The following is a 144,179-nucleotide window of genomic DNA, read 5'->3' as shown; positions in this document are numbered from 1 at the left end:
CAGGAAATTCAAACCGGCACTAGGAAACAGACTGAGAAAAAAAGAGTAAAAGTTTCTCCTGCAACCCGTTCCCTTTGTGCTAGATGAACGAACGTCTCTCCACATGCTCAGTTCTGAGAGATAAGTGTGTGTGAAAGCCGTCCTTCAACTAGCTTGTTGGGAACACAAAGATTCTTTTCAGTTGCAAACTCCACTCCATACATATATATGGGAAGGGAGTAGCTCCAACTCGGTTTTACAGTGAAAACTGCAGGAACTTCAAACCGGCACTAGGAAACAGGCTGAGAAACCAGAGTAAAAGTTTCTCCTGCAACCCGTTCCCTTTGTGCTAGATGAACGAACGTCTCTCCACATGCTCAGTTCTGAGAGATAAGTGTGTGTGAAAGCCGTCCTTCAACTAGCTTGTTGGGAACACAAAGTTTCTTTCCAGTGGCAAACTCCACTCCTTACATATATATGGGAAGGTACTAGCTCTAACTCGTTTTTACAGTGAAAACTGCAGGAAATTCAAACCGGCACTAGGAAACAGACTGAGAAAAAAAGACTAAAAGTTTCTCCTGCAACCCGTTCCCTTTGTGCTAGATGAACGAACGTCTCTCCACATGCTCAGTTCTGAGAGATAAGTGTGTGTGAAAGCCGTCCTTCAACTAGCTTGTTGGGAACACAAAGTTTCTTTTCAGTTGCAAACTCCACTCCATACATATATATGGGAAGGTACTAGCTCCAACTCGGTTTTACAGTGAAAACTGCAGGAACTTCAAACCGGCACTAGGAAACAGACTGAGAAACCAGTGTAAAAGTTTCTCCTGCAACCGGTTCCCTTTGTGCTAGATGAACGAACGTCTCTCCACATGCTCAGTTCTGAGAGATAAGTGTGTGTGAAAGCCGTCCTTCAACCAGCTTGTTGGGAACACAAAGTTTCTTTTCAGTTTCAAACTCCACTCCATACATATATATGGGAAGGTACTAGCCCCAACTCTGTTTTATAGGTAAAACTGCAGGAACTTCAAACCGGCACTAGGAAACAGACTGAGAAACCAGAGTAAAAGTTTCTCCTGCAACCCGTTCCCTTTGTGCTAGATGAACGAACGTCTCTCCACATGCTCAGTTCTGAGAGATAAGTGTGTGTGAAAGCCGTCCTTCAAATAGCTTGTTGGGAACACAAAGTTTCTTTTCAGTGGCAAACTCCACTTCTTACATATATATGGGAAGGTACTAGCTCTAACTCGTTTTTACAGTGAAAACTGCAGGAAATTCAAACCGGCACTAGGAAACAGACTGAGAAAAAAAGAGTAAAAGTTTCTCCTGCAACCCGTTCCCTTTGTGCTAGATGAACGAACGTCTCTCCACATGCTCAGTTCTGAGAGATAAGTGTGTGTGAAAGCCGTCCTTCAACTAGCTTGTTGGGGACACAAAGTTTCTTTTCAGTGGCAAACTCCACTCCTTACATATATATGGGAAGGTACTAGCTCTAACTCGTTTTTACAGTGAAAACTGCAGGAAATTCAAACCGGCACTAGGAAACAGACTGAGAAAAAAAGAGTAAAAGTTTCTCCTGCAACCCGTTCCCTTTGTGCTAGATGAACGAACGTCTCTCCACATGCTCAGTTCTGAGAGATAAGTGTGTGTGAAAGCCGTCCTTCAACTAGCTTGTTGGAAACACAAAGTTTCTTTTCAGTTGCAAACTCCACTCCATACATATATATGGGAAGGTACTAGCTCCAACTCGGTTTTACAGTGAAAACTGCAGGAACTTCAAACCGGCACTAGGAAACAGACTGAGAAACCAGAGTAAAAGTTTCTCCTGCAACCTGTTCCCTTTGTGCTAGATGAACGAACGTCTCTCCACATGCTCAGTTCTGAGAGATAAGTGTGTGTGAAAGCCGTCCTTCAACTAGCTTGTTGGGAACACAAAATTTCTTTTCAGTTGCAAACTCCAATCCATACATATATATGGGAAGGTACTAGCTCCAACTCGGGTTTACAGTGAAAACTGCAGGAACTTCAAACCGGCACTAGGAAACAGACTGAGAAACCAGAGTAAAATTTCTCCTGCAACCCGCTTCCTTTGTTCTAGATGAATGAACGTCTCTCCACATGCTCAGTTCTGAGTGATAAGTGTCTGTGAAAGCCGTCCTTCAACTAACTTGTTGGGAACACAAATTTCTTTTCAGTTGCAAACTCCACTCCATACATATATATGGGAAGGTACTAGCCCCAACTCTGTTTTACAGGTAAAACTGCAGGAACTTCAACCCGGCACTAGGAAACAGACTTATAAACCAGAGTAAAAGTTTCTCCTGCAACCCGTTCCCTTTGTGCTATATGAACGAACGTCTCTCCACATGCTCAGTTCTGAGAGATAATTGTGTGTGAAAGCCGTCCTTCAACTAGCTTGTTGGGAACACAAAGTTTCTTTTCAGTTGCAAACTCCACTCCATAGATATATATGGGAAGGTACTAGCTCCAACTCGGTTTTACAGTGAAAACTGCAGGAACTTCAAACCGGCACTAGGAAACAGACTGAGAAACCAGAGTAAAAGTTTCTCCTGCAACCCGTTCCCTTTGTGCTAGATGAACGAAAGTCTCTCAACATACTCAGTTCTGAGTGATAAGTGTGTATGAAAGCCGTCCTTCAACTAGCTTGTTGGGAACACAAAGTTTCTTTACAGTTGGATATTCCACTCCATACATATATATGGGAAGGTACTAGCTCCAACTCGGTTTTACAGTGAAAACTGCAGGAACTTCAAACCGGCACTAGGAAACAGACTGAGAAACCAGAGTAAAAGATTCTCCTGCAATCCGTTCACTTTGTGCTAGATGAACGAACGTCTCTCCACGTGTTCAGTTTTTAGAGATAAATGTGTGTGAATGCCGTCCTTCAACTAGCTTGTTGGGAACACAAATTTTCTTTTCAGTTGCAAACTCCACTCCATACATATATATGGGAAGGTACTAGCCCCAACTCTGTTTTACAGGTAAAACTGCAGGAACTTCAAACCGGCACTAGGAAACAGACTGAGAAACCAGAGTAAAAGATTCTCCAGCAACCCGTTCCCTTTGTGCTAGATGAACGAACGTCTCTCCACATGCTCAGTTCTGAGAGATAAGTGTGTGTGAAAGCCGTCCTTCAACTAGCTTGTTGGGGACACAAAGTTTCTTTTCAGTGGCAAACTCCACTCCTTACATATATATGGGAAGGTACTAGCTCCAACTCGGTTTTACAGTGAAAACTGCAGGAACTTCAAACCGGCACTAGGAAACAGACTGAGAAACCAGAGTAAAAGTTTCTCCTGCAACCCGTTCCCTTTGTGCTAGATGAACGAACATCTCTCAACATACTCAGTTCTGAGAGATAAGTGTGTATGAAAGCCGTCCTTCAACTAGCTTGTTGGGAACACAAAGTTTCTTTACAGTTGGAAATTCCACTCCATACATATATATGGGAAGGTACTAGCTCCAACTCGGGTTTACAGTGAAAACTGCAGGAACTTCAAACCGGCACTAGGAAACAGACTGAGAAACCAGAGTAAAAGTTTCTCCTGCAACCCGTTCCCTTTGTGCTAGATGAACGAACGTCTCTCCACATGCTCAGTTCTGAGAGATAAGTGTGTGTGAAAGCCGTCCTTCAACTAGCTTGTTGGGAACACAAAGATTCTTTTCAGTTGCAAACTCCACTCCATACATATATATGGGAAGGGACTAGCTCCAACTCGGTTTTACAGTGAAAACTGCAGGAACTTCAAACCGGCACTAGGAAACAGGCTGAGAAACCAGAGTAAAAGTTTCTCCTGCAACCCGTTCCCTTTGTGCTAAATGAACGAACGTCTCTCCACATGCTCAGTTCTGAGAGATTAGTGTCTGTGAAAGCCGTCTTTCAACTAACTTGTTGGGAACACAAAGTTTCTTTTCTGTTTCAAACTCCACTCCATACATATATATGGGAAGGTACAAGCTCCAATTCGTTTTTACAGTAAAAACTGCAGGAACTTCAAACCGGCACTAGGAAACAGACTGAGAAACCAGAGTAAAAGATTCTCCTGCAACCGGTTCCCTTTGTGCTAGATGAACGAACGTCTCTCCACATGCTCAGTTCTGAGAGATAAGTGTGTGTGAAAGCCGTCCTTCAACTAGCTTGTTGGGAACACAAAGTTTCTTTTCAGTTGCAAACTCCACTCCATACATATATATGGGAAGGTACTAGCTCCAACTCGGTTTTACAGTGAAAACTGCAGGAACTTCAAACCGGCACTAGGAAACAGACTGAGAAACCAGAGTAAAAGTTTCTCCTGCAACCCGTTCCCTTTGTGCTAGATGAACGAACGTCTCTCCACATGCTCAGTTCTGAGAGATAAGTGTGTGTGAAAGCCGTCCTTCAACTAGCTTGTTGGGAACACAAAGATTCTTTTCAGTTGCAAACTCCACTCCATACATATATATGGGAAGGGAGTAGCTCCAACTCGGTTTTACAGTGAAAACTGCAGGAACTTCAAACCGGCACTAGGAAACAGGCTGAGAAACCAGAGTAAAAGTTTCTCCTGCAACCCGTTCCCTTTGTGCTAGATGAACGAACGTCTCTCCACATGCTCAGTTCTGAGAGATAAGTGTGTGTGAAAGCCGTCCTTCAACTAGCTTGTTGGGAACACAAAGTTTCTTTCCAGTGGCAAACTCCACTCCTTACATATATATGGGAAGGTACTAGCTCTAACTCGTTTTTACAGTGAAAACTGCAGGAAATTCAAACCGGCACTAGGAAACAGACTGAGAAAAAAAGACTAAAAGTTTCTCCTGCAACCCGTTCCCTTTGTGCTAGATGAACGAACGTCTCTCCACATGCTCAGTTCTGAGAGATAAGTGTGTGTGAAAGCCGTCCTTCAACTAGCTTGTTGGGAACACAAAGTTTCTTTTCAGTTGCAAACTCCACTCCATACATATATATGGGAAGGTACTAGCTCCAACTCGGTTTTACAGTGAAAACTGCAGGAACTTCAAACCGGCACTAGGAAACAGACTGAGAAACCAGTGTAAAAGTTTCTCCTGCAACCGGTTCCCTTTGTGCTAGATGAACGAACGTCTCTCCACATGCTCAGTTCTGAGAGATAAGTGTGTGTGAAAGCCGTCCTTCAACCAGCTTGTTGGGAACACAAAGTTTCTTTTCAGTTTCAAACTCCACTCCATACATATATATGGGAAGGTACTAGCCCCAACTCTGTTTTATAGGTAAAACTGCAGGAACTTCAAACCGGCACTAGGAAACAGACTGAGAAACCAGAGTAAAAGTTTCTCCTGCAACCCGTTCCCTTTGTGCTAGATGAACGAACGTCTCTCCACATGCTCAGTTCTGAGAGATAAGTGTGTGTGAAAGCCGTCCTTCAAATAGCTTGTTGGGAACACAAAGTTTCTTTTCAGTGGCAAACTCCACTTCTTACATATATATGGGAAGGTACTAGCTCTAACTCGTTTTTACAGTGAAAACTGCAGGAAATTCAAACCGGCACTAGGAAACAGACTGAGAAAAAAAGAGTAAAAGTTTCTCCTGCAACCCGTTCCCTTTGTGCTAGATGAACGAACGTCTCTCCACATGCTCAGTTCTGAGAGATAAGTGTGTGTGAAAGCCGTCCTTCAACTAGCTTGTTGGGGACACAAAGTTTCTTTTCAGTGGCAAACTCCACTCCTTACATATATATGGGAAGGTACTAGCTCTAACTCGTTTTTACAGTGAAAACTGCAGGAAATTCAAACCGGCACTAGGAAACAGACTGAGAAAAAAAGAGTAAAAGTTTCTCCTGCAACCCGTTCCCTTTGTGCTAGATGAACGAACGTCTCTCCACATGCTCAGTTCTGAGAGATAAGTGTGTGTGAAAGCCGTCCTTCAACTAGCTTGTTGGGAACACAAAGTTTCTTTTCAGTTGCAAACTCCACTCCATACATATATATGGGAAGGTACTAGCTCCAACTCGGTTTTACAGTGAAAACTGCAGGAATTTCAAACCGGCACTAGGAAACAGACTGAGAAACCAGAGTAAAAGTTTCTCCTGCAACCCGTTCCCTTTGTGCTAGATGAACGAAAGTCTCTCAACATACTCAGTTCTGAGTGATAAGTGTGTATGAAAGCCGTCCTTCAACTAGCTTGTTGGGAACACAAAGTTTCTTTACAGTTGGATATTCCACTCCATACATATATATGGGAAGGTACAAGCTCCAACTCGGTTTTACAGTGAAAACTGCAGGAACTTCAAACCGGCACTAGGAAACAGACTGAGAAACCAGAGTAAAAGATTCTCCTGCAATCCGTTCACTTTGTGCTAGATGAACGAACGTCTCTCCACGTGTTCAGTTTTGAGAGATAAATGTGTGTGAATGCCGTCCTTCAACTAGCTTGTTGGGAACACAAATTTTCTTTTCAGTTGCAAACTCCACTCCATACATATATATGGGAAGGTACTAGCCCCAACTCTGTTTTACAGGTAAAACTGCAGGAACTTCAAACCGGCACTAGGAAACAGACTGAGAAACCAGAGTAAAAGTTTCTCCTGCAACCCGTTCCCTTTGTGCTAGATGAACGAACGTCTCTCCACATGCTCAGTTCTGAGAGATAAGTGTGTGTGAAAGCCGTCCTTCAACTAGCTTGTTGGGGACACAAAGTTTCTTTTCAGTGGCAAACTCCACTCCTTACATATATATGGGAAGGTACTAGCTCTAACTCGTTTTTACAGTGAAAACTGCAGGAAATTCAAACCGGCACTAGGAAACAGACTGAGAAAAAAAGAGTAAAAGTTTCTCCTGCAACCCATTCCCTTTGTGCTAGATGAACGAACGTCTCTCCACATGCTCAGTTCTGAGAGATAAGTGTGTGTGAAAGCCGTCCTTCAACTAGCTTGTTGGAAACACAAAGTTTCTTTTCAGTTGCAAACTCCACTCCATACATATATATGGGAAGGTACTAGCTCCAACTCGGTTTTACAGTGAAAACTGCAGGAAATTCAAACCGGCACTAGGAAACAGACTGAGAAACCAGAGTAAAAGTTTCTCCTGCAACCTGTTCCCTTTGTGCTAGATGAACGAACGTCTCTCCACATGCTCAGTTCTGAGAGATAAGTGTGTGTGAAAGCCGTCCTTCAACTAGCTTGTTGGGAACACAAAATTTCTTTTCAGTTGCAAACTCCAATCCATACATATATATGGGAAGGTACTAGCTCCAACTCGGGTTTACAGTGAAAACTGCAGGAACTTCAAACCGGCACTAGGAAACAGACTGAGAAACCAGAGTAAAATTTCTCCTGCAACCCGCTTCCTTTGTTCTAGATGAATGAACGTCTCTCCACATGCTCAGTTCTGAGTGATAAGTGTCTGTGAAAGCCGTCCTTCAACTAACATGTTGGGAACACAAATTTCTTTTCAGTTGCAAACTCCACTCCATACATATATATGGGAAGGTACTAGCCCCAACTCTGTTTTACAGGTAAAACTGCAGGAACTTCAAACCGGCACTAGGAAACAGACTGAGAAACCAGAGTAAAAGTTTCTCCTGCAACCCGTTCCCTTTGTGCTAGATGAACGAACGTCTCTCCACATGCTCAGTTCTGAGAGATAAGTGTGTGTGAAAGCCGTCCTTCAACTAGCTTGTTGGGAACACAAAGTTTCTTTTCAGTGGCAAACTCCACTTCTTACATATATATGGGAAGGTACTAGCTCTAACTCGTTTTTACAGTGAAAACTGCAGGAAATTCAAACCGGCACTAGGAAACAGACTGAGAAAAAAAGAGTAAAAGTTTCTCCTGCAACCCGTTCCCTTTGTGCTAGATGAACGAACGTCTCTCCACATGCTCAGTTCTGAGAGATAAGTGTGTGTGAAAGCCGTCCTTCAACTAGCTTGTTGGGAACACAAAGTTTCTTTTCAGTTGCAAACTCCAATCCATACATATATATGGGAAGGTACTAGCTCCAACTCGGTTTTACAGTGAAAACTGCAGGAACTTCAAACCGGCACTAGGAAACAGACTGAGAAACCAGAGTAAAATTTCTCCTGCAACCCGCTTCCTTTGTTCTAGATGAATGAACGTCTCTCCACATGCTCAGTTCTGAGAGATAAGTGTGTGTGAAAGCCGTCCTTCAACTAACTTGTTGGGAACACAAAGTTTCTTTTCAGTTTCAAACTCCACTCCATACATATATATGGGAAGGTACTAGCTCCAACTCGGTTTTACAGTGAAAACTGCAGGAACTTCAAACCGGCACTAGGAAACAGACTGAGAAATCAGAGTAAAAGTTTCTCCTGCAACCCGTTCCCTTTGTGCTAGATGAACGAACGTCTCTCCACATGCTCAGTTCTGAGAGATAAGTGTGTGTGAAAGCCGTCCTTCAACTAGCTTGTTGGGAACACAAAGTTTCTTTCCAGTGGCAAACTCCACTCCTTACATATATATGGGAAGGTACTAGCTCTAACTCGTTTTTACAGTAAAAACTGCAGGAAATTCAAACCGGCACTAGGAAACAGACTGAGAAAAAAAGAGTAAAAGTTTCTCCTGCAACCCGTTCCCTTTGTGCTAGATGAACGAACGTCTCTCCACATGCTCAGTTCTGAGAGATAAGTGTGTGTGAAAGCCGTCCTTCAACTAGCTTGTTGGAAACACAAAGTTTGTTTTCAGTTGCAAACTCCACTCCATACATATATATGGGAAGGTACTAGCTCCATCTCGGTTTTACAGTGAAAACTGCAGGAACTTCATACCGGCACTAGGAAACAGACTGAGAAACCAGAGTAAAAGTTTCTCCTGCAACCTGTTCCCTTTGTGCTAGATGAACGAACGTCTCTCCACATGCTCAGTTCTGAGAGATAAGTCTGTGTGAAAGCCGTCCTTCAACTAGCTTGTTGGGAACACAAAGTTTCTTTTCAGTTTCCAACCCCACTCCATACATATATATGGGAAGGTACTAGCTCCAACTCGGTTTTAAGTGAAAAGTGCAGGAACTTCAAACCGGCACTAGGAAACAGACTGAGAAACCAGAGTAAAAGTTTCTCCTGCAACCCGTTCCCTTTGTGCTAGATGAACGAACGTCTCTCCACATGCTCAGTTCTGAGAGATAAGTGTGTGTGAAAGCCGTCCTTCACCTAGCTTTTTGGGAACACAAAGTTTCTTTTCAGTGGCAAACTCCACTCCATACATATATATGGGAAGGTACTAGCTCCAACTCGGTTTTACAGTGAAAACTGCAGGAACTTCAAACCGGCACTAGGAAACAGACTGAGAAACCAGAGTAAAAGTTTCTCCTGGAACCCGTTTCCTTTTGTGCTAGATGAACGAACGTCTCTCCACATGCTCAGTTCTGAGAGATAAGTGTGTGTGAAAGCCGTCCTTCAACTAGCTTGTTGGGAACACAAAGTTTCTTTTCAGTTGCAAACTCCACTCCATACATATATATGGGAAGGTACTAGCTCCAACTCGGTTTTACAGTGAAAACTGCAGGAAATTCAAACCGGCACTAGGAAACAGACTGAGAAACCAGAGTAAAAGTTTCTCCTGCAACCCGTTCCCTTTGTGCTAGATGAACAAACGTCTCTCCACATGCTCAGTTCTGAGAGATAAGTGTGTGTGAAAGCCGTCCTTCAACTAGCTTGTTGGGAACACAAAGTTTCTTTTCAGTTTCCAACCCCACTCCATACATATATATGGGAAGGTACTAGCTCCAACTCGGTTTTAAGTGAAAAGTGCAGGAACTTCAAACCGGCACTAGGAAACAGACTGAGAAACCAGAGTAAAAGTTTCTCCTGCAACCCGTTCCCTTTGTGCTAGATGAACGAACGTCTCTCCACATGCTCAGTTCTGAGAGATAAGTGTGTGTGAAAGCCGTCCTTCACCTAGCTTTTTGGGAACACAAAGTTTCTTTTCAGTTTCCAACTCCACTCCATACATACATATGGGAAGGTACTAGCTCCAACTCGGTTTTAAGTGAAAACTGCAGGAACTTCAAACCGGCACTAGGAAACAGACTGAGAAACCAGAGTAAAAGTTTCTCCTGCAACCGGTTCCATTTGTGCTAGATTAAAGAACGTCTCTCCACATGCTCAGTTCTGAGAGATAAGTGTGTGTGAAAGCCGTCCTTCAAGTAGCTTGTTGGGAACAAAAAGTTTCGTTTCAGTGGCAAACTCCACTCCATACATATATATGGGAAGGTACTAGGTCCAACTCGGTTTTAAGTGAAAACTGCAGGAACTTCAAACCGGCACAAGGAAACAGACTGAGAATCCAGAGTAAAAGTTTCTCCTGCTACCGGTACCTTTTGTGCTAGATGAACGAACGTCTCTCCACATGCTCAGTTCTGAGAGATAAGTGTGTGTGAAAGCCGTCCTTCAACTAGCTTGTTGGGAACACAAAGTTTCTTTTCAGTGGCAAACTCCACTTCTTACATATATATGGGAAGGTACTAGCTCTAACTCGTTTTTACAGTGAAAACTGCAGGAAATTCAAACCGGCACTAGGAAACAGACTGAGAAAAAAAGAGTAAAAGTTTCTCCTGCAACCCGTTCCCTTTGTGCTAGATGAACGAACGTCTCTCCACATGCTCAGTTCTGAGAGATAAGTGTGTGTGAAAGCCGTCCTTCAACTAGCTTGTTGGGAACACAAAGTTTCTTTTCAGTTGCAAACTCCAATCCATACATATATATGGGAAGGTACTAGCTCCAACTCGGTTTTACAGTGAAAACTGCAGGAACTTCAAACCGGCACTAGGAAACAGACTGAGAAACCAGAGTAAAATTTCTCCTGCAACCCGCTTCCTTTGTTCTAGATGAATGAACGTCTCTCCACATGCTCAGTTCTGAGAGATAAGTGTGTGTGAAAGCCGTCCTTCAACTAACTTGTTGGGAACACAAAGTTTCTTTTCAGTTTCAAACTCCACTCCATACATATATATGGGAAGGTACTAGCTCCAACTCGGTTTTACAGTGAAAACTGCAGGAACTTCAAACCGGCACTAGGAAACAGACTGAGAAATCAGAGTAAAAGTTTCTCCTGCAACCCGTTCCCTTTGTGCTAGATGAACGAACGTCTCTCCACATGCTCAGTTCTGAGAGATAAGTGTGTGTGAAAGCCGTCCTTCAACTAGCTTGTTGGGAACACAAAGTTTCTTTCCAGTGGCAAACTCCACTCCTTACATATATATGGGAAGGTACTAGCTCTAACTCGTTTTTACAGTAAAAACTGCAGGAAATTCAAACCGGCACTAGGAAACAGACTGAGAAAAAAAGAGTAAAAGTTTCTCCTGCAACCCGTTCCCTTTGTGCTAGATGAACGAACGTCTCTCCACATGCTCAGTTCTGAGAGATAAGTGTGTGTGAAAGCCGTCCTTCAACTAGCTTGTTGGAAACACAAAGTTTGTTTTCAGTTGCAAACTCCACTCCATACATATATATGGGAAGGTACTAGCTCCATCTCGGTTTTACAGTGAAAACTGCAGGAACTTCATACCGGCACTAGGAAACAGACTGAGAAACCAGAGTAAAAGTTTCTCCTGCAACCTGTTCCCTTTGTGCTAGATGAACGAACGTCTCTCCACATGCTCAGTTCTGAGAGATAAGTCTGTGTGAAAGCCGTCCTTCAACTAGCTTGTTGGGAACACAAAGTTTCTTTTCAGTTTCCAACCCCACTCCATACATATATATGGGAAGGTACTAGCTCCAACTCGGTTTTAAGTGAAAAGTGCAGGAACTTCAAACCGGCACTAGGAAACAGACTGAGAAACCAGAGTAAAAGTTTCTCCTGCAACCCGTTCCCTTTGTGCTAGATGAACGAACGTCTCTCCACATGCTCAGTTCTGAGAGATAAGTGTGTGTGAAAGCCGTCCTTCACCTAGCTTTTTGGGAACACAAAGTTTCTTTTCAGTGGCAAACTCCACTCCATACATATATATGGGAAGGTACTAGCTCCAACTCGGTTTTACAGTGAAAACTGCAGGAACTTCAAACCGGCACTAGGAAACAGACTGAGAAACCAGAGTAAAAGTTTCTCCTGGAACCCGTTTCCTTTTGTGCTAGATGAACGAACGTCTCTCCACATGCTCAGTTCTGAGAGATAAGTGTGTGTGAAAGCCGTCCTTCAACTAGCTTGTTGGGAACACAAAGTTTCTTTTCAGTTGCAAACTCCACTCCATACATATATATGGGAAGGTACTAGCTCCAACTCGGTTTTACAGTGAAAACTGCAGGAAATTCAAACCGGCACTAGGAAACAGACTGAGAAACCAGAGTAAAAGTTTCTCCTGCAACCCGTTCCCTTTGTGCTAGATGAACAAACGTCTCTCCACATGCTCAGTTCTGAGAGATAAGTGTGTGTGAAAGCCGTCCTTCAACTAGCTTGTTGGGAACACAAAGTTTCTTTTCAGTTTCCAACCCCACTCCATACATATATATGGGAAGGTACTAGCTCCAACTCGGTTTTAAGTGAAAAGTGCAGGAACTTCAAACCGGCACTAGGAAACAGACTGAGAAACCAGAGTAAAAGTTTCTCCTGCAACCCGTTCCCTTTGTGCTAGATGAACGAACGTCTCTCCACATGCTCAGTTCTGAGAGATAAGTGTGTGTGAAAGCCGTCCTTCACCTAGCTTTTTGGGAACACAAAGTTTCTTTTCAGTTTCCAACTCCACTCCATACATACATATGGGAAGGTACTAGCTCCAACTCGGTTTTAAGTGAAAACTGCAGGAACTTCAAACCGGCACTAGGAAACAGACTGAGAAACCAGAGTAAAAGTTTCTCCTGCAACCGGTTCCATTTGTGCTAGATTAAAGAACGTCTCTCCACATGCTCAGTTCTGAGAGATAAGTGTGTGTGAAAGCCGTCCTTCAAGTAGCTTGTTGGGAACAAAAAGTTTCGTTTCAGTGGCAAACTCCACTCCATACATATATATGGGAAGGTACTAGGTCCAACTCGGTTTTAAGTGAAAACTGCAGGAACTTCAAACCGGCACAAGGAAACAGACTGAGAATCCAGAGTAAAAGTTTCTCCTGCTACCGGTACCTTTTGTGCTAGATGAACGAACGTCTCTCCACATGCTCAGTTCTGAGAGATAAGTGTGTGTGAAAGCCGTCCTTCAAGTAGCTTGTTGGGAACAAAAAGTTTCGTTTCAGTGGCAAACTCCACTCCATACATATATATGGGAAGGTACTAGGTCCAACTCGGTTTTAAGTGAAAACTGCAGGAACTTCAAACCGGCACAAGGAAACAGACTGAGAATCCAGAGTAAAAGTTTCTCCTGCTACCGGTACCTTTTGTGCTAGATGAACGAACGTCTCTCCACATGCTCAGTTCTGAGAGATAAGTGTGTGTGAAAGCCGTCCTTCAACTAGCTTGTTGGGAACACAAAGTTTCTTTTCAGTGGCAAACTCCGCTCCATACATATATATGGGAAGGTACTAGCTCCAACTCGGTTTTACAGTGAAAACTGCAGGAACTTCAAACCGGCACTAGGAAACAGACTGAGAAACCAGAGTAAAAGTTTCCCTTGCAACCCGTTCCTTTTGTGCTAGATGAACGAACGTCTCTCCACATGCTCAGTTCTGAGAGATAAGTGTGTGTGAAAGCCGTCCTTCAACTAGCTTGTTGGGAACACAAAGTTTCTTTTCAGTTGCAAACTCCACTCCAAACATATATATGTGAAGGTACTAGCTCCAACTCGGTTTTACAGTGAAAACTGCAGGAACTTCAAACCGGCACTAGGAAACAGACTGAGAAACCAGAGTAAAAGTTTCTCCTGCAACCCGTTCCATTTGTGCTAGACGAACGAACGTCTCTCCACATGCTCAGTTCTGAGAGATAAGTGTGTGTGAAAGCCGTCCTTCACCTAGCTTTTTGGGAACACAAAGTTTCTTTTCAGTGGCAAACCCCACTCCATACATATATATGGGAAGGTACTAGCTCCAACTCGGTTTTACAGTGAAAACTGCAGGAACTTCAAACCGGCACTAGGAAACAGACTGAGAAACCAGAGTAAATTTTCCCCGGCAACCCGTTCCCTTTGTGCTAGATGAACGAACGTCTCTCCACATGCTCAGTTCTGAGAGATAAGTGTGTGTGAAAGCCGTCCTTCAACTAGCTTGTTGGGAACACAAAGATTCTTTTCAGTTGCAAACTCCACTCCATACATATATATGGGAAGGTACTAGCTCCAACTCGGTTTTACAGTGAAAACTGCAGGAACTTCAAACCGGCACTAGGAAACAGACTGAGAAACCAGAGTAAAAGTTTCTCCTGCAACCGGTTCCCTTTGTGCTAGATGAACGAACGTCTCTCCACATGCTCAGTTCTGAGAGATAAGTGTGTGTGAAAGCCGTCCTTCAACTAGCTTGTTGGGAACACAAAGTTTCTTTTCAGTTGCAAACCCCAATCCTTACATATATATGGGTAGGTACTAGCTCCAACTCGGTTTTACAGTGAAAACTGGAGGAACTTCAAACCGGCACTAGGAAACACACTGAGAATCCAGAGTAAATGTTTCTCCTGCAACCCGTTCCCTTTGTGCTAGATGAACGAACGTTTCTCCACATGCTTAGTTCTGAGAGATAAGTGTGTGTGAAAGCCGTCCTTCAACCAGCTTGTTGGGAACACAAAGTTTCTTTTCAGTGGCAAACTCCACTCCATACATATATATGGGAAGGTACTAGCTCCAACTCGGTTTTACAGTGAATACTGCAGGAACTTCAAACCGGCACTAGGAAACAGACTGAGAAACCAGAGTAAAAGTTTCTCCTGCAACCCGTTCCATTTGTGCTAGATGAACGAACGTCTCTCCACATCCTCAGTTCTGAGAGATAAGTGTCTGTGAAAGCCGTCCTTCAACTAGCTTGTTGGGAACACAAAGTTTGTTTTCAGTTGCAAACTCCACTCCATACATATATATTGGAAGGTACTAGCTCCAACTCGGTTTTACAGTGAAAACTGCAGGAACTTCATAGCGGCACTAGGAAACAGACTGAGAAACCAGAGTAAAAGTTTCTCCTGCAACCGGTTCCCTTTGTGCTAGATGAACGAACGTCTCTCCACATGCTCAGTTCTGAGAGATAAGTGTGTGTGAAAGCCGTCCTTCAACCAGCTTCTTGAGAACACAAAGTTTCTTTTCACTGGCAAACTCCACTCCATACATATATATGGGAAGGTACTAGCTCCAACTCGGTTTTAAGTTAAAACTGCAGGAACTTCAAACCAGCACTAGGAAAGAGACTGAGAAACCAGAGTAAAAGTTTCTCCTGCAACCCGTTCCCTTTGTGCTAGATGAACGAACGTCTCTCCACATGCTCAGTTCTGAGAGATAAGTGTGTGTGAAAGCCGTCCTTCAACTAGCTTGTTGGGAACACAAAGTTTCTTTTCAGTTGCAAACTCCACTCCAAACATATATATGTGAAGGTACTAGCTCCAACTCGGTTTTACAGTGAAAACTGCAGGAACTTCAAACCGGCACTAGGAAACAGACTGAGAAACCAGAGTAAAAGTTTCTCCTGCAACCCGTTCCATTTGTGCTAGACGAACGAACGTCTCTCCACATGCTCAGTTCTGAGAGATAAGTGTGTGTGAAAGCCGTCCTTCACCTAGCTTTTTGGGAACACAAAGTTTCTTTTCAGTGGCAAACCCCACTCCATACATATATATGGGAAGGTACTAGCTCCAACTCGGTTTTACAGTGAAAACTGCAGGAACTTCAAACCGGCACTAGGAAACAGACTGAGAAACCATAGTAAATTTTCCCCGGCAACCCGTTCCCTTTGTGCTAGATGAACGAACGTCTCTCCACATGCTCAGTTCTGAGAGATAAGTGTGTGTGAAAGCCGTCCTTCAACTAGCTTGTTGGGAACACAAAGATTCTTTTCAGTTGCAAACTCCACTCCATACATATATATGGGAAGGTACTAGCTCCAACTCGGTTTTACAGTGAAAACTGCAGGAACTTCAAACCGGCACTAGGAAACAGACTGAGAAACCAGAGTAAAAGTTTCTCCTGCAACCGGTTCCCTTTGTGCTAGATGAACGAACGTCTCTCCACATGCTCAGTTCTGAGAGATAAGTGTGTGTGAAAGCCGTCCTTCAACTAGCTTGTTGGGAACACAAAGTTTGTTTTCAGTTGCAAACTCCACTCCATACATATATATTGGAAGGTACTAGCTCCAACTCGGTTTTACAGTGAAAACTGCAGGAACTTCAAACCGGCACTAGGAAACAGACTGAGAAACCAGAGTAAAATTTCTCCTGCAACCCGCTTCCTTTGTTCTAGATGAATGAACGTCTCTCCACATGCTCAGTTCTGAGAGATAAGTGTGTGTGAAAGCCGTCCTTCAACTAACTTGTTGGGAACACAAAGTTTCTTTTCAGTTTCAAACTCCACTCCATACATATATATGGGAAGGTACTAGCTCCAACTCGGTTTTACAGTGAAAACTGCAGGAACTTCAAACCGGCACTAGGAAACAGACTGAGAAATCAGAGTAAAAGTTTCTCCTGCAACCCGTTCCCTTTGTGCTAGATGAACGAACGTCTCTCCACATGCTCAGTTCTGAGAGATAAGTGTGTGTGAAAGCCGTCCTTCAACTAGCTTGTTGGGAACACAAAGTTTCTTTCCAGTGGCAAACTCCACTCCTTACATATATATGGGAAGGTACTAGCTCTAACTCGTTTTTACAGTAAAAACTGCAGGAAATTCAAACCGGCACTAGGAAACAGACTGAGAAAAAAAGAGTAAAAGTTTCTCCTGCAACCCGTTCCCTTTGTGCTAGATGAACGAACGTCTCTCCACATGCTCAGTTCTGAGAGATAAGTGTGTGTGAAAGCCGTCCTTCAACTAGCTTGTTGGAAACACAAAGTTTGTTTTCAGTTGCAAACTCCACTCCATACATATATATGGGAAGGTACTAGCTCCATCTCGGTTTTACAGTGAAAACTGCAGGAACTTCATACCGGCACTAGGAAACAGACTGAGAAACCAGAGTAAAAGTTTCTCCTGCAACCTGTTCCCTTTGTGCTAGATGAACGAACGTCTCTCCACATGCTCAGTTCTGAGAGATAAGTCTGTGTGAAAGCCGTCCTTCAACTAGCTTGTTGGGAACACAAAGTTTCTTTTCAGTTTCCAACCCCACTCCATACATATATATGGGAAGGTACTAGCTCCAACTCGGTTTTAAGTGAAAAGTGCAGGAACTTCAAACCGGCACTAGGAAACAGACTGAGAAACCAGAGTAAAAGTTTCTCCTGCAACCCGTTCCCTTTGTGCTAGATGAACGAACGTCTCTCCACATGCTCAGTTCTGAGAGATAAGTGTGTGTGAAAGCCGTCCTTCACCTAGCTTTTTGGGAACACAAAGTTTCTTTTCAGTGGCAAACTCCACTCCATACATATATATGGGAAGGTACTAGCTCCAACTCGGTTTTACAGTGAAAACTGCAGGAACTTCAAACCGGCACTAGGAAACAGACTGAGAAACCAGAGTAAAAGTTTCTCCTGGAACCCGTTTCCTTTTGTGCTAGATGAACGAACGTCTCTCCACATGCTCAGTTCTGAGAGATAAGTGTGTGTGAAAGCCGTCCTTCAACTAGCTTGTTGGGAACACAAAGTTTCTTTTCAGTTGCAAACTCCACTCCATACATATATATGGGAAGGTACTAGCTCCAACTCGGTTTTACAGTGAAAACTGCAGGAAATTCAAACCGGCACTAGGAAACAGACTGAGAAACCAGAGTAAAAGTTTCTCCTGCAACCCGTTCCCTTTGTGCTAGATGAACAAACGTCTCTCCACATGCTCAGTTCTGAGAGATAAGTGTGTGTGAAAGCCGTCCTTCAACTAGCTTGTTGGGAACACAAAGTTTCTTTTCAGTTTCCAACCCCACTCCATACATATATATGGGAAGGTACTAGCTCCAACTCGGTTTTAAGTGAAAAGTGCAGGAACTTCAAACCGGCACTAGGAAACAGACTGAGAAACCAGAGTAAAAGTTTCTCCTGCAACCCGTTCCCTTTGTGCTAGATGAACGAACGTCTCTCCACATGCTCAGTTCTGAGAGATAAGTGTGTGTGAAAGCCGTCCTTCACCTAGCTTTTTGGGAACACAAAGTTTCTTTTCAGTTTCCAACTCCACTCCATACATACATATGGGAAGGTACTAGCTCCAACTCGGTTTTAAGTGAAAACTGCAGGAACTTCAAACCGGCACTAGGAAACAGACTGAGAAACCAGAGTAAAAGTTTCTCCTGCAACCGGTTCCATTTGTGCTAGATTAAAGAACGTCTCTCCACATGCTCAGTTCTGAGAGATAAGTGTGTGTGAAAGCCGTCCTTCAAGTAGCTTGTTGGGAACAAAAAGTTTCGTTTCAGTGGCAAACTCCACTCCATACATATATATGGGAAGGTACTAGGTCCAACTCGGTTTTAAGTGAAAACTGCAGGAACTTCAAACCGGCACAAGGAAACAGACTGAGAATCCAGAGTAAAAGTTTCTCCTGCTACCGGTACCTTTTGTGCTAGATGAACGAACGTCTCTCCACATGCTCAGTTCTGAGAGATAAGTGTGTGTGAAAGCCGTCCTTCAAGTAGCTTGTTGGGAACAAAAAGTTTCGTTTCAGTGGCAAACTCCACTCCATACATATATATGGGAAGGTACTAGGTCCAACTCGGTTTTAAGTGAAAACTGCAGGAACTTCAAACCGGCACAAGGAAACAGACTGAGAATCCAGAGTAAAAGTTTCTCCTGCTACCGGTACCTTTTGTGCTAGATGAACGAACGTCTCTCCACATGCTCAGTTCTGAGAGATAAGTGTGTGTGAAAGCCGTCCTTCAACTAGCTTGTTGGGAACACAAAGTTTCTTTTCAGTGGCAAACTCCGCTCCATACATATATATGGGAAGGTACTAGCTCCAACTCGGTTTTACAGTGAAAACTGCAGGAACTTCAAACCGGCACTAGGAAACAGACTGAGAAACCAGAGTAAAAGTTTCCCTTGCAACCCGTTCCTTTTGTGCTAGATGAACGAACGTCTCTCCACATGCTCAGTTCTGAGAGATAAGTGTGTGTGAAAGCCGTCCTTCAACTAGCTTGTTGGGAACACAAAGTTTCTTTTCAGTTGCAAACTCCACTCCAAACATATATATGTGAAGGTACTAGCTCCAACTCGGTTTTACAGTGAAAACTGCAGGAACTTCAAACCGGCACTAGGAAACAGACTGAGAAACCAGAGTAAAAGTTTCTCCTGCAACCCGTTCCATTTGTGCTAGACGAACGAACGTCTCTCCACATGCTCAGTTCTGAGAGATAAGTGTGTGTGAAAGCCGTCCTTCACCTAGCTTTTTGGGAACACAAAGTTTCTTTTCAGTGGCAAACCCCACTCCATACATATATATGGGAAGGTACTAGCTCCAACTCGGTTTTACAGTGAAAACTGCAGGAACTTCAAACCGGCACTAGGAAACAGACTGAGAAACCAGAGTAAATTTTCCCCGGCAACCCGTTCCCTTTGTGCTAGATGAACGAACGTCTCTCCACATGCTCAGTTCTGAGAGATAAGTGTGTGTGAAAGCCGTCCTTCAACTAGCTTGTTGGGAACACAAAGATTCTTTTCAGTTGCAAACTCCACTCCATACATATATATGGGAAGGTACTAGCTCCAACTCGGTTTTACAGTGAAAACTGCAGGAACTTCAAACCGGCACTAGGAAACAGACTGAGAAACCAGAGTAAAAGTTTCTCCTGCAACCGGTTCCCTTTGTGCTAGATGAACGAACGTCTCTCCACATGCTCAGTTCTGAGAGATAAGTGTGTGTGAAAGCCGTCCTTCAACTAGCTTGTTGGGAACACAAAGTTTCTTTTCAGTTGCAAACCCCAATCCTTACATATATATGGGTAGGTACTAGCTCCAACTCGGTTTTACAGTGAAAACTGGAGGAACTTCAAACCGGCACTAGGAAACACACTGAGAATCCAGAGTAAATGTTTCTCCTGCAACCCGTTCCCTTTGTGCTAGATGAACGAACGTTTCTCCACATGCTTAGTTCTGAGAGATAAGTGTGTGTGAAAGCCGTCCTTCAACCAGCTTGTTGGGAACACAAAGTTTCTTTTCAGTGGCAAACTCCACTCCATACATATATATGGGAAGGTACTAGCTCCAACTCGGTTTTACAGTGAATACTGCAGGAACTTCAAACCGGCACTAGGAAACAGACTGAGAAACCAGAGTAAAAGTTTCTCCTGCAACCCGTTCCATTTGTGCTAGATGAACGAACGTCTCTCCACATCCTCAGTTCTGAGAGATAAGTGTCTGTGAAAGCCGTCCTTCAACTAGCTTGTTGGGAACACAAAGTTTGTTTTCAGTTGCAAACTCCACTCCATACATATATATTGGAAGGTACTAGCTCCAACTCGGTTTTACAGTGAAAACTGCAGGAACTTCATAGCGGCACTAGGAAACAGACTGAGAAACCAGAGTAAAAGTTTCTCCTGCAACCGGTTCCCTTTGTGCTAGATGAACGAACGTCTCTCCACATGCTCAGTTCTGAGAGATAAGTGTGTGTGAAAGCCGTCCTTCAACCAGCTTCTTGAGAACACAAAGTTTCTTTTCACTGGCAAACTCCACTCCATACATATATATGGGAAGGTACTAGCTCCAACTCGGTTTTAAGTTAAAACTGCAGGAACTTCAAACCAGCACTAGGAAAGAGACTGAGAAACCAGAGTAAAAGTTTCTCCTGCAACCCGTTCCCTTTGTGCTAGATGAACGAACGTCTCTCCACATGCTCAGTTCTGAGAGATAAGTGTGTGTGAAAGCCGTCCTTCAACTAGCTTGTTGGGAACACAAAGTTTCTTTTCAGTTGCAAACTCCACTCCAAACATATATATGTGAAGGTACTAGCTCCAACTCGGTTTTACAGTGAAAACTGCAGGAACTTCAAACCGGCACTAGGAAACAGACTGAGAAACCAGAGTAAAAGTTTCTCCTGCAACCCGTTCCATTTGTGCTAGACGAACGAACGTCTCTCCACATGCTCAGTTCTGAGAGATAAGTGTGTGTGAAAGCCGTCCTTCACCTAGCTTTTTGGGAACACAAAGTTTCTTTTCAGTGGCAAACCCCACTCCATACATATATATGGGAAGGTACTAGCTCCAACTCGGTTTTACAGTGAAAACTGCAGGAACTTCAAACCGGCACTAGGAAACAGACTGAGAAACCATAGTAAATTTTCCCCGGCAACCCGTTCCCTTTGTGCTAGATGAACGAACGTCTCTCCACATGCTCAGTTCTGAGAGATAAGTGTGTGTGAAAGCCGTCCTTCAACTAGCTTGTTGGGAACACAAAGATTCTTTTCAGTTGCAAACTCCACTCCATACATATATATGGGAAGGTACTAGCTCCAACTCGGTTTTACAGTGAAAACTGCAGGAACTTCAAACCGGCACTAGGAAACAGACTGAGAAACCAGAGTAAAAGTTTCTCCTGCAACCGGTTCCCTTTGTGCTAGATGAACGAACGTCTCTCCACATGCTCAGTTCTGAGAGATAAGTGTGTGTGAAAGCCGTCCTTCAACTAGCTTGTTGGGAACACAAAGTTTCTTTTCAGTTGCAAACCCCAATCCTTACATATATATGGGTAGGTACTAGCTCCAACTCGGTTTTACAGTGAAAACTGGAGGAACTTCAAACCGGCACTAGGAAACACACTGAGAATCCAGAGTAAATGTTTCTCCTGCAACCCGTTCCCTTTGTGCTAGATGAACGAACGTTTCTCCACATGCTTAGTTCTGAGAGATAAGTGTGTGTGAAAGCCGTCCTTCAACCAGCTTGTTGGGAACACAAAGTTTCTTTTCAGTGGCAAACTCCACTCCATACATATATATGGGAAGGTACTAGCTCCAACTCGGTTTTACAGTGAATACTGCAGGAACTTCAAACCGGCACTAGGAAACAGACTGAGAAACCAGAGTAAAAGTTTCTCCTGCAACCCGTTCCATTTGTGCTAGATGAACGAACGTCTCTCCACATCCTCAGTTCTGAGAGATAAGTGTGTGTGAAAGCCGTCCTTCAACTAGCTTGTTGGGAACACAAAGTTTGTTTTCAGTTGCAAACTCCACTCCATACATATATATTGGAAGGTACTAGCTCCAACTCGGTTTTACAGTGAAAACTGCAGGAACTTCATAGCGGCACTAGGAAACAGACTGAGAAACCAGAGTAAAAGTTTCTCCTGCAACCGGTTCCCTTTGTGCTAGATGAACGAACGTCTCTCCACATGCTCAGTTCTGAGAGATAAGTGTGTGTGAAAGCCGTCCTTCAACCAGCTTCTTGAGAACACAAAGTTTCTTTTCACTGGCAAACTCCACTCCATACATATATATGGGAAGGTACTAGCTCCAACTCGGTTTTAAGTTAAAACTGCAGGAACTTCAAACCAGCACTAGGAAAGAGACTGAGAAACCAGAGTAAAAGTTTCTCCTGCAACCCGTTCCCTTTGTGCTAGATGAACGAACGTCTCTCCACATGCTCAGTTCTGAGAGATAAGTGTGTGTGAAAGCCGTCCTTCAACTAGCTTGTTGGGAACACAAAGTTTCTTTTCAGTTGCAAACTCCACTCCAAACATATATATGTGAAGGTACTAGCACCAACTCGGTTTTACAGTGAAAACTGCAGGAACTTCAAACCGGCACTAGGAAACAGACTGAGAAACCAGAGTAAAAGTTTCTCCTGCAACCCGTTCCATTTGTGCTAGACGAACGAACGTCTCTCCACATGCTCAGTTCTGAGAGATAAGTGTGTGTGAAAGCCGTCCTTCACCTAGCTTTTTGGGAACACAAAGTTTCTTTTCAGTGGCAAACCCCACTCCATACATATATATGGGAAGGTACTAGCTCCAACTCGGTTTTACAGTGAAAACTGCAGGAACTTCAAACCGGCACTAGGAAACAGACTGAGAAACCATAGTAAATTTTCCCCGGCAACCCGTTCCCTTTGTGCTAGATGAACGAACGTCTCTCCACATGCTCAGTTCTGAGAGATAAGTGTGTGTGAAAGCCGTCCTTCAACTAGCTTGTTGGGAACACAAAGATTCTTTTCAGTTGCAAACTCCACTCCATACATATATATGGGAAGGTACTAGCTCCAACTCGGTTTTACAGTGAAAACTGCAGGAACTTCAAACCGGCACTAGGAAACAGACTGAGAAACCAGAGTAAAAGTTTCTCCTGCAACCGGTTCCCTTTGTGCTAGATGAACGAACGTCTCTCCACATGCTCAGTTCTGAGAGATAAGTGTGTGTGAAAGCCGTCCTTCAACTAGCTTGTTGGGAACACAAAGTTTCTTTTCAGTTGCAAACCCCAATCCTTACATATATATGGGTAGGTACTAGCTCCAACTCGGTTTTACAGTGAAAACTGGAGGAACTTCAAACCGGCACTAGGAAACACACTGAGAATCCAGAGTAAATGTTTCTCCTGCAACCCGTTCCCTTTGTGCTAGATGAACGAACGTTTCTCCACATGCTTAGTTCTGAGAGATAAGTGTGTGTGAAAGCCGTCCTTCAACCAGCTTGTTGGGAACACAAAGTTTCTTTTCAGTGGCAAACTCCACTCCATACATATATATGGGAAGGTACTAGCTCCAACTCGGTTTTACAGTGAATACTGCAGGAACTTCAAACCGGCACTAGGAAACAGACTGAGAAACCAGAGTAAAAGTTTCTCCTGCAACCCGTTCCATTTGTGCTAGATGAACGAACGTCTCTCCACATGCTCAGTTCTGAGAGATAAGTGTGTGTGAAAGCCGTCCTTCAACTAGCTTGTTGGGAACACAAAGATTCTTTGCAGTTGCAAACTCCACTCCATACATATATATGGGAAGTTACTAGCTCCAACTCGGTTTTACAGTGAAAACTGCAGGAAATTCAAACCGGCACTAGGAAACAGACTGAGAAACCAGAGTAAAATTTTCTCCTGCAACCGGTTCCCTTTGTGCTAGATGAACAAACGTCTCTCCACATGCTCAGTTCTGAGAGATAAGTGTGTGTGAAAGACGTCGTTCAACTAGCTTGTTGGGAACACAAAGTTTCTTTTCAGTTTCCAACCCCACTCCATACATATATATGGGAAGGTACTAGCACCAACTCGGTTTTAAGTGAAAACTGCATGAACTTCAAACCGGCACTAGGAAACAGACTGAGAAACCAGAGTAAAAGTTTCTCCTGCAACCCGTTCCCTTTGTGCTAGATGAACGAACGTCTCTCCACATGCTCAGTTCTGAGAGATAATTGTGTGTGAAAGCCGTCCTTCACCTAGCTTTTTGGGAACACAAAGTTTCTTTTCAGTGGCAAACCCCACTCCATACATATATATGGGAAGGTACTAGCTCCAACTCGGTTTTACAGTGAAAACTGCAGGAACTTCAAACCGGCACTAGGAAACAGACTGAGAAACCAGAGTAAATTTTCCCCGGCAACCCGTTCCCTTTGTGCTAGATGAACGAACGTCTCTCCACATGCTCAGTTCTGAGAGATAAGTGTGTGTGAAAGCCGTCCTTCAACTAGCTTGTTGGGAACACAAAGATTCTTTTCAGTTGCAAACTCCACTCCATACATATATATGGGAAGGTACTAGCTCCAACTCGGTTTTACAGTGAAAACTGCAGGAACTTCAAACCGGCACTAGGAAACAGACTGAGAAACCAGAGTAAAAGTTTCTCCTGCAACCGGTTCCCTTTGTGCTAGATGAACGAACGTCTCTCCACATGCTCAGTTCTGAGAGATAAGTGTGTGTGAAAGCCGTCCTTCAACTAGCTTGTTGGGAACACAAAGTTTCTTTTCAGTTGCAAACCCCAATCCTTACATATATATGGGTAGGTACTAGCTCCAACTCGGTTTTACAGTGAAAACTGGAGGAACTTCAAACCGGCACTAGGAAACACACTGAGAATCCAGAGTAAATGTTTCTCCTGCAACCCGTTCCCTTTGTGCTAGATGAACGAACGTTTCTCCACATGCTTAGTTCTGAGAGATAAGTGTGTGTGAAAGCCGTCCTTCAACCAGCTTGTTGGGAACACAAAGTTTCTTTTCAGTGGCAAACTCCACTCCATACATATATATGGGAAGGTACTAGCTCCAACTCGGTTTTACAGTGAATACTGCAGGAACTTCAAACCGGCACTAGGAAACAGACTGAGAAACCAGAGTAAAAGTTTCTCCTGCAACCCGTTCCATTTGTGCTAGATGAACGAACGTCTCTCCACATCCTCAGTTCTGAGAGATAAGTGTCTGTGAAAGCCGTCCTTCAACTAGCTTGTTGGGAACACAAAGTTTGTTTTCAGTTGCAAACTCCACTCCATACATATATATTGGAAGGTACTAGCTCCAACTCGGTTTTACAGTGAAAACTGCAGGAACTTCATAGCGGCACTAGGAAACAGACTGAGAAACCAGAGTAAAAGTTTCTCCTGCAACCGGTTCCCTTTGTGCTAGATGAACGAACGTCTCTCCACATGCTCAGTTCTGAGAGATAAGTGTGTGTGAAAGCCGTCCTTCAACCAGCTTCTTGAGAACACAAAGTTTCTTTTCACTGGCAAACTCCACTCCATACATATATATGGGAAGGTACTAGCTCCAACTCGGTTTTAAGTGAAAACTGCAGGAACTTCAAACCAGCACTAGGAAAGAGACTGAGAAACCAGAGTAAAAGTTTCTCCTGCAACCCGTTCCCTTTGTGCTAGATGAACGAACGTCTCTCCACATGCTCAGTTCTGAGAGATAATTGTGTGTGAAAGCCGTCCTTCACCTAGCTTTTTGGGAACACAAAGTTTCTTTTCAGTGGCAAACCCCACTCCATACATATATATGGGAAGGTACTAGCTCCAACTCGGTTTTACAGTGAAAACTGCAGGAACTTCAAACCGGCACTAGGAAACAGACTGAGAAACCAGAGTAAATTTTCCCCGGCAACCCGTTCCCTTTGTGCTAGATGAACGAACGTCTCTCCACATGCTCAGTTCTGAGAGATAAGTGTGTGTGAAAGCCGTCCTTCAACTAGCTTGTTGGGAACACAAAGATTCTTTTCAGTTGCAAACTCCACTCCATACATATATATGGGAAGGTACTAGCTCCAACTCGGTTTTACAGTGAAAACTGCAGGAACTTCAAACCGGCACTAGGAAACAGACTGAGAAACCAGAGTAAAAGTTTCTCCTGCAACCGGTTCCCTTTGTGCTAGATGAACGAACGTCTCTCCACATGCTCAGTTCTGAGAGATAAGTGTGTGTGAAAGCCGTCCTTCAACTAGCTTGTTGGGAACACAAAGTTTCTTTTCAGTTGCAAACCCCAATCCTTACATATATATGGGTAGGTACTAGCTCCAACTCGGTTTTACAGTGAAAACTGGAGGAACTTCAAACCGGCACTAGGAAACACACTGAGAATCCAGAGTAAATGTTTCTCCTGCAACCCGTTCCCTTTGTGCTAGATGAACGAACGTTTCTCCACATGCTTAGTTCTGAGAGATAAGTGTGTGTGAAAGCCGTCCTTCAACCAGCTTGTTGGGAACACAAAGTTTCTTTTCAGTGGCAAACTCCACTCCATACATATATATGGGAAGGTACTAGCTCCAACTCGGTTTTACAGTGAATACTGCAGGAACTTCAAACCGGCACTAGGAAACAGACTGAGAAACCAGAGTAAAAGTTTCTCCTGCAACCCGTTCCATTTGTGCTAGATGAACGAACGTCTCTCCACATCCTCAGTTCTGAGAGATAAGTGTCTGTGAAAGCCGTCCTTCAACTAGCTTGTTGGGAACACAAAGTTTGTTTTCAGTTGCAAACTCCACTCCATACATATATATTGGAAGGTACTAGCTCCAACTCGGTTTTACAGTGAAAACTGCAGGAACTTCATAGCGGCACTAGGAAACAGACTGAGAAACCAGAGTAAAAGTTTCTCCTGCAACCGGTTCCCTTTGTGCTAGATGAACGAACGTCTCTCCACATGCTCAGTTCTGAGAGATAAGTGTGTGTGAAAGCCGTCCTTCAACCAGCTTCTTGAGAACACAAAGTTTCTTTTCACTGGCAAACTCCACTCCATACATATATATGGGAAGGTACTAGCTCCAACTCGGTTTTAAGTTAAAACTGCAGGAACTTCAAACCAGCACTAGGAAAGAGACTGAGAAACCAGAGTAAAAGTTTCTCCTGCAACCCGTTCCCTTTGTGCTAGATGAACGAACGTCTCTCCACATGCTCAGTTCTGAGAGATAAGTGTGTGTGAAAGCCGTCCTTCAACTAGCTTGTTGGGAACACAAAGTTTCTTTTCAGTTGCAAACTCCACTCCAAACATATATATGTGAAGGTACTAGCTCCAACTCGGTTTTACAGTGAAAACTGCAGGAACTTCAAACCGGCACTAGGAAACAGACTGAGAAACCAGAGTAAAAGTTTCTCCTGCAACCCGTTCCATTTGTGCTAGACGAACGAACGTCTCTCCACATGCTCAGTTCTGAGAGATAAGTGTGTGTGAAAGCCGTCCTTCACCTAGCTTTTTGGGAACACAAAGTTTCTTTTCAGTGGCAAACCCCACTCCATACATATATATGGGAAGGTACTAGCTCCAACTCGGTTTTACAGTGAAAACTGCAGGAACTTCAAACCGGCACTAGGAAACAGACTGAGAAACCATAGTAAATTTTCCCCGGCAACCCGTTCCCTTTGTGCTAGATGAACGAACGTCTCTCCACATGCTCAGTTCTGAGAGATAAGTGTGTGTGAAAGCCGTCCTTCAACTAGCTTGTTGGGAACACAAAGATTCTTTTCAGTTGCAAACTCCACTCCATACATATATATGGGAAGGTACTAGCTCCAACTCGGTTTTACAGTGAAAACTGCAGGAACTTCAAACCGGCACTAGGAAACAGACTGAGAAACCAGAGTAAAAGTTTCTCCTGCAACCGGTTCCCTTTGTGCTAGATGAACGAACGTCTCTCCACATGCTCAGTTCTGAGAGATAAGTGTGTGTGAAAGCCGTCCTTCAACTAGCTTGTTGGGAACACAAAGTTTCTTTTCAGTTGCAAACCCCAATCCTTACATATATATGGGTAGGTACTAGCTCCAACTCGGTTTTACAGTGAAAACTGGAGGAACTTCAAACCGGCACTAGGAAACACACTGAGAATCCAGAGTAAATGTTTCTCCTGCAACCCGTTCCCTTTGTGCTAGATGAACGAACGTTTCTCCACATGCTTAGTTCTGAGAGATAAGTGTGTGTGAAAGCCGTCCTTCAACCAGCTTGTTGGGAACACAAAGTTTCTTTTCAGTGGCAAACTCCACTCCATACATATATATGGGAAGGTACTAGCTCCAACTCGGTTTTACAGTGAATACTGCAGGAACTTCAAACCGGCACTAGGAAACAGACTGAGAAACCAGAGTAAAAGTTTCTCCTGCAACCCGTTCCATTTGTGCTAGATGAACGAACGTCTCTCCACATCCTCAGTTCTGAGAGATAAGTGTGTGTGAAAGCCGTCCTTCAACTAGCTTGTTGGGAACACAAAGTTTGTTTTCAGTTGCAAACTCCACTCCATACATATATATTGGAAGGTACTAGCTCCAACTCGGTTTTACAGTGAAAACTGCAGGAACTTCATAGCGGCACTAGGAAACAGACTGAGAAACCAGAGTAAAAGTTTCTCCTGCAACCGGTTCCCTTTGTGCTAGATGAACGAACGTCTCTCCACATGCTCAGTTCTGAGAGATAAGTGTGTGTGAAAGCCGTCCTTCAACCAGCTTCTTGAGAACACAAAGTTTCTTTTCACTGGCAAACTCCACTCCATACATATATATGGGAAGGTACTAGCTCCAACTCGGTTTTAAGTTAAAACTGCAGGAACTTCAAACCAGCACTAGGAAAGAGACTGAGAAACCAGAGTAAAAGTTTCTCCTGCAACCCGTTCCCTTTGTGCTAGATGAACGAACGTCTCTCCACATGCTCAGTTCTGAGAGATAAGTGTGTGTGAAAGCCGTCCTTCAACTAGCTTGTTGGGAACACAAAGTTTCTTTTCAGTTGCAAACTCCACTCCAAACATATATATGTGAAGGTACTAGCACCAACTCGGTTTTACAGTGAAAACTGCAGGAACTTCAAACCGGCACTAGGAAACAGACTGAGAAACCAGAGTAAAAGTTTCTCCTGCAACCCGTTCCATTTGTGCTAGACGAACGAACGTCTCTCCACATGCTCAGTTCTGAGAGATAAGTGTGTGTGAAAGCCGTCCTTCACCTAGCTTTTTGGGAACACAAAGTTTCTTTTCAGTGGCAAACCCCACTCCATACATATATATGGGAAGGTACTAGCTCCAACTCGGTTTTACAGTGAAAACTGCAGGAACTTCAAACCGGCACTAGGAAACAGACTGAGAAACCATAGTAAATTTTCCCCGGCAACCCGTTCCCTTTGTGCTAGATGAACGAACGTCTCTCCACATGCTCAGTTCTGAGAGATAAGTGTGTGTGAAAGCCGTCCTTCAACTAGCTTGTTGGGAACACAAAGATTCTTTTCAGTTGCAAACTCCACTCCATACATATATATGGGAAGGTACTAGCTCCAACTCGGTTTTACAGTGAAAACTGCAGGAACTTCAAACCGGCACTAGGAAACAGACTGAGAAACCAGAGTAAAAGTTTCTCCTGCAACCGGTTCCCTTTGTGCTAGATGAACGAACGTCTCTCCACATGCTCAGTTCTGAGAGATAAGTGTGTGTGAAAGCCGTCCTTCAACTAGCTTGTTGGGAACACAAAGTTTCTTTTCAGTTGCAAACCCCAATCCTTACATATATATGGGTAGGTACTAGCTCCAACTCGGTTTTACAGTGAAAACTGGAGGAACTTCAAACCGGCACTAGGAAACACACTGAGAATCCAGAGTAAATGTTTCTCCTGCAACCCGTTCCCTTTGTGCTAGATGAACGAACGTTTCTCCACATGCTTAGTTCTGAGAGATAAGTGTGTGTGAAAGCCGTCCTTCAACCAGCTTGTTGGGAACACAAAGTTTCTTTTCAGTGGCAAACTCCACTCCATACATATATATGGGAAGGTACTAGCTCCAACTCGGTTTTACAGTGAATACTGCAGGAACTTCAAACCGGCACTAGGAAACAGACTGAGAAACCAGAGTAAAAGTTTCTCCTGCAACCCGTTCCATTTGTGCTAGATGAACGAACGTCTCTCCACATCCTCAGTTCTGAGAGATAAGTGTGTGTGAAAGCCGTCCTTCAACTAGCTTGTTGGGAACACAAAGTTTGTTTTCAGTTGCAAACTCCACTCCATACATATATATTGGAAGGTACTAGCTCCAACTCGGTTTTACAGTGAAAACTGCAGGAACTTCATAGCGGCACTAGGAAACAGACTGAGAAACCAGAGTAAAAGTTTCTCCTGCAACCGGTTCCCTTTGTGCTAGATGAACAAACGTCTCTCCACATGCTCAGTTCTGAGAGATAAGTGTGTGTGAAAGACGTCGTTCAACTAGCTTGTTGGGAACACAAAGTTTCTTTTCAGTTTCCAACCCCACTCCATACATATATATGGGAAGGTACTAGCACCAACTCGGTTTTAAGTGAAAACTGCATGAACTTCAAACCGGCACTAGGAAACAGACTGAGAAACCAGAGTAAAAGTTTCTCCTGCAACCCGTTCCCTTTGTGCTAGATGAACGAACGTCTCTCCACATCCTCAGTTCTGAGAGATAAGTGTGTGTGAAAGCCGTCCTTCAACTAGCTTGTTGGGAACACAAAGATTCTTTGCAGTTGCAAACTCCACTCCATACATATATATGGGAAGTTACTAGCTCCAACTCGGTTTTACAGTGAAAACTGCAGGAAATTCAAACCGGCACTAGGAAACAGACTGAGAAACCAGAGTAAAATTTTCTCCTGCAACCGGTTCCCTTTGTGCTAGATGAACAAACGTCTCTCCACATGCTCAGTTCTGAGAGATAAGTGTGTGTGAAAGACGTCGTTCAACTAGCTTGTTGGGAACACAAAGTTTCTTTTCAGTTTCCAACCCCACTCCATACATATATATGGGAAGGTACTAGCACCAACTCGGTTTTAAGTGAAAACTGCATGAACTTCAAACCGGCACTAGGAAACAGACTGAGAAACCAGAGTAAAAGTTTCTCCTGCAACCCGTTCCCTTTGTGCTAGATGAACGAACGTCTCTCCACATCCTCAGTTCTGAGAGATAAGTGTGTGTGAAAGCCGTCCTTCAACTAGCTTGTTGGGAACACAAAGTTTGTTTTCAGTTGCAAACTCCACTCCATACATATATATTGGAAGGTACTAGCTCCAACTCGGTTTTACAGTGAAAACTGCAGGAACTTCATAGCGGCACTAGGAAACAGACTGAGAAACCAGAGTAAAAGTTTCTCCTGCAACCGGTTCCCTTTGTGCTAGATGAACGAACGTCTCTCCACATGCTCAGTTCTGAGAGATAAGTGTGTGTGAAAGCCGTCCTTCAACCAGCTTCTTGAGAACACAAAGTTTCTTTTCACTGGCAAACTCCACTCCATACATATATATGGGAAGGTACTAGCTCCAACTCGGTTTTAAGTTAAAACTGCAGGAACTTCAAACCAGCACTAGGAAAGAGACTGAGAAACCAGAGTAAAAGTTTCTCCTGCAACCCGTTCCCTTTGTGCTAGATGAACGAACGTCTCTCCACATGCTCAGTTCTGAGAGATAAGTGTGTGTGAAAGCCGTCCTTCAACTAGCTTGTTGGGAACACAAAGATTCTTTGCAGTTGCAAACTCCACTCCATACATATATATGGGAAGTTACTAGCTCCAACTCGGTTTTACAGTGAAAACTGCAGGAAATTCAAACCGGCACTAGGAAACAGACTGAGAAACCAGAGTAAAATTTTCTCCTGCAACCGGTTCCCTTTGTGCTAGATGAACAAACGTCTCTCCACATGCTCAGTTCTGAGAGATAAGTGTGTGTGAAAGACGTCGTTCAACTAGCTTGTTGGGAACACAGAGTTTCTTTTCAGTTTCCAACCCCACTCCATACATATATATGGGAAGGTACTAGCACCAACTCGGTTTTAAGTGAAAACTGCATGAACTTCAAACCGGCACTAGGAAACAGACTGAGAAACCAGAGTAAAAGTTTCTCCTGCAACCCGTTCCCTTTGTGCTAGATGAACGAACGTCTCTCCACATGCTCAGTTCTGAGAGATAAGTGTGTGTGAAAGCCGTACTTCAACCAGCTTGTTGGGAACACACAGTTTCTTTTCAGTGGCAAACCCCAATCCTTACATATATATGGGTAGGTACTAGCTCCAACTCGGTTTTACAGTGAAAACTGGAGAAACTTCAAACCGGCACTAGGAAACAGACTGAGAATACAGAGTAAATGTTTCTCCTGCAACCCGTTTCCTTTGTGCTTGATGAACGAACGTATCTCCACATGCTCAGTTCTGAGAGATAAGTGTGTGTGAAAGCCGTCCTTCAACCAGCTTGTTGGGAACACAAAGTTTCTTTTCAGTGGCAAACTCCACTCCATACATATATATGGGAAGGTACTAGCTCCAACTCGGTTTTAAGTGAAAACTGCAGGAACTTCAAACCGGCACTAGGAAACAGACTGAGAAACCAGAGTAAAAGTTTCTCCTGCAACCCGTTCCCTTTGTGCTAGATGAACGAACGTCTCTCCACATGCTCAGTTCTGAGAGATAAGTGTGTGTGAAAGCCGTACTTCAACCAGCTTGTTGGGAACACAAAGTTTCTTTTCAGTGGCAAACCCCAATCCTTACATATATATGGGTAGGTACTAGCTCCAACTCGGTTTTACAGTGAAAAATGGAGGAACTTCAAACCGGTACTAGGAAACAGACTGAGAATACAGAGTAAATGTTTCCCCTGCAACCCGTTTCCTTTGTGCTAGATGAACGAACGTCTCTCCACATGCTCAGTTCTGAGAGATAAGTGTGTGTGAAAGCCGTCGTTCAACCAGCTTGTTGGGAACACAAAGTTTCTTTTCAGTGGCAAACTCCACTCCATACATATATATGGGAAGGTACTAGCTCCAACTCGGTTTTACAGTGAAAAGTGCAGGAAATTCAAACCGGCACTAGGAAACAGACTTAGAAACCAGAGTAAAAGTTTCTCCTGCAACCCGTTCCATTTGTGCTAGATGAACGAACGTCTCTCCACATCCTCATTTCTGAGAGATAAGTGTGTGTGAAAGCCGTCCTTCAACTAGCTTGTTGGGAACACAAAGTTTCTTTTCAGTTGCAAACTCCACTCCATACATATATATTGGAAGGTACTAGCTCCAACACGCTTTTACAGTGAAAACTGCAGGAACTTCAAAGCGGCACTAGGAAACAGACTGAGAAACCAGAGTAAAAGTTTCTCCTGAAACCGGTTCCCTTTGTGCTAGATGAACAAACGTCTCTCCACATGCTCAGTTCTGAGAGATAAGTGTGTGTGAAAGCCGTCCTTCAACCAGCTTCTTGGGAACACAAAGTTTCTTTTCAGTGGCAAACTCCACTCCATACATATATATGGGAAGGTACTAGCTCCAACTCGGTTTTAAGTGAAAACTGCAGGAACTTCAAACCGGCACTAGGAAACAGACTGAGAAACCAGAGTAAAATTTTCTCCTGCAACCGGTTCCCTTTGTGCTAGATGAACGAACGTCTCTCCACATGCTCAGTTCTGAGAGATAAGTGTGTGTGAAAGCCGTCCTTCAACTAGCTTGTTGGGAACACAAAGTTTCTTTTCAGTTTCCAACCCCAATTCATACATATATATGGGAAGGTACTAGCTCCAACTCGGTTTTACAGTGAAAACTGCAGGAACTTCAAACCGGCACTAGGAAACAGACTGAGATACCAGAGTAAAAGTTTCTCCTGCAACCCGTTCCTTTTGTGCTAGATGAACGAACGTCTCTCCACATGCTCAGATCTGAGAGATAAGTGTGTGTGAAAGCCGTCGTTCAACTAGCTTGTTGGGAACACAAAGTTTCTTTTCAGTTTCCAACCCCACTCCATACATATATATGGGAAGGTACTAGCTCCAACTCTGTTTTAAGTGAAAACTGCAGGAACTTCAAACCGGCACTAAGAAACAGACCGAAAAACCAGAGTAAAAGTTTCTTCTGCAACCCGTTTCCTTTGTGCTAGATGAATGAACGTCTCTCCACATGCTCAGTTCTGAGAGATAAGTGTGTGTGAAAGCCGTCCTTCAACCAGCTTGTTGGGAACACAAAGTTTCTTTTCAGTGGCAAACTCCACTCCATACATATATATGGGAAGGTACTAGCTCCAACTCGGTTTTACAGTGAAAACTGCAGGAACTTCAAACCGGCACTAGGAAACAGACTTAGAAACCAGAGTAAAAGTTTCTCCTGCAACCCGTTCCAATTTTGCTAGATGAACGAACGTCTCTCCACATCCTCAGTTCTGAGAGATAAGTGTGTGTGAAAGCCGTCCTTCAACTAGGTTGTTGGGAACACAAAGTTTCTTTTCAGTTGCAAACTCCACTCCATACATATATATTGGAAGGTACTAGCTCCAACACGCTTTTACAGTGAAAACTGCAGGAACTTCAAAGCGGCACTAGGAAACAGACTGAGAAACCAGAGTAAAAGTTTCTCCTGAAACGGTTCCCTTTGTGCTAGATGAACGAACGTCTCTCCACATGCTCAGTTCTGAGAGATAAGTGTGTGTGAAAGCCGTCCTTCAACCAGCTTCTTGGGAACACAAAGTTTCTTTTCATTGGCAAACTCCACTCCATACATATATATGGGAAGGTACTAGCTCCAACTCGGTTTTAAGTGAAAACTGCAGGAACTTCAAACCGGCACTAGGAAACAGACTGAGAAACCAGAGTAAAATTTTCTCCTGCAACCGGTTCCCTTTGTGCTAGATGAACGAACGTCTCTCCACATGCTCAGTTCTGAGAGATAAGTGTGTGTGAAAGCCGTCCTTCAACTAGCTTGTTGGGAACACAAAGTTTCTTTTCAGTTTCCAACCCCAATTCATACATATATATGGGAAGGTACTAGCTCCAACTCGGTTTTACAGTGAAAACTGCAGGAACTTCAAACCGGCACTAGGAAACAGACTGAGATACCAGAGTAAAAGTTTCTCCTGCAACCCGTTCCTTTTGTGCTAGATGAACGAACGTCTCTCCACATGCTCAGATCTGAGAGATAAGTGTGTGTGAAAGCCGTCGTTCAACTAGCTTGTTGGGAACACAAAGTTTCTTTTCAGTTTCCAACCCCACTCCATACATATATATGGGAAGGTACTAGCTCCAACTCTGTTTTAAGTGAAAACTGCAGGAACTTCAAACCGGCACTAAGAAACAGACCGAAAAACCAGAGTAAAAGTTTCTCCTGCAACCCGTTTCCTTTGTGCTAGATGAATGAACGTCTCTCCACATGCTCAGTTCTGAGAGATAAGTGTGTGTGAAAGCCGTCCTTCAACCAGCTTGTTGGGAACACAAAGTTTCTTTTCAGTGGCAAACTCCACTCCATACATATATATGGGAAGGTACTAGCTCCAACTCGGTTTTACAGTGAAAACTGCAGGAACTTCAAACCGGCACTAGGAAACCAACTTAGAAACCAGAGTAAAAGTTTCTCCTGCAACCCGTTCCAATTTTGCTAGATGAACGAACGTCTCTCCACATCCTCAGTTCTGAGAGATAAGTGTGTGTGAAAGCCGTCCTTCAACTAGCTTGTTGGGAACACAAAGTTTCTTTTCAGTTGCAAACTCCACTCCATACATATATATTGGAAGGTACTAGCTCCAACACGCTTTTACAGTGAAAACTGCAGGAACTTCAAAGCGGCACTAGGAAACAGACTGAGAAACCAGAGTAAAAGTTTCTCCTGAAACGGTTCCCTTTGTGCTAGATGAACGAACGTCTCTCAACATGCTCAGTTCTGAGAGATAAGTGTGTGTGAAAGCCGTCCTTCAACCAGCTTCTTGGGAACACAAAGTTTCTTTTCATTGGCAAACTCCACTCCATACATATATATGGGAAGGTACTAGCTCCAACTCGGTTTTAAGTGAAAACTGCAGGAACTTCAAACCGGCACTAGGAAACAGACTGAGAAACCAGAGTAAAATTTTCTCCTGCAACCGGTTCCCTTTGTGCTAGATGAACGAACGTCTCTCCACATGCTCAGTTCTGAGAGATAAGTGTGTGTGAAAGCCGTCCTTCAACTAGCTTGTTGGGAACACAAAGTTTCTTTTCAGTTTCCAACCCCAATTCATACATATATATGGGAAGGTACTAGCTCCAACTCGGTTTTACAGTGAAAACTGCAGGAACTTCAAACCGGCACTAGGAAACAGACTGAGATACCAGAGTAAAAGTTTCTCCTGCAACCCGTTCCTTTTGTGCTAGATGAACGAACGTCTCTCCACATGCTCAGATCTGAGAGATAAGTGTGTGTGAAAGCCGTCGTTCAACTAGCTTGTTGGGAACACAAAGTTTCTTTTCAGTTTCCAACCCCACTCCATACATATATATGGGAAGGTACTAGCTCCAACTCTGTTTTAAGTGAAAACTGCAGGAACTTCAAACCGGCACTAAGAAACAGACCGAAAAACCAGAGTAAAAGTTTCTCCTGCAACCCGTTTCCTTTGTGCTAGATGAATGAACGTCTCTCCACATGCTCAGTTCTGAGAGATAAGTGTGTGTGAAAGCCGTCCTTCAACCAGCTTGTTGGGAACACAAAGTTTCTTTTCAGTGGCAAACTCCACTCCATACATATATATGGGAAGGTACTAGCTCCAACTCGGTTTTACAGTGAAAACTGCAGGAACTTCAAACCGGCACTAGGAAACAGACTTAGAATCCAGAGTAAAAGTTTCTCCTGCAACCCGTTCCATTTTTGCTAGATGAACGAACGTCTCTCCACATCCTCAGTTCTGAGAGATAAGTGTGTGTGAAAGCCGTCCTTCAACTAGCTTGTTGGGAACACAAAGTTTCTTTTCATTGGCAAACTCCACTCCATACATATATATGGGAAGGTACTAGCTCCAACTCGGTTTTAAGTGAAAACTGCAGGAACTTCAAACCGGCACTAGGAAACAGACTGAGAAACCAGAGTAAAAGTTACTCCTGCAACCCGTTCCCTTTGTGCTAGATGAACGAACGTCTCTCCACATGCTCAGTTCTGAGAGATAAGTGTGTGTGAAAGCCGTCCTTCAACTAGCTTGTTGGGAACACAAAGATTCTTTTCAGTTGCAAACTCCACTCCATACATATATATGGGAAGTTACTAGCTCCAACTCGATTTTACAGTGAAAACTGCAGGAAATTCAAACCGGCACTAGGAAACACACTGAGAAACCAGAGTAAAAGTTTCTCCTGCAACCGGTTCCCTTTGTGCTAGATGAACAAACGTCTCTCCACATGCTCAGTTCTGAGAGATAAGTGTGTGTGAAAGACGTCGTTCAACTAGCTTGTTGGGAACACAATGTTTCTTTTCAGTTTCCAACTCCACTCCATACATATATAAGGGAAGGTACTAGCACCAACTCAGTTTTAAGTTAAAACTGCAGGAACTTCAAACCGGCACTAGGAAACAGACTGAGAAACCAGAGTAAAAGTTTCTCCTGCAACCGGTTCCCTTTGTGCTAGATGAACGAACGTCTCTCCACATGCTCAGTTCTGAGAGATAAGTGTGTGTGAAAGCCGTACTTCAACCAGCTTGTTGGGAACACAAAGTTTCTTTTCAGTGGCAAACTCCACTCCATACATATATATGGGAAGGTACTAGCTCCAACTCGGTTTTACAGTGAAAACTGCAGGAACTTCAAACCGGCACTAGGAAACAGACTGAGAAACCAGAGTAAAAGTTTCTACTGCAACCCGTTCCCTTTGTGCTAGATGAACGAACGTCTCTCCACATGCTCAGTTCTGAGAGATAAGTGTGTGTGAAAGCCGTCCTTCAACTAGCTTGTTGGGAACACAAAGTTTCTTTTCAGTTTCCAACCCCACTTCATACATATATATGGGAAGGTACTAGCTCCAACTCGGTTTTACAGTGAAAACTGCAGGAACTTCAAACCGGCACTAGGAAACAGACTGAGATACCAGAGTAAAAGTTTCTCCTGCAACCCGTTGCTTTTGTGCTAGATGAACGAACGTCTCTCCACATGCTCAGATCTGAGATATAAGTGTGTGTGAAAGCCGTCGTTCAACTAGCTTGTTGGGAACACAAAGTTTCTTTTCAGTTTCCAACCCCACTCCATACATATATATGGGAAGGTACTAGCTCCAACTCGGTTTTACAGTGAAAACTGCAGGAAATTCTAACCGGCACTAGGAAACAGACTGAGAAACCAGAGTAAAATTTTCTCCTGCAACCGGTTCCCTTTGTGCTAGATGAACAAACGTCTCTCCACATGCTCAGTTCTGAGAGATAAGTGTGTGTGAAAGACGTCGTTCAACTAGCTTGTTGGGAACACAAAGTTTCTTTTCAGTTTCCAACTCCACTCCATACATATATAAGGGAAGGTACTAGCACCAACTCGGTTTTAAGTTAAAACTGCAGGAACTTCAAACCGGCACTAGGAAACAGACTGAGAAACCAGAGTAAAAGTTTCTCCTGCAACCGGTTCCCTTTGTGCTAGATGAACGAACGTCTCTCCACATGCTCAGTTCTGAGAGATAAGTGTGTGTGAAAGCCGTACTTCAACCAGCTTGTTGGGAACACAAAGTTTCTTTTCAGTGGCAAACTCCACTCCATACATATATATGGGAAGGTACTAGCTCCAACTCGGTTTTACAGTGAAAACTGCAGGAACTTCAAACCGGCACTAGGAAACAGACTGAGAAACCAGAGTAAAAGTTTCTACTGCAAACCGTTCCCTTTGTGCTAGATGAACGAACGTCTCTCCACATGCTCAGTTCTGAGAGATAAGTGTGTGTGAAAGCCGTCCTTCAACTAGCTTGTTGGGAACACAAATTTTCTTTTCAGTTTCCAACCCCACTTCATACATATATATGGGAAGGTACTAGCTCCAACTCGGTTTTACAGTGAAAACTGCAGGAACTTCAAACCGGCACTAGGAAACAGACTGAGATACCAGAGTAAAAGTTTCTCCTGCAACCCGTTCCTTTTGTGCTAGATGAACGAACGTCTCTCCACATGCTCAGATCTGAGAGATAAGTGTGTGTGAAAGCCGTCGTTCAACTAGCTTGTTGGGAACACAAAGTTTCTTTTCAGTTTCCAACCCCACTCCATAGATATATATGGGAAGGTACTAGCTCCAACTCTGTTTTAAGTGAAAACTGCAGGAACTTCAAACCGGCACTAAGAAACAGACCGAAAAACCAGAGTAAAAGTTTCTCCTGCAACCCGTTCCCTTTGTGCTAGATGAACGAACGTCTCTCCACATGCTCAGTTCTGAGAGATAAGTGTGTGTGAAAGCCGTCCTTCAACTAGCTTGTTGGGAACACAAAGTTTCTTTTCAGTTTCCAACCCCACTTCATACATATATATGGGAAGGTACTAGCTCCAACTCGGTTTTACAGTGAAAACTGCAGGAACTTCAAACCGGCACTAGGAAACAGACTGAGATACCAGAGTAAAAGTTTCTCCTGCAACCCGTTCCTTTTGTGCTAGATGAACGAACGTCTCTCCACATGCTCAGATCTGAGATATAAGTGTGTGTGAAAGCCGTCGTTCAACTAGCTTGTTGGGAACACAAAGTTTCTTTTCAGTTTCCAACCCCACTCCATACATATATATGGGAAGGTACTAGCTCCAACTCTGTTTTAAGTGAAAACTGCAGGAACTTCAAACCGGCACTAAGAAACAGACCGAAAAACCAGAGTAAAATTTCTCCTGCAACCCGTTTCCTTTGTGCTAGATGAACGAACGTCTCTCCACATGCTCAGTTCTGAGAGATAAGTGTGTGTGAAAGCCGTCCTTCAACCAGCTTGTTGGGAACACAAAGTTTCTTTTCAGTGGCAAACTCCACTCCATACATATATATGGGAAGGTACTAGCTCCAACTCGGTTTTACAGTGAAAACTGCAGGAACTTCAAAGCGGCACTAGGAAACAGACTGAGAAACCAGAGTAAAAGTTTCTCCTGAAACCGGTTCCCTTTGTGCTAGATGAACGAACGTCTCTCCACATGCTCAGTTCTGAGAGATAAGTGTGTGTGAAAGCCGTCCTTCAACCAGCTTCTTGGGAACACAAAGTTTCTTTTCATTGGCAAACTCCACTCCATACATATATATGGGAAGGTACTAGCTCCAACTCGGTTTTAAGTGAAAACTGCAGGAACTTCAAACCGGCACTAGGAAACAGACTGAGAAACCAGAGTAAAAGTTTCTCCTGCAACCCGTTCCCTTTGTGCTAGATGAACGAACGTCTCTCCACATGCTCAGTTCTGAGAGATAAGTGTGTGTGAAAGCCGTCCTTCAACTAGCTTGTTGGGAACACAAAGATTCTTTTCAGTTGCAAACTCCACTCCATACATATATATGGGAAGTTACTAGCTCCAACTCGGTTTTACAGTGAAAACTGCAGGAAATTCAAACCGGCACTAGGAAACAGACTGAGAAACCAGAGTAAAATTTTCTCCTGCAACCGGTTACCTTTGTGCTAGATGAACAAACGTCTCTCCACATGCTCAGTTCTGAGAGATAAGTGTGTGTGAAAGACGTCGTTCAACTAGCTTGTTGGGAACACAAAGTTTCTTTTCAGTTTCCAACTCCACTCCATACATATATATGGGAAGGTACTAGCACCAACTCGGTTTTAAGTGAAAACTGCAGGAACTTCAAACCGGCACTAGGAAACAGACTGAGAAACCAGAGTAAAACTTTCTCCTGCAACCCGTTCCCTTTGTGCTAAATGAACGAACGTCTCTCCACATGCTCAGTTCTGAGAGATAAGTGTGTGTGAAAGCCGTCCTTCAACTAGCTTGTTGGGAACACAAAGATTCTTTTCAGTTGCAAACTCCACTCCATACATATATATGGGAAGTTACTAGCTCCAACTCGGTTTTACAGTGAAAACTGCAGGAAATTCTAACCGGCACTAGGAAACAGACTGAGAAACCAGAGTAAAATTTTCTCCTGCAACCGGTTCCCTTTGTGCTAGATGAACAAACGTCTCTCCACATGCTCAGTTCTGAGAGATAAGTGTGTGTGAAAGACGTCGTTCAACTAGCTTGTTGGGAACACAAAGTTTCTTTTCAGTTTCCAACTCCACTCCATACATATATAAGGGAAGGTACTAGCACCAACTCGGTTTTAAGTTAAAACTGCAGGAACTTCAAACCGGCACTAGGAAACAGACTGAGAAACCAGAGTAAAAGTTTCTCCTGCAACCGGTTCCCTTTGTGCTAGATGAACGAACGTCTCTCCACATGCTCAGTTCTGAGAGATAAGTGTGTGTGAAAGCCGTACTTCAACCAGCTTGTTGGGAACACAAAGTTTCTTTTCAGTGGCAAACTCCACTCCATACATATATATGGGAAGGTACTAGCTCCAACTCGGTTTTACAGTGAAAACTGCAGGAACTTCAAACCGGCACTAGGAAACAGACTGAGAAACCAGAGTAAAAGTTTCTACTGCAACCCGTTCCCTTTGTGCTAGATGAACGAACGTCTCTCCACATGCTCAGTTCTGAGAGATAAGTGTGTGTGAAAGCCGTCCTTCAACTAGCTTGTTGGGAACACAAAGTTTCTTTTCAGTTTCCAACCCCACTTCATACATATATATGGGAAGGTACTAGCTCCAACTCGGTTTTACAGTGAAAACTGCAGGAACTTCAAACCGGCACTAGGAAACAGACTGAGATACCAGAGTAAAAGTTTCTCCTGCAACCCGTTCCTTTTGTGCTAGATGAACGAACGTCTCTCCACATGCTCAGATCTGAGAGATAAGTGTGTGTGAAAGCCGTCGTTCAACTAGCTTGTTGGGAACACAAAGTTTCTTTTCAGTTTCCAACCCCACTCCATACATATATATGGGAAGGTACTAGCTCCAACTCTGTTTTAAGTGAAAACTGCAGGAACTTCAAACCGGCACTAAGAAACAGACCGAAAAACCAGAGTAAAAGTTTCTCCTGCAACCCGTTCCTTTTGTGCTAGATGAACGAACGTCTCTCCACATGCTCAGATCTGAGAGATAAGTGTGTGTGAAAGCCGTCGTTCAACTAGCTTGTTGGGAACACAAAGTTTCTTTTCAGTTTCCAACCCCACTCCATACATATATATGGGAAGGTACTAGCTCCAACTCTGTTTTAAGTGAAAACTGCAGGAACTTCAAACCGGCACTAAGAAACAGACTGAAAAACCAGAGTAAAAGTTTCTCCTGCAACCCGTTTCCTTTGTGCTAGATGAACGAACGTCTCTCCACATGCTCAGTTCTGAGAGATAAGTGTGTGTGAAAGCCGTCCTTCAACCAGCTTGTTGGGAACACAAAGTTTCTTTTCAGTTTCCAACCCCACTTCATACATATATATGGGAAGGTACTAGCTCCAACTCGGTTTAACAGTGAAAACTGCAGGAACTTCAAACCGGCACTAGGAAACAGACTGAGATACCAGAGTAAAAGTTTCTCCTGCAACCCGTTCCTTTTGTGCTAGATGAACGAACGTCTCTCCACATGCTCAGATCTGAGAGATAAGTGTGTGTGAAAGCCGTCGTTCAACTAGCTTGTTGGGAACACAAAGTTTCTTTTCAGTTTCCAACCCCACTCCATACATATATATGGGAAGGTACTAGCTCCAACTCTGTTTTAAGTGAAAACTGTAGGAACTTCAAACAGGCACTAAGAAACAGACCGAAAAACCAGAGTAAAAGTTTCTCCTGCAACCCGTTCCTTTTGTGCTAGATGAACGAACGTCTCTCCACATGCTCAGATCTGAGAGATAAGTGTGTGTGAAAGCCGTCGTTCAACTAGCTTGTTGGGAACACAAAGTTTCTTTTCAGTTTCCAACCCCACTCCATACATATATATGGGAAGGTACAAGCTCCAACTCTGTTTTAAGTGAAAACTGCAGGAACTTCAAACCGGCACTAAGAAACAGACCGAAAAACCAGAGTAAAAGTTTCTCCTGCAACCCGTTTCCTTTGTGCTAGATGAACGAACGTCTCTCCACATGCTCAGTTCTGAGAGATAAGTGTGTGTGAAAGCCGTCCTTCAACCAGCTTGTTGGGAACACAAAGTTTCTTTTCAGTGGCAAACTCCACTCCATACATATATATGGGAAGGTACTAGCTCCAAATCGGTTTTACAGTGAAAACTGCAGGAACATCAAACCGGCACTAGGAAACAGACTTAGAAACCAGAGTAAAAGTTTCTCCTGCAACCCGTTCCATTTTTGCTAGATGAACGAACGTCTCTCCACATCCTCAGTTCTGAGAGATATGTGTGTGTGAAAGCCGTCCTTCAACTAGCTTGTTGGGAACACAAAGTTTCTTTTCAGTTGCAAACTCCACTCCATACATATATATTGGAAGGTACTAGCTCCAACACGCTTTTACAGTGAAAACTGCAGGAACTTCAAAGCGGCACTAGGAAACAGACTGAGAAACCAGAGTAAAAGTTTCTCCTGAAACCGGTTCCCTTTGTGCTAGATGAACGAACGTCTCTCCACATGCTCAGTTCTGAGAGATAAATGTGTGTGAAAGCCGTCCTTCAACCAGCTTCTTGGGAACACAAAGTTTCTTTTCATTGGCAAACTCCACTCCATACATATATATGGGAAGGTACTAGCTCCAACTCGGTTTTAAGTGAAAACTGCAGGAACTTCAAACCGGCACTAGGAAACAGACTGAGAAACCAGAGTAAAAGATTCTCCTGCAACCCGTTCCCTTTGTGCTGGATGAACGAACGTCTCTCCACATGCTCAGTTCTGAGAGATAAGTGCCTGTGAAAGCGCTCCTTCAACTAACTTGTTTGAACACAAAGTTCCTTTTCAGTTTCAAACTCCACTGCATACATATATATGGGAAGGTACTAGCTCCAAATCGGTTTTACAGTGAAAACTGCAGGAACTTCAAACCGGCACTAGGAAACAGACTGAGAAATCAGAGTAAAAGTTTCTCCTGCAACCCGTTCAATTTGTGCTAGATGAACGAACGTCTCTCCACATGCTCAGTTCTGAGAGATAAGTGTCTGTGAAAGCCGTCCTTCAACTAACTTGTTGGGAACACAAAGTTTCTTTTCAGTTTCAAACTCCACTGCATACATATATATGGGAAGGTACTAGCTCCAACTCGGTTTTACAGTGAAAACTGCAGGAACTTCAAACCGGCACTAGGAAACAGACTGAGAAACCAGAGTAAAAGTTTCTCCTGCAACCCGTTCCCTTTGTGCTAGATGAACGAATGTCTCTCCACATGCTCAGTTCTGAGAGATAAGTGTGTGTGAAAGCCGTCCTTCAACTAGCTTGTTGGGAACACAAAGATTCTTTTCAGTTGCAAACTCCACTCCATACATATATATGGGAAGGTACTAGCTCCAACTCGGTTTTACAGTGAAAACTGCAGGAACTTCAAACCGGCACTAGGAAGCAGACTGAGAAACCAGAGTAAAAGTTTCCCCTGCAACCGGTTCCCTTTGGCTAGATGAACAAACGTCTCTCCACATGCTCAGTTCTGAGAGATAAGTGTGTGTGAAAGCCGTCCTTCAACTAGCTTGTTGGGAACACAAAGTTTCTTTTCATTTTCCAACTGCACTCCATACATATATATGGGAAGGTACTAGCTCCAACTCGGTTTTAAGTGAAAACTGCAGGAACTTCAAACCGGCACTAGGAAACAGACTGAGATACCAGAGTAAAAGTTTCTCCTGCAACCCGTTCCCTTTGTGCTAGATGAAGGAACGTCTCTCCATATGCTCAGTTCTGAGAGATAAGTGTGTGTGAAAGCCGTCGTTCAACTAGCTTGTTGGGAACACAAATTTTCTTTACAGTTTCCAACTCCACTCCATACATATATATGGGAAGGTACTAGCTCCAACTCGGTTTTAAGTGAAAACTGCAGGAACTTCAAACCGGCACTAGGAAGCAGAGTGAGAAACCAGAGTAAAAGTTTCTCCTGCAACTGGTTCCCTTTGTGCTAGATGAACGAACGTCTCTCCACATGCTCAGTTCTGTGAGATAAGTGTGTGTGAAAGCCGTCCTTCAACTAGCTTGTTGGGAACACAAAGTTTCTTTTCAGTGGCAAAATCCACTCCATACATATATATGGGAAGGTACTAGCTCCAACTCGGTTTTACAGTGAAAACTGCAGGAACTTCAAACCGGCACTAGGAAACAGACTGAGAAACCAGAGTAAAAGTTTCTCCTGCAACCGGTTCCCTTTGTGCTAGATGAACGAACGTCTCTCCACATGCTCAGTTCTGAGAGATAAGTGTGTGTGAAAGCCGTCCTTCAACTAGCTTTTTGGGAACACAAAGTTTCTTTTCAGTTTCCAACTCCACTCCATACATATATATGGGAAGGTACTAGCTCCAACTCGGTTTTAAGTGAAAACTGCAGGAACTTCAAACCGGCACTAGGAAACAGACTGAGAAACCAGAGTAAAAGTATTACCTGCAACCCGTTCCCTTTGTGCTAGATGAACGAACGTCTCTCCACATGCTCAATTCTGAGAGATAAGTGTGTGTGAAAGCCGTCCTTCAACTAGCTTGTTGGGAACACAAAGTTTCTTTTCAGTGGCAAACTCCACTCCATACATATATATGGGAAGGTACTAGCTCCAACTCGGTTTTACAGTGAAAACTGCAGGAACTTCAAACCGGCACTAGGAAACAGACTGAGAAACCAGAGTAAAAGTTTCTCCTGCAACCCGTTTCCTTTGTGCTAGATGAAGGAACGTCTCTCCACATGCTCAGTTCTGAGAGATAAGTGTGTGTGAAAGCCGTCCTTCAACTAGCTTGTTGGGAACACAAAGTTTCTTTTCAGTGGCAAACCCCACTCGTTACAAATATATGTGGAGGTACTAGCTCCAACTCGGTTTTAAGTGAAAACTGCAGGAACTTCAAACCGGCACTAGGAAACAGACTGAGAATCCAGAGTAAAAGATTCTCCTGCAACCCGTTCCCTTTGTGCTAGATGAACGAACGTCTCTCCACATGCTCAGTTCTGAGAGATAAGTGTGTGTGAAAGCCGTCCTTCAACTAGCATGTTGGGAACACAAAGTTTCTTTTCAGTGGCAAACTCCACTCCATAAATATATATGGGAAGGTACTAGCTCCAACTCGGTTTTACAGTGAAAACTGCAGGTACTTGAAACCGGCACTAGGAAACAGACTGAGAAACCAGAGTAAAAGTTTCTCCTGCAACTCGTTCCCTTTGTGCTAGATGAACAAACGTCTCTCCACATGCTCAGTTCTGAGAGATAAGTGTGTGTGAAAGCCGTCCTTCAAGTAGCTTGTTGGGAACACAAAGTTTCTTTTCAGTGGCAAACTCCACTCCATACATATATATGGGAAGGTACTAGCTGCAACTCGGTTTTAAGTGAAAACTGCAGGAACTTCAAACCGGCACTAGGAAACAGACTGAGAAACCAGAGTAAAAGTTTCTCCTACAACCCGTTCCCTTTGTGCTAGATGAACGAACGTCTCTCCACATGCTCAGTTCTGTGAGATAAGTGTGTGTGAAAGCCGTCCTTCAACTAGCTTGTTGGGAACACAAAGTTTCTTTTCAGTGGCAAAATCCACTCCATACATATATATGGGAAGGTACTAGCTCCAACTCGGTTTTACAGTGAAAACTGCAGGAACTTCAAACCGGCACTAGGAAACAGACTGAGAAACCAGAGTAAAAGTTTCTCCTGCAACCGGTTCCCTTTGTGCTAGATGAACGAACGTCTCTCCACATGCTCAGTTCTGAGAGATAAGTGTGTGTGAAAGCCGTCCTTCAACTAGCTTTTTGGGAACACAAAGTTTCTTTTCAGTTTCCAACTCCACTCCATACATATATATGGGAAGGTACTAGCTCCAACTCGGTTTTAAGTGAAAACTGCAGGAACTTCAAACCGGCACTAGGAAACAGACTGAGAAACCAGAGTAAAAGCATTACCTGCAACCCGTTCCCTTTGTGCTAGATGAACGAACGTCTCTCCACATGCTCAATTCTGAGAGATAAGTGTGTGTGAAAGCCGTCCTTCAACTAGCTTGTTGGGAACACAAAGTTTCTTTTCAGTGGCAAACTCCACTCCATACATATATATGGGAAGGTACTAGCTCCAACTCGGTTTTACAGTGAAAACTGCAGGAACTTCAAACCGGCACTAGGAAACAGACTGAGAAACCAGAGTAAAAGTTTCTACTGCAACCCGTTCCCTTTGTGCTAGATGAACGAACGTCTCTCCACATGCTCAGTTCTGAGAGATAAGTGTGTGTGAAAGCCGTCCTTCAACTAGCTTGTTGGGAACACAAAGTTTCTTTTCAGTTTCCAACCCCACTTCATACATATATATGGGAAGGTACTAGCTCCAACTCGGTTTTACAGTGAAAACTGCAGGAACTTCAAACCGGCACTAGGAAACAGACTGAGATACCAGAGTAAAAGTTTCTCCTGCAACCCGTTCCTTTTGTGCTAGATGAACGAACGTCTCTCCACATGCTCAGATCTGAGAGATAAGTGTGTGTGAAAGCCGTCGTTCAACTAGCTTGTTGGGAACACAAAGTTTCTTTTCAGTTTCCAACCCCACTCCATACATATATATGGGAAGGTACTAGCTCCAACTCTGTTTTAAGTGAAAACTGCAGGAACTTCAAACCGGCACTAAGAAACAGACCGAAAAACCAGAGTAAAAGTTTCTCCTGCAACCCGTTCCTTTTGTGCTAGATGAACGAACGTCTCTCCACATGCTCAGATCTGAGAGATAAGTGTGTGTGAAAGCCGTCGTTCAACTAGCTTGTTGGGAACACAAAGTTTCTTTTCAGTTTCCAACCCCACTCCATACATATATATGGGAAGGTACTAGCTCCAACTCTGTTTTAAGTGAAAACTGCAGGAACTTCAAACCGGCACTAAGAAACAGACTGAAAAACCAGAGTAAAAGTTTCTCCTGCAACCCGTTTCCTTTGTGCTAGATGAACGAACGTCTCTCCACATGCTCAGTTCTGAGAGATAAGTGTGTGTGAAAGCCGTCCTTCAACCAGCTTGTTGGGAACACAAAGTTTCTTTTCAGTTTCCAACCCCACTTCATACATATATATGGGAAGGTACTAGCTCCAACTCGGTTTAACAGTGAAAACTGCAGGAACTTCAAACCGGCACTAGGAAACAGACTGAGATACCAGAGTAAAAGTTTCTCCTGCAACCCGTTCCTTTTGTGCTAGATGAACGAACGTCTCTCCACATGCTCAGATCTGAGAGATAAGTGTGTGTGAAAGCCGTCGTTCAACTAGCTTGTTGGGAACACAAAGTTTCTTTTCAGTTTCCAACCCCACTCCATACATATATATGGGAAGGTACTAGCTCCAACTCTGTTTTAAGTGAAAACTGTAGGAACTTCAAACAGGCACTAAGAAACAGACCGAAAAACCAGAGTAAAAGTTTCTCCTGCAACCCGTTCCTTTTGTGCTAGATGAACGAACGTCTCTCCACATGCTCAGATCTGAGAGATAAGTGTGTGTGAAAGCCGTCGTTCAACTAGCTTGTTGGGAACACAAAGTTTCTTTTCAGTTTCCAACCCCACTCCATACATATATATGGGAAGGTACAAGCTCCAACTCTGTTTTAAGTGAAAACTGCAGGAACTTCAAACCGGCACTAAGAAACAGACCGAAAAACCAGAGTAAAAGTTTCTCCTGCAACCCGTTTCCTTTGTGCTAGATGAACGAACGTCTCTCCACATGCTCAGTTCTGAGAGATAAGTGTGTGTGAAAGCCGTCCTTCAACCAGCTTGTTGGGAACACAAAGTTTCTTTTCAGTGGCAAACTCCACTCCATACATATATATGGGAAGGTACTAGCTCCAAATCGGTTTTACAGTGAAAACTGCAGGAACATCAAACCGGCACTAGGAAACAGACCGAAAAACCAGAGTAAAAGTTTCTCCTGCAACCCGTTCCTTTTGTGCTAGATGAACGAACGTCTCTCCACATGCTCAGATCTGAGAGATAAGTGTGTGTGAAAGCCGTCGTTCAACTAGCTTGTTGGGAACACAAAGTTTCTTTTCAGTTTCCAACCCCACTCCATACATATATATGGGAAGGTACAAGCTCCAACTCTGTTTTAAGTGAAAACTGCAGGAACTTCAAACCGGCACTAAGAAACAGACCGAAAAACCAGAGTAAAAGTTTCTCCTGCAACCCGTTTCCTTTGTGCTAGATGAACGAACGTCTCTCCACATGCTCAGTTCTGAGAGATAAGTGTGTGTGAAAGCCGTCCTTCAACCAGCTTGTTGGGAACACAAAGTTTCTTTTCAGTGGCAAACTCCACTCCATACATATATATGGGAAGGTACTAGCTCCAACTCTGTTTTAAGTGAAAACTGTAGGAACTTCAAACAGGCACTAAGAAACAGACCGAAAAACCAGAGTAAAAGTTTCTCCTGCAACCCGTTCCTTTTGTGCTAGATGAACGAACGTCTCTCCACATGCTCAGATCTGAGAGATAAGTGTGTGTGAAAGCCGTCGTTCAACTAGCTTGTTGGGAACACAAAGTTTCTTTTCAGTTTCCAACCCCACTCCATACATATATATGGGAAGGTACAAGCTCCAACTCTGTTTTAAGTGAAAACTGCAGGAACTTCAAACCGGCACTAAGAAACAGACCGAAAAACCAGAGTAAAAGTTTCTCCTGCAACCCGTTTCCTTTGTGCTAGATGAACGAACGTCTCTCCACATGCTCAGTTCTGAGAGATAAGTGTGTGTGAAAGCCGTCCTTCAACCAGCTTGTTGGGAACACAAAGTTTCTTTTCAGTGGCAAACTCCACTCCATACATATATATGGGAAGGTACTAGCTCCAAATCGGTTTTACAGTGAAAACTGCAGGAACATCAAACCGGCACTAGGAAACAGACTTAGAAACCAGAGTAAAAGTTTCTCCTGCAACCCGTTCCATTTTTGCTAGATGAACGAACGTCTCTCCACATCCTCAGTTCTGAGAGATATGTGTGTGTGAAAGCCGTCCTTCAACTAGCTTGTTGGGAACACAAAGTTTCTTTTCAGTTGCAAACTCCACTCCATACATATATATTGGAAGGTACTAGCTCCAACACGCTTTTACAGTGAAAACTGCAGGTACTTGAAACCGGCACTAGGAAACAGACTGAGAAACCAGAGTAAAAGTTTCTCCTGCAACTCGTTCCCTTTGTGCTAGATGAACAAACGTCTCTCCACATGCTCAGTTCTGAGAGATAAGTGTGTGTGAAAGCCGTCCTTCAAGTAGCTTGTTGGGAACACAAAGTTTCTTTTCAGTGGCAAACTCCACTCCATACATATATATGGGAAGGTACTAGCTGCAACTCGGTTTTAAGTGAAAACTGCAGGAACTTCAAACCGGCACTAGGAAACAGACTGAGAAACCAGAGTAAAAGTTTCTCCTACAACCCGTTCCCTTTGTGCTAGATGAACGAACGTCTCTCCACATGCTCAGTTCTGTGAGATAAGTGTGTGTGAAAGCCGTCCTTCAACTAGCTTGTTGGGAACACAAAGTTTCTTTTCAGTGGCAAAATCCACTCCATACATATATATGGGAAGGTACTAGCTCCAACTCGGTTTTACAGTGAAAACTGCAGGAACTTCAAACCGGCACTAGGAAACAGACTGAGAAACCAGAGTAAAAGTTTCTCCTGCAACCGGTTCCCTTTGTGCTAGATGAACGAACGTCTCTCCACATGCTCAGTTCTGAGAGATAAGTGTGTGTGAAAGCCGTCCTTCAACTAGCTTTTTGGGAACACAAAGTTTCTTTTCAGTTTCCAACTCCACTCCATACATATATATGGGAAGGTACTAGCTCCAACTCGGTTTTAAGTGAAAACTGCAGGAACTTCAAACCGGCACTAGGAAACAGACTGAGAAACCAGAGTAAAAGCATTACCTGCAACCCGTTCCCTTTGTGCTAGATGAACGAACGTCTCTCCACATGCTCAATTCTGAGAGATAAGTGTGTGTGAAAGCCGTCCTTCAACTAGCTTGTTGGGAACACAAAGTTTCTTTTCAGTGGCAAACTCCACTCCATACATATATATGGGAAGGTACTAGCTCCAACTCGGTTTTACAGTGAAAACTGCAGGAACTTCAAACCGGCACTAGGAAACAGACTGAGAAACCAGAGTAAAAGTTTCTCCTGCAACCCGTTTCCTTTGTGCTAGATGAAGGAACGTCTCTCCACATGCTCAATTCTGAGAGATAAGTGTGTGTGAAAGCCGTCCTTCAACTAGCTTGTTGGGAACACAAAGTTTCTTTTCAGTGGCAAACCCCACTCGTTACAAATATATGTGGAGGTACTAGCTCCAACTCGGTTTTAAGTGAAAACTGCAGGAACTTCAAACCGGCACTAGTAAACAGACTGAGAATCCAGAGTAAAAGATTCTCCTGCAACCCGTTCCCTTTGTGCTAGATGAACGAACGTCTCTCCACATGCTCAGTTCTGAGAGATAAGTGTGTGTGAAAGCCGTCCTTCAACTAGCATGTTGGGAACACAAAGTTTCTTTTCAGTGGCAAACTCCACTCCATACATATATATGGGAAGGTACTAGCTCCAACTCGGTTTTACAGTGAAAACTGCAGGTACTTTAAACCGGCACTAGGAAACAGACTGAGAAACCAGAGTAAAAGTTTCTCCTGCAACCCGTTCCCTTTGTGCTAGATGAACAAACGTCTCTCCACATGCTCAGTTCTGAGAGATAAGTGTGTGTGAAAGCCGTCCTTCAAGTAGCTTGTTGGGAACACAAAGTTTCTTTTCAGTGGCAAACTCCACTCCATACATATATATGGGAAGGTACTAGCTGCAACTCGGTTTTAAGTGAAAACTGCAGGAACTTCAAACCGGCACTAGGAAACAGACTGAGAAACCAGAGTAAAAGTTTCTCCTACAACCCGTTCCCTTTGTGCTAGATGAACGAACGTCTTTCCACATGCTCAGTTCTGAGAGATAATTGTGAGTGAAAGCCGTCCTTCAACTAGCTTGTTGGGAACACAAAGTTTCTTTTCAGTGGCAAACTCCACTCCATACATATATATGGGAAGGTACTAGCTCCAACTCGGTTTTACAGTGAAAACTGCAGGAACTTCAAACAGGCACTAAAAAACAGACTGAGAATTCAGAGTAAAAGATTCCCCTGCAACCCATTCCCTTTGTGCTAGATGAACGAACGTCTCTCCACATGCTCAGTTCTGAGAGATAAGTGTGTGTGAAAGCCGTCCTTCAACTAGCTTGTTGGGAACACAAATTTTCTTTTCAGTTTCCAACCCCACTTCATACATATATATGGGAAGGTACTAGCTCCAACTCGGTTTTACAGTGAAAACTGCAGGAACTTCAAACCGGCACTAGGAAACAGACTGAGATACCAGAGTAAAAGTTTCTCCTGCAACCCGTTCCTTTTGTGCTAGATGAACGAACGTCTCTCCACATGCTCAGATCTGAGAGATAAGTGTGTGTGAAAGCCGTCGTTCAACTAGCTTGTTGGGAACACAAAGTTTCTTTTCAGTTTCCAACCCCACTCCATAGATATATATGGGAAGGTACTAGCTCCAACTCGGTTTTACAGTGAAAACTGCAGGAACTTCAAACCGGCACTAGGAAACAGACTGAGAAACCAGAGTAAAAGTTTCTCCTGCAACCCGTTTCCTTTGTGCTAGATGAAGGAACGTCTCTCCACATGCTCAATTCTGAGAGATAAGTGTGTGTGAAAGCCGTCCTTCAACTAGCTTGTTGGGAACACAAAGTTTCTTTTCAGTGGCAAACCCCACTCGTTACAAATATATGTGGAGGTACTAGCTCCAACTCGGTTTTAAGTGAAAACTGCAGGAACTTCAAACCGGCACTAGTAAACAGACTGAGAATCCAGAGTAAAAGATTCTCCTGCAACCCGTTCCCTTTGTGCTAGATGAACGAACGTCTCTCCACATGCTCAGTTCTGAGAGATAAGTGTGTGTGAAAGCCGTCCTTCAACTAGCATGTTGGGAACACAAAGTTTCTTTTCAGTGGCAAACTCCACTCCATACATATATATGGGAAGGTACTAGCTCCAACTCGGTTTTACAGTGAAAACTGCAGGTACTTTAAACCGGCACTAGGAAACAGACTGAGAAACCAGAGTAAAAGTTTCTCCTGCAACCCGTTCCCTTTGTGCTAGATGAACAAACGTCTCTCCACATGCTCAGTTCTGAGAGATAAGTGTGTGTGAAAGCCGTCCTTCAAGTAGCTTGTTGGGAACACAAAGTTTCTTTTCAGTGGCAAACTCCACTCCATACATATATATGGGAAGGTACTAGCTGCAACTCGGTTTTAAGTGAAAACTGCAGGAACTTCAAACCGGCACTAGGAAACAGACTGAGAAACCAGAGTAAAAGTTTCTCCTACAACCCGTTCCCTTTGTGCTAGATGAACGAACGTCTTTCCACATGCTCAGTTCTGAGAGATAATTGTGAGTGAAAGCCGTCCTTCAACTAGCTTGTTGGGAACACAAAGTTTCTTTTCAGTGGCAAACTCCACTCCATACATATATATGGGAAGGTACTAGCTCCAACTCGGTTTTACAGTGAAAACTGCAGGAACTTCAAACAGGCACTAAAAAACAGACTGAGAATTCAGAGTAAAAGATTCCCCTGCAACCCATTCCCTTTGTGCTAGATGAACGAACGTCTCTCCACATGCTCAGTTCTGAGAGATAAGTGTGTGTGAAAGCCGTCCTTCAACTAGCTTGTTGGGAACACAAATTTTCTTTTCAGTTTCCAACCCCACTTCATACATATATATGGGAAGGTACTAGCTCCAACTCGGTTTTACAGTGAAAACTGCAGGAACTTCAAACCGGCACTAGGAAACAGACTGAGATACCAGAGTAAAAGTTTCTCCTGCAACCCGTTCCTTTTGTGCTAGATGAACGAACGTCTCTCCACATGCTCAGATCTGAGAGATAAGTGTGTGTGAAAGCCGTCGTTCAACTAGCTTGTTGGGAACACAAAGTTTCTTTTCAGTTTCCAACCCCACTCCATAGATATATATGGGAAGGTACTAGCTCCAACTCTGTTTTAAGTGAAAACTGCAGGAACTTCAAACCGGCACTAAGAAACAGACCGAAAAACCAGAGTAAAAGTTTCTCCTGCAACCCGTTCCCTTTGTGCTAGATGAACGAACGTCTCTCCACATGCTCAGTTCTGAGAGATAAGTGTGTGTGAAAGCCGTCCTTCAACTAGCTTGTTGGGAACACAAAGTTTCTTTTCAGTTTCCAACCCCACTTCATACATATATATGGGAAGGTACTAGCTCCAACTCGGTTTTACAGTGAAAACTGCAGGAACTTCAAACCGGCACTAGGAAACAGACTGAGATACCAGAGTAAAAGTTTCTCCTGCAACCCGTTCCTTTTGTGCTAGATGAACGAACGTCTCTCCACATGCTCAGATCTGAGATATAAGTGTGTGTGAAAGCCGTCGTTCAACTAGCTTGTTGGGAACACAAAGTTTCTTTTCAGTTTCCAACCCCACTCCATACATATATATGGGAAGGTACTAGCTCCAACTCTGTTTTAAGTGAAAACTGCAGGAACTTCAAACCGGCACTAAGAAACAGACCGAAAAACCAGAGTAAAATTTCTCCTGCAACCCGTTTCCTTTGTGCTAGATGAACGAACGTCTCTCCACATGCTCAGTTCTGAGAGATAAGTGTGTGTGAAAGCCGTCCTTCAACCAGCTTGTTGGGAACACAAAGTTTCTTTTCAGTGGCAAACTCCACTCCATACATATATATGGGAAGGTACTAGCTCCAACTCGGTTTTACAGTGAAAACTGCAGGAACTTCAAAGCGGCACTAGGAAACAGACTGAGAAACCAGAGTAAAAGTTTCTCCTGAAACCGGTTCCCTTTGTGCTAGATGAACGAACGTCTCTCCACATGCTCAGTTCTGAGAGATAAGTGTGTGTGAAAGCCGTCCTTCAACCAGCTTGTTGGGAACACAAAGTTTCTTTTCAGTGGCAAACTCCACTCCATACATATATATGGGAAGGTACTAGCTCCAACTCGGTTTTACAGTGAAAACTGCAGGAACTTCAAACCGGCACTAGGAAACAGACTTAGAATCCAGAGTAAAAGTTTCTCCTGCAACCCGTTCCATTTTTGCTAGATGAACGAACGTCTCTCCACATCCTCAGTTCTGAGAGATAAGTGTGTGTGAAAGCCGTCCTTCAACTAGCTTGTTGGGAACACAAAGTTTCTTTTCATTGGCAAACTCCACTCCATACATATATATGGGAAGGTACTAGCTCCAACTCGGTTTTAAGTGAAAACTGCAGGAACTTCAAACCGGCACTAGGAAACAGACTGAGAAACCAGAGTAAAAGTTACTCCTGCAACCCGTTCCCTTTGTGCTAGATGAACGAACGTCTCTCCACATGCTCAGTTCTGAGAGATAAGTGTGTGTGAAAGCCGTCCTTCAACTAGCTTGTTGGGAACACAAAGATTCTTTTCAGTTGCAAACTCCACTCCATACATATATATGGGAAGTTACTAGCTCCAACTCGATTTTACAGTGAAAACTGCAGGAAATTCAAACCGGCACTAGGAAACACACTGAGAAACCAGAGTAAAAGTTTCTCCTGCAACCGGTTCCCTTTGTGCTAGATGAACAAACGTCTCTCCACATGCTCAGTTCTGAGAGATAAGTGTGTGTGAAAGACGTCGTTCAACTAGCTTGTTGGGAACACAATGTTTCTTTTCAGTTTCCAACTCCACTCCATACATATATAAGGGAAGGTACTAGCACCAACTCAGTTTTAAGTTAAAACTGCAGGAACTTCAAACCGGCACTAGGAAACAGACTGAGAAACCAGAGTAAAAGTTTCTCCTGCAACCGGTTCCCTTTGTGCTAGATGAACGAACGTCTCTCCACATGCTCAGTTCTGAGAGATAAGTGTGTGTGAAAGCCGTACTTCAACCAGCTTGTTGGGAACACAAAGTTTCTTTTCAGTGGCAAACTCCACTCCATACATATATATGGGAAGGTACTAGCTCCAACTCGGTTTTACAGTGAAAACTGCAGGAACTTCAAACCGGCACTAGGAAACAGACTGAGAAACCAGAGTAAAAGTTTCTACTGCAACCCGTTCCCTTTGTGCTAGATGAACGAACGTCTCTCCACATGCTCAGTTCTGAGAGATAAGTGTGTGTGAAAGCCGTCCTTCAACTAGCTTGTTGGGAACACAAAGTTTCTTTTCAGTTTCCAACCCCACTTCATACATATATATGGGAAGGTACTAGCTCCAACTCGGTTTTACAGTGAAAACTGCAGGAACTTCAAACCGGCACTAGGAAACAGACTGAGATACCAGAGTAAAAGTTTCTCCTGCAACCCGTTGCTTTTGTGCTAGATGAACGAACGTCTCTCCACATGCTCAGATCTGAGATATAAGTGTGTGTGAAAGCCGTCGTTCAACTAGCTTGTTGGGAACACAAAGTTTCTTTTCAGTTTCCAACCCCACTCCATACATATATATGGGAAGGTACTAGCTCCAACTCGGTTTTACAGTGAAAACTGCAGGAAATTCTAACCGGCACTAGGAAACAGACTGAGAAACCAGAGTAAAATTTTCTCCTGCAACCGGTTCCCTTTGTGCTAGATGAACAAACGTCTCTCCACATGCTCAGTTCTGAGAGATAAGTGTGTGTGAAAGACGTCGTTCAACTAGCTTGTTGGGAACACAAAGTTTCTTTTCAGTTTCCAACTCCACTCCATACATATATAAGGGAAGGTACTAGCACCAACTCGGTTTTAAGTTAAAACTGCAGGAACTTCAAACCGGCACTAGGAAACAGACTGAGAAACCAGAGTAAAAGTTTCTCCTGCAACCGGTTCCCTTTGTGCTAGATGAACGAACGTCTCTCCACATGCTCAGTTCTGAGAGATAAGTGTGTGTGAAAGCCGTACTTCAACCAGCTTGTTGGGAACACAAAGTTTCTTTTCAGTGGCAAACTCCACTCCATACATATATATGGGAAGGTACTAGCTCCAACTCGGTTTTACAGTGAAAACTGCAGGAACTTCAAACCGGCACTAGGAAACAGACTGAGAAACCAGAGTAAAAGTTTCTACTGCAAACCGTTCCCTTTGTGCTAGATGAACGAACGTCTCTCCACATGCTCAGTTCTGAGAGATAAGTGTGTGTGAAAGCCGTCCTTCAACTAGCTTGTTGGGAACACAAATTTTCTTTTCAGTTTCCAACCCCACTTCATACATATATATGGGAAGGTACTAGCTCCAACTCGGTTTTACAGTGAAAACTGCAGGAACTTCAAACCGGCACTAGGAAACAGACTGAGATACCAGAGTAAAAGTTTCTCCTGCAACCCGTTCCTTTTGTGCTAGATGAACGAACGTCTCTCCACATGCTCAGATCTGAGAGATAAGTGTGTGTGAAAGCCGTCGTTCAACTAGCTTGTTGGGAACACAAAGTTTCTTTTCAGTTTCCAACCCCACTCCATAGATATATATGGGAAGGTACTAGCTCCAACTCTGTTTTAAGTGAAAACTGCAGGAACTTCAAACCGGCACTAAGAAACAGACCGAAAAACCAGAGTAAAAGTTTCTCCTGCAACCCGTTCCCTTTGTGCTAGATGAACGAACGTCTCTCCACATGCTCAGTTCTGAGAGATAAGTGTGTGTGAAAGCCGTCCTTCAACTAGCTTGTTGGGAACACAAAGTTTCTTTTCAGTTTCCAACCCCACTTCATACATATATATGGGAAGGTACTAGCTCCAACTCGGTTTTACAGTGAAAACTGCAGGAACTTCAAACCGGCACTAGGAAACAGACTGAGATACCAGAGTAAAAGTTTCTCCTGCAACCCGTTCCTTTTGTGCTAGATGAACGAACGTCTCTCCACATGCTCAGATCTGAGATATAAGTGTGTGTGAAAGCCGTCGTTCAACTAGCTTGTTGGGAACACAAAGTTTCTTTTCAGTTTCCAACCCCACTCCATACATATATATGGGAAGGTACTAGCTCCAACTCTGTTTTAAGTGAAAACTGCAGGAACTTCAAACCGGCACTAAGAAACAGACCGAAAAACCAGAGTAAAATTTCTCCTGCAACCCGTTTCCTTTGTGCTAGATGAACGAACGTCTCTCCACATGCTCAGTTCTGAGAGATAAGTGTGTGTGAAAGCCGTCCTTCAACCAGCTTGTTGGGAACACAAAGTTTCTTTTCAGTGGCAAACTCCACTCCATACATATATATGGGAAGGTACTAGCTCCAACTCGGTTTTACAGTGAAAACTGCAGGAACTTCAAAGCGGCACTAGGAAACAGACTGAGAAACCAGAGTAAAAGTTTCTCCTGAAACCGGTTCCCTTTGTGCTAGATGAACGAACGTCTCTCCACATGCTCAGTTCTGAGAGATAAGTGTGTGTGAAAGCCGTCCTTCAACCAGCTTCTTGGGAACACAAAGTTTCTTTTCATTGGCAAACTCCACTCCATACATATATATGGGAAGGTACTAGCTCCAACTCGGTTTTAAGTGAAAACTGCAGGAACTTCAAACCGGCACTAGGAAACAGACTGAGAAACCAGAGTAAAAGTTTCTCCTGCAACCCGTTCCCTTTGTGCTAGATGAACGAACGTCTCTCCACATGCTCAGTTCTGAGAGATAAGTGTGTGTGAAAGCCGTCCTTCAACTAGCTTGTTGGGAACACAAAGATTCTTTTCAGTTGCAAACTCCACTCCATACATATATATGGGAAGTTACTAGCTCCAACTCGGTTTTACAGTGAAAACTGCAGGAAATTCAAACCGGCACTAGGAAACAGACTGAGAAACCAGAGTAAAATTTTCTCCTGCAACCGGTTACCTTTGTGCTAGATGAACAAACGTCTCTCCACATGCTCAGTTCTGAGAGATAAGTGTGTGTGAAAGACGTCGTTCAACTAGCTTGTTGGGAACACAAAGTTTCTTTTCAGTTTCCAACTCCACTCCATACATATATATGGGAAGGTACTAGCACCAACTCGGTTTTAAGTGAAAACTGCAGGAACTTCAAACCGGCACTAGGAAACAGACTGAGAAACCAGAGTAAAACTTTCTCCTGCAACCCGTTCCCTTTGTGCTAAATGAACGAACGTCTCTCCACATGCTCAGTTCTGAGAGATAAGTGTGTGTGAAAGCCGTCCTTCAACTAGCTTGTTGGGAACACAAAGATTCTTTTCAGTTGCAAACTCCACTCCATACATATATATGGGAAGTTACTAGCTCCAACTCGGTTTTACAGTGAAAACTGCAGGAAATTCTAACCGGCACTAGGAAACAGACTGAGAAACCAGAGTAAAATTTTCTCCTGCAACCGGTTCCCTTTGTGCTAGATGAACAAACGTCTCTCCACATGCTCAGTTCTGAGAGATAAGTGTGTGTGAAAGACGTCGTTCAACTAGCTTGTTGGGAACACAAAGTTTCTTTTCAGTTTCCAACTCCACTCCATACATATATAAGGGAAGGTACTAGCACCAACTCGGTTTTAAGTTAAAACTGCAGGAACTTCAAACCGGCACTAGGAAACAGACTGAGAAACCAGAGTAAAAGTTTCTCCTGCAACCGGTTCCCTTTGTGCTAGATGAACGAACGTCTCTCCACATGCTCAGTTCTGAGAGATAAGTGTGTGTGAAAGCCGTACTTCAACCAGCTTGTTGGGAACACAAAGTTTCTTTTCAGTGGCAAACTCCACTCCATACATATATATGGGAAGGTACTAGCTCCAACTCGGTTTTACAGTGAAAACTGCAGGAACTTCAAACCGGCACTAGGAAACAGACTGAGAAACCAGAGTAAAAGTTTCTACTGCAACCCGTTCCCTTTGTGCTAGATGAACGAACGTCTCTCCACATGCTCAGTTCTGAGAGATAAGTGTGTGTGAAAGCCGTCCTTCAACTAGCTTGTTGGGAACACAAAGTTTCTTTTCAGTTTCCAACCCCACTTCATACATATATATGGGAAGGTACTAGCTCCAACTCGGTTTTACAGTGAAAACTGCAGGAACTTCAAACCGGCACTAGGAAACAGACTGAGATACCAGAGTAAAAGTTTCTCCTGCAACCCGTTCCTTTTGTGCTAGATGAACGAACGTCTCTCCACATGCTCAGATCTGAGAGATAAGTGTGTGTGAAAGCCGTCGTTCAACTAGCTTGTTGGGAACACAAAGTTTCTTTTCAGTTTCCAACCCCACTCCATACATATATATGGGAAGGTACTAGCTCCAACTCTGTTTTAAGTGAAAACTGCAGGAACTTCAAACCGGCACTAAGAAACAGACCGAAAAACCAGAGTAAAAGTTTCTCCTGCAACCCGTTCCTTTTGTGCTAGATGAACGAACGTCTCTCCACATGCTCAGATCTGAGAGATAAGTGTGTGTGAAAGCCGTCGTTCAACTAGCTTGTTGGGAACACAAAGTTTCTTTTCAGTTTCCAACCCCACTCCATACATATATATGGGAAGGTACTAGCTCCAACTCTGTTTTAAGTGAAAACTGCAGGAACTTCAAACCGGCACTAAGAAACAGACTGAAAAACCAGAGTAAAAGTTTCTCCTGCAACCCGTTTCCTTTGTGCTAGATGAACGAACGTCTCTCCACATGCTCAGTTCTGAGAGATAAGTGTGTGTGAAAGCCGTCCTTCAACCAGCTTGTTGGGAACACAAAGTTTCTTTTCAGTTTCCAACCCCACTTCATACATATATATGGGAAGGTACTAGCTCCAACTCGGTTTAACAGTGAAAACTGCAGGAACTTCAAACCGGCACTAGGAAACAGACTGAGATACCAGAGTAAAAGTTTCTCCTGCAACCCGTTCCTTTTGTGCTAGATGAACGAACGTCTCTCCACATGCTCAGATCTGAGAGATAAGTGTGTGTGAAAGCCGTCGTTCAACTAGCTTGTTGGGAACACAAAGTTTCTTTTCAGTTTCCAACCCCACTCCATACATATATATGGGAAGGTACTAGCTCCAACTCTGTTTTAAGTGAAAACTGTAGGAACTTCAAACAGGCACTAAGAAACAGACCGAAAAACCAGAGTAAAAGTTTCTCCTGCAACCCGTTCCTTTTGTGCTAGATGAACGAACGTCTCTCCACATGCTCAGATCTGAGAGATAAGTGTGTGTGAAAGCCGTCGTTCAACTAGCTTGTTGGGAACACAAAGTTTCTTTTCAGTTTCCAACCCCACTCCATACATATATATGGGAAGGTACAAGCTCCAACTCTGTTTTAAGTGAAAACTGCAGGAACTTCAAACCGGCACTAAGAAACAGACCGAAAAACCAGAGTAAAAGTTTCTCCTGCAACCCGTTTCCTTTGTGCTAGATGAACGAACGTCTCTCCACATGCTCAGTTCTGAGAGATAAGTGTGTGTGAAAGCCGTCCTTCAACCAGCTTGTTGGGAACACAAAGTTTCTTTTCAGTGGCAAACTCCACTCCATACATATATATGGGAAGGTACTAGCTCCAAATCGGTTTTACAGTGAAAACTGCAGGAACATCAAACCGGCACTAGGAAACAGACTTAGAAACCAGAGTAAAAGTTTCTCCTGCAACCCGTTCCATTTTTGCTAGATGAACGAACGTCTCTCCACATCCTCAGTTCTGAGAGATATGTGTGTGTGAAAGCCGTCCTTCAACTAGCTTGTTGGGAACACAAAGTTTCTTTTCAGTTGCAAACTCCACTCCATACATATATATTGGAAGGTACTAGCTCCAACACGCTTTTACAGTGAAAACTGCAGGAACTTCAAAGCGGCACTAGGAAACAGACTGAGAAACCAGAGTAAAAGTTTCTCCTGAAACCGGTTCCCTTTGTGCTAGATGAACGAACGTCTCTCCACATGCTCAGTTCTGAGAGATAAATGTGTGTGAAAGCCGTCCTTCAACCAGCTTCTTGGGAACACAAAGTTTCTTTTCATTGGCAAACTCCACTCCATACATATATATGGGAAGGTACTAGCTCCAACTCGGTTTTAAGTGAAAACTGCAGGAACTTCAAACCGGCACTAGGAAACAGACTGAGAAACCAGAGTAAAAGATTCTCCTGCAACCCGTTCCCTTTGTGCTGGATGAACGAACGTCTCTCCACATGCTCAGTTCTGAGAGATAAGTGCCTGTGAAAGCGCTCCTTCAACTAACTTGTTTGAACACAAAGTTCCTTTTCAGTTTCAAACTCCACTGCATACATATATATGGGAAGGTACTAGCTCCAAATCGGTTTTACAGTGAAAACTGCAGGAACTTCAAACCGGCACTAGGAAACAGACTGAGAAATCAGAGTAAAAGTTTCTCCTGCAACCCGTTCAATTTGTGCTAGATGAACGAACGTCTCTCCACATGCTCAGTTCTGAGAGATAAGTGTCTGTGAAAGCCGTCCTTCAACTAACTTGTTGGGAACACAAAGTTTCTTTTCAGTTTCAAACTCCACTGCATACATATATATGGGAAGGTACTAGCTCCAACTCGGTTTTACAGTGAAAACTGCAGGAACTTCAAACCGGCACTAGGAAACAGACTGAGAAACCAGAGTAAAAGTTTCTCCTGCAACCCGTTCCCTTTGTGCTAGATGAACGAATGTCTCTCCACATGCTCAGTTCTGAGAGATAAGTGTGTGTGAAAGCCGTCCTTCAACTAGCTTGTTGGGAACACAAAGATTCTTTTCAGTTGCAAACTCCACTCCATACATATATATGGGAAGGTACTAGCTCCAACTCGGTTTTACAGTGAAAACTGCAGGAACTTCAAACCGGCACTAGGAAGCAGACTGAGAAACCAGAGTAAAAGTTTCCCCTGCAACCGGTTCCCTTTGGCTAGATGAACAAACGTCTCTCCACATGCTCAGTTCTGAGAGATAAGTGTGTGTGAAAGCCGTCCTTCAACTAGCTTGTTGGGAACACAAAGTTTCTTTTCATTTTCCAACTGCACTCCATACATATATATGGGAAGGTACTAGCTCCAACTCGGTTTTAAGTGAAAACTGCAGGAACTTCAAACCGGCACTAGGAAACAGACTGAGATACCAGAGTAAAAGTTTCTCCTGCAACCCGTTCCCTTTGTGCTAGATGAAGGAACGTCTCTCCATATGCTCAGTTCTGAGAGATAAGTGTGTGTGAAAGCCGTCGTTCAACTAGCTTGTTGGGAACACAAATTTTCTTTACAGTTTCCAACTCCACTCCATACATATATATGGGAAGGTACTAGCTCCAACTCGGTTTTAAGTGAAAACTGCAGGAACTTCAAACCGGCACTAGGAAGCAGAGTGAGAAACCAGAGTAAAAGTTTCTCCTGCAACTGGTTCCCTTTGTGCTAGATGAACGAACGTCTCTCCACATGCTCAGTTCTGTGAGATAAGTGTGTGTGAAAGCCGTCCTTCAACTAGCTTGTTGGGAACACAAAGTTTCTTTTCAGTGGCAAAATCCACTCCATACATATATATGGGAAGGTACTAGCTCCAACTCGGTTTTACAGTGAAAACTGCAGGAACTTCAAACCGGCACTAGGAAACAGACTGAGAAACCAGAGTAAAAGTTTCTCCTGCAACCGGTTCCCTTTGTGCTAGATGAACGAACGTCTCTCCACATGCTCAGTTCTGAGAGATAAGTGTGTGTGAAAGCCGTCCTTCAACTAGCTTTTTGGGAACACAAAGTTTCTTTTCAGTTTCCAACTCCACTCCATACATATATATGGGAAGGTACTAGCTCCAACTCGGTTTTAAGTGAAAACTGCAGGAACTTCAAACCGGCACTAGGAAACAGACTGAGAAACCAGAGTAAAAGTATTACCTGCAACCCGTTCCCTTTGTGCTAGATGAACGAACGTCTCTCCACATGCTCAATTCTGAGAGATAAGTGTGTGTGAAAGCCGTCCTTCAACTAGCTTGTTGGGAACACAAAGTTTCTTTTCAGTGGCAAACTCCACTCCATACATATATATGGGAAGGTACTAGCTCCAACTCGGTTTTACAGTGAAAACTGCAGGAACTTCAAACCGGCACTAGGAAACAGACTGAGAAACCAGAGTAAAAGTTTCTCCTGCAACCCGTTTCCTTTGTGCTAGATGAAGGAACGTCTCTCCACATGCTCAGTTCTGAGAGATAAGTGTGTGTGAAAGCCGTCCTTCAACTAGCTTGTTGGGAACACAAAGTTTCTTTTCAGTGGCAAACCCCACTCGTTACAAATATATGTGGAGGTACTAGCTCCAACTCGGTTTTAAGTGAAAACTGCAGGAACTTCAAACCGGCACTAGGAAACAGACTGAGAATCCAGAGTAAAAGATTCTCCTGCAACCCGTTCCCTTTGTGCTAGATGAACGAACGTCTCTCCACATGCTCAGTTCTGAGAGATAAGTGTGTGTGAAAGCCGTCCTTCAACTAGCATGTTGGGAACACAAAGTTTCTTTTCAGTGGCAAACTCCACTCCATAAATATATATGGGAAGGTACTAGCTCCAACTCGGTTTTACAGTGAAAACTGCAGGTACTTGAAACCGGCACTAGGAAACAGACTGAGAAACCAGAGTAAAAGTTTCTCCTGCAACTCGTTCCCTTTGTGCTAGATGAACAAACGTCTCTCCACATGCTCAGTTCTGAGAGATAAGTGTGTGTGAAAGCCGTCCTTCAAGTAGCTTGTTGGGAACACAAAGTTTCTTTTCAGTGGCAAACTCCACTCCATACATATATATGGGAAGGTACTAGCTGCAACTCGGTTTTAAGTGAAAACTGCAGGAACTTCAAACCGGCACTAGGAAACAGACTGAGAAACCAGAGTAAAAGTTTCTCCTACAACCCGTTCCCTTTGTGCTAGATGAACGAACGTCTCTCCACATGCTCAGTTCTGTGAGATAAGTGTGTGTGAAAGCCGTCCTTCAACTAGCTTGTTGGGAACACAAAGTTTCTTTTCAGTGGCAAAATCCACTCCATACATATATATGGGAAGGTACTAGCTCCAACTCGGTTTTACAGTGAAAACTGCAGGAACTTCAAACCGGCACTAGGAAACAGACTGAGAAACCAGAGTAAAAGTTTCTCCTGCAACCGGTTCCCTTTGTGCTAGATGAACGAACGTCTCTCCACATGCTCAGTTCTGAGAGATAAGTGTGTGTGAAAGCCGTCCTTCAACTAGCTTTTTGGGAACACAAAGTTTCTTTTCAGTTTCCAACTCCACTCCATACATATATATGGGAAGGTACTAGCTCCAACTCGGTTTTAAGTGAAAACTGCAGGAACTTCAAACCGGCACTAGGAAACAGACTGAGAAACCAGAGTAAAAGCATTACCTGCAACCCGTTCCCTTTGTGCTAGATGAACGAACGTCTCTCCACATGCTCAATTCTGAGAGATAAGTGTGTGTGAAAGCCGTCCTTCAACTAGCTTGTTGGGAACACAAAGTTTCTTTTCAGTGGCAAACTCCACTCCATACATATATATGGGAAGGTACTAGCTCCAACTCGGTTTTACAGTGAAAACTGCAGGAACTTCAAACCGGCACTAGGAAACAGACTGAGAAACCAGAGTAAAAGTTTCTACTGCAACCCGTTCCCTTTGTGCTAGATGAACGAACGTCTCTCCACATGCTCAGTTCTGAGAGATAAGTGTGTGTGAAAGCCGTCCTTCAACTAGCTTGTTGGGAACACAAAGTTTCTTTTCAGTTTCCAACCCCACTTCATACATATATATGGGAAGGTACTAGCTCCAACTCGGTTTTACAGTGAAAACTGCAGGAACTTCAAACCGGCACTAGGAAACAGACTGAGATACCAGAGTAAAAGTTTCTCCTGCAACCCGTTCCTTTTGTGCTAGATGAACGAACGTCTCTCCACATGCTCAGATCTGAGAGATAAGTGTGTGTGAAAGCCGTCGTTCAACTAGCTTGTTGGGAACACAAAGTTTCTTTTCAGTTTCCAACCCCACTCCATACATATATATGGGAAGGTACTAGCTCCAACTCTGTTTTAAGTGAAAACTGCAGGAACTTCAAACCGGCACTAAGAAACAGACCGAAAAACCAGAGTAAAAGTTTCTCCTGCAACCCGTTCCTTTTGTGCTAGATGAACGAACGTCTCTCCACATGCTCAGATCTGAGAGATAAGTGTGTGTGAAAGCCGTCGTTCAACTAGCTTGTTGGGAACACAAAGTTTCTTTTCAGTTTCCAACCCCACTCCATACATATATATGGGAAGGTACTAGCTCCAACTCTGTTTTAAGTGAAAACTGCAGGAACTTCAAACCGGCACTAAGAAACAGACTGAAAAACCAGAGTAAAAGTTTCTCCTGCAACCCGTTTCCTTTGTGCTAGATGAACGAACGTCTCTCCACATGCTCAGTTCTGAGAGATAAGTGTGTGTGAAAGCCGTCCTTCAACCAGCTTGTTGGGAACACAAAGTTTCTTTTCAGTTTCCAACCCCACTTCATACATATATATGGGAAGGTACTAGCTCCAACTCGGTTTAACAGTGAAAACTGCAGGAACTTCAAACCGGCACTAGGAAACAGACTGAGATACCAGAGTAAAAGTTTCTCCTGCAACCCGTTCCTTTTGTGCTAGATGAACGAACGTCTCTCCACATGCTCAGATCTGAGAGATAAGTGTGTGTGAAAGCCGTCGTTCAACTAGCTTGTTGGGAACACAAAGTTTCTTTTCAGTTTCCAACCCCACTCCATACATATATATGGGAAGGTACTAGCTCCAACTCTGTTTTAAGTGAAAACTGTAGGAACTTCAAACAGGCACTAAGAAACAGACCGAAAAACCAGAGTAAAAGTTTCTCCTGCAACCCGTTCCTTTTGTGCTAGATGAACGAACGTCTCTCCACATGCTCAGATCTGAGAGATAAGTGTGTGTGAAAGCCGTCGTTCAACTAGCTTGTTGGGAACACAAAGTTTCTTTTCAGTTTCCAACCCCACTCCATACATATATATGGGAAGGTACAAGCTCCAACTCTGTTTTAAGTGAAAACTGCAGGAACTTCAAACCGGCACTAAGAAACAGACCGAAAAACCAGAGTAAAAGTTTCTCCTGCAACCCGTTTCCTTTGTGCTAGATGAACGAACGTCTCTCCACATGCTCAGTTCTGAGAGATAAGTGTGTGTGAAAGCCGTCCTTCAACCAGCTTGTTGGGAACACAAAGTTTCTTTTCAGTGGCAAACTCCACTCCATACATATATATGGGAAGGTACTAGCTCCAAATCGGTTTTACAGTGAAAACTGCAGGAACATCAAACCGGCACTAGGAAACAGACCGAAAAACCAGAGTAAAAGTTTCTCCTGCAACCCGTTCCTTTTGTGCTAGATGAACGAACGTCTCTCCACATGCTCAGATCTGAGAGATAAGTGTGTGTGAAAGCCGTCGTTCAACTAGCTTGTTGGGAACACAAAGTTTCTTTTCAGTTTCCAACCCCACTCCATACATATATATGGGAAGGTACAAGCTCCAACTCTGTTTTAAGTGAAAACTGCAGGAACTTCAAACCGGCACTAAGAAACAGACCGAAAAACCAGAGTAAAAGTTTCTCCTGCAACCCGTTTCCTTTGTGCTAGATGAACGAACGTCTCTCCACATGCTCAGTTCTGAGAGATAAGTGTGTGTGAAAGCCGTCCTTCAACCAGCTTGTTGGGAACACAAAGTTTCTTTTCAGTGGCAAACTCCACTCCATACATATATATGGGAAGGTACTAGCTCCAACTCTGTTTTAAGTGAAAACTGTAGGAACTTCAAACAGGCACTAAGAAACAGACCGAAAAACCAGAGTAAAAGTTTCTCCTGCAACCCGTTCCTTTTGTGCTAGATGAACGAACGTCTCTCCACATGCTCAGATCTGAGAGATAAGTGTGTGTGAAAGCCGTCGTTCAACTAGCTTGTTGGGAACACAAAGTTTCTTTTCAGTTTCCAACCCCACTCCATACATATATATGGGAAGGTACAAGCTCCAACTCTGTTTTAAGTGAAAACTGCAGGAACTTCAAACCGGCACTAAGAAACAGACCGAAAAACCAGAGTAAAAGTTTCTCCTGCAACCCGTTTCCTTTGTGCTAGATGAACGAACGTCTCTCCACATGCTCAGTTCTGAGAGATAAGTGTGTGTGAAAGCCGTCCTTCAACCAGCTTGTTGGGAACACAAAGTTTCTTTTCAGTGGCAAACTCCACTCCATACATATATATGGGAAGGTACTAGCTCCAAATCGGTTTTACAGTGAAAACTGCAGGAACATCAAACCGGCACTAGGAAACAGACTTAGAAACCAGAGTAAAAGTTTCTCCTGCAACCCGTTCCATTTTTGCTAGATGAACGAACGTCTCTCCACATCCTCAGTTCTGAGAGATATGTGTGTGTGAAAGCCGTCCTTCAACTAGCTTGTTGGGAACACAAAGTTTCTTTTCAGTTGCAAACTCCACTCCATACATATATATTGGAAGGTACTAGCTCCAACACGCTTTTACAGTGAAAACTGCAGGTACTTGAAACCGGCACTAGGAAACAGACTGAGAAACCAGAGTAAAAGTTTCTCCTGCAACTCGTTCCCTTTGTGCTAGATGAACAAACGTCTCTCCACATGCTCAGTTCTGAGAGATAAGTGTGTGTGAAAGCCGTCCTTCAAGTAGCTTGTTGGGAACACAAAGTTTCTTTTCAGTGGCAAACTCCACTCCATACATATATATGGGAAGGTACTAGCTGCAACTCGGTTTTAAGTGAAAACTGCAGGAACTTCAAACCGGCACTAGGAAACAGACTGAGAAACCAGAGTAAAAGTTTCTCCTACAACCCGTTCCCTTTGTGCTAGATGAACGAACGTCTCTCCACATGCTCAGTTCTGTGAGATAAGTGTGTGTGAAAGCCGTCCTTCAACTAGCTTGTTGGGAACACAAAGTTTCTTTTCAGTGGCAAAATCCACTCCATACATATATATGGGAAGGTACTAGCTCCAACTCGGTTTTACAGTGAAAACTGCAGGAACTTCAAACCGGCACTAGGAAACAGACTGAGAAACCAGAGTAAAAGTTTCTCCTGCAACCGGTTCCCTTTGTGCTAGATGAACGAACGTCTCTCCACATGCTCAGTTCTGAGAGATAAGTGTGTGTGAAAGCCGTCCTTCAACTAGCTTTTTGGGAACACAAAGTTTCTTTTCAGTTTCCAACTCCACTCCATACATATATATGGGAAGGTACTAGCTCCAACTCGGTTTTAAGTGAAAACTGCAGGAACTTCAAACCGGCACTAGGAAACAGACTGAGAAACCAGAGTAAAAGCATTACCTGCAACCCGTTCCCTTTGTGCTAGATGAACGAACGTCTCTCCACATGCTCAATTCTGAGAGATAAGTGTGTGTGAAAGCCGTCCTTCAACTAGCTTGTTGGGAACACAAAGTTTCTTTTCAGTGGCAAACTCCACTCCATACATATATATGGGAAGGTACTAGCTCCAACTCGGTTTTACAGTGAAAACTGCAGGAACTTCAAACCGGCACTAGGAAACAGACTGAGAAACCAGAGTAAAAGTTTCTCCTGCAACCCGTTTCCTTTGTGCTAGATGAAGGAACGTCTCTCCACATGCTCAATTCTGAGAGATAAGTGTGTGTGAAAGCCGTCCTTCAACTAGCTTGTTGGGAACACAAAGTTTCTTTTCAGTGGCAAACCCCACTCGTTACAAATATATGTGGAGGTACTAGCTCCAACTCGGTTTTAAGTGAAAACTGCAGGAACTTCAAACCGGCACTAGTAAACAGACTGAGAATCCAGAGTAAAAGATTCTCCTGCAACCCGTTCCCTTTGTGCTAGATGAACGAACGTCTCTCCACATGCTCAGTTCTGAGAGATAAGTGTGTGTGAAAGCCGTCCTTCAACTAGCATGTTGGGAACACAAAGTTTCTTTTCAGTGGCAAACTCCACTCCATACATATATATGGGAAGGTACTAGCTCCAACTCGGTTTTACAGTGAAAACTGCAGGTACTTTAAACCGGCACTAGGAAACAGACTGAGAAACCAGAGTAAAAGTTTCTCCTGCAACCCGTTCCCTTTGTGCTAGATGAACAAACGTCTCTCCACATGCTCAGTTCTGAGAGATAAGTGTGTGTGAAAGCCGTCCTTCAAGTAGCTTGTTGGGAACACAAAGTTTCTTTTCAGTGGCAAACTCCACTCCATACATATATATGGGAAGGTACTAGCTGCAACTCGGTTTTAAGTGAAAACTGCAGGAACTTCAAACCGGCACTAGGAAACAGACTGAGAAACCAGAGTAAAAGTTTCTCCTACAACCCGTTCCCTTTGTGCTAGATGAACGAACGTCTTTCCACATGCTCAGTTCTGAGAGATAATTGTGAGTGAAAGCCGTCCTTCAACTAGCTTGTTGGGAACACAAAGTTTCTTTTCAGTGGCAAACTCCACTCCATACATATATATGGGAAGGTACTAGCTCCAACTCGGTTTTACAGTGAAAACTGCAGGAACTTCAAACAGGCACTAAAAAACAGACTGAGAATTCAGAGTAAAAGATTCCCCTGCAACCCATTCCCTTTGTGCTAGATGAACGAACGTCTCTCCACATGCTCAGTTCTGAGAGATAAGTGTGTGTGAAAGCCGTCCTTCAACTAGCTTGTTGGGAACACAAATTTTCTTTTCAGTTTCCAACCCCACTTCATACATATATATGGGAAGGTACTAGCTCCAACTCGGTTTTACAGTGAAAACTGCAGGAACTTCAAACCGGCACTAGGAAACAGACTGAGATACCAGAGTAAAAGTTTCTCCTGCAACCCGTTCCTTTTGTGCTAGATGAACGAACGTCTCTCCACATGCTCAGATCTGAGAGATAAGTGTGTGTGAAAGCCGTCGTTCAACTAGCTTGTTGGGAACACAAAGTTTCTTTTCAGTTTCCAACCCCACTCCATAGATATATATGGGAAGGTACTAGCTCCAACTCGGTTTTACAGTGAAAACTGCAGGAACTTCAAACCGGCACTAGGAAACAGACTGAGAAACCAGAGTAAAAGTTTCTCCTGCAACCCGTTTCCTTTGTGCTAGATGAAGGAACGTCTCTCCACATGCTCAATTCTGAGAGATAAGTGTGTGTGAAAGCCGTCCTTCAACTAGCTTGTTGGGAACACAAAGTTTCTTTTCAGTGGCAAACCCCACTCGTTACAAATATATGTGGAGGTACTAGCTCCAACTCGGTTTTAAGTGAAAACTGCAGGAACTTCAAACCGGCACTAGTAAACAGACTGAGAATCCAGAGTAAAAGATTCTCCTGCAACCCGTTCCCTTTGTGCTAGATGAACGAACGTCTCTCCACATGCTCAGTTCTGAGAGATAAGTGTGTGTGAAAGCCGTCCTTCAACTAGCATGTTGGGAACACAAAGTTTCTTTTCAGTGGCAAACTCCACTCCATACATATATATGGGAAGGTACTAGCTCCAACTCGGTTTTACAGTGAAAACTGCAGGTACTTTAAACCGGCACTAGGAAACAGACTGAGAAACCAGAGTAAAAGTTTCTCCTGCAACCCGTTCCCTTTGTGCTAGATGAACAAACGTCTCTCCACATGCTCAGTTCTGAGAGATAAGTGTGTGTGAAAGCCGTCCTTCAAGTAGCTTGTTGGGAACACAAAGTTTCTTTTCAGTGGCAAACTCCACTCCATACATATATATGGGAAGGTACTAGCTGCAACTCGGTTTTAAGTGAAAACTGCAGGAACTTCAAACCGGCACTAGGAAACAGACTGAGAAACCAGAGTAAAAGTTTCTCCTACAACCCGTTCCCTTTGTGCTAGATGAACGAACGTCTTTCCACATGCTCAGTTCTGAGAGATAATTGTGAGTGAAAGCCGTCCTTCAACTAGCTTGTTGGGAACACAAAGTTTCTTTTCAGTGGCAAACTCCACTCCATACATATATATGGGAAGGTACTAGCTCCAACTCGGTTTTACAGTGAAAACTGCAGGAACTTCAAACAGGCACTAAAAAACAGACTGAGAATTCAGAGTAAAAGATTCCCCTGCAACCCATTCCCTTTGTGCTAGATGAACGAACGTCTCTCCACATGCTCAGTTCTGAGAGATAAGTGTGTGTGAAAGCCGTCCTTCAACTAGCTTGTTGGGAACACAAATTTTCTTTTCAGTTTCCAACCCCACTTCATACATATATATGGGAAGGTACTAGCTCCAACTCGGTTTTACAGTGAAAACTGCAGGAACTTCAAACCGGCACTAGGAAACAGACTGAGATACCAGAGTAAAAGTTTCTCCTGCAACCCGTTCCTTTTGTGCTAGATGAACGAACGTCTCTCCACATGCTCAGATCTGAGAGATAAGTGTGTGTGAAAGCCGTCGTTCAACTAGCTTGTTGGGAACACAAAGTTTCTTTTCAGTTTCCAACCCCACTCCATAGATATATATGGGAAGGTACTAGCTCCAACTCTGTTTTAAGTGAAAACTGCAGGAACTTCAAACCGGCACTAAGAAACAGACCGAAAAACCAGAGTAAAAGTTTCTCCTGCAACCCGTTCCCTTTGTGCTAGATGAACGAACGTCTCTCCACATGCTCAGTTCTGAGAGATAAGTGTGTGTGAAAGCCGTCCTTCAACTAGCTTGTTGGGAACACAAAGTTTCTTTTCAGTTTCCAACCCCACTTCATACATATATATGGGAAGGTACTAGCTCCAACTCGGTTTTACAGTGAAAACTGCAGGAACTTCAAACCGGCACTAGGAAACAGACTGAGATACCAGAGTAAAAGTTTCTCCTGCAACCCGTTCCTTTTGTGCTAGATGAACGAACGTCTCTCCACATGCTCAGATCTGAGATATAAGTGTGTGTGAAAGCCGTCGTTCAACTAGCTTGTTGGGAACACAAAGTTTCTTTTCAGTTTCCAACCCCACTCCATACATATATATGGGAAGGTACTAGCTCCAACTCTGTTTTAAGTGAAAACTGCAGGAACTTCAAACCGGCACTAAGAAACAGACCGAAAAACCAGAGTAAAATTTCTCCTGCAACCCGTTTCCTTTGTGCTAGATGAACGAACGTCTCTCCACATGCTCAGTTCTGAGAGATAAGTGTGTGTGAAAGCCGTCCTTCAACCAGCTTGTTGGGAACACAAAGTTTCTTTTCAGTGGCAAACTCCACTCCATACATATATATGGGAAGGTACTAGCTCCAACTCGGTTTTACAGTGAAAACTGCAGGAACTTCAAAGCGGCACTAGGAAACAGACTGAGAAACCAGAGTAAAAGTTTCTCCTGAAACCGGTTCCCTTTGTGCTAGATGAACGAACGTCTCTCCACATGCTCAGTTCTGAGAGATAAGTGTGTGTGAAAGCCGTCCTTCAACCAGCTTCTTGGGAACACAAAGTTTCTTTTCATTGGCAAACTCCACTCCATACATATATATGGGAAGGTACTAGCTCCAACTCGGTTTTAAGTGAAAACTGCAGGAACTTCAAACCGGCACTAGGAAACAGACTGAGAAACCAGAGTAAAAGTTTCTCCTGCAACCCGTTCCCTTTGTGCTAGATGAACGAACGTCTCTCCACATGCTCAGTTCTGAGAGATAAGTGTGTGTGAAAGCCGTCCTTCAACTAGCTTGTTGGGAACACAAAGATTCTTTTCAGTTGCAAACTCCACTCCATACATATATATGGGAAGTTACTAGCTCCAACTCGGTTTTACAGTGAAAACTGCAGGAAATTCAAACCGGCACTAGGAAACAGACTGAGAAACCAGAGTAAAATTTTCTCCTGCAACCGGTTACCTTTGTGCTAGATGAACAAACGTCTCTCCACATGCTCAGTTCTGAGAGATAAGTGTGTGTGAAAGACGTCGTTCAACTAGCTTGTTGGGAACACAAAGTTTCTTTTCAGTTTCCAACTCCACTCCATACATATATATGGGAAGGTACTAGCACCAACTCGGTTTTAAGTGAAAACTGCAGGAACTTCAAACCGGCACTAGGAAACAGACTGAGAAACCAGAGTAAAACTTTCTCCTGCAACCCGTTCCCTTTGTGCTAAATGAACGAACGTCTCTCCACATGCTCAGTTCTGAGAGATAAGTGTGTGTGAAAGCCGTCCTTCAACTAGCTTGTTGGGAACACAAAGATTCTTTTCAGTTGCAAACTCCACTCCATACATATATATGGGAAGTTACTAGCTCCAACTCGGTTTTACAGTGAAAACTGCAGGAAATTCTAACCGGCACTAGGAAACAGACTGAGAAACCAGAGTAAAATTTTCTCCTGCAACCGGTTCCCTTTGTGCTAGATGAACAAACGTCTCTCCACATGCTCAGTTCTGAGAGATAAGTGTGTGTGAAAGACGTCGTTCAACTAGCTTGTTGGGAACACAAAGTTTCTTTTCAGTTTCCAACTCCACTCCATACATATATAAGGGAAGGTACTAGCACCAACTCGGTTTTAAGTTAAAACTGCAGGAACTTCAAACCGGCACTAGGAAACAGACTGAGAAACCAGAGTAAAAGTTTCTCCTGCAACCGGTTCCCTTTGTGCTAGATGAACGAACGTCTCTCCACATGCTCAGTTCTGAGAGATAAGTGTGTGTGAAAGCCGTACTTCAACCAGCTTGTTGGGAACACAAAGTTTCTTTTCAGTGGCAAACTCCACTCCATACATATATATGGGAAGGTACTAGCTCCAACTCGGTTTTACAGTGAAAACTGCAGGAACTTCAAACCGGCACTAGGAAACAGACTGAGAAACCAGAGTAAAAGTTTCTACTGCAACCCGTTCCCTTTGTGCTAGATGAACGAACGTCTCTCCACATGCTCAGTTCTGAGAGATAAGTGTGTGTGAAAGCCGTCCTTCAACTAGCTTGTTGGGAACACAAAGTTTCTTTTCAGTTTCCAACCCCACTTCATACATATATATGGGAAGGTACTAGCTCCAACTCGGTTTTACAGTGAAAACTGCAGGAACTTCAAACCGGCACTAGGAAACAGACTGAGATACCAGAGTAAAAGTTTCTCCTGCAACCCGTTCCCTTTGTGCTAGATGAACGAACGTCTCTCCACATGCTCAGATCTGAGAGATAAGTGTGTGTGAAAGCCGTCGTTCAACTAGCTTGTTGGGAACACAAAGTTTCTTTTCAGTTTCCAACCCCACTCCATACATATATATGGGAAGGTACTAGCTCCAACTCTGTTTTAAGTGAAAACTGCAGGAACTTCAAACCGGCACTAAGAAACAGACCGAAAAACCAGAGTAAAAGTTTCTCCTGCAACCCGTTCCTTTTGTGCTAGATGAACGAACGTCTCTCCACATGCTCAGATCTGAGAGATAAGTGTGTGTGAAAGCCGTCGTTCAACTAGCTTGTTGGGAACACAAAGTTTCTTTTCAGTTTCCAACCCCACTCCATACATATATATGGGAAGGTACTAGCTCCAACTCTGTTTTAAGTGAAAACTGCAGGAACTTCAAACCGGCACTAAGAAACAGACTGAAAAACCAGAGTAAAAGTTTCTCCTGCAACCCGTTTCCTTTGTGCTAGATGAACGAACGTCTCTCCACATGCTCAGTTCTGAGAGATAAGTGTGTGTGAAAGCCGTCCTTCAACCAGCTTGTTGGGAACACAAAGTTTCTTTTCAGTTTCCAACCCCACTTCATACATATATATGGGAAGGTACTAGCTCCAACTCGGTTTAACAGTGAAAACTGCAGGAACTTCAAACCGGCACTAGGAAACAGACTGAGATACCAGAGTAAAAGTTTCTCCTGCAACCCGTTCCTTTTGTGCTAGATGAACGAACGTCTCTCCACATGCTCAGATCTGAGAGATAAGTGTGTGTGAAAGCCGTCGTTCAACTAGCTTGTTGGGAACACAAAGTTTCTTTTCAGTTTCCAACCCCACTCCATACATATATATGGGAAGGTACTAGCTCCAACTCTGTTTTAAGTGAAAACTGTAGGAACTTCAAACAGGCACTAAGAAACAGACCGAAAAACCAGAGTAAAAGTTTCTCCTGCAACCCGTTCCTTTTGTGCTAGATGAACGAACGTCTCTCCACATGCTCAGATCTGAGAGATAAGTGTGTGTGAAAGCCGTACTTCAACCAGCTTGTTGGGAACACAAAGTTTCTTTTCAGTGGCAAACTCCACTCCATACATATATATGGGAAGGTACTAGCTCCAACTCGGTTTTACAGTGAAAACTGCAGGAACTTCAAACCGGCACTAGGAAACAGACTGAGAAACCAGAGTAAAAGTTTCTACTGCAACCCGTTCCCTTTGTGCTAGATGAACGAACGTCTCTCCACATGCTCAGTTCTGAGAGATAAGTGTGTGTGAAAGCCGTCCTTCAACTAGCTTGTTGGGAACACAAAGTTTCTTTTCAGTTTCCAACCCCACTTCATACATATATATGGGAAGGTACTAGCTCCAACTCGGTTTTACAGTGAAAACTGCAGGAACTTCAAACCGGCACTAGGAAACAGACTGAGATACCAGAGTAAAAGTTTCTCCTGCAACCCGTTCCCTTTGTGCTAGATGAACGAACGTCTCTCCACATGCTCAGATCTGAGAGATAAGTGTGTGTGAAAGCCGTCGTTCAACTAGCTTGTTGGGAACACAAAGTTTCTTTTCAGTTTCCAACCCCACTCCATACATATATATGGGAAGGTACTAGCTCCAACTCTGTTTTAAGTGAAAACTGCAGGAACTTCAAACCGGCACTAAGAAACAGACCGAAAAACCAGAGTAAAAGTTTCTCCTGCAACCCGTTCCTTTTGTGCTAGATGAACGAACGTCTCTCCACATGCTCAGATCTGAGAGATAAGTGTGTGTGAAAGCCGTCGTTCAACTAGCTTGTTGGGAACACAAAGTTTCTTTTCAGTTTCCAACCCCACTCCATACATATATATGGGAAGGTACTAGCTCCAACTCTGTTTTAAGTGAAAACTGCAGGAACTTCAAACCGGCACTAAGAAACAGACTGAAAAACCAGAGTAAAAGTTTCTCCTGCAACCCGTTTCCTTTGTGCTAGATGAACGAACGTCTCTCCACATGCTCAGTTCTGAGAGATAAGTGTGTGTGAAAGCCGTCCTTCAACCAGCTTGTTGGGAACACAAAGTTTCTTTTCAGTTTCCAACCCCACTTCATACATATATATGGGAAGGTACTAGCTCCAACTCGGTTTAACAGTGAAAACTGCAGGAACTTCAAACCGGCACTAGGAAACAGACTGAGATACCAGAGTAAAAGTTTCTCCTGCAACCCGTTCCTTTTGTGCTAGATGAACGAACGTCTCTCCACATGCTCAGATCTGAGAGATAAGTGTGTGTGAAAGCCGTCGTTCAACTAGCTTGTTGGGAACACAAAGTTTCTTTTCAGTTTCCAACCCCACTCCATACATATATATGGGAAGGTACTAGCTCCAACTCTGTTTTAAGTGAAAACTGTAGGAACTTCAAACAGGCACTAAGAAACAGACCGAAAAACCAGAGTAAAAGTTTCTCCTGCAACCCGTTCCTTTTGTGCTAGATGAACGAACGTCTCTCCACATGCTCAGATCTGAGAGATAAGTGTGTGTGAAAGCCGTCGTTCAACTAGCTTGTTGGGAACACAAAGTTTCTTTTCAGTTTCCAACCCCACTCCATACATATATATGGGAAGGTACAAGCTCCAACTCTGTTTTAAGTGAAAACTGCAGGAACTTCAAACCGGCACTAAGAAACAGACCGAAAAATCAGAGTAAAAGTTTCTCCTGCAACCCGTTTCCTTTGTGCTAGATGAACGAACGTCTCTCCACATGCTCAGTTCTGAGAGATAAGTGTGTGTGAAAGCCGTCTTTCAACCAGCTTGTTGGGAACACAAAGTTTCTTTTCAGTGGCAAACTCCACTCCATACATATATATGGGAAGGTACTAGCTCCAAATCGGTTTTACAGTGAAAACTGCAGGAACATCAAACCGGCACTAGGAAACAGACTTAGAAACCAGAGTAAAAGTTTCTCCTGCAACCCGTTCCATTTTTGCTAGATGAACGAACGTCTCTCCACATCCTCAGTTCTGAGAGATATGTGTGTGTGAAAGCCGTCCTTCAACTAGCTTGTTGGGAACACAAAGTTTCTTTTCAGTTGCAAACTCCACTCCATACATATATATTGGAAGGTACTAGCTCCAACACGCTTTTACAGTGAAAACTGCAGGAACTTCAAAGCGGCACTAGGAAACAGACTGAGAAACCAGAGTAAAAGTTTCTCCTGAAACCGGTTCCCTTTGTGCTAGATGAACGAACGTCTCTCCACATGCTCAGTTCTGAGAGATAAATGTGTGTTAAAGCCGTCCTTCAACCAGCTTCTTGGGAACACAAAGTTTCTTTTCATTGGCAAACTCCACTCCATACATATATATGGGAAGGTACTAGCTCCAACTAGGTTTTAAGTGAAAACTGCAGGAACTTCAAACCGGCACTAGGAAACAGACTGAGAAACCAGAGTAAAAGATTCTCCTGCAACCCGTTCCCTTTGTGCTGGATGAACGAACGTCTCTCCACATGCTCAGTTCTGAGAGATAAGTGTGTGTGAAAGCCGTCCTTCAACTAGCTTGTTGGGAACACAAAGTTTCTTTTCAGTGGCAAACTCCACTCCATACATATATATGGGAAGGTACTAGCTCCAAATCGGTTTTACAGTGAAAACTGCAGGAACTTCAAACCGGCACTAGGAAACAGACTGAGAAACCAGAGTAAAAGTTTCTCCTGCAACCGGTTCCCTTTGTGCTAGATGAACGAACGTCTCTCCACATGCTCAGTTCTGAGAGATAAGTGTGTGTGAAAGCCGTCCTTCCACTAGCTTGTTGGGAACACAAAGTTTCTTTTCAGTGGCAAACTCCACTCCATACATATATATGGGAAGGTACTAGCTCCAACTCGGTTTTACAGTGAAAACTGCAGGAATTTCAAACCGGCACTAGGAAACAGACTGAGAATCCAGAGTAAAAGTTTCTCCTGCAACCCCTTCCATTTGTGCTAGATGAACGAACGTCTCTCCACATGCTCAGTTCTGAGAGATAAGTGCCTGTGAAAGCGCTCCTTCAACTAACTTGTTTGAACACAAAGTTCCTTTTCAGTTTCAAACTCCACTGCATACATATATATGGGAAGGTACTAGCTCCAACTCGGTTTTACAGTGAAAACTGCAGGAACTTCAAACCGGCACTAGGAAACAGACTGAGAAATCAGAGTAAAAGTTTCTCCTGCAACCCGTTCAATTTGTGCTAGATGAACGAACGTCTCTCCACATGCTCAGTTCTGAGAGATAAGTGTGTATGAAAGCCATTCTTCAACTAGCTTGTTGGGAACACAAAGTTTGTTTTCAGTTGCAAACTCCACTCCATACATATATATTGGAAGGTACTAGCTCCAACTCGGTTTTACAGTGAAAACTGCAGGAAATTCAAACCGGCACTAGGAAACAGACTGAGAAACCAGAGTAAAAGTTTCTCCTGCAACCCGTTCCCTTTGTGCTAGATGAACGAACGTCTCTCCACATGCTCAGTTCTGAGAGATAAGTGTGTGTGAAAGCCATCCTTCAACTAGCTTGTTGGGAACACCAAGTTTCTTTTCAGTGGCAAACTCCACTCCATACATATATATGGGAAGGTACTAGCTCCAACTCGGTTTTACAGTGAAAACTGCAGGAACTTCAAACCGGCACTAGGAAACAGACTGAGAATCCAGAGTAAAAGTTTCTCCTGCAACCCGTTCCATTTGTGCTAGATGAACGAACGTCTCTCCACATGCTCAGTTCTGAGAGATAAGTGTCTGTGAAAGCCGTCCTTCAACTAACTTGTTGGGAACACAAAGTTTCTTTTCAGTTTCAAACTCCACTGCATACATATATATGGGAAGGTACTAGCTCCAACTCGGTTTTACAGTGAAAACTGCAGGAACTTCAAACCGGCACTAGGAAACAGACTGAGAAATCAGAGTAAAAGTTTCTCCTGCAACCCGTTCCCTTTGTGCTAGATGAACGAATGTCTCTCCACATGCTCAGTTCTGAGAGATAAGTGTGTGTGAAAGCCGTCCTTCAACTAGCTTGTTGGGAACACAAAGATTCTTTTCAGTTGCAAACTCCACTCCATACATATATATGGGAAGGTACTAGCTCCAACTCGGTTTTACAGTGAAAACTGCAGGAACTTCAAACCGGCACTAGGAAGCAGACTGAGAAACCAGAGTAAAAGTTTCCCCTGCAACCGGTTCCCTTTGGCTAGATGAACAAACGTCTCTCCACATGCTCAGTTCTGAGAGATAAGTGTGTGTGAAAGCCGTCCTTCAACTAGCTTGTTGGGAACACAAAGTTTCTTTTCATTTTCCAACTGCACTCCATACATATATATGGGAAGGTACTAGCTCCAACTCGGTTTTAAGTGAAAACTGCAGGAACTTCAAACCGGCACTAGGAAACAGACTGAGATACCAGAGTAAAAGTTTCTCCTGCAACCCGTTCCCTTTGTGCTAGATGAAGGAACGTCTCTCCATATGCTCAGTTCTGAGAGATAAGTGTGTGTGAAAGCCGTCGTTCAACTAGCTTGTTGGGAACACAAATTTTCTTTACAGTTTCCAACTCCACTCCATACATATATATGGGAAGGTACTAGCTCCAACTCGGTTTTAAGTGAAAACTGCAGGAACTTCAAACCGGCACTAGGAAGCAGAGTGAGAAACCAGAGTAAAAGTTTCTCCTGCAACTGGTTCCCTTTGTGCTAGATGAACGAACGTCTCTCCACATGCTCAGTTCTGTGAGATAAGTGTGTGTGAAAGCCGTCCTTCAACTAGCTTGTTGGGAACACAAAGTTTCTTTTCAGTGGCAAAATCCACTCCATACATATATATGGGAAGGTACTAGCTCCAACTCGGTTTTACAGTGAAAACTGCAGGAACTTCAAACCGGCACTAGGAAACAGACTGAGAAACCAGAGTAAAAGTATTACCTGCAACCCGTTCCCTTTGTGCTAGATGAACGAACGTCTCTCCACATGCTCAATTCTGAGAGATAAGTGTGTGTGAAAGCCGTCCTTCAACTAGCTTGTTGGGAACACAAAGTTTCTTTTCAGTGGCAAACTCCACTCCATACATATATATGGGAAGGTACTAGCTCCAACTCGGTTTTACAGTGAAAACTGCAGGAACTTCAAACCGGCACTAGGAAACAGACTGAGAAACCAGAGTAAAAGTTTCTCCTGCAACCCGTTTCCTTTGTGCTAGATGAAGGAACGTCTCTCCACATGCTCAGTTCTGAGAGATAAGTGTGTGTGAAAGCCGTCCTTCAACTAGCTTGTTGGGAACACAAAGTTTCTTTTCAGTGGCAAACCCCACTCGTTACAAATATATGTGGAGGTACTAGCTCCAACTCGGTTTTAAGTGAAAACTGCAGGAACTTCAAACCGGCACTAGGAAACAGACTGAGAATCCAGAGTAAAAGATTCTCCTGCAACCCGTTCCCTTTGTGCTAGATGAACGAACGTCTCTCCACATGCTCAGTTCTGAGAGATAAGTGTGTGTGAAAGCCGTCCTTCAACTAGCATGTTGGGAACACAAAGTTACTTTTCAGTGGCAAACTCCACTCCATACATATATATGGGAAGGTACTAGCTCCAACTCGGTTTTACAGTGAAAACTGCAGGTACTTGAAACCGGCACTAGGAAACAGACTGAGAAACCAGAGTAAAAGTTTCTCCTGCAACCCGTTCCCTTTGTGCTAGATGAACAAACGTCTCTCCACATGCTCAGTTCTGAGAGATAAGTGTGTGTGAAAGCCGTCCTTCAAGTAGCTTGTTGGGAACACAAAGTTTCTTTTCAGTGGCAAACTCCACTCCATACATATATATGGGAAGGTACTAGCTGCAACTCGGTTTTAAGTGAAAATTGCAGGAACTTCAAACCGGCACTAGGAAACAGACTGAGAAACCAGAGTAAAAGTTTCTCCTACAACCCGTTCCCTTTGTGCTAGATGAACGAACGTCTCTCCACATGCTCAGTTCTGTGAGATAAGTGTGTGTGAAAGCAGTCCTTCAACTAGCTTGTTGGGAACACAAAGTTTCTTTTCAGTGGCAAAATCCACTCCATACATATATATGGGAAGTTACTAGCTCCAACTCGGTTTTACAGTGAAAACTGCAGGAAATTCTAACCGGCACTAGGAAACAGACTGAGAAACCAGAGTAAAATTTTCTCCTGCAACCGGTTCCCTTTGTGCTAGATGAACAAACGTCTCTCCACATGCTCAGTTCTGAGAGATAAGTGTGTGTGAAAGACGTCGTTCAACTAGCTTGTTGGGAACACAAAGTTTCTTTTCAGTTTCCAACTCCACTCCATACATATATAAGGGAAGGTACTAGCACCAACTCGGTTTTAAGTTAAAACTGCAGGAACTTCAAACCGGCACTAGGAAACAGACTGAGAAACCAGAGTAAAAGTTTCTCCTGCAACCGGTTCCCTTTGTGCTAGATGAACGAACGTCTCTCCACATGCTCAGTTCTGAGAGATAAGTGTGTGTGAAAGCCGTACTTCAACCAGCTTGTTGGGAACACAAAGTTTCTTTTCAGTGGCAAACTCCACTCCATACATATATATGGGAAGGTACTAGCTCCAACTCGGTTTTACAGTGAAAACTGCAGGAACTTCAAACCGGCACTAGGAAACAGACTGAGAAACCAGAGTAAAAGTTTCTACTGCAACCCGTTCCCTTTGTGCTAGATGAACGAACGTCTCTCCACATGCTCAGTTCTGAGAGATAAGTGTGTGTGAAAGCCGTCCTTCAACTAGCTTGTTGGGAACACAAAGTTTCTTTTCAGTTTCCAACCCCACTTCATACATATATATGGGAAGGTACTAGCTCCAACTCGGTTTTACAGTGAAAACTGCAGGAACTTCAAACCGGCACTAGGAAACAGACTGAGATACCAGAGTAAAAGTTTCTCCTGCAACCCGTTCCCTTTGTGCTAGATGAACGAACGTCTCTCCACATGCTCAGATCTGAGAGATAAGTGTGTGTGAAAGCCGTCGTTCAACTAGCTTGTTGGGAACACAAAGTTTCTTTTCAGTTTCCAACCCCACTCCATACATATATATGGGAAGGTACTAGCTCCAACTCTGTTTTAAGTGAAAACTGCAGGAACTTCAAACCGGCACTAAGAAACAGACCGAAAAACCAGAGTAAAAGTTTCTCCTGCAACCCGTTCCTTTTGTGCTAGATGAACGAACGTCTCTCCACATGCTCAGATCTGAGAGATAAGTGTGTGTGAAAGCCGTCGTTCAACTAGCTTGTTGGGAACACAAAGTTTCTTTTCAGTTTCCAACCCCACTCCATACATATATATGGGAAGGTACTAGCTCCAACTCTGTTTTAAGTGAAAACTGCAGGAACTTCAAACCGGCACTAAGAAACAGACTGAAAAACCAGAGTAAAAGTTTCTCCTGCAACCCGTTTCCTTTGTGCTAGATGAACGAACGTCTCTCCACATGCTCAGTTCTGAGAGATAAGTGTGTGTGAAAGCCGTCCTTCAACCAGCTTGTTGGGAACACAAAGTTTCTTTTCAGTTTCCAACCCCACTTCATACATATATATGGGAAGGTACTAGCTCCAACTCGGTTTAACAGTGAAAACTGCAGGAACTTCAAACCGGCACTAGGAAACAGACTGAGATACCAGAGTAAAAGTTTCTCCTGCAACCCGTTCCTTTTGTGCTAGATGAACGAACGTCTCTCCACATGCTCAGATCTGAGAGATAAGTGTGTGTGAAAGCCGTCGTTCAACTAGCTTGTTGGGAACACAAAGTTTCTTTTCAGTTTCCAACCCCACTCCATACATATATATGGGAAGGTACTAGCTCCAACTCTGTTTTAAGTGAAAACTGTAGGAACTTCAAACAGGCACTAAGAAACAGACCGAAAAACCAGAGTAAAAGTTTCTCCTGCAACCCGTTCCTTTTGTGCTAGATGAACGAACGTCTCTCCACATGCTCAGATCTGAGAGATAAGTGTGTGTGAAAGCCGTACTTCAACCAGCTTGTTGGGAACACAAAGTTTCTTTTCAGTGGCAAACTCCACTCCATACATATATATGGGAAGGTACTAGCTCCAACTCGGTTTTACAGTGAAAACTGCAGGAACTTCAAACCGGCACTAGGAAACAGACTGAGAAACCAGAGTAAAAGTTTCTACTGCAACCCGTTCCCTTTGTGCTAGATGAACGAACGTCTCTCCACATGCTCAGTTCTGAGAGATAAGTGTGTGTGAAAGCCGTCCTTCAACTAGCTTGTTGGGAACACAAAGTTTCTTTTCAGTTTCCAACCCCACTTCATACATATATATGGGAAGGTACTAGCTCCAACTCGGTTTTACAGTGAAAACTGCAGGAACTTCAAACCGGCACTAGGAAACAGACTGAGATACCAGAGTAAAAGTTTCTCCTGCAACCCGTTCCCTTTGTGCTAGATGAACGAACGTCTCTCCACATGCTCAGATCTGAGAGATAAGTGTGTGTGAAAGCCGTCGTTCAACTAGCTTGTTGGGAACACAAAGTTTCTTTTCAGTTTCCAACCCCACTCCATACATATATATGGGAAGGTACTAGCTCCAACTCTGTTTTAAGTGAAAACTGCAGGAACTTCAAACCGGCACTAAGAAACAGACCGAAAAACCAGAGTAAAAGTTTCTCCTGCAACCCGTTCCTTTTGTGCTAGATGAACGAACGTCTCTCCACATGCTCAGATCTGAGAGATAAGTGTGTGTGAAAGCCGTCGTTCAACTAGCTTGTTGGGAACACAAAGTTTCTTTTCAGTTTCCAACCCCACTCCATACATATATATGGGAAGGTACTAGCTCCAACTCTGTTTTAAGTGAAAACTGCAGGAACTTCAAACCGGCACTAAGAAACAGACTGAAAAACCAGAGTAAAAGTTTCTCCTGCAACCCGTTTCCTTTGTGCTAGATGAACGAACGTCTCTCCACATGCTCAGTTCTGAGAGATAAGTGTGTGTGAAAGCCGTCCTTCAACCAGCTTGTTGGGAACACAAAGTTTCTTTTCAGTTTCCAACCCCACTTCATACATATATATGGGAAGGTACTAGCTCCAACTCGGTTTAACAGTGAAAACTGCAGGAACTTCAAACCGGCACTAGGAAACAGACTGAGATACCAGAGTAAAAGTTTCTCCTGCAACCCGTTCCTTTTGTGCTAGATGAACGAACGTCTCTCCACATGCTCAGATCTGAGAGATAAGTGTGTGTGAAAGCCGTCGTTCAACTAGCTTGTTGGGAACACAAAGTTTCTTTTCAGTTTCCAACCCCACTCCATACATATATATGGGAAGGTACTAGCTCCAACTCTGTTTTAAGTGAAAACTGTAGGAACTTCAAACAGGCACTAAGAAACAGACCGAAAAACCAGAGTAAAAGTTTCTCCTGCAACCCGTTCCTTTTGTGCTAGATGAACGAACGTCTCTCCACATGCTCAGATCTGAGAGATAAGTGTGTGTGAAAGCCGTCGTTCAACTAGCTTGTTGGGAACACAAAGTTTCTTTTCAGTTTCCAACCCCACTCCATACATATATATGGGAAGGTACAAGCTCCAACTCTGTTTTAAGTGAAAACTGCAGGAACTTCAAACCGGCACTAAGAAACAGACCGAAAAACCAGAGTAAAAGTTTCTCCTGCAACCCGTTTCCTTTGTGCTAGATGAACGAACGTCTCTCCACATGCTCAGTTCTGAGAGATAAGTGTGTGTGAAAGCCGTCCTTCAACCAGCTTGTTGGGAACACAAAGTTTCTTTTCAGTGGCAAACTCCACTCCATACATATATATGGGAAGGTACTAGCTCCAAATCGGTTTTACAGTGAAAACTGCAGGAACATCAAACCGGCACTAGGAAACAGACTTAGAAACCAGAGTAAAAGTTTCTCCTGCAACCCGTTCCATTTTTGCTAGATGAACGAACGTCTCTCCACATCCTCAGTTCTGAGAGATATGTGTGTGTGAAAGCCGTCCTTCAACTAGCTTGTTGGGAACACAAAGTTTCTTTTCAGTTGCAAACTCCACTCCATACATATATATTGGAAGGTACTAGCTCCAACACGCTTTTACAGTGAAAACTGCAGGAACTTCAAAGCGGCACTAGGAAACAGACTGAGAAACCAGAGTAAAAGTTTCTCCTGAAACCGGTTCCCTTTGTGCTAGATGAACGAACGTCTCTCCACATGCTCAGTTCTGAGAGATAAATGTGTGTTAAAGCCGTCCTTCAACCAGCTTCTTGGGAACACAAAGTTTCTTTTCATTGGCAAACTCCACTCCATACATATATATGGGAAGGTACTAGCTCCAACTAGGTTTTAAGTGAAAACTGCAGGAACTTCAAACCGGCACTAGGAAACAGACTGAGAAACCAGAGTAAAAGATTCTCCTGCAACCCGTTCCCTTTGTGCTGGATGAACGAACGTCTCTCCACATGCTCAGTTCTGAGAGATAAGTGTGTGTGAAAGCCGTCCTTCAACTAGCTTGTTGGGAACACAAAGTTTCTTTTCAGTGGCAAACTCCACTCCATACATATATATGGGAAGGTACTAGCTCCAAATCGGTTTTACAGTGAAAACTGCAGGAACTTCAAACCGGCACTAGGAAACAGACTGAGAAACCAGAGTAAAAGTTTCTCCTGCAACCGGTTCCCTTTGTGCTAGATGAACGAACGTCTCTCCACATGCTCAGTTCTGAGAGATAAGTGTGTGTGAAAGCCGTCCTTCCACTAGCTTGTTGGGAACACAAAGTTTCTTTTCAGTGGCAAACTCCACTCCATACATATATATGGGAAGGTACTAGCTCCAACTCGGTTTTACAGTGAAAACTGCAGGAATTTCAAACCGGCACTAGGAAACAGACTGAGAAATCAGAGTAAAAGTTTCTCCTGCAACCCCTTCCATTTGTGCTAGATGAACGAACGTCTCTCCACATGCTCAGTTCTGAGAGATAAGTGTGTATGAAAGCCATTCTTCAACTAGCTTGTTGGGAACACAAAGTTTGTTTTCAGTTGCAAACTCCACTCCATACATATATATTGGAAGGTACTAGCTCCAACTCGGTTTTACAGTGAAAACTGCAGGAAATTCAAACCGGCACTAGGAAACAGACTGAGAAACCAGAGTAAAAGTTTCTCCTGCAACCCGTTCCCTTTGTGCTAGATGAACGAACGTCTCTCCACATGCTCAGTTCTGAGAGATAAGTGTGTGTGAAAGCCATCCTTCAACTAGCTTGTTGGGAACACCAAGTTTCTTTTCAGTGGCAAACTCCACTCCATACATATATATGGGAAGGTACTAGCTCCAACTCGGTTTTACAGTGAAAACTGCAGGAACTTCAAACCGGCACTAGGAAACAGACTGAGAAACCAGAGTAAAAGTTTCTACTGCAACCCGTTCCCTTTGTGCTAGATGAACGAACGTCTCTCCACATGCTCAGTTCTGAGAGATAAGTGTGTGTGAAAGCCGTCCTTCAACTAGCTTGTTGGGAACACAAAGTTTCTTTTCAGTTTCCAACCCCACTTCATACATATATATGGGAAGGTACTAGCTCCAACTCGGTTTTACAGTGAAAACTGCAGGAACTTCAAACCGGCACTAGGAAACAGACTGAGATACCAGAGTAAAAGTTTCTCCTGCAACCCGTTCCCTTTGTGCTAGATGAACGAACGTCTCTCCACATGCTCAGATCTGAGAGATAAGTGTGTGTGAAAGCCGTCGTTCAACTAGCTTGTTGGGAACACAAAGTTTCTTTTCAGTTTCCAACCCCACTCCATACATATATATGGGAAGGTACTAGCTCCAACTCTGTTTTAAGTGAAAACTGCAGGAACTTCAAACCGGCACTAAGAAACAGACCGAAAAACCAGAGTAAAAGTTTCTCCTGCAACCCGTTCCTTTTGTGCTAGATGAACGAACGTCTCTCCACATGCTCAGATCTGAGAGATAAGTGTGTGTGAAAGCCGTCGTTCAACTAGCTTGTTGGGAACACAAAGTTTCTTTTCAGTTTCCAACCCCACTCCATACATATATATGGGAAGGTACTAGCTCCAACTCTGTTTTAAGTGAAAACTGCAGGAACTTCAAACCGGCACTAAGAAACAGACTGAAAAACCAGAGTAAAAGTTTCTCCTGCAACCCGTTTCCTTTGTGCTAGATGAACGAACGTCTCTCCACATGCTCAGTTCTGAGAGATAAGTGTGTGTGAAAGCCGTCCTTCAACCAGCTTGTTGGGAACACAAAGTTTCTTTTCAGTTTCCAACCCCACTTCATACATATATATGGGAAGGTACTAGCTCCAACTCGGTTTAACAGTGAAAACTGCAGGAACTTCAAACCGGCACTAGGAAACAGACTGAGATACCAGAGTAAAAGTTTCTCCTGCAACCCGTTCCTTTTGTGCTAGATGAACGAACGTCTCTCCACATGCTCAGATCTGAGAGATAAGTGTGTGTGAAAGCCGTCGTTCAACTAGCTTGTTGGGAACACAAAGTTTCTTTTCAGTTTCCAACCCCACTCCATACATATATATGGGAAGGTACTAGCTCCAACTCTGTTTTAAGTGAAAACTGTAGGAACTTCAAACAGGCACTAAGAAACAGACCGAAAAACCAGAGTAAAAGTTTCTCCTGCAACCCGTTCCTTTTGTGCTAGATGAACGAACGTCTCTCCACATGCTCAGATCTGAGAGATAAGTGTGTGTGAAAGCCGTCGTTCAACTAGCTTGTTGGGAACACAAAGTTTCTTTTCAGTTTCCAACCCCACTCCATACATATATATGGGAAGGTACAAGCTCCAACTCTGTTTTAAGTGAAAACTGCAGGAACTTCAAACCGGCACTAAGAAACAGACCGAAAAACCAGAGTAAAAGTTTCTCCTGCAACCCGTTTCCTTTGTGCTAGATGAACGAACGTCTCTCCACATGCTCAGTTCTGAGAGATAAGTGTGTGTGAAAGCCGTCCTTCAACCAGCTTGTTGGGAACACAAAGTTTCTTTTCAGTGGCAAACTCCACTCCATACATATATATGGGAAGGTACTAGCTCCAAATCGGTTTTACAGTGAAAACTGCAGGAACATCAAACCGGCACTAGGAAACAGACTTAGAAACCAGAGTAAAAGTTTCTCCTGCAACCCGTTCCATTTTTGCTAGATGAACGAACGTCTCTCCACATCCTCAGTTCTGAGAGATATGTGTGTGTGAAAGCCGTCCTTCAACTAGCTTGTTGGGAACACAAAGTTTCTTTTCAGTTGCAAACTCCACTCCATACATATATATTGGAAGGTACTAGCTCCAACACGCTTTTACAGTGAAAACTGCAGGAACTTCAAAGCGGCACTAGGAAACAGACTGAGAAACCAGAGTAAAAGTTTCTCCTGAAACCGGTTCCCTTTGTGCTAGATGAACGAACGTCTCTCCACATGCTCAGTTCTGAGAGATAAATGTGTGTTAAAGCCGTCCTTCAACCAGCTTCTTGGGAACACAAAGTTTCTTTTCATTGGCAAACTCCACTCCATACATATATATGGGAAGGTACTAGCTCCAACTAGGTTTTAAGTGAAAACTGCAGGAACTTCAAACCGGCACTAGGAAACAGACTGAGAAACCAGAGTAAAAGATTCTCCTGCAACCCGTTCCCTTTGTGCTGGATGAACGAACGTCTCTCCACATGCTCAGTTCTGAGAGATAAGTGTGTGTGAAAGCCGTCCTTCAACTAGCTTGTTGGGAACACAAAGTTTCTTTTCAGTGGCAAACTCCACTCCATACATATATATGGGAAGGTACTAGCTCCAAATCGGTTTTACAGTGAAAACTGCAGGAACTTCAAACCGGCACTAGGAAACAGACTGAGAAACCAGAGTAAAAGTTTCTCCTGCAACCGGTTCCCTTTGTGCTAGATGAACGAACGTCTCTCCACATGCTCAGTTCTGAGAGATAAGTGTGTGTGAAAGCCGTCCTTCCACTAGCTTGTTGGGAACACAAAGTTTCTTTTCAGTGGCAAACTCCACTCCATACATATATATGGGAAGGTACTAGCTCCAACTCGGTTTTACAGTGAAAACTGCAGGAATTTCAAACCGGCACTAGGAAACAGACTGAGAAATCAGAGTAAAAGTTTCTCCTGCAACCCCTTCCATTTGTGCTAGATGAACGAACGTCTCTCCACATGCTCAGTTCTGAGAGATAAGTGTGTATGAAAGCCATTCTTCAACTAGCTTGTTGGGAACACAAAGTTTGTTTTCAGTTGCAAACTCCACTCCATACATATATATTGGAAGGTACTAGCTCCAACTCGGTTTTACAGTGAAAACTGCAGGAAATTCAAACCGGCACTAGGAAACAGACTGAGAAACCAGAGTAAAAGTTTCTCCTGCAACCCGTTCCCTTTGTGCTAGATGAACGAACGTCTCTCCACATGCTCAGTTCTGAGAGATAAGTGTGTGTGAAAGCCATCCTTCAACTAGCTTGTTGGGAACACCAAGTTTCTTTTCAGTGGCAAACTCCACTCCATACATATATATGGGAAGGTACTAGCTCCAACTCGGTTTTACAGTGAAAACTGCAGGAACTTCAAACCGGCACTAGGAAACAGACTGAGAATCCAGAGTAAAAGTTTCTCCTGCAACCCGTTCCATTTGTGCTAGATGAACGAACGTCTCTCCACATGCTCAGTTCTGAGAGATAAGTGTCTGTGAAAGCCGTCCTTCAACTAACTTGTTGGGAACACAAAGTTTCTTTTCAGTTTCAAACTCCACTGCATACATATATATGGGAAGGTACTAGCTCCAACTCGGTTTTACAGTGAAAACTGCAGGAACTTCAAACCGGCACTAGGAAACAGACTGAGAAATCAGAGTAAAAGTTTCTCCTGCAACCCGTTCCCTTTGTGCTAGATGAACGAATGTCTCTCCACATGCTCAGTTCTGAGAGATAAGTGTGTGTGAAAGCCGTCCTTCAACTAGCTTGTTGGGAACACAAAGATTCTTTTCAGTTGCAAACTCCACTCCATACATATATATGGGAAGGTACTAGCTCCAACTCGGTTTTACAGTGAAAACTGCAGGAACTTCAAACCGGCACTAGGAAGCAGACTGAGAAACCAGAGTAAAAGTTTCCCCTGCAACCGGTTCCCTTTGGCTAGATGAACAAACGTCTCTCCACATGCTCAGTTCTGAGAGATAAGTGTGTGTGAAAGCCGTCCTTCAACTAGCTTGTTGGGAACACAAAGTTTCTTTTCATTTTCCAACTGCACTCCATACATATATATGGGAAGGTACTAGCTCCAACTCGGTTTTAAGTGAAAACTGCAGGAACTTCAAACCGGCACTAGGAAACAGACTGAGATACCAGAGTAAAAGTTTCTCCTGCAACCCGTTCCCTTTGTGCTAGATGAAGGAACGTCTCTCCATATGCTCAGTTCTGAGAGATAAGTGTGTGTGAAAGCCGTCGTTCAACTAGCTTGTTGGGAACACAAATTTTCTTTACAGTTTCCAACTCCACTCCATACATATATATGGGAAGGTACTAGCTCCAACTCGGTTTTAAGTGAAAACTGCAGGAACTTCAAACCGGCACTAGGAAGCAGAGTGAGAAACCAGAGTAAAAGTTTCTCCTGCAACTGGTTCCCTTTGTGCTAGATGAACGAACGTCTCTCCACATGCTCAGTTCTGTGAGATAAGTGTGTGTGAAAGCCGTCCTTCAACTAGCTTGTTGGGAACACAAAGTTTCTTTTCAGTGGCAAAATCCACTCCATACATATATATGGGAAGGTACTAGCTCCAACTCGGTTTTACAGTGAAAACTGCAGGAACTTCAAACCGGCACTAGGAAACAGACTGAGAAACCAGAGTAAAAGTATTACCTGCAACCCGTTCCCTTTGTGCTAGATGAACGAACGTCTCTCCACATGCTCAATTCTGAGAGATAAGTGTGTGTGAAAGCCGTCCTTCAACTAGCTTGTTGGGAACACAAAGTTTCTTTTCAGTGGCAAACTCCACTCCATACATATATATGGGAAGGTACTAGCTCCAACTCGGTTTTACAGTGAAAACTGCAGGAACTTCAAACCGGCACTAGGAAACAGACTGAGAAACCAGAGTAAAAGTTTCTCCTGCAACCCGTTTCCTTTGTGCTAGATGAAGGAACGTCTCTCCACATGCTCAGTTCTGAGAGATAAGTGTGTGTGAAAGCCGTCCTTCAACTAGCTTGTTGGGAACACAAAGTTTCTTTTCAGTGGCAAACCCCACTCGTTACAAATATATGTGGAGGTACTAGCTCCAACTCGGTTTTAAGTGAAAACTGCAGGAACTTCAAACCGGCACTAGGAAACAGACTGAGAATCCAGAGTAAAAGATTCTCCTGCAACCCGTTCCCTTTGTGCTAGATGAACGAACGTCTCTCCACATGCTCAGATCTGAGAGATAAGTGTGTGTGAAAGCCGTCCTTCAAGTAGCTTGTTGGGAACACAAAGTTTCTTTTCAGTGGCAAACTCCACTCCATACATATATATGGGAAGGTACTAGCTGCAACTCGGTTTTAAGTGAAAACTGCAGGAACTTCAAACCGGCACTAGGAAACAGACTGAGAAACCAGAGTAAAAGTTTCTCCTACAACCCGTTCCCTTTGTGCTAGATGAACGAACGTCTCTCCACATGCTCAGTTCTGTGAGATAAGTGTGTGTGAAAGCAGTCCTTCAACTAGCTTGTTGGGAACACAAAGTTTCTTTTCAGTGGCAAAATCCACTCCATACATATATATGGGAAGGTACTAGCTCCAACTCGGTTTTACAGTGAAAACTGCAGGAACTTCAAACCGGCACTAGGAAACAGACTGAGAAACCAGAGTAAAAGTTTCTCCTGCAACCGGTTCCCTTTGTGCTAGATGAACGAACGTCTCTCCACATGCTCAGTTCTGAGAGATAACTGTGTGTGAAAGCCGTCCTTCAACTAGCTTTTTGGGAACACAAAGTTTCTTTTCAGTTTCCAACTCCACTCCATACATATATATGGGAAGGTACTAGCTCCAACTCGGTTTTAAGTGAAAACTGCAGGAACTTCAAACCGGCACTAGGAAACAGACTGAGAAACCAGAGTAAAAGTATTACCTGCAACCCGTTCCCTTTGTGCTAGATGAACGAACGTCTCTCCACATGCTCAATTCTGAGAGATAAGTGTGTGTGAAAGCCGTCCTTCAACTAGCTTGTTGGGAACACAAAGTTTCTTTTCAGTGGCAAACTCCACTCCATACATATATATGGGAAGGTACTAGCTCCAACTCGGTTTTACAGTGAAAACTGCAGGAACTTCAAACCGGCACTAGGAAACAGACTGAGAAACCAGAGTAAAAGTTTCTCCTGCAACCCGTTTCCTTTGTGCTAGATGAAGGAACGTCTCTCCACATGCTCAATTCTGAGAGATAAGTGTGTGTGAAAGCCGTCCTTCAACTAGCTTGTTGGGAACACAAAGTTTCTTTTCAGTGGCAAACCCCACTCGTTACAAATATATGTGGAGGTACTAGCTCCAACTCGGTTTTAAGTGAAAACTGCAGGAACTTCAAACCGGCACTAGGAAACAGACTGAGAATCCAGAGTAAAAGATTCTCCTGCAACCCGTTCCCTTTGTGCTAGATGAACGAACGTCTCTCCACATGCTCAGTTCTGAGAGATAAGTGTGTGTGAAAGCCGTCCTTCAACTAGCATGTTGGGAACACAAAGTTTCTTTTCAGTGGCAAACTCCACTCCATACATATATATGGGAAGGTACTAGCTCCAACTCGGTTTTACAGTGAAAACTGCAGGTACTTTAAACCGGCACTAGGAAACAGACTGAGAAACCAGAGTAAAAGTTTCTCCTGCAACCCGTTCCCTTTGTGCTAGATGAACAAACGTCTCTCCACATGCTCAGTTCTGAGAGATAAGTGTGTGTGAAAGCCGTCCTTCAAGTAGCTTGTTGGGAACACAAAGTTTCTTTTCAGTGGCAAACACCACTCCATACATATATATGGGAAGGTACTAGCTGCAACTCGGTTTTAAGTGAAAACTGCAGGAACTTCAAACCGGCACTAGGAAACAGACTGAGAAACCAGAATAAAAGTTTCTCCTACAACCCGTTCCCTTTGTGCTAGATGAACGAACGTCTTTCCACATGCTCAGTTCTGAGAGATAATTGTGAGTGAAAGCCGTCCTTCAACTAGCTTGTTGGGAACACAAAGTTTCTTTTCAGTGGCAAACTCCACTCCATACATATATATGGGAAGGTACTAGCTCCAACTCGGTTTTACAGTGAAAACTGCAGGAACTTCAAACAGGCACTAAAAAACAGACTGAGAATTCAGAGTAAAAGATTCCCCTGCAACCCATTCCCTTTGTGCTAGATGAACGAACGTCTCTCCACATGCTCAGTTCTGAGAGATAAGTGTGTGTGAAAGCCATCCTTCAACTAGCTTGTTGGGAACACAAAGTTTCTTTTCAGTGGCAAACTCCACTCCATACATATATATGGGAAGGTACTAGCTCCAACTCGGTTTTACAGTGAAAACTGCAGGAACTTAAAACCGGCACTAGGAAACAGACTGAGAAACCAGAGTAAAAGTTTCTCCTGCAACCCGTTCCATTAGTGCTAGATGAACGAACGTCTCTCCACATCCTCAGTTCTGAGAGATAAGTGTGTGTGAAAGCCGTCCTTCAACTAGCTTGTTGGGAACACAAAGTTTCTTTTCAGTTGCAAACTCCACTCCATACATATATATGGGAAGGTACTAGCTCCAACTCTGTTTTACAGTGAAAACTGCAGGAACTTCAAACCGGCACTAGGAAACAGACTGAGAATCCAGAGTAAAAGTTTCTCCTGCAACCCGTTCCATTTGTGCTAGATGAACGAACGTCTCTCCACATGCTCAGTTCTGAGAGATAAGTGTCTGTGAAAGCCGTCCTTCAACTAACTTGTTGGGAACACAAAGTTTCTTTTCAGTTTCAAACTCCACTGCATACATATATATGGGAAGGTACTAGCTCCAACTCGGTTTTACAGTGAAAACTGCAGGAACTTCAAACCGGCACTAGGAAACAGACTGAGAAATCAGAGTAAAAGTTTCTCCTGCAACCCGTTCCCTTTGTGCTAGATGAACGAACGTCTCTCCACATGCTCAGTTCTGAGAGATAAGTGTGTGTGAAAGCCGTCCTTCAACTAGCTTTTTGGGAACACAAAGTTTCTTTTCAGTTTCCAACTCCACACCATACATATATATGGGAAGGTACTAGCTCCAACTCGGTTTTAAGTGAAAACTGCAGGAACTTCAAACCGGCACTAGGAAACAGACTGGGAATCCAGAGTAAAAGATTCTCCTGCAACCCGTTCCCTTTGTGCTAGATGAACGAACGTCTCTCCACATGCTCAGTTCTGAGAGATAAGTGTGTGTGAAAGCCGTCCTTCAACTAGCATGTTGGGAACACAAAGTTTCTTTTCAGTGGCAAACTCCACTCCATACATATATATGGGAAGGTACTAGCTCCAACTCGGTTTTACAGTGAAAACTGCAGGTACTTTAAACCGGCACTAGGAAACAGACTGAGAAACCAGAGTAAAAGTTTCTCCTGCAACCCGTTCCCTTTGTGCTAGATGAACAAACGTCTCTCCACATGCTCAGTTCTGAGAGATAAGTGTGTGGGAAAGCCGTCCTTCAAGTAGCTTGTTGGGAACACAAAGTTTCTTTTCAGTGGCAAACTCCACTCCATACATATATATGGGAAGGTACTAGCTGCAACTCGGTTTTAAGTGAAAACTGCAGGAACTTCAAACCGGCACTAGGAAACAGACTGAGAAACCAGAGTAAAAGTTTCTCCTACAACCCGTTCCCTTTGTGCTAGATGAACGAACGTCTTTCCACATGCTCAGTTCTGAGAGATTATTGTGAGTGAAAGCCGTCCTTCAACTAGCTTGTTGGGAACACAAAGTTTCTTTTCAGTGGCAAACTCCACTCCATACATATATATGGGAAGGTACTAGCTCCAACTCGGTTTTACAGTGAAAACTGCAGGAACTTAAAACCGGCACTAGGAAACAGACTGAGAAACCAGAGTAAAAGTTTCTCCTGCAACCCGTTCCATTAGTGCTAGATGAACGAACGTCTCTCCACATCCTCAGTTCTGAGAGATAAGTGTGTGTGAAAGCCGTCCTTCAACTAGCTTGTTGGGAACACAAAGTTTCTTTTCAGTTGCAAACTCCACTCCATACATATATATGGGAAGGTACTAGCTCCAACTCTGTTTTACAGTGAAAACTGCAGGAACTTCAAACCGGCACTAGGAAACAGACTGAGAATCCAGAGTAAAAGTTTCTCCTGCAACCCGTTCCATTTGTGCTAGATGAACGAACGTCTCTCCACATGCTCAGTTCTGAGAGATAAGTGTGTGTGAAAGCCGTCCTTCAACTATCTTGTTGGGAACACAAAGTTTCTTTTCAGTGGCAAACCCCACTCGTTACAAATATATGTGGAGGTACTAGCTCCAACTCGGTTTTACAGTGAAAACTGCAGGAACTTCAAACCGTCACTAGGAAACAGACTGAGAATCCAGAGTAAAAGTTTCTCCTGCAACCCGTTCCCTTTGTGCTAGATGAACGAACGTCTCTCCACATGCTCAGTTCTGAGAGATAAGTGTGTGTGAAAGCCGTCCTTCAACTAGCTTGTTGGGAACACAAAGTTTCTTTTCAGTGGCAAACTCCACTCCATACATATATATGGGAAGGTACTAGCTGCAACTCGGTTTTAAGTGAAAACTGCAGGAACTTCAAACCGGCACTAGGAAACAGACTGAGAAACCAGAGTAAAAGTTTCACCTACAACCCGTTCCCATTGTGCTAGATGAACGAACGTCTTTCCACATGCTCAGTTCTGAGAGATAATTGTGATTGAAAGCCGTCCTTCAACTAACTTGTTGGGAACACAAAGTTTCTTTTCAGTTGCAAACTCCACTGCATACATATATATGGGAAGGTACTAGCTCCAACTCGGTTTTACAGTGAAAACTGCAGGAACTTCAAACCGGCACTAGGAAACAGACTGAGAAATCAGAGTAAAAGTTTCTCCTGCAACCCGTTCCCTTTGTGCTAGATGAACGAACGTCTCTCCACATGCTCAGTTCTGAGAGATAAGTGTGTGTGAAAGCCGTCCTTCAACTAGCTTTTTGGGAACACAAAGTTTCTTTTCAGTTTCCAACTCCACACCATACATATATATGGGAAGGTACTAGCTCCAACTCGGTTTTAAGTGAAAACTGCAGGAACTTCAAACCGGCACTAGGAAACAGACTGGGAATCCAGAGTAAAAGATTCTCCTGCAACCCGTTCCCTTTGTGCTAGATGAACGAACGTCTCTCCACATGCTCAGTTCTGAGAGATAAGTGTGTGTGAAAGCCGTCCTTCAACTAGCATGTTGGGAACACAAAGTTTCTTTTCAGTGGCAAACTCCACTCCATACATATATATGGGAAGGTACTAGCTCCAACTCGGTTTTACAGTGAAAACTGCAGGTACTTTAAACCGGCACTAGGAAACAGACTGAGAAACCAGAGTAAAAGTTTCTCCTGCAACCCGTTCCCTTTGTGCTAGATGAACAAACGTCTCTCCACATGCTCAGTTCTGAGAGATAAGTGTGTGGGAAAGCCGTCCTTCAAGTAGCTTGTTGGGAACACAAAGTTTCTTTTCAGTGGCAAACTCCACTCCATACATATATATGGGAAGGTACTAGCTGCAACTCGGTTTTAAGTGAAAACTGCAGGAACTTCAAACCGGCACTAGGAAACAGACTGAGAAACCAGAGTAAAAGTTTCTCCTACAACCCGTTCCCTTTGTGCTAGATGAACGAACGTCTTTCCACATGCTCAGTTCTGAGAGATAATTGTGAGTGAAAGCCGTCCTTCAACTAGCTTGTTGGGAACACAAAGTTTCTTTTCAGTGGCAAACTCCACTCCATACATATATATGGGAAGGTACTAGCTCCAACTCGGTTTTACAGTGAAAACTGCAGGAACTTAAAACCGGCACTAGGAAACAGACTGAGAAACCAGAGTAAAAGTTTCTCCTGCAACCCGTTCCATTAGTGCTAGATGAACGAACGTCTCTCCACATCCTCAGTTCTGAGAGATAAGTGTGTGTGAAAGCCGTCCTTCAACTAGCTTGTTGGGAACACAAAGTTTCTTTTCAGTTGCAAACTCCACTCCATACATATATATGGGAAGGTACTAGCTCCAACTCTGTTTTACAGTGAAAACTGCAGGAACTTCAAACCGGCACTAGGAAACAGACTGAGAATCCAGAGTAAAAGTTTCTCCTGCAACCCGTTCCATTTGTGCTAGATGAACGAACGTCTCTCCACATGCTCAGTTCTGAGAGATAAGTGTGTGTGAAAGCCGTCCTTCAACTATCTTGTTGGGAACACAAAGTTTCTTTTCAGTGGCAAACCCCACTCGTTACAAATATATGTGGAGGTACTAGCTCCAACTCGGTTTTACAGTGAAAACTGCAGGAACTTCAAACCGTCACTAGGAAACAGACTGAGAATCCAGAGTAAAAGTTTCTCCTGCAACCCGTTCCCTTTGTGCTAGATGAACGAACGTCTCTCCACATGCTCAGTTCTGAGAGATAAGTGTGTGTGAAAGCCGTCCTTCAACTAGCTTGTTGGGAACACAAAGTTTCTTTTCAGTGGCAAACTCCACTCCATACATATATATGGGAAGGTACTAGCTGCAACTCGGTTTTAAGTGAAAACTGCAGGAACTTCAAACCGGCACTAGGAAACAGACTGAGAAACCAGAGTAAAAGTTTCACCTACAACCCGTTCCCATTGTGCTAGATGAACGAACGTCTTTCCACATGCTCAGTTCTGAGAGATAATTGTGATTGAAAGCCGTCCTTCAACTAACTTGTTGGGAACACAAAGTTTCTTTCCAGTTGCAAACTCCACTCCATACATATATATGGGAAGGTACTAGCTCCAACTCGGTTTTACAGTGAAAACTGCAGGAACTTCAAACCGGCACTAGGAAACAGACTGAGAAACCAGAGTAAAAGTTTCTCCTGCAACCGGTTCCCTTTGTGCTAGATGAACGAACGTCTCTCCACATGCTCAGTTCTGAGAGATAAGTGTGTGTGAAAGCCGTCCTTCAACTAGCTTTTTGGGAACACAAAGTTTCTTTTCAGTTTCCAACTCCACACCATACATATATATGGGAAGGTACTAGCTCCAACTCGGTTTTAAGTGAAAACTGCAGGAACTTCAAACCGGCACTAGGAAACAGACTGAGAAACCAGAGTAAAAGTTTCTCCTGCAACCCGTTCCCTTTGTGCTAGATGAACGAACGTCTCTCCACATGCTCAATTCTGAGAGATAAGTGTGTGTGAAAGCCGTCCTTCAACCAGCTTGTTGGGAACACAAAGTTTCTTTTCAGTGGCAAAATTCACTCCATACATATATATGGGAAGGTACTAGCTCCAACTCGGTTTTACAGTGAAAACTGCAGGAACTTCAAACCGGCACTAGGAAACAGACTGAGAAACCAGAGTAAAAGTTTCTCCTGCAACCCGTTTCCTTTGTGCTAGATGAACGAACGTCTCTCCACATGCTCAGTTCTGAGAGATAAGTGTGTGTGAAAGCCGTCCTTCAACTATCTTGTTGGGAACACAAAGTTTCTTTTCAGTGGCAAACCCCACTCGTTACAAATATATGTGGAGGTACTAGCTCCAACTCGGTTTTACAGTGAAAACTGCAGGAACTTCAAACCGTCACTAGGAAACAGACTGAGAATCCAGAGTAAAAGTTTCTCCTGCAACCCGTTCCCTTTGTGCTAGATGAACGAACGTCTCTCCACATGCTCAGTTCTGAGAGATAAGTGTGTGTGAAAGCCGTCCTTCAACTAGCTTGTTGGGAACACAAAGTTTCTTTTCAGTGGCAAACTCCACTCCATACATATATATGGGAAGGTACTAGCTGCAACTCGGTTTTAAGTGAAAACTGCAGGAACTTCAAACCGGCACTAGGAAACAGACTGAGAAACCAGAGTAAAAGTTTCACCTACAACCCGTTCCCATTGTGCTAGATGAACGAACGTCTTTCCACATGCTCAGTTCTGAGAGATAATTGTGAGTGAAAGCCGTCCTTCAACTAGCTTGTTGGGAACACAAAGTTTCTTTTCAGTTGCAAACTCCACTCCATACATATATATGGGAAGGTACTAGCTCCAACTCGGTTTTACAGTGAAAACTGCAGGAACTTCAAACCGGCACTAGGAAACAGACTGAGAAACCAGAGTAAAAGTTTCTCCTGCAACCGGTTCCCTTTGTGCTAGATGAACGAACGTCTCTCCACATGCTCAGTTCTGAGAGATAAGTGTGTGTGAAAGCCGTCCTTCAACTATCTTGTTGGGAACACAAAGTTTCTTTTCAGTGGCAAACCCCACTCGTTACAAATATATGTGGAGGTACTAGCTCCAACTCGGTTTTACAGTGAAAACTGCAGGAACTTCAAACCGGCACTAGGAAACAGACTGAGAATCCAGAGTAAAAGATTCTCCTGCAACCCGTTCCCTTTGTGCTAGATGAACGAACGTCTATCCACATGCTCAGTTCTGAGAGATAAGTGTGTGTGAAAGCCGTCCTTCAACTAGTTTGTTGGGAACACAAAGTTTCTTTTCAGTGGCAAACTCCACTCCATACATATATATGGGAAGGTACTAGCTCCAACTCGGTTTTACAGTGAAAACTGCAGGAACTTCAAACCGGCACTAGGAAACAGACTGAGCAACCAGAGTAAAAGTTTCTCCTGCAACCCGTTCCCTTTGTGCTAGATGAACGAACGTCTCTCCACATGCTCAGTTCTGAGAGATAAGTGTGTGTGAAAGCCGTCCTTCAACTAGCTTGTTGGGAAAACAAAGTTTCTTTTCAGTGGCAAACTCCACTCCATACATATATATGGGAAGGTACTAGCTGCAACTCGGTTTTAAGTGAAAACTGCAGGAACTTCAAACCGGCACTAGGAAACAGACTGTTAAACCAGAGTAAAAGTTTCTCCTGCAACCCGTTCCCTTTGTGCTAGATGAACGAACGTCTCTCCACATGCTCAGTTCTGAGATATAATTGTGTGTGAAAGCCGTCCTTCAACTAGCCTGTTGGGAACGCAAAGTTTCTTTTCAGTTGCAAACTCCACTCCATACATATATATGGGAAGGTACTAGCTCCAACTCGGTTTTACAGTGAAAACTGCAGGAACTTCAAACCGGCACTAGGAAACAGACTGAGAAACCAGAGTAAAATTTTCTCCTGCAACCCGTTCCCTTTGTGCTAGATGAACGAACGTCTCTCCACATGCTCAGTTCTGAGAGATAAGTGTGTGTGAAAGCCGTCATTCAACTAGCTTGTTGGGAACACAAAGTTTCTTTTCAGTGGCAAACCCCACTCGTTACAAATATATGTGGAGGTACTAGCTCCAACTCGGTTTTACAGTGAAAACTGCATGAACTTCAAACCGGCACTAGGAAACAGACTGAGAATCCAGAGTAAAAGATTCTCCTGCAACCCGTTCCCTTTGTGCTAGATGAACGAACGTCTCTCCACATGCTCAGTTCTGAGAGATAAGTGTGTGTGAAAGCCGTCCTTCAACTAGCTTGTTGGGAACACAAAGATTCTTTTCAGTGGCAAACTCCACTCCATACATATATATGGGAAGGTACTAGCTCCAACTCGGTTTTACAGTGAAAACTGCAGGAACTTTAAACCGGCACTAGGAAACAGACTGAGAAACCAGAGTAAAAGTTTCTCCTGCAACCCGTTCCCTTTGTGCTAGATGAACGAACGTCTCTCCACATGCTCAGTTCTGAGAGATAAGTGTGTGTGAAAGCCGTCCTTCAACTAGCTTGTTGGGAACACAAAGTTTCTTTTCAGTGGCAAACTCCACTCCATACATATATATGGGAAGGTACTAGCTCCAACTCGGTTTTACAGTGAAAACTGCAGGAACTTCAAACCGGCACTAGGAAACAGACTGAGAAACCAGAGTAAAAGTTTCTCCTGCAACCCGTTCCCTTTGTGCTAGATGAACGAACGTCTCTCCACATGCTCAGTTCTGAGAGATAAGTGTGTGTGAAAGCCGTCCTTCAACTATCTTGTTGGGAACACAAAGTTTCTTTTCAGTGGCAAACCCCACTCGTTACAAATATATGTGGAGGTACTAGCTCCAACTCGGTTTTACAGTGAAAACTGCAGGAACTTCAAACCGGCACTAGGAAACAGACTGAGAATCCAGAGTAAAAGATTCTCCTGCAACCCGTTCCCTTTGTGCTAGATGAACGAACGTCTATCCACATGCTCAGTTCTGAGAGATAATTGTGTGTGAAAGCCGTCCTTCAACTAGTTTGTTGGGAACACAAAGTTTCTTTTCAGTGGCAAACTCCACTCCATACATATATATGGGAAGGTACTAGCTCCAACTCGGTTTTACAGTGAAAACTGCAGGAACTTCAAACCGGCACTAGGAAACAGACTGAGAAACCAGAGTAAAAGTTTCTCCTGCAACCCGTTCCCTTTGTGCTAGATGAACGAACGTCTCTCCACATGCTCAGTTCTGAGAGATAAGTGTGTGTGAAAGCCGTCCTTCAACTAGCTTGTTGGGAACACAAAGTTTCTTTTCAGTGGCAAACTCCACTCCATACATATATATGGGAAGGTACTAGCTGCAACTCGGTTTTAAGTGAAAACTGCAGGAACTTCAAACCGGCACTAGGAAACAGACTGTTAAACCAGAGTAAAAGTTTCTTCTGCAACCCGTTCCCTTTGTGCTAGATGAACGAACGTCTCTCCACATGCTCAGTTCTGAGAGATAATTGTGTGTGAAAGCCGTCCTTCAACTAGCCTGTTGGGAACGCAAAGTTTCTTTTCAGTTGCAAACTCCACTCCATACATATATATGGGAAGGTACTAGCTCCAACTCGGTTTTACAGTGAAAACTGCAGGAACTTCAAACCGGCACTAGGAAACAGACTGAGAAACCAGAGTAAAATTTTCTCCTGCAACCCGTTCCCTTTGTGCTAGATGAACGAACGTCTCTCCACATGCTCAGTTCTGAGAGATAAGTGTGTGTGAAAGCCGTCATTCAACTAGCTTGTTGGGAACACAAAGTTTCTTTTCAGTGGCAAACTCCACTCCATACATATATATGGGAAGGTACTAGCTCCAACTCGGTTTTACAGTGAAAACTTCAGGAACTTCAAACCGGCACTAGGAAACAGACTGAGAAATCAGAGTAAAAGTTTCTCCTGCAACCCGTTCCCTTTGTTCTAGATGAACGAACGTCTCTCCACATGCTCAGTTCTGAGAGATAAGTGTGTGTGAAAGCCGTCCTTCAACTAGCCTGTTGGGAACACAAAGATTCTTTTCAGTGGCAAACTCCACTGCATACATATATATGGGAAGGTACTAGCTCCAACTCGGTTTTACAGTGAAAACTGCAGGAACATCAAACCGGCACTAGGAAACAGACTGAGAAACCAGAGTAAAAGTTTCTTCTGCAACCGGTTCCCTTTGTGCTAGATGAACAAACGCCTCTCCTCATGCTCAGTTCTGAGAGATAAGTGTGTGTGAAAGCCGTCGTTCAACTAGCTTGTTGGGAACACAAATTTTCTTTACAGTTTCCAACTCCACTCCATACATATATATGGGAAGGTACTAGCTCCAACTCGGTTTTAAGTGAAAACTGCAGGAACTTCAAACCGGCACTAGGAAACAGACTGAGAAATCAGAGTAAAAGTTTCTCCTGCAACCCGTTCCCTTTGTGCTAGATGAACGAACGTCTCTCCAAAAGCTCAGTTCTGAGAGATAAGTGTGTGTGAAAGCCGTCCTTCAACTAGCCTGTTGGGAACACAAAGATTCTTTTCAGTTGCAAACTCCACTGCATACATATATATGGGAAGGTACTAGCTCCAACTCGGTTTTACAGTGAAAACTGCAGGAACATCAAACCGGCACTAGGAAACAGACTGAGAATCCAGAGTAAAAGTTTCTTCTGCAACCGGTTCCCTTTGTGCTAGATGAACAAACGTCTCTCCACATGCTCAGTTCTGAGAGATAAGTGTGTGTGAAAGCCGTCGTTCAACTAGCTTGTTGGGAACACAAATTTTCTTTACAGTTTCCAACTCCACTCCATACATATATATGGGAAGGTACTAGCTCCAACTCGGTTTTAAGAGAAAACTGCAGGAACTTCAAACCGGCACTAGGAAACAGACTGAGAAACCAGAGTAAAAGATTCTCCTGCAACTGGTTCCCTTTGTGCTAGATGAACGAACGTCTCTCCACATGCTCAGTTCTGTGAGATAAGTGTGTGTGAAAGCCGTCCTTCAACTAGCTTGTTGGGAACACAAAGTTTCTTTTCAGTGGCAAACTCCACTCCATACATATATATGGGAAGGTACTAGCTCCAACTCGGTTTTACAGTGAAAACTGCAGGAACTTCAAACCGGCACTAGGAAAGAGACTGAGAAACCAGAGTAAAAGTTTCTCCTGCAACCGGTTCCCTTTGTGCTAGATGAACGAACGTCTCTCCACATGCTCAGTTCTGAGAGATAAGTGTGTGTGAAAGCCGTCCTTCAACAGCTTTTTGGGAACACAAAGTTTCTTTTCAGTTTCCAACTCCACTCCATACATATATATGGGAAGGTACTAGCTCCAACTCGGTTTTACAGTGAAAACTGCAGGAACATCAAACCGGCACTAGGAAACAGACTGAGAAACCAGAGTAAAAGTTTCTTCTGCAACCGGTTCCCTTTGTGCTAGATGAACAAACGTCTCTCCACATGCTCAGTTCTGAGAGATAAGTGTGTGTGAAAGCCGTCGTTCAACTAGCTTGTTGGGAACACAAATTTTCTTTACAGTTTCCAACTCCACTCCATACATATATATGGGAAGGTACTAGCTCCAACTCGGTTTTACAGTGAAAACTGCAGGAACTTCAAACCGGCACTAGGAAACAGACTGAAAAACCAGAGTAAAAGTTTCTCCTGCAACTGGTTCCCTTTGTGCTAGATGAACGAACGTCTCTCCACATGCTCAGTTCTGTGAGATAAGTGTGTGTGAAAGCCGTCCTTCAACTAGCTTGTTGGGAACACAAAGTTTCTTTTCAGTGGCAAACTCCACTCCATACATATATATGGGAAGGTACTAGCTCCAACTCGGTTTTACAGTGAAAACTGCAGGAACTTCAAACCGGCACTAGGAAACAGACTGAGAAACCAGAGTAAAAGTTTCTCCTGCAACCGGTTCCCTTTGTGCTAGATGAACGAACGTCTCTCCACATGCTCAGTTCTGAGAGATAAGTGTGTGTGAAAGCCGTCCTTCAACTAGCTTGTTGGGAACACAAAGTTTCTTTTCAGTGGCAAACCCCACTCGTTACAAATATATGTGGAGGTACTAGCTCCAACTCGGTTTTACAGTGAAAACTGCAGGAACTTCAAACCGGCACTAGGAAACAGACTGAGAATCCAGAGTAAAAGATTCTCCTGCAACCCGTTCCCTTTGTGCTAGATGAACGAACGTCTATCCACATGCTCAGTTCTGAGAGATAAGTGTGTGTGAAAGCCGTCCTTCAACTAGTTTTTTGGGAACACAAAGTTTCTTTTCAGTGGCAAACTCCACTCCATACATATATATGGGAAGGTACTAGCTCCAACTCGGTTTTACAGTGAAAACTGCAGGAACTTCAAACCGGCACTAGGAAACAGACTGAGAAACCAGAGTAAAAGTTTCTCCTGCAACCCGTTCCCTTTGTGCTAGATGAACGAACGTCTCTCCACATGCTCAGTTCTGAGAGATAAGTGTGTGTGAAAGCCGTCCTTCAACTAGCTTGTTGGGAACACAAAGGTTCTTTTCAGTGGCAAACTCCACTCCATACATATATATGGGAAGGTACTAGCTGCAACTCGGTTTTAAGTGAAAACTGCAGGAACTTCAAACCGGCACTAGGAAACAGACTGTTAAACCAGAGTAAAAGTTTCTTCTGCAACCCGTTCCCTTTGTGCTAGATGAACGAACGTCTCTCCACATGCTCAGTTCTGAGAGATAAGTGTGTGTGAAAGCCGTCGTTCAACTAGCTTGTTGGGAACACAAATTTTCTTTACAGTTTCCAACTCCACTCCATACATATATATGGGAAGGTACTAGCTCCAACTCGGTTTTAAGTGAAAACTGCAGGAACTTCAAACCGGCACTAGGAAACAGACTGAGAAATCAGAGTAAAAGTTTCTCCTGCAACCCGTTCCCTTTGTTCTAGATGAACGAACGTCTCTCCACATGCTCAGTTCTGAGAGATAAGTGTGTGTGAAAGCCGTCCTTCAACTAGCCTGTTGGGAACACAAAGATTCTTTTTAGTTTCAAACTCCACTGCATACATATATATGGGAAGGTACTAGCTCCAACTCGGTTTTACAGTGAAAACTGCAGGAACTTTAAACCGGCACTAGGAAACAGACTGAGAAACCAGAGTAAAAGTTTCTCCTGCAACCCGTTCCCTTTGTGCTAGATGAACGAACGTCTCTCCACATGCTCAGTTCTGAGAGATAAGTGTGTGTGAAAGCCGTCCTTCAACTAGCTTGTTGGGAACACAAAGTTTCTTTTCAGTGGCAAACTCCACTCCATACATATATATGGGAAGGTACTAGCTCCAACTCGGTTTTACAGTGAAAACTGCAGGAACTTCAAACCGGCACTAGGAAACAGACTGAGAAACCAGAGTAAAAGTTTCTCCTGCAACCCGTTCCCTTTGTGCTAGATGAACGAACGTCTCTCCACATGCTCAGTTCTGAGAGATAAGTGTGTGTGAAAGCCGTCCTTCAACTATCTTGTTGGGAACACAAAGTTTCTTTTCAGTGGCAAACCCCACTCGTTACAAATATATGTGGAGGTACTAGCTCCAACTCGGTTTTACAGTGAAAACTGCAGGAACTTCAAACCGGCACTAGGAAACAGACTGAGAATCCAGAGTAAAAGATTCTCCTGCAACCCGTTCCCTTTGTGCTAGATGAACGAACGTCTATCCACATGCTCAGTTCTGAGAGATAATTGTGTGTGAAAGCCGTCCTTCAACTAGTTTGTTGGGAACACAAAGTTTCTTTTCAGTGGCAAACTCCACTCCATACATATATATGGGAAGGTACTAGCTCCAACTCGGTTTTACAGTGAAAACTGCAGGAACTTCAAACCGGCACTAGGAAACAGACTGAGAAACCAGAGTAAAAGTTTCTCCTGCAACCCGTTCCCTTTGTGCTAGATGAACGAACGTCTCTCCACATGCTCAGTTCTGAGAGATAAGTGTGTGTGAAAGCCGTCCTTCAACTAGCTTGTTGGGAACACAAAGTTTCTTTTCAGTGGCAAACTCCACTCCATACATATATATGGGAAGGTACTAGCTGCAACTCGGTTTTAAGTGAAAACTGCAGGAACTTCAAACCGGCACTAGGAAACAGACTGTTAAACCAGAGTAAAAGTTTCTTCTGCAACCCGTTCCCTTTGTGCTAGATGAACGAACGTCTCTCCACATGCTCAGTTCTGAGAGATAATTGTGTGTGAAAGCCGTCCTTCAACTAGCCTGTTGGGAACGCAAAGTTTCTTTTCAGTTGCAAACTCCACTCCATACATATATATGGGAAGGTACTAGCTCCAACTCGGTTTTACAGTGAAAACTGCAGGAACTTCAAACCGGCACTAGGAAACAGACTGAGAAACCAGAGTAAAATTTTCTCCTGCAACCCGTTCCCTTTGTGCTAGATGAACGAACGTCTCTCCACATGCTCAGTTCTGAGAGATAAGTGTGTGTGAAAGCCGTCATTCAACTAGCTTGTTGGGAACACAAAGTTTCTTTTCAGTGGCAAACTCCACTCCATACATATATATGGGAAGGTACTAGCTCCAACTCGGTTTTACAGTGAAAACTGCAGGAACTTCAAACCGGCACTAGGAAACAGACTGAGAAATCAGAGTAAAAGTTTCTCCTGCAACCCGTTCCCTTTGTTCTAGATGAACGAACGTCTCTCCACATGCTCAGTTCTGAGAGATAAGTGTGTGTGAAAGCCGTCCTTCAACTAGCCTGTTGGGAACACAAAGATTCTTTTCAGTGGCAAACTCCACTGCATACATATATATGGGAAGGTACTAGCTCCAACTCGGTTTTACAGTGAAAACTGCAGGAACATCAAACCGGCACTAGGAAACAGACTGAGAAACCAGAGTAAAAGTTTCTTCTGCAACCGGTTCCCTTTGTGCTAGATGAACAAACGCCTCTCCTCATGCTCAGTTCTGAGAGATAAGTGTGTGTGAAAGCCGTCGTTCAACTAGCTTGTTGGGAACACAAATTTTCTTTACAGTTTCCAACTCCACTCCATACATATATATGGGAAGGTACTAGCTCCAACTCGGTTTTAAGTGAAAACTGCAGGAACTTCAAACCGGCACTAGGAAACAGACTGAGAAATCAGAGTAAAAGTTTCTCCTGCAACCCGTTCCCTTTGTGCTAGATGAACGAACGTCTCTCCAAAAGCTCAGTTCTGAGAGATAAGTGTGTGTGAAAGCCGTCCTTCAACTAGCCTGTTGGGAACACAAAGATTCTTTTCAGTTGCAAACTCCACTGCATACATATATATGGGAAGGTACTAGCTCCAACTCGGTTTTACAGTGAAAACTGCAGGAACATCAAACCGGCACTAGGAAACAGACTGAGAATCCAGAGTAAAAGTTTCTTCTGCAACCGGTTCCCTTTGTGCTAGATGAACAAACGTCTCTCCACATGCTCAGTTCTGAGAGATAAGTGTGTGTGAAAGCCGTCGTTCAACTAGCTTGTTGGGAACACAAATTTTCTTTACAGTTTCCAACTCCACTCCATACATATATATGGGAAGGTACTAGCTCCAACTCGGTTTTAAGAGAAAACTGCAGGAACTTCAAACCGGCACTAGGAAACAGACTGAGAAACCAGAGTAAAAGATTCTCCTGCAACTGGTTCCCTTTGTGCTAGATGAACGAACGTCTCTCCACATGCTCAGTTCTGTGAGATAAGTGTGTGTGAAAGCCGTCCTTCAACTAGCTTGTTGGGAACACAAAGTTTCTTTTCAGTGGCAAACTCCACTCCATACATATATATGGGAAGGTACTAGCTCCAACTCGGTTTTACAGTGAAAACTGCAGGAACTTCAAACCGGCACTAGGAAAGAGACTGAGAAACCAGAGTAAAAGTTTCTCCTGCAACCGGTTCCCTTTGTGCTAGATGAACGAACGTCTCTCCACATGCTCAGTTCTGAGAGATAAGTGTGTGTGAAAGCCGTCCTTCAACAGCTTTTTGGGAACACAAAGTTTCTTTTCAGTTTCCAACTCCACTCCATACATATATATGGGAAGGTACTAGCTCCAACTCGGTTTTACAGTGAAAACTGCAGGAACATCAAACCGGCACTAGGAAACAGACTGAGAAACCAGAGTAAAAGTTTCTTCTGCAACCGGTTCCCTTTGTGCTAGATGAACAAACGTCTCTCCACATGCTCAGTTCTGAGAGATAAGTGTGTGTGAAAGCCGTCGTTCAACTAGCTTGTTGGGAACACAAATTTTCTTTACAGTTTCCAACTCCACTCCATACATATATATGGGAAGGTACTAGCTCCAACTCGGTTTTACAGTGAAAACTGCAGGAACTTCAAACCGGCACTAGGAAACAGACTGAAAAACCAGAGTAAAAGTTTCTCCTGCAACTGGTTCCCTTTGTGCTAGATGAACGAACGTCTCTCCACATGCTCAGTTCTGTGAGATAAGTGTGTGTGAAAGCCGTCCTTCAACTAGCTTGTTGGGAACACAAAGTTTCTTTTCAGTGGCAAACTCCACTCCATACATATATATGGGAAGGTACTAGCTCCAACTCGGTTTTACAGTGAAAACTGCAGGAACTTCAAACCGGCACTAGGAAACAGACTGAGAAACCAGAGTAAAAGTTTCTCCTGCAACCGGTTCCCTTTGTGCTAGATGAACGAACGTCTCTCCACATGCTCAGTTCTGAGAGATAAGTGTGTGTGAAAGCCGTCCTTCAACTAGCTTGTTGGGAACACAAAGTTTCTTTTCAGTGGCAAACCCCACTCGTTACAAATATATGTGGAGGTACTAGCTCCAACTCGGTTTTACAGTGAAAACTGCAGGAACTTCAAACCGGCACTAGGAAACAGACTGAGAATCCAGAGTAAAAGATTCTCCTGCAACCCGTTCCCTTTGTGCTAGATGAACGAACGTCTATCCACATGCTCAGTTCTGAGAGATAAGTGTGTGTGAAAGCCGTCCTTCAACTAGTTTTTTGGGAACACAAAGTTTCTTTTCAGTGGCAAACTCCACTCCATACATATATATGGGAAGGTACTAGCTCCAACTCGGTTTTACAGTGAAAACTGCAGGAACTTCAAACCGGCACTAGGAAACAGACTGAGAAACCAGAGTAAAAGTTTCTCCTGCAACCCGTTCCCTTTGTGCTAGATGAACGAACGTCTCTCCACATGCTCAGTTCTGAGAGATAAGTGTGTGTGAAAGCCGTCCTTCAACTAGCTTGTTGGGAACACAAAGGTTCTTTTCAGTGGCAAACCCCACTCCATACATATATATGGGAAGGTACTAGCTGCAACTCGGTTTTAAGTGAAAACTGCAGGAACTTCAAACCGGCACTAGGAAACAGACTGTTAAACCAGAGTAAAAGTTTCTTCTGCAACCCGTTCCCTTTGTGCTAGATGAACGAACGTCTCTCCACATGCTCAGTTCTGAGAGATAAGTGTGTGTGAAAGCCGTCGTTCAACTAGCTTGTTGGGAACACAAATTTTCTTTACAGTTTCCAACTCCACTCCATACATATATATGGGAAGGTACTAGCTCCAACTCGGTTTTAAGTGAAAACTGCAGGAACTTCAAACCGGCACTAGGAAACAGACTGAGAAATCAGAGTAAAAGTTTCTCCTGCAACCCGTTCCCTTTGTTCTAGATGAACGAACGTCTCTCCACATGCTCAGTTCTGAGAGATAAGTGTGTGTGAAAGCCGTCCTTCAACTAGCCTGTTGGGAACACAAAGATTCTTTTTAGTTTCAAACTCCACTGCATACATATATATGGGAAGGTACTAGCTCCAACTCGGTTTTACAGTGAAAACTGCAGGAACATCAAACCGGCACTAGGAAACAGACTGAGAATCCAGAGTAAAAGTTTCTTCTGCAACCGGTTCCCTTTGTGCTAGATGAACAAACGTCTCTCCACATGCTCAGTTCTGAGAGATAAGTGTGTGTGAAAGCCGTCGTTCAACTAGCTTGTTGGGAACACAAATTTTCTTTACAGTTTCCAACTCCACTCCATACATATATATGGGCAGGTACTAGCTCCAACTCGGTTTTAAGAGAAAACTGCAGGAACTTCAAACCGGCACTAGGAAACAGACTGAGAAACCAGAGTAAAAGTTTCTCCTGCAACTGGTTCCCTCTGTGCTAGATGAACGAACGTCTCTCCACATGCTCAGTTCTGTGAGATAAGTGTGTGTGAAAGCCGTCCTTCAACTAGCTTGTTGGGAACACAAAGTTTCTTTTCAGTGGCAAACTCCACTCCATACATATATATGGGAAGGTACTAGCTCCAACTCGGTTTTACAGTGAAAATTGCAGGAACTTCAAACCGGCACTAGGAAAGAGACTGAGAAACCAGAGTAAAAGTTTCTCCTGCAACCGGTTCCCTTTGTGCTAGATGAACGAACGTCTCTCCACATGCTCAGTTCTGAGAGATAAGTGTGTGTGAAAGCCGTCCTTCAACAGCTTTTTGGGAACACAAAGTTTCTTTTCAGTTTCCAACTCCACTCCATACATATATATGGGAAGGTACTAGCTCAAACTCGGTTTTACAGTGAAAACTGCAGGAACATCAAACCGGCACTAGGAAACAGACTGAGAAACCAGAGTAAAAGTTTCTTCTGCAACCGGTTCCCTTTGTGCTAGATGAACAAACGTCTCTCCACATGCTCAGTTCTGAGAGATAAGTGTGTGTGAAAGCCGTCGTTCAACTAGCTTGTTGGGAACACAAATTTTCTTTACAGTTTCCAACTCCACTCCATACATATATATGGGAAGGTACTAGCTCCAACTCGGTTTTACAGTGAAAACTGCAGGAACTTCAAACCGGCACTAGGAAACAGACTGAGAAACCAGAGTAAAAGTTTCTCCTGCAACTGGTTCCCTTTGTGCTAGATGAACGAACGTCTCTCCACATGCTCAGTTCTGTGAGATAAGTGTGTGTGAAAGCCGTCCTTCAACTAGCTTGTTGGGAACACAAAGTTTCTTTTCAGTGGCAAACTCCACTCCATACATATATATGGGAAGGTACTAGCTCCAACTCGGTTTTACAGTGAAAACTGCAGGAAATTCAAACCGGCACTAGGAAACAGACTGAGAAACCAGAGTAAAAGTTTCTCCTGCAACCGGTTCCCTTTGTGCTAGATGAACGAACGTCTCTCCACATGCTCAGTTCTGAGAGATAAGTTTGTGTGAAAGCCGTCCTTCAACTAGCTTTTTGGGAACACAAAGTTTCTTTTCAGTTTCCAACTCCACTCCATACATATATATGGGAAGGTACTAGCTCAAACTCGGTTTTACAGTGAAAACTGCAGGAACTTCAACCGGCACTAGGAAACAGACTGAGAAACCAGAGTAAAAGTTTCTCCTGCAACCCGTTCCCTTTGTGCTAGATGAACGAACGTCTCTCCACATGCTCAGTTCTGAGAGATAAGTGTGTGTGAAAGCCGTCCTTCAACTATCTTGTTGGGAACACAAAGTTTCTTTTCAGTGGCAAACCCCACTCGTGACAAATATATGTGGAGGTACTAGCTCCAACTCGGTTTTACAGTGAAAACTGCAGGAACTTCAAACCGGCACTAGGAAACAGACTGAGAATCCAGAGTAAAAGATTCTCCTGCAACCCGTTCCCTTTGTGCTAGATGAACGAACGTCTATCCACATGCTCAGTTCTGAGAGATAATTGTGTGTGAAAGCCGTCCTTCAACTAGTTTGTTGGGAACACAAAGTTTCTTTTCAGTGGCAAACTCCACTCCATACATATATATGGGAAGGTACTAGCTCCAACTCGGTTTTACAGTGAAAACTGCAGGAACTTCAAACCGGCACTAGGAAACAGACTGAGAAACCAGCGTAAAAGTTTCTCCTGCAACCCGTTCCCTTTGTGCTAGATGAACGAACGTCTCTCCACATGCTCAGTTCTGAGAGATAAGTGTGTGTGAAAGCCGTCCTTCAACTAGCTTGTTGGGAACACAAAGTTTCTTTTCAGTGGCAAACTCCACTCCATACATATATATGGGAAGGTACTAGCTGCAACTCGGTTTTAAGTGAAAACTGCAGGAACTTCAAACCGGCACTAGGAAACAGACTGTTAAACCAGAGTAAAAGTTTCTTCTGCAACCCGTTCCCTTTGTGCTAGATGAACGAACGTCTCTCCACATGCTCAGTTCTGAGAGATAATTGTGTGTGAAAGCCGTCCTTCAACTAGCCTGTTGGGAACGCAAAGTTTCTTTTCAGTTGCAAACTCCACTCCATACATATATATGGGAAGGTACTAGCTCCAACTCGGTTTTACAGTGAAAACTGCAGGAACTTCAAACCGGCACTAGGAAACAGACTGAGAAACCAGAGTAAAAGTTTCTCCTGCAACCCGTTCCCTTTGTGCTAGATGAACGAACGTCTCTCCACATGCTCAGTTCTGAGAGATAAGTGTGTGTGAAAGCCGTCATTCAACTAGCTTGTTGGGAACACAAAGTTTCTTTTCAGTGGCAAACTCCACTCCATACATATATATGGGAAGGTACTAGCTCCAACTCGGTTTTACAGTGAAAACTGCAGGAACTTCAAACCGGCACTAGGAAACAGACTGAGAAATCAGAGTAAAAGTTTCTCCTGCAACCCGTTCCCTTTGTTCTAGATGAACGAACGTCTCTCCACATGCTCAGTTCTGAGAGATAAGTGTGTGTGAAAGCCGTCCTTCAACTAGCCTGTTGGGAACACAAAGATTCTTTTCAGTGGCAAACTCCACTGCATACATATATATGGGAAGGTACTAGCTCCAACTCGGTTTTACAGTGAAAACTGCAGGAACATCAAACCGGCACTAGGAAACAGACTGAGAAACCAGAGTAAAAGTTTCTTCTGCAACCGGTTCCCTTTGTGCTAGATGAACAAACGCCTCTCCTCATGCTCAGTTCTGAGAGATAAGTGTGTGTGAAAGCCGTCGTTCAACTAGCTTGTTGGGAACACAAATTTTCTTTACAGTTTCCAACTCCACTCCATACATATATATGGGAAGGTACTAGCTCCAACTCGGTTTTAAGTGAAAACTGCAGGAACTTCAAACCGGCACTAGGAAACAGACTGAGAAATCAGAGTAAAAGTTTCTCCTGCAACCCGTTCCCTTTGTGCTAGATGAACGAACGTCTCTCCAAAAGCTCAGTTCTGAGAGATAAGTGTGTGTGAAAGCCGTCCTTCAACTAGCCTGTTGGGAACACAAAGATTCTTTTCAGTTGCAAACTCCACTGCATACATATATATGGGAAGGTACTAGCTCCAACTCGGTTTTACAGTGAAAACTGCAGGAACATCAAACCGGCACTAGGAAACAGACTGAGAATCCAGAGTAAAAGTTTCTTCTGCAACCGGTTCCCTTTGTGCTAGATGAACAAACGTCTCTCCACATGCTCAGTTCTGAGAGATAAGTGTGTGTGAAAGCCGTCGTTCAACTAGCTTGTTGGGAACACAAATTTTCTTTACAGTTTCCAACTCCACTCCATACATATATATGGGAAGGTACTAGCTCCAACTCGGTTTTAAGAGAAAACTGCAGGAACTTCAAACCGGCACTAGGAAACAGACTGAGAAACCAGAGTAAAAGATTCTCCTGCAACTGGTTCCCTTTGTGCTAGATGAACGAACGTCTCTCCACATGCTCAGTTCTGTGAGATAAGTGTGTGTGAAAGCCGTCCTTCAACTAGCTTGTTGGGAACACAAAGTTTCTTTTCAGTGGCAAACTCCACTCCATACATATATATGGGAAGGTACTAGCTCCAACTCGGTTTTACAGTGAAAACTGCAGGAACTTCAAACCGGCACTAGGAAAGAGACTGAGAAACCAGAGTAAAAGTTTCTCCTGCAACCGGTTCCCTTTGTGCTAGATGAACGAACGTCTCTCCACATGCTCAGTTCTGAGAGATAAGTGTGTGTGAAAGCCGTCCTTCAACAGCTTTTTGGGAACACAAAGTTTCTTTTCAGTTTCCAACTCCACTCCATACATATATATGGGAAGGTACTAGCTCCAACTCGGTTTTACAGTGAAAACTGCAGGAACATCAAACCGGCACTAGGAAACAGACTGAGAAACCAGAGTAAAAGTTTCTTCTGCAACCGGTTCCCTTTGTGCTAGATGAACAAACGTCTCTCCACATGCTCAGTTCTGAGAGATAAGTGTGTGTGAAAGCCGTCGTTCAACTAGCTTGTTGGGAACACAAATTTTCTTTACAGTTTCCAACTCCACTCCATACATATATATGGGAAGGTACTAGCTCCAACTCGGTTTTACAGTGAAAACTGCAGGAACTTCAAACCGGCACTAGGAAACAGACTGAAAAACCAGAGTAAAAGTTTCTCCTGCAACTGGTTCCCTTTGTGCTAGATGAACGAACGTCTCTCCACATGCTCAGTTCTGTGAGATAAGTGTGTGTGAAAGCCGTCCTTCAACTAGCTTGTTGGGAACACAAAGTTTCTTTTCAGTGGCAAACTCCACTCCATACATATATATGGGAAGGTACTAGCTCCAACTCGGTTTTACAGTGAAAACTGCAGGAACTTCAAACCGGCACTAGGAAACAGACTGAGAAACCAGAGTAAAAGTTTCTCCTGCAACCGGTTCCCTTTGTGCTAGATGAACGAACGTCTCTCCACATGCTCAGTTCTGAGAGATAAGTGTGTGTGAAAGCCGTCCTTCAACTAGCTTGTTGGGAACACAAAGTTTCTTTTCAGTGGCAAACCCCACTCTTTACAAATATATGTGGAGGTACTAGCTCCAACTCGGTTTTACAGTGAAAACTGCAGGAACTTCAAACCGGCACTAGGAAACAGACTGAGAATCCAGAGTAAAAGATTCTCCTGCAACCCGTTCCCTTTGTGCTAGATGAACGAACGTCTATCCACATGCTCAGTTCTGAGAGATAAGTGTGTGTGAAAGCCGTCCTTCAACTAGTTTTTTGGGAACACAAAGTTTCTTTTCAGTGGCAAACTCCACTCCATACATATATATGGGAAGGTACTAGCTCCAACTCGGTTTTACAGTGAAAACTGCAGGAACTTCAAACCGGCACTAGGAAACAGACTGAGAAACCAGAGTAAAAGTTTCTCCTGCAACCCGTTCCCTTTGTGCTAAATGAACGAACGTCTCTCCACATGCTCAGTTCTGAGAGATAAGTGTGTGTGAAAGCCGTCCTTCAACTAGCTTGTTGGGAACACAAAGGTTCTTTTCAGTGGCAAACTCCACTCCATACATATATATGGGAAGGTACTAGCTGCAACTCGGTTTTAAGTGAAAACTGCAGGAACTTCAAACCGGCACTAGGAAACAGACTGTTAAACCAGAGTAAAAGTTTCTTCTGCAACCCGTTCCCTTTGTGCTAGATGAACGAACGTCTCTCCACATGCTCAGTTCTGAGAGATAATTGTGTGTGAAAGCCGTCCTTCAACTAGCCTGTTGGGAACGCAAAGTTTCTTTTCAGTTGCAAACTCCACCCCATACATATATATGGGAAGGTACTAGCTCCAACTCGGTTTTACAGTGAAAACTGCAGGAACTTCAAACCGGCACTAGGAAACAGACTGAGAAACCAGAGTAAAATTTTCTCCTGCAACCCGTTCCCTTTGTGCTAGATGAACAAACGTCTCTCCACATGCTCAGTTCTGAGAGATAAGTGTGTGTGAAAGCCGTCGTTCAACTAGCTTGTTGGGAACACAAATTTTCTTTACAGTTTCCAACTCCACTCCATACATATATATGGGAAGGTACTAGCTCCAACTCGGTTTTAAGTGAAAACTGCAGGAACTTCAAACCGGCACTAGGAAACAGACTGAGAAATCAGAGTAAAAGTTTCTCCTGCAACCCGTTCCCTTTGTTCTAGATGAACGAACGTCTCTCCACATGCTCAGTTCTGAGAGATAAGTGTGTGTGAAAGCCGTCCTTCAACTAGCCTGTTGGGAACACAAAGATTCTTTTCAGTTTCAAACTCCACTGCATACATATATATGGGAAGGTACTAGCTCCAACTCGGTTTTACAGTGAAAACTGCAGGAACATCAAACCGGCACTAGGAAACAGACTGAGAATCCAGAGTAAAAGTTTCTTCTGCAACCGGTTCCCTTTGTGCTAGATGAACAAACGTCTCTCCACATGCTCAGTTCTGAGAGATAAGTGTGTGTGAAAGCCGTCGTTCAACTAGCTTGTTGGGAACACAAATTTTCTTTACAGTTTCCAACTCCACTCCATACATATATATGGGAAGGTACTAGCTCCAACTCGGTTTTAAGAGAAAACTGCAGGAACTTCAAACCGGCACTAGGAAACAGACTGAGAAACCAGAGTAAAAGTTTCTCCTGCAACTGGTTCCCTCTGTGCTAGATGAACGAACGTCTCTCCACATGCTCAGTTCTGTGAGATAAGTGTGTGTGAAAGCCGTCCTTCAACTAGCTTGTTGGGAACACAAAGTTTCTTTTCAGTGGCAAACTCCACTCCATACATATATATGGGAAGGTACTAGCTCCAACTCGGTTTTACAGTGAAAATTGCAGGAACTTCAAACCGGCACTAGGAAAGAGACTGAGAAACCAGAGTAAAAGTTTCTCCTGCAACCGGTTCCCTTTGTGCTAGATGAACGAACGTCTCTCCACATGCTCAGTTCTGAGAGATAAGTGTGTGTGAAAGCCGTCCTTCAACAGCTTTTTGGGAACACAAAGTTTCTTTTCAGTTTCCAACTCCACTCCATACATATATATGGGAAGGTACTAGCTCAAACTCGGTTTTACAGTGAAAACTGCAGGAACATCAAACCGGCACTAGGAAACAGACTGAGAAACCAGAGTAAAAGTTTCTTCTGCAACCGGTTCCCTTTGTGCTAGATGAACAAACGTCTCTCCACATGCTCAGTTCTGAGAGATAAGTGTGTGTGAAAGCCGTCGTTCAACTAGCTTGTTGGGAACACAAATTTTCTTTACAGTTTCCAACTCCACTCCATACATATATATGGGAAGGTACTAGCTCCAACTCGGTTTTAAGTGAAAACTGCAGGAACTTCAAACCGGCACTAGGAAACAGACTGAGAAACCAGAGTAAAAGTTTCTCCTGCAACTGGTTCCCTTTGTGCTAGATGAACGAACGTCTCTCCACATGCTCAGTTCTGTGAGATAAGTGTGTGTGAAAGCCGTCCTTCAACTAGCTTGTTGGGAACACAAAGTTTCTTTTCAGTGGCAAACTCCACTCCATACATATATATGGGAAGGTACTAGCTCCAACTCGGTTTTACAGTGAAAACTGCAGGAAATTCAAACCGGCACTAGGAAACAGACTGAGAAACCAGAGTAAAAGTTTCTCCTGCAACCGGTTCCCTTTGTGCTAGATGAACGAACGTCTCTCCACATGCTCAGTTCTGAGAGATAAGTTTGTGTGAAAGCCGTCCTTCAACTAGCTTTTTGGGAACACAAAGTTTCTTTTCAGTTTCCAACTCCACTCCATACATATATATGGGAAGGTACTAGCTCAAACTCGGTTTTACAGTGAAAACTGCAGGAACTTCAACCGGCACTAGGAAACAGACTGAGAAACCAGAGTAAAAGTTTCTCCTGCAACCCGTTCCCTTTGTGCTAGATGAACGAACGTCTCTCCACATGCTCAGTTCTGAGAGATAAGTGTGTGTGAAAGCCGTCCTTCAACTAGCTTGTTGGGAACACAAAGTTTCTTTTCAGTGGCAAACTCCACTCCATACATATATATGGGAAGGTACTAGCTGCAAATCGGTTTTAAGTGAAAACTGCAGGAACTTCAAACCGGCACTAGAAACAGACTGATAAACCAGAGTAAAAGTTTCTCGTACAACCCGGTCCCTTTGTGCTAGATGAACGAACGTCTCTCCACATGCTCAGTTCTGAGAGATAATTGTGTGTGAAAGCCGTCCTTCAACTAGCTTGTTGGGAACACAAAGTTTCTTTTCAGTTGCAAACTCCACTCCATACATATATATGGGAAGGTACTAGCTCCAACTCGGTTTTACAGTGAAAACTGCAGGAACTTCAAACCGGCACTAGGAAACAGACTGAGATAACAGAGTAAAATTTTCTCCTGCAACCCGTTCCCTTTGTGCTAGATGAACGAACGTCTCTCCACATGCTCAATTCTGGAGATAACTGTGTGTGAAAGCCGTCCTTCAACTAGCTTGTTGGGAACACAAAGTTTCTTTTCAGTGGCAAACTCCACTCCATACATATATATGGGAAGGTACTAGGTCCAAATCGGTTTTACAGTGAAAACTGCAGGAACTTCAAACCGGCACTAGGAAACAGACTGAGAAATCAGAGTAAAAGTTTCTCCTGCAAACCGTTCCCTTTGTGCTAGATGAACGAACGTCTCTCCACATGCTCAGTTCTGAGAGATAAGTGTGTGTGAAAGCCGTGCTTCAACTATCCTGTTGGGAACACAAAGATTCTTTTCAGTTGCAAAGTCCACTGCATACATATATATGGGAAGGTACTAGCTCCAACTCGGTTTTACAGTGAAAACTGCAGGAACTTCAAACCGGCACTAGGAAACAGACTGAGAAACAAGAGTAAAAGTTTCTCCTGCAAACGGTTCCCTTTGTGCTAGATGAACAAACGTCTCTCCACATGCTCAGTTCTGAGTGATAAGTGTGTGTGAAAGCCGTCGTTCAACTTGCTTTTTGGGAACACAAATTTTCTTTACATTTTCCAACTCCACTCCATACATATATATGGGAAGGTACTAGCTCCAAATCGGTTTTAAGTGAAAACTGCAGGAACTTCAAACCGGCACTAGGAAACAGACTGAGAAACCAGAGTAAAAGTTTCTCCTGCAACTGGTTCCCTTTGTGCTAGATGAACGAACGTCTCTCCACATGCTCAGTTCTGTGAGATAAGTGTGTGTGAAAGCCGTCCTTCAACTAGCTTGTTGGGAACACAAAGTTTCTTTTCAGTGGCAAACTCCACTCCATACATATATATGGGAAGGTACTAGCTCCAACTCGGTTTTACAGTGAAAACTGCAGGAACTTGAAACCGGCACTAGGAAACAGACTGAGAAACCAGAGTAAAAGTTTCTCCTGCAACCGGTTCCCTTTGTGCTAGATGAACGAACGTCTCTCCACATGCTCAGTTCTGAGAGATAAGTGTGTGTGAAAGCCGTCCTTCAACTATCTTGTTGGGAACACAAAGTTTCTTTTCAGTGGCAAACCCCATTCGTTACAAATATATGTGGAGGTACTAGCTCCAACTCGGTTTTACAGTGAAAACTGCAGGAACTTCAAACCGGCACTAGGAAACAGACTGAGAATCCAGAGTAAAAGATTCTCCTGCAACCCGTTCCCTTTGTGCTAGATGAACGAACGTCTATCCACATGCTCAGTTCTGAGAGATAAGTGTGTGTGAAAGCCGTCCTTCAACTAGTTTGTTGGGAACACAAAGTTTCTTTTCAGTGGCAAAATCCACTCCATACATATATATGGGAAGGTACTAGCTCCAACTCGGTTTTACAGTGAAAACTGCAGGAACTTCAAACCGGCACTAGGAAACAGACTGAGAAACCAGAGTAAAAGTTTCTCCTGCAACCCGTTCCCTTTGTGCTAGATGAACGAACGTCTCTCCACATGCTCAGTTCTGAGAGATAATTGTGTGTGAAAGCCGTCCTTCAACTAGCTTGTTGGGAACACAAAGTTTCTTTTCAGTGGCAAACTCCACTCCATACATATATATGGGAAGGTACTAGATGCAACTCGGATTTAAGTGAAAACTGCAGGAACTTCAAACCGGCACTAGGAAACAGAATGATAAACCAGAGTAACAGTTTCTCCTGCAACCCGTTCCCTTTGTGCTAGATGAACGAACGTCTCTCCACATGCTCAGTTCTGAGAGATAACTGTGTGTGAAAGCCGTCCTTCAACTAGCCTGTTGGGAACACAAAGTTTCTTTTCAGTTGCAAACTCCACTCCATACATATATATGGGAAAGTACTAGCTCCAACTCGGTTTTACAGTGAAAAATGCAGGAACTTCAAACCGGCACTAGGAAACAGACTGAGAAACCAGAGTAAAATTTTCTCCTGCAACCCGTTCCCTTTGTGCTAGATGAACGAACGTCTCTCCACATGCTCATTTCTGAGAGTTAAGTGTGTGTGAAAGCCGTCATTCAACTAACTTGTTGGGAACACAAAGTTTCTTTTCAGTGGCAAACCCCACTCCATACATATATATGGGAAGGTACTAGCTCCAACTCGGTTTTACAGTGAAAACTGCAGGAACTTCAAACCGGCACTAGGAAACAGACTGAGAAATCAGAGTAAAAGTTTCTCCTGCAACCCGTTCCCTTTGTTCTAGATGAACGAACGTCTCTCCACGTGCTCAGTTCTGAGAGATAAGTGTGTGTGAAAGCCGTCCTTCAACTAGCCTGTTGGGAACACAATGATTCTTTTTAGTTGCAAACTCCACTGCATACATATATATGGGAAGGTACTAGCTCCAACTCGGTTTTACAGTGAAAACTGCAGAAACATCAAACCGGCACTAGGAAACAGACTGAGAAACCAGAGTAAAATTTCTTCTGCAACCGGTTCCCTTTGTGCTAGATGAACAAACGTCTCTCCACATGCTCAGTTCTGAGAGATAAGTGTGTGTGAAAGCCGTCGTTCAACTAGCTTGTTGGGAACACAAATTTTCTTTACAGTTTCCAACTCCACTCCATACATATATATGGGAAGGTACTAGCTCCAACTCGGTTTTAAGTGAAAACTACAGGAACTTCAAACCGGCACTAGGAAACAGACTGAGAAACAGAGTAAAAGTTTCTCCTGCAACTGGTTCCCTTTGTGCTAGATGAACGAACGTCTCTCCACATGCTCAGTTCTGAGAGATAAGTGTGTGTGAAAGCCGTCCTTCAACTAGCTTGTTGGGAACACAAAGTTTCTTTTCAGTGGCAAACTCCACTCCATACATATATATGGGAAGGTAATAGCTGCAAATCGGTTTTAAGTGAAAACTGCAGGAACTTCAAACCGGCACTAGAAACAGACTGATAAACCAGAGTAAAAGTTTCTCCTACAACCCGGTCCCTTTGTGCTAGATGAACGAACGTCTCTCCACATGCTCAGTTCTGAGAGATAATTGTGTGTGAAAGCCGTACTTCAACTAGCTTGTTGGGAACACAAAGTTTCTTTTCAGTTGCAAACTCCACTCCATTCATATATATGGGAAGGTACTAGCTCCAACTCGGTTTTACAGTGAAAACTGCAGGAACTTCAAACCGGCACTAGGAAACAGACTGAGATACCAGAGTAAAATTTTCTCCTGCAACCCGTTCCCTTTGTGCTAGATGAACGAACGTCTCTCCACATGCTCAGTTCTGAGTGATAACTGTGTGTGAAAGCCGTCCTTCAACTAGCTTGTTGGGAACACAAAGTTTCTTTTCAGTGGCAAACTCCACTCCATACATATATATGGGAAGGTACTAGCTCCAAATCGGTTTTACAGTGAAAACTGCAGGAACTTCAAACCGGCACTAGGAAACAGACTGAGAAATCAGAGTAAAAGTTTCTCCTGCAACCCGTTCCCTTTGTGCTAGATGAACGAACGTCTCTCCACATGCTCAGTTCTGAGAGATAAGTGTGTGTGAAAGCCGTCCTTCAACTAGCCTGTTGGGAACACAAAGATTCTTTTCAGTTGCAAACTCCACTGCATACATATATATGGGAAGGTACTAGCTCCAACTCGGTTTTACAGTGAAAACTGCAGGAACTTTAAACCGGCACTAGGAAACAGACTGAGAAACCAGAGTAAAAGTTTCTCCTGCAACCGGTTCCCTTTGTGCTAGATGAACAAACGTCTCTCCACATGCTCAGTTCTGAGAGATAAGTGTGTGTGAAAGCCGTCGTTCAACTAGCTTGTTGGGAACACAAATTTTCTTTACATTTTCCAACTCCACTCCATACATATATATGGGAAGGTACTAGCTCCAACTCGGTTTTAAGTGAAAACTGCAGGAACTTCAAACCGGCACTAGGAAACAGACTGAGAAACCAGAGTAAAAGTTTCTCCTGCAACTGGTTCCCTTTGTGCTAGATGAACGAACGTCTCTCCACATGCTCAGTTCTGTGAGATAAGTGTGTGTGAAAGCCGTCCTTCAACTAGCTTGTTGGGAACACAAAGTTTCTTTTCAGTGGCAAACTCCACTCCATACATATATATGGGAAGGTACTAGCTCCAACTCGGTTTTACAGTGAAAACTGCAGGAACTTCAAACCGGCACTAGGAAACAGACTGAGAAACCAGAGTAAAAGTTTCTCCTGCAACCGGTTCCCTTTGTGCTAGATGAACGAACGTCTCTCCACATGCTCAGTTCTGAGAGATAATTGTGTGTGAAAGCCGTCCTTCAACTAGCTTGTTGGGAACACAAAGTTTCTTTTCAGTGGCAAACTCCACTCCATACATATATATGGGAAGGTACTAGATGCAACTCGGATTTAAGTGAAAACTGCAGGAACTTCAAACCGGCACTAGGAAACAGAATGATAAACCAGAGTAACAGTTTCTTCTGCAACCCGTTCCCTTTGTGCTACATGTACGAACGTCTCTCCACATGCTCAGTTCTGAGAGATAACTGTGTGTGAAAGCCGTCCTTCAATTAGCCTGTTGGGAACACAAAGTTTCTTTTCAGTTGCAAACTCCACTCCATACATATATATGGGAAGGTACTAGCTCCAACTCGGTTTTACAGTGAAAACTGCAGGAACTTCAAACCGGCACTAGGAAACAGACTGAGAAACCAGAGTAAAATTTTCTCCTGCAACCCGTTCCCTTTGTCCTAGATGAACGAACGTCTCTCCACATGCTCAGTTCTGAGAGTTAAGTGTGTGTGAAAGCCGTCATTCAACTAGCTTGTTGGGAACACAAAGTTTCTTTTCAGTGGCAAACTCCACTCCATACATATATATGGGAAGGTACTAGCTCCAACTCGGTTTTACAGTGAAAACTGCAGGAACTTCAAACCGGCACTAGGAAACAGACTGAGAAATCAGAGTAAAAGTTTCTCCTGCAACCCGTTCCCTTTGTTCTAGATGAACGAACGTCTCTCCACATGCTCAGTTCTGAGAGATAAGTGTGTGTGAAAGCCGTACTTCAACTAGCCTGTTGGGAACACAATGATTCTTTTTAGTTGCAAACTCCACTGCATACATATATATGGGAAGGTACTAGCTCCAACTCGGTTTTACAGTGAAAACTGCAGGAACATCAAACCGGCACTAGGAAACAGACTGAGAAACCAGAGTAAAATTTCTTCTGCAACCGGTTCCCTTTGTGCTAGATGAACAAACGTCTCTCCACATGCTCAGTTCTGAGAGATAAGTGTGTGTGAAAGCCGTCGTTCAACTAGCTTGTTGGGAACACAAATTTTCTTTACAGTTTCCAACTCCACTCCATACATATATATGGGAAGGTACTAGCTCCAACTCGGTTTTACAGTGAAAACTGCAGGAACTTCAAACCGGCACTAGGAAACAGACTGAGAAACCAGAGTAAAAGTTTCTCCTGCAACTGGTTCCCTTTGTGCTAGATGAACGAACATCTCTCCACATGCTCAGTTCTGTGAGATAAGTGTGTGTGAAAGCCGTCCTTCAACTAGCTTGTTGGGAACACAAAGTTTCTTTTCAGTGGCAAACTCCACTCCATACATATATATGGGAAGGTACTAGCTCCAACTCGTTTTTACAGTGAAAACTGCAGGAACTTCAAACCGGCACTAGGAAACAGACTGAGAAACCAGAGTAAAAGTTTCTCCTGCAACCGGTTCCCTTTGTGCTAGATGAACGAACGTCTCTCCACATGCTCAGTTCTGAGAGATAAGTGTGTGTGAAAGCCGTCCTTCAACTAGCTTTTTGGGAACACAAAGATTCTTTTCAGTTTCCAACTCCACTCCATACATATATATGGGAAGGTACTAGCTCCAACTCGGTTTTACAGTGAAAACTGCAGGAACTTCAAACCGGCACTAGGAAACAGACTGAGAAACCAGAGTAAAAGATTCTCCTGCAACCCGTTCCCTTTGTGCTAGATGAACGAACGTCTCTCCACTTGCTCAGTTCTGAGAGATAAGTGTGTGGGAAAGCCGTCCTTCAACTAGCTTGTTGGGAACACAAAGTTTCTTTTCAGTGGCAAACTCCACTCCATACATATATATGGGAAGGTACTAGATGCAACTCGGTTTTAAGTGAAAACTGCAGGAACTTCAAACCGGCACTAGAAACAGACTGATAAACCAGAGTAAAAGTTTCTCCTACAACCCGTTCCCTTTGTGCTAGATGAACGAACGTCTCTCCACATATTCAGTTCTGAGAGATAATTGTGTGTGAAAGCCGTCCTTCAACTAGCTTGTTGGGAACACAAAGTTTCTTTTCAGTTGCAAACTCCACTCCATACATATATATGGGAAGGTACTAGCTCCAAATCGGTTTTACAGTGAAAACTGCAGGAACTTCAAACCGGCACTAGGAAACAGACTGAGATACCAGAGTAAAATTTTCTCCTGTAACCCGTTCCCTTTGTGCTAGATGAACGAACGTCTCTCCACATGCTCAGTTCTGAGAGATAAGTGTGTGTGAAAGCCGTCATTCAACTAGCTTGTTGGGAACACAAAGTTTCTTTTCAGTGGCAAACTCCACTCCATACATATATATGGGAAAGTACTAGCTCCAACTCGGTTTTACAGTGAAAACTGCAGGAATTTCAAACCGGCACTAGGAAACAGACTGAGAAACCAGAGTAAAATTTTCTCCTGCAACCCGTTCCCTTAGTGCTAGATGAACGAATGTCTCTCCACATGCTCAGTTCTGAGAGATAAGTGTGTGTGAAAGCCGTCATTCAACTAGCTTGTTGGGAACACAAAGTTTCTTTTCAGTGGCAAACTCCACTCCATACATATATATGGGAAGGTACTAGCTCCAACTCGGTTTTACAGTGAAAACTGCAGGAACTTCAAACCGGCACTAGGAAACAGACTGAGAAACCAGAGTAAAAGATTCTCCTGCAACCCGTTCCCTTTGTGCTAGATGAACGAACGTCTCTCCACTTGCTCAGTTCTGAGAGATAAGTGTGTGGGAAAGCCGTCCTTCAACTAGCTTGTTGGGAACACAAAGTTTCTTTTCAGTGGCAAACTCCACTCCATACATATATATGGGAAGGTACTAGATGCAACTCGGTTTTAAGTGAAAACTGCAGGAACTTCAAACCGGCACTAGAAACAGACTGATAAACCAGAGTAAAAGTTTCTCCTACAACCCGTTCCCTTTGTGCTAGATGAACGAATGTCTCTCCACATACTCAGTTCTGAGAGATAATTGTGTGTGAAAGCCGTCCTTCAACTAGCTTGTTGGGAACACAAAGTTTCTTTTCAGTTGCAAACTCCACTCCATACATATATATGGGAAGGTACTAGCTCCAAATCGGTTTTACAGTGAAAACTGCAGGAACTTCAAACCGGCACTAGGAAACAGACTGAGATACCAGAGTAAAATTTTCTCCTGTAACCCGTTCCCTTTGTGCTAGATGAACGAACGTCTCTCCACATGCTCAGTTCTGAGAGATAAGTGTGTGTGAAAGCCGTCATTCAACTAGCTTGTTGGGAACACAAAGTTTCTTTTCAGTGGCAAACTCCACTCCATACATATATATGGGAAAGTACTAGCTCCAACTCGGTTTTACAGTGAAAACTGCAGGAATTTCAAACCGGCACTAGGAAACAGACTGAGAAACCAGAGTAAAATTTTCTCCTGCAACCCGTTCCCTTAGTGCTAGATGAACGAATGTCTCTCCACATGCTCAGTTCTGAGAGATAAGTGTGTGTGAAAGCCGTCATTCAACTAGCTTGTTGGGAACACAAAGTTTCTTTTCAGTGGCAAACTCCACTCCATACATATATATGGGAAGGTACTAGCTCCAACTCGGTTTTACAGTGAAAACTGCAGGAACTTCAAACCGGCACTAGGAAACAGACTGAGAAACCAGAGTAAAATTTTCTCCTGCAACCCGTTCCCTTTGTGCTAGATGAACGAACGTCTCTCCACATGCTCAGTTCTGAGAGATAAGTGTGTGTGAAAGCCGTCATTCAACTAGCTTGTTGGGAACACAAAGTTTCTTTTCAGTGGCAAACTCCACTCCATACATATATATGGGAAGGTTCTAGCTCCAACTCGGTTTTACAGTGAAAACTGCAGGAACTTCAAACCGGCACTAGGAAACAGACTGAGAAACCAGAGTAAAATTTTCTCCTGCAACCCGTTCCCTTTGTGCTAGATGAACGAACGTCTCTCCACATGCTCAGTTCTGAGAGATAAGTGTGTGTGAAAGCCGTCATTCAACTAGCTTGTTGGGAACACAAAGTTTCTTTTCAGTGGCAAACTCCACGCCATACATATATATGGGAAGGTACTAGCTCCAACTCGGTTTTACAGTGAAAACTGCAGGAACTTCAAACCGACACTAGGAAACAGACTGAGAAATCAGAGTAAAAGTTTCTCCTGCAACCCGTTCCCTTTGTTCTAGATGAACGAACGTCTCTCCACATGCTCAGTTCTGAGAGATAAGTGTGTGTGAAAGCCGTCCTTCAACTAGCCTGTTGGGAACACAAAGATTCTTTTCAGTTGCAAACTCCACTGCATACATATATATGGGAAGGTACTAGCTCCAACTCGGTTTTACAGTGAAAACTGCAGGAACATCAAACCGGCACTAGGAAACAGACTGAGAAACCAGAGTAAAAGTTTCTTCTGCAACCGGTTCCCTTTGTGTTAGATGAACAAACGTCTCTCCACATGCTCAGTTCTGAGAGATAAGTGTGTGTGAAAGCCGTCGTTCAACTAGCTTGTTGGGAACACAAATTTTCTTTACAGTTTCCAACTCCACTCCATACATATATATGGGAAAGTACTAGCTCCAACTCGGTTTTAAGTGAAAACTGCAGGAACTTCAAACCGGCACTAGGAAACAGACTGAGAAACCAGAGTAAAAGTTTCTCCTGCAACCGGTTCCCTTTGTGCTAGAAGAACGAACGTCTCTCCACATGCTCAGTTCTGTGAGATAAGTGTGTGTGAAAGCCGTCGTTCAACTAGCTTGTTGGGAACACAAAGTTTCTTTTCAGTGGCAAACTCCACTCCATACATATATATGGGAAGGTACTAGCTCCAACTCGGTTTTACAGTGAAAACTGCAGGAACTTCAAACCGGCACTAGGAAACAGACTGAGAAACCAGAGTAAAAGTTTCTCCTGCAACACGTTCCCTTTGTGCTAGATGAACGAAAGTCTCTCCACATGCTCAGTTCTGAGAGATAAGTGTGTGTGAAAGCCGTCCTTCAACTAGCTTTTTGGGAACACAAAGTTTCTTTTCAGTGGCAAACTCCACTCCATACATATATATGGGAAGGTACTAGCTCCAACTCGGTTTTACAGTGAAAACTGCAGGAACTTCAAACCGGCACTAGGAAACAGACTGAGAAACCAGAGTAAAAGTTTCTCCTGCAACACGTTCCCTTTGTGCTAGATGAACGAACGTCTCTCCACATGCTCAGTTCTGAGAGATAAGTGTGTGTGAAAGCCGTCCTTCAACTAGCTTGTTGGGAACAAAAAGTTTCTTTTCAGTGGCAAACTCCAATCCATACATATATATGGGAAGGTACTAGCTGCAACTCGGTTTTAAGTGAAAACTGCAGGAACTTCAAACCGGCACTAGAAACAGACTGATAAACCAGAGTAAAATTTTCTCCTACAACCCGTTCCCTTTGTGCTAGATGAACGAACGTCTCTCCACATGCTCAGTTCTGAGAGATAATTGTGTGTGAAAGCCGTCCTTCAACTAGGTTGTTAGGAACACAAAGTTTCTTTTCAGTTGCAAACTCCACTCCATACATATATATGGGAAGGTACTAGCTCCAACTCGGTTTTACAGTGAAAACTGCAGGAACTTCAAACCGGCACTAGGAAACAGACTGAGAAACCAGAGTAAAAGTTTCTCCTGCAACCCGTTCCCTTTGTGCTAGATGAACGAACGTCTCTCCACATGCTCAGTTCTGAGAGATAAGTGTGTGTGAAAGCCGTCATTCAACTAGCTTGTTGGGAACACAAAGTTTCTTTTCAGTGGCAAACTCCACTCCATACATATATATGGGAAGGTACTAGCTCCAACTCGGTTTTACAGGGAAAACTGCAGGAACTTCAAACCGGCACTAGGAAACAGACTGAGAAATCAGAGTAAAAGTTTCTCCTGCAACCCGTTCCCTTTGTGCTAGATGAACGAACGTCTCTCCACATGCTCAGTTCTGAGAGATAAGTGTGTGTGAAAGCCGTCCTTCAACTAGCCTGTTGGGAACACAAAGATTCTTTTCAGTGGCAAACTCCACTCCATACATATATATGGGAAGGTACTAGCTCCAACTCGGTTTTACAGTGAAAACTGCAGGAACTTCAAACCGGCACTAGGAAACAGACTGAGAAACCAGAGTAAAAGTTTCTCCTGCAACACGTTCCCTTTGTGCTAGATGAACGAACGTCTCTCCACATGCTCAGTTCTGAGAGATAAGTGTGTGTGAAAGCCGTCCTTCAACTAGCTTGTTGGGAACAAAAAGTTTCTTTTCAGTGGCAAACTCCAATCCATACATATATATGGGAAGGTACTAGCTGCAACTCGGTTTTAAGTGAAAACTGCAGGAACTTCAAACCGGCACTAGAAACAGACTGATAAACCAGAGTAAAATTTTCTCCTACAACCCGTTCCCTTTGTGCTAGATGAACGAACGTCTCTCCACATGCTCAGTTCTGAGAGATAATTGTGTGTGAAAGCCGTCCTTCAACTAGGTTGTTAGGAACACAAAGTTTCTTTTCAGTTGCAAACTCCACTCCATACATATATATGGGAAGGTACTAGCTCCAACTCGGTTTTACAGTGAAAACTGCAGGAACTTCAAACCGGCACTAGGAAACAGACTGAGAAACCAGAGTAAAAGTTTCTCCTGCAACCCGTTCCCTTTGTGCTAGATGAACGAACGTCTCTCCACATGCTCAGTTCTGAGAGATAAGTGTGTGTGAAAGCCGTCATTCAACTAGCTTGTTGGGAACACAAAGTTTCTTTTCAGTGGCAAACTCCACTCCATACATATATATGGGAAGGTACTAGCTCCAACTCGGTTTTACAGGGAAAACTGCAGGAACTTCAAACCGGCACTAGGAAACAGACTGAGAAATCAGAGTAAAATTTTCTCCTGCAACCCGTTCCCTTTGTGCTAGATGAACGAACGTCTCTCCACATGCTCAGTTCTGAGAGATAAGTGTGTGTGAAAGCCGTCATTCAACTAGCTTGTTGGGAACACAAAGTTTCTTTTCAGTGGCAAACTCCACGCCATACATATATATGGGAAGGTACTAGCTCCAACTCGGTTTTACAGTGAAAACTGCAGGAACTTCAAACCGACACTAGGAAACAGACTGAGAAATCAGAGTAAAAGTTTCTCCTGCAACCCGTTCCCTTTGTTCTAGATGAACGAACGTCTCTCCACATGCTCAGTTCTGAGAGATAAGTGTGTGTGAAAGCCGTCCTTCAACTAGCCTGTTGGGAACACAAAGATTCTTTTCAGTTGCAAACTCCACTGCATACATATATATGGGAAGGTACTAGCTCCAACTCGGTTTTACAGTGAAAACTGCAGGAACATCAAACCGGCACTAGGAAACAGACTGAGAAACCAGAGTAAAAGTTTCTTCTGCAACCGGTTCCCTTTGTGTTAGATGAACAAACGTCTCTCCACATGCTCAGTTCTGAGAGATAAGTGTGTGTGAAAGCCGTCGTTCAACTAGCTTGTTGGGAACACAAATTTTCTTTACAGTTTCCAACTCCACTCCATACATATATATGGGAAAGTACTAGCTCCAACTCGGTTTTAAGTGAAAACTGCAGGAACTTCAAACCGGCACTAGGAAACAGACTGAGAAACCAGAGTAAAAGTTTCTCCTGCAACCGGTTCCCTTTGTGCTAGAAGAACGAACGTCTCTCCACATGCTCAGTTCTGTGAGATAAGTGTGTGTGAAAGCCGTCGTTCAACTAGCTTGTTGGGAACACAAAGTTTCTTTTCAGTGGCAAACTCCACTCCATACATATATATGGGAAGGTACTAGCTCCAACTCGGTTTTACAGTGAAAACTGCAGGAACTTCAAACCGGCACTAGGAAACAGACTGAGAAACCAGAGTAAAAGTTTCTCCTGCAACACGTTCCCTTTGTGCTAGATGAACGAACGTCTCTCCACATGCTCAGTTCTGAGAGATAAGTGTGTGTGAAAGCCGTCCTTCAACTAGCTTGTTGGGAACAAAAAGTTTCTTTTCAGTGGCAAACTCCAATCCATACATATATATGGGAAGGTACTAGCTGCAACTCGGTTTTAAGTGAAAACTGCAGGAACTTCAAACCGGCACTAGAAACAGACTGATAAACCAGAGTAAAATTTTCTCCTACAACCCGTTCCCTTTGTGCTAGATGAACGAACGTCTCTCCACATGCTCAGTTCTGAGAGATAATTGTGTGTGAAAGCCGTCCTTCAACTAGGTTGTTAGGAACACAAAGTTTCTTTTCAGTTGCAAACTCCACTCCATACATATATATGGGAAGGTACTAGCTCCAACTCGGTTTTACAGTGAAAACTGCAGGAACTTCAAACCGGCACTAGGAAACAGACTGAGAAACCAGAGTAAAAGTTTCTCCTGCAACCCGTTCCCTTTGTGCTAGATGAACGAACGTCTCTCCACATGCTCAGTTCTGAGAGATAAGTGTGTGTGAAAGCCGTCATTCAACTAGCTTGTTGGGAACACAAAGTTTCTTTTCAGTGGCAAACTCCACTCCATACATATATATGGGAAGGTACTAGCTCCAACTCGGTTTTACAGGGAAAACTGCAGGAACTTCAAACCGGCACTAGGAAACAGACTGAGAAATCAGAGTAAAAGTTTCTCCTGCAACCCGTTCCCTTTGTGCTAGATGAACGAACGTCTCTCCACATGCTCAGTTCTGAGAGATAAGTGTGTGTGAAAGCCGTCCTTCAACTAGCCTGTTGGGAACACAAAGATTCTTTTCAGTTGCAAACTCCACTGCATACATATATATGGGAAGGTACTAGCTCCAACTCGGTTTTACAGTGAAAACTGCAGGAACATCAAACCGGCACTAGGAAACAGACTGAGAAACCAGAGTAAAAGTTTCTTCTGCAACCGGTTCCCTTTGTGTTAGATGAACAAACGTCTCTCCACATGCTCAGTTCTGAGAGATAAGTGTGTGTGAAAGCCGTCGTTCAACTAGCTTGTTGGGAACACAAATTTTCTTTACAGTTTCCAACTCCACTCCATACATATATATGGGAAAGTACTAGCTCCAACTCGGTTTTAAGTGAAAACTGCAGGAACTTCAAACCGGCACTAGGAAACAGACTGAGAAACCAGAGTAAAAGTTTCTCCTGCAACCGGTTCCCTTTGTGCTAGAAGAACGAACGTCTCTCCACATGCTCAGTTCTGTGAGATAAGTGTGTGTGAAAGCCTTCGTTCAACTAGCTTGTTGGGAACACAAAGTTTCTTTTCAGTGGCAAACTCCACTCCATACATATATATGGGAAGGTACTAGCTCCAACTCGGTTTTACAGTGAAAACTGCAGGAACTTCAAACCGGCACTAGGAAACAGACTGAGAAACCAGAGTAAAAGTTTCTCCTGCAACACGTTCCCTTTGTGCTAGATGAACGAAAGTCTCTCCACATGCTCAGTTCTGAGAGATAAGTGTGTGTGAAAGCCGTCCTTCAACTAGCTTTTTGGGAACACAAAGTTTCTTTTCAGTGGCAAACTCCACTCCATACATATATATGGGAAGGTACTAGCTCCAACTCGGTTTTACAGTGAAAACTGCAGGAACTTCAAACCGGCACTAGGAAACAGACTGAGAAACCAGAGTAAAAGTTTCTCCTGCAACACGTTCCCTTTGTGCTAGATGAACGAACGTCTCTCCACATGCTCAGTTCTGAGAGATAAGTGTGTGTGAAAGCCGTCCTTCAACTAGCTTGTTGGGAACAAAAAGTTTCTTTTCAGTGGCAAACTCCAATCCATACATATATATGGGAAGGTACTAGCTGCAACTCGGTTTTAAGTGAAAACTGCAGGAACTTCAAACCGGCACTAGAAACAGACTGATAAACCAGAGTAAAATTTTCTCCTACAACCCGTTCCCTTTGTGCTAGATGAACGAACGTCTCTCCACATGCTCAGTTCTGAGAGATAATTGTGTGTGAAAGCCGTCCTTCAACTAGGTTGTTAGGAACACAAAGTTTCTTTTCAGTTGCAAACTCCACTCCATACATATATATGGGAAGGTACTAGCTCCAACTCGGTTTTACAGTGAAAACTGCAGGAACTTCAAACCGGCACTAGGAAACAGACTGAGAAACCAGAGTAAAAGTTTCTCCTGCAACCCGTTCCCTTTGTGCTAGATGAACGAACGTCTCTCCACATGCTCAGTTCTGAGAGATAAGTGTGTGTGAAAGCCGTCCTTCAACTAGCCTGTTGGGAACACAAAGATTCTTTTCAGTTTTAAACTCCACTGCATACATATATATGGGAAGGTACTAGCTCCAACTCGGTTTTACAGTGAAAAATGCAGGAACCTCAAACCGGCACTAGGAAACAGACTGAGAATCCAGAGTAAAAGTTTCTCCTGCAACCGGTTCCCTTTGTGCTAGATGAACAAACGTATCTCCACATGCTCAGTTCTGAGAGATAATTGTGTGTGAAAGCCGTCCTTCAACTAGCCTGTTGGGAACACAAAGTTTCTTTTCAGTTGCAATCTCCACTCCATACATATATATGGGAAGGTACTAGCTCCAACTCGGTTTTACAGTGAAAACTGCAGGAACTTCAAACCGGCACTAGGAAACAGACTGAGAAACCAGAGTAAAATTTTCTCCTGCAACCCGTTCCCTTTGTGCTAGATGAACGAACGTCTCTCCACATGCTCAGTTCTGAGAGATAAGTGTGTGTGAAAGCCGTCATTCAACTAGCTTGTTGGGAACACAAAGTTTCTTTTCAGTGGCAAACTCCACTCCATACATATATATGGGAAGGTACTAGCTCCAACTCGGTTTTACAGTGAAAACTGCAGGAACTTCAAACCGGCACTAGGAAACAGACTGAGAAATCAGAGTAAAAGTTTCTCCTGCAACCCGTTCCCTTTGTTCTAGATGAACGAACGTCTCTCCACATGCTCAGTTCTGAGAGATAAGTGTGTGTGAAAGCCGTCCTTCAACTAGCCTGTTGGGAACACAAAGATTCTTTTCAGTTGCAAACTCCACTGCATACATATATATGGGAAGGTACTAGCTCCAACTCGGTTTTACAGTGAAAACTGCAGGAACATCAAACCGGCACTAGGAAACAGACTGAGAAACCAGAGTAAAAGTTTCTTCTGCAACCGGTTCCCTTTGTGCTAGATGAACAAACGTCTCTCCACATGCTCAGTTCTGAGAGATAAGTGTGTGTGAAAGCCGTCGTTCAACTAGCTTGTTGGGAACACAAAGTTTCTTTTCAGTGGCAAACTCCAATCCATACATATATATGGGAAGGTACTAGCTGCAACTCGGTTTTAAGTGAAAACTGCAGGAACTTCAAACCGGCACTAGAAACAGACTGATAAACCAGAGTAAAAGTTTCTCCTACAACCCGTTCCCTTTGTGCTAGATGAACGAACGTCTCTCCACATGCTCAGTTCTGAGAGATAAGTGTGTGTGAAAGCCGTCATTCAACTAGCTTGTTGGGAACACAAAGTTTCTTTTCAGTGGCAAACTCCACTCCATACATATATATGGGAAGGTACTAGCTGCAACTCGGTTTTACAGTGAAAACTGCAGGAACTTCAAACCGGCACTAGGAAACAGACTGAGAAATCAGAGTAAAAGTTTCTCCTGCAACCCGTTCCCTTTGTGCTAGATGAACGAACGTCTCTCCACATGCTCAGTTCTGAGAGATAAGTGTGTGTGAAAGCCGTCATTCAACTAGCTTGTTGGGAACATAAAGTTTCTTTTCAGTGGCAAACTCCACTCAATACATATATATGGGAAGGTACTAGCTCCAACTCAGTTTTACAGGGAAAACTGCAGGAACTTCAAACCGGCACTAGGAAACAGACTGAGAAATCAGAGTAAAAGTTTCTCCTGCAACCCGTTCCCTTTGTGCTAGATGAACGAACGTCTCTCCACATGCTCAGTTCTGAGAGATAAGTGTGTGTGAAAGCCGTCCTTCAACTAGCCTGTTGGGAACACAAAGATTCTTTTCAGTTTTAAACTCCACTGCATACATATATATGGGAAGGTACTAGCTCCAACTCGGTTTTACAGTGAAAACTGCAGGAACTTCAAACCGGCACTAGGAAACAGACTGAGAAACCAGAGTAAAAGTTTCTCCTGCAACCGGTTCCCTTTGTGCTAGATGAACAAACGTATCTCCACATGCTCAGTTCTGAGAGATAATTGTGTGTGAAAGCCGTCCTTCAACTAGCCTGTTGGGAACACAAAGTTTCTTTTCAGTTGCAAACTCCACTCCATACATATATATGGGAAGGTACTAGCTCCAACTCGGTTTTACAGTGAAAACTGCAGGAACTTCAAACCGGCACTAGGAAACAGACTGAGAAACCAGAGTAAAAGTTTCTCCTGCAACCCGTTCCCTTTGTGCTAGATGAACGAACGTCTCTCCACATGCTCAGTTCTGAGAGATAAGTGTGTGTGAAAGCCGTCCTTCAACTAGCCTGTTGGGAACACAAAGATTCTTTTCAGTTGCAAACTCCACTGCATACATATATATGGGAAGGTACTAGCTCCAACTCGGTTTTACAGTGAAAACTGCAGGAACATCAAACCGGCACTAGGAAACAGACTGAGAAACCAGAGTAAAAGTTTCTTCTGCAACCGGTTCCCTTTGTGCTAGATGAACAAACGTCTCTCCACATGCTCAGTTCTGAGAGATAAGTGTGTGTGAAAGCCGTCGTTCAACTAGCTTGTTGGGAACACAAAGTTTCTTTTCAGTGGCAAACTCCAATCCATACATATATATGGGAAGGTACTAGCTGCAACTCGGTTTTAAGTGAAAACTGCAGGAACTTCAAACCGGCACTAGAAACAGACTGATAAACCAGAGTAAAAGTTTCTCCTACAACCCGTTCCCTTTGTGCTAGATGAACGAACGTCTCTCCACATGCTCAGTTCTGAGAGATAAGTGTGTGTGAAAGCCGTCATTCAACTAGCTTGTTGGGAACACAAAGTTTCTTTTCAGTGGCAAACTCCACTCCATACATATATATGGGAAGGTACTAGCTGCAACTCGGTTTTACAGTGAAAACTGCAGGAACTTCAAACCGGCACTAGGAAACAGACTGAGAAATCAGAGTAAAAGTTTCTCCTGCAACCCGTTCCCTTTGTGCTAGATGAACGAACGTCTCTCCACATGCTCAGTTCTGAGAGATAAGTGTGTGTGAAAGCCGTCATTCAACTAGCTTGTTGGGAACATAAAGTTTCTTTTCAGTGGCAAACTCCACTCAATACATATATATGGGAAGGTACTAGCTCCAACTCAGTTTTACAGGGAAAACTGCAGGAACTTCAAACCGGCACTAGGAAACAGACTGAGAAATCAGAGTAAAAGTTTCTCCTGCAACCCGTTCCCTTTGTGCTAGATGAACGAACGTCTCTCCACATGCTCAGTTCTGAGAGATAAGTGTGTGTGAAAGCCGTCCTTCAACTAGCCTGTTGGGAACACAAAGATTCTTTTCAGTTTTAAACTCCACTGCATACATATATATGGGAAGGTACTAGCTCCAACTCGGTTTTACAGTGAAAACTGCAGGAACTTCAAACCGGCACTAGGAAACAGACTGAGAAACCAGAGTAAAAGTTTCTCCTGCAACCGGTTCCCTTTGTGCTAGATGAACAAACGTATCTCCACATGCTCAGTTCTGAGAGATAATTGTGTGTGAAAGCCGTCCTTCAAATAGCCTGTTGGGAACACAAAGTTTCTTTTCAGTTGCAAACTCCACTCCATACATATATATGGGAAGGTACTAGCTCCAACTCGGTTTTACAGTGAAAACTGCAGGAACTTCAAACCGGCACTAGGAAACAGACTGAGAAACCAGAGTAAAAGTTTCTCCTGCAACCCGTTCCCTTTGTGCTAGATGAACGAACGTCTCTCCACATGCTCAGTTCTGAGAGATAAGTGTGTGTGAAAGCCGTCATTCAACTAGCTTGTTGGGAAAACAAAGATTCTTTTCAGTTGCAAACTCCACTGCATACATATATATGGGAAGGTACCAGCTCCAACACGGTTTTACAGTGAAAACTGCAGGAACATCAAACCGGCACTAGGAAACAGACTGAGAAACCAGAGTAAAAGTTTCTTCTGCAACCGGTTCCCTTTGTGCTAGATGAACAAACGTCTCTCCACATGCTCAGTTCTGAGAGATAAGTGTGTGTGAAAGCCGTCGTTCAACTAGCTTGTTGGGAACACAAATTTTCTTTACAGTTTCCAACTCCAATCCATACATATATATGGGAAAGTACTAGCTCCAACTCGGTTTTAAGTGAAAACTGCAGGAACTTCAAACCGGCACTAGGAAACAGACTGAGAAAACAGAGTAAAAGTTTCTCCTGCAACTGGTTCCCTTTGTGCTAGATGAACGAACGTCTCTCCACATGCTCAGTTCTGAGAGATAAGTGTGTGTGAAAGCCGTCATTCAACTAGCTTGTTGGGAAAACAAAGTTTCTTTTCAGTGGCAAACTCCACTCCATACATATATATGGGAAGGTACTAGCTCCAACTCGGTTTTACAGTGAAAACTGCAGGAACTTCAAACCGGGACTAGGAAACAGACTGAGAAATCAGAGTAAAAGTTTCTCCTGCAACCCGTTCCATTTGTTCTAGATGAACGAACGTCTCTCCACATGCTCAGTTCTGAGAGATAAGTGTGTGTGAAAGCCGTCCTTCAACTAGCCTGTTGGGAACACAAAGATTCTTTTCAGTTGCAAACTCCACTGCATACATATATATGGGAAGGTACCAGCTCCAACTCGGTTTTACAGTGAAAACTGCAGGAACATCAAACCGGCACTAGGAAACAGACTGAGAAACCAGAGTAAAAGTTTCTTCTGCAACCGGTTCCCTTTGTGCTAGATGAACAAACGTCTCTCCACATGCTCAGTTCTGAGAGATAAGTGTGTGTGAAAGCCGTCGTTCAACTAGCTTGTTGGGAACACAAATTTTCTTTACAGTTTCCAACTCCACTCCATACATATATATGGGAAAGTACTAGCTACAACTCGGTTTTAAGTGAAAACTGCAGGAACTTCAAACCGGCACTAGGAAACAGACTGAGAAAACAGTGTAAAAGTTTCTCCTGCAACTGGTTCCCTTTGTGCTAGATGAACGAACGTCTCTCCACATGCTCAGTTCTGTGAGATAAGTGTGTGTGAAAGCCGTCCTTCAACTAGCTTGTTGGGAACACAAAGTTTCTTTTCAGTGGCAAACTCCACTCCATACATATATATGGGAAGGTACTAGCTCCAACTCGATTTTACAGTGAAAATTGCAGGAACTTCAAACCAGCACTAGGAAACAGACTGAGAAACCAGAGTAAAAGTTTCTCCTGCAACCGGTTCCCTTTGTGCTAGATGAACGAACGTCTCTCCACATGCTCAGTTCTGAGAGATAAGTGTGAGTGAAAGACGTCCTTCAACTAGCTTTTTGGGAACACAAAGTTTCTTTTAAGTTTCCAACTCCACCCCATACATATATATGGGAAGGTACTAGCTCCAACTCGGTTTTACAGTGAAAACTGCAGGAACTTCAAACCAGCACTAGGAAACAGACTGAGAAACCAGAGTAAAAGTTTCTCCTGCAACCGGTTCCCTTTGTGCTAGATGAACGAACGTCTCTCCACATGCTCAGTTCTGAGAGATAAGTGTGAGTGAAAGACGTCCTTCAACTAGCTTTTTGGGAACACAAAGTTTCTTTTAAGTTTCCAACTCCACCCCATACATATATATGGGAAGGTACTAGCTCCAACTCGGTTTTACAGTGAAAACTGCAGGAACTTCAAACCGGCACTAGGAAACAGACTGAGAAACCAGAGTAAAAGTTTCTCCTGCAACACGTTCCCTTTGTGCTAGATGAACGAACGTCTCTCCACATGCTCAGTTCTGAGAGATAAGTGTGTGTGAAAGCCGTCCTTCAACTAGCTTGTTGGGAACACAAAGTTTCTTTTCAGTGGCAAACTCCAATCCATACATATATATGGGAAGGTACTAGCTGCAACTCGGTTTTAAGTGAAAACTGCAGGAACTTCAAACCGGCACTAGAAACATACTGATAAACCAGAGTAAAAGTTTCTCCTACAACCCGTTCCCTTTGTGCTAGATGAACGAACGTCTCTCCACATGCTCAGTTCTGAGAGATAAGTGTCTGTGAAAGCCGTCCTTCAACTAGGTTGTTAGGAACACAAAGTTTCTTTTCAGTTGCAAACTCCACTCCATACATATATATGGGAAGGTACTAGCTTCAACTCGGTTTTACAGTGAAAACTGCAGGAACTTCAAACCGGCACTAGGAAACAGACTGAGAAACCAGAGTAAAATTTTCTCCTGCAACCCGTTCCCTTTGTGCTAGATGAACGAACGTCTCTCCACATGCTCAGTTCTGAGAGATAAGTGTGTGTGAAAGCCGTCATGCAACTAGCTTGTTGGGAACACAAAGTTTCTTTTCAGTGGCAAACTCCACTCCATACATATATATGGGAAAGTACTAGCTCCAAATCGGTTTTACAGTGAAAACTGCAGGAACTTCAAACCGGCACTAGGAAACAGACTGAGAAATCAGAGTAAAAGTTTCTCCTGCAACCCGTTCCCTTTGTGCTAGATGAACGAACGTCTCTCCACATGCTCAGTTCTGAGAGATAAGTGTGTGTGAAAGCCGTCATTCAACTAGCTTGTTGGGAACACAAAGTTTCTTTTCAGTGGCAAACTCCACTCCATACATATATATGGGAAGGTACTAGCTCCAACTCAGTTTTACAGGGAAAACTGCAGGAACTTCAAACCGGCACTAGGAAACAGACTGAGAAATCAGAGTAAAAGTTTCTCCTGCAACCCGTTCCCTTTGTGCTAGATGAACGAACGTCTCTACACATGCTCAGTTCTGAGAGATAAGTGTGTGTGAAAGCCGTCCTTCAACTAGCCTGTTGGGAACACAAAGATTCTTTTCAGTTTTAAACTCCACTGCATACATATATATGGGAAGGTACTAGCTCCAACTCGGTTTTACAGTGAAAACTGCAGGAACTTAAAACCGGCACTAGGAAACAGACTGAGAAACCAGAGTAAAAGTTTCTCCTGCAACCGGTTCCCTTTGTGCTAGATGAACAAACGTCTCTCCACATGCTCAGTTCTGAGAGATAAGTGTGTGTGAAAGCCGTCGTTCAACTATCTTGTTGGGAACACAAATTTTCTTTACAGTTTCCAACTCCACTCCATACATATATATGGGAAGGTACTAGCTCCAACTCGGTTTTAAGTGAAAACTGCAGGAACTTCAAACCGGCACTAGGAAACAGACTGAGAAACCAGAGTAAAAGTTTCTCCTGCAACTGGTTCCCTTTGTGCTAGATGAACGAACGTCTCTCCACATGCTCAGTTCTGTGAGATAAGTGTGTGTGAAAGCCGTCCTTCAACTAGCTTGTTGGGAACACAAAGATTCTTTTCAGTGGCAAACTCCACTCCATACATATATATGGGAAGGTACTAGCTCCAACTCGGTTTTACAGTGAAAACTGCAGGAACTTCAAACCGGCACTAGGAAACAGACTGAGAAACCAGAGTAAAAGTTTCTCCTGCAACCCGTTCCCTTTGTGCTAGATGAACGAACGTCTCTCCACATGCTCAGTTCTGAGAGATAATTGTGTGTGAAAGCCGTACTTCAACTAGCCTGTTGGGAACACAAAGTTTCTTTTCAGTTGCAAACTCCACTCCATACATATATATGGGATGGTACTAGCTCCAACTCGGTTTCACAGTGAAAACTGCAGGAACTTCAAACCGGCACTAGGAAACAGACTGAGAAACCAGAGTAAAATTTTCTCCTGCAACCCGTTCCCTTTGTGCTAGATGAACGAACGTCTCTCCACATGCTCAGTTCTGAGAGATAAGTGTGTGTGAAAGCCGTCCTTCAACTAGCTTGTTGGGAACACAAAGTTTCTTTTCAGTGGCAAACTCCACTCCATACATATATATGGGAAGGTACTAGCTCCAACTCGGTTTTACAGTGAAAACTGCAGGAACTTCAAACCGGCATTAGGAAACAGACTGAGAAACAAGAGTAAAAGTTTCTCCTGCAACCCGTTCCCTTTGTGCTAGATGAACGAACGTCTCTCCACATGCTCAGTTCTTAGAGATAAGTGTGTGTGAAAGCCGTCCTTCAACTAGCCTGTTGGGAACACAAAGATTCTTTTCAGTTGCAAACTCCACTGCATACATATATATGGGAAGGTACTAGCTCCAACTCGGTTTTACAGTGAAAACTGCAGGAACTTCAAACCGGCACTAAGAAACAGACTGAGAAACCAGAGTAAAAGTTTCTCCTGCAACCGGTTCCCTTTGTGCTAGATGAACAAACGTCTCTCCACATGCTCAGTTCTGAGAGATAAGTGTGTGTGAAAGCCGCCGTTCAACTAGCTTGTTGGGAACACAAATTTTCTTTACAGTTTCCAACTCCACTCCATACATATATATGGGAAGGTACTAGCTCCAACTCGGTTTTAAGTGGAAACTGCAGGAACTTCAAACCGGCACTAGGAAGCAGACTGAGAAACCAGAGTAAAAGTTTCTCCTGCAACTGGTTCCCTTTGTGCTAGATGAACGAACATCTCTCCACATGCTCCGTTATGTGAGATAAGTGTGTGTGAAAGCCGTCCTTCAACTAGCTTGTTGGGAACACAAAGTTTCTTTTCAGTGGCAAAATTCACTCCATACATATATATGGGAAGGTACTAGCTCCAACTCGGTTTTACAGTGAAAACTGCAGGAACTTCAAACCGGCACTAGGAAACAGACTGAGAAACCAGAGTAAAAGTTTCTCCTGCAACCGGTTCCCTTTGTGCTAGATGAACGAACGTCTCTCCACATGCTCAGTTCTGAGAGATAAGTGTGTGTGAAAGCCGTCCTTCAACCAGCTTGTTGGGAACACAAAGTTTCTTTTCAGTGGCAAACTCCACTCCATACATATATATGGGAATGTACTAGCTCCAACTCGGTTTTACAGTGAAAACTGCAGGAACTTCAAACCGGCACAAGAAACAGACTGAGAAACCAGAGTAAAAGTTTCTCCTGCAACCCGTTTCCTTTGTGCTAGATGAAGGAACGTCTCTCAACATGCTCAGTTCTGAGAGATAAGTGTGTGTGAAAGCCGTCCTTCAACTAGCCTGTTGGGAACACAAAGTTTCTTTTCAGTTGCAAACTCCACTCCATACATATATATGGGAAGGTACTAGCTCCAACTCGGTTTTACAGTGAAAACTGCAGGAACTTCAAACCGGCACTAGGAAACAGACTGAGAAACCAGAGTAAAATTTTCTCCTGCAACCCGTTCCCTTTGTGCTAGATGAACGAACGTCTCTCCACATGCTCAGTTCTGAGAGATAAGTGTGTGTGAAAGCCGTCCTTTAACTAGCTTGTTGGGAACACAAAGTTTCTATTCAGTGGCAAACTCCACTCCATACATATATATGGGAAGGTACTAGCTCCAACTCGGTTTTACAGTGAAAACTGCAGGAACTTCAAACCGGCACTAGGAAACAGACTGAGAAACCAGAGTAAAATTTTCTCCTGCAACCCGTTCCATTTGTTCTAGATGAACGAACGTCTCTCCACATGCTCAGTTCTGAGAGATAAGTGTGTGTGAAAGCCGTCGTTCAACTAGCTTGTTGGGAACACAAATTTTCTTTACAGTTTCCAACTCCACTCCATACATATATATGGGAAGGTACTAGCTCCAACTCGGTTTTACAGTGAAAACTGCAGGAACTTAAAACCGGCACTAGGAAACAGACTGAGAAACCAGAGTAAAAGTTTCTCCTGCAACCGGTTCCCTTTGTGCTAGATGAACAAACGTCTCTCCACATGCTCAGTTCTGAGAGATAAGTGTGTGTGAAAGCCGTCGTTCAACTATCTTGTTGGGAACACAAATTTTCTTTACAGTTTCCAACTCCACTCCATACATATATATGGGAAGGTACTAGCTCCAACTCGGTTTTAAGTGAAAACTGCAGGAACTTCAAACCGGCACTAGGAAACAGACTGAGAAACCAGAGTAAAAGTTTCTCCTGCAACCGGTTCCCTTTGTGCTAGATGAACGAACGTCTCTCCACATGCTCAGTTCTGAGAGATAAGTGTGTGTGAAAGCCGTCATTCAACTAGCTTGTTGGGAACACAAAGTTTCTTTTCAGTTGCAAACTCCACTCCATACATATATATGGGAAGGTACTAGCTCCAACTCG

The sequence above is a fragment of the Camelus dromedarius genome, chromosome 27 (genome assembly GCF_036321535.1).
Source record: "Camelus dromedarius isolate mCamDro1 chromosome 27, mCamDro1.pat, whole genome shotgun sequence".
NCBI lineage: Eukaryota > Metazoa > Chordata > Mammalia > Artiodactyla > Camelidae > Camelus > Camelus dromedarius.
The sequence above is the reverse complement of the archived record's forward strand: the minus strand, read 5'-3'. Positions refer to the sequence as shown.